Below are 144,179 nucleotides of genomic sequence, written 5' to 3' on the forward strand. Positions count from 1 at the left end.
GCTGACCGAATGCTATGCATCATGTAATTCAAGAGTTTCTGAAAACACACGGTCCATACAGGAAAAATACACTGAATATGTGCAAATATCAAGACCGTCACACACACACATGCAAACTCTAATAAATGAGTAGACCAGGAAGCAAGTGGGGGGGCAGGCAGGGAGGGACAGACTGACAGGAGAGCACTAATGGTCTGGCTCTGGCTTCAGAATGACCATGAAGAAGAACGCTGCATACTAGAGTCATTAGCAATGAGCCTCATACCCTCTCCACTTCTTTAGTCTATGTTCAGTAAGTGGCTTTAAGGCTAAGATATATCTTCCTAACAAGATTTTAATCAGAAAAGAATGGAGGCAATGATTTGATTTCTTTTGTTGTATCTATCCGTTTCCTTTGAGTTCCGCCATGAGCCCGTTCCTGAGATACAGAATCTCTGTGTGCGTTTAAATTGGAGTATCTTGACTCAAGGAATAAAAACAGTCATCATAAAGCTATGGCAAGTTCACCAACCTAAAAGGCATTTTTGAGGGGTTCTGATGTTTCCTACTAAGATATGAACCACTTACCATACTTGTGGCTTCTTCTGCCACACCCTCCTAGGCTTGGCTTTAATATCCTAGCTACTATACTTTCATCTACCAAGCTTTTCAAGTGACTGCCGGGATTGACTTGCCACCTGCACCATTCTGGACCCCATGGATTCTATCCTAATGGAGGCGCCATCATCCTACCTGTGCAGCTTGCTCTTCCTGTTTCTGCCTGAGCTCAGTCTGCAAAGTACTAACGACTTCTTCCTTTTCTTGAAGCTGCTGCTTCATCAAGACAATCTCCTCCATCGCAGTCGATTTCTTATTCAACGGAAGGGGAAAAATATTTAGTTAAGCAATGGGATTGGCAACTTTTAGTTCTTTTGACTTTCTCATTTGCCTTGAATACCTACCCTATTTTTTTCTAATTTCCACTTTAATAATGCAAAAAGAATTTTACTTGCTAATTTATAAAGTATCATTGAATTGCCAAAACTTTTCAGAAGAAGACAGAAGCAACAGCAATACGCTTTTCAATTTCTTTGAAAGCTAACATAGCGAAGAGACAGACCAAATAGACAGTGAGCAGAAAAACATGGAAAACAGTAACAATATGTAAAAACTATCCTAAAAACCTTGCACTAAACAAGTTAAGGGCAAACAATAAAAATTGGGATTTTCTTGGCATTAGAGACTATAAAATAATAATGATAAAAAAAAAAAGACAGCAATAGAGCTACATCTGATGTTCCTGTGGAATAGGGAAAAATCCAAGGTAACCAAGAAGAATTTGTAGGAATAGGTGGCAGCTAGTATTAGAAGAGATGCAACACTTCCCGGTCTTTGATCATGGCTAAATGCAGGCCATCCACAGGAAAAAAAAACCCAAATGCGATCTGTATAGAGGTTTAGCAATGGTTCAGTGGCAACTAGCACTTGCTACTCTTGTGAAAAGATCCAGGTTCCATCACAGCACCCACGCTATCTGTAACTCCAGTTGCAGGGGATCTGATGTCCTCGTCTGACCTCTGGGGTTATGTAGTGCATATACATACATGTAAGCAAAAACATTCACACAAAAGATGCATGAACAATTACATAATACCATTCAAAAGTCAGGCATGGTGGCTCATGCCTATAATTCCAGCACTCAAGAGGCTGAGACAGGAGGACTGCCACAAGTTCAAGGTAAAACTGGGCTACATTGTGAGACCTTCCTTCAAAAACAACAACAAAAATCACGAGGAATAAGGAGCAGAAAAATATGCTGAAAAACACTGTAACTTATTTCATCGTTAAACATGTTTAAGAAAAATGAAGAGGACATGAAGGAACGATAGAGTTAGAAAAGTTTGGAAAATTAATAAAATTCATGAAGTTGATGAAAAAGAAAACTCGTTTCAGAAGAAAAAGCCCAACACAAAACAGAATGCCTTGAGTTAAATAAGAAAAATAATAAATCAAAAAAATATTAATCAAAATTGGGAAAAAAAATACACAACCAAAAATAAAGGTCAAGAGAAACTTGCAAGGAAAAAAATGAAAGCATCGGAGCTGACCGAATGCTATGCATCATGTAATTCAAGAGTTTCTGAAAACACACGGTCCATACAGGAAAAATACACTGAATATGTGCAAATATCAAGACCGTCACACACACACATGCAAACTCTAATAAATGAGTAGACCAGGAAGCAAGTGGGGGGGCAGGCAGGGAGGGACAGACTGACAGGAGAGCACTAATGGTCTGGCTCTGGCTTCAGAATGACCATGAAGAAGAACGCTGCATACTAGAGTCATTAGCAATGAGCCTCATACCCTCTCCACTTCTTTAGTCTATGTTCAGTAAGTGGCTTTAAGGCTAAGATATATCTTCCTAACAAGATTTTAATCAGAAAAGAATGGAGGCAATGATTTGATTTCTTTTGTTGTATCTATCCGTTTCCTTTGAGTTCCGCCATGAGCCCGTTCCTGAGATACAGAATCTCTGTGTGCGTTTAAATTGGAGTATCTTGACTCAAGGAATAAAAACAGTCATCATAAAGCTATGGCAAGTTCACCAACCTAAAAGGCATTTTTGAGGGGTTCTGATGTTTCCTACTAAGATATGAACCACTTACCATACTTGTGGCTTCTTCTGCCACACCCTCCTAGGCTTGGCTTTAATATCCTAGCTACTATACTTTCATCTACCAAGCTTTTCAAGTGACTGCCGGGATTGACTTGCCACCTGCACCATTCTGGACCCCATGGATTCTATCCTAATGGAGGCGCCATCATCCTACCTGTGCAGCTTGCTCTTCCTGTTTCTGCCTGAGCTCAGTCTGCAAAGTACTAACGACTTCTTCCTTTTCTTGAAGCTGCTGCTTCATCAAGACAATCTCCTCCATCGCAGTCGATTTCTTATTCAACGGAAGGGGAAAAATATTTAGTTAAGCAATGGGATTGGCAACTTTTAGTTCTTTTGACTTTCTCATTTGCCTTGAATACCTACCCTATTTTTTTCTAATTTCCACTTTAATAATGCAAAAAGAATTTTACTTGCTAATTTATAAAGTATCATTGAATTGCCAAAACTTTTCAGAAGAAGACAGAAGCAACAGCAATACGCTTTTCAATTTCTTTGAAAGCTAACATAGCGAAGAGACAGACCAAATAGACAGTGAGCAGAAAAACATGGAAAACAGTAACAATATGTAAAAACTATCCTAAAAACCTTGCACTAAACAAGTTAAGGGCAAACAATAAAAATTGGGATTTTCTTGGCATTAGAGACTATAAAATAATAATGATAAAAAAAAAAAGACAGCAATAGAGCTACATCTGATGTTCCTGTGGAATAGGGAAAAATCCAAGGTAACCAAGAAGAATTTGTAGGAATAGGTGGCAGCTAGTATTAGAAGAGATGCAACACTTCCCGGTCTTTGATCATGGCTAAATGCAGGCCATCCACAGGAAAAAAAAACCCAAATGCGATCTGTATAGAGGTTTAGCAATGGTTCAGTGGCAACTAGCACTTGCTACTCTTGTGAAAAGATCCAGGTTCCATCACAGCACCCACGCTATCTGTAACTCCAGTTGCAGGGGATCTGATGTCCTCGTCTGACCTCTGGGGTTATGTAGTGCATATACATACATGTAAGCAAAAACATTCACACAAAAGATGCATGAACAATTACATAATACCATTCAAAAGTCAGGCATGGTGGCTCATGCCTATAATTCCAGCACTCAAGAGGCTGAGACAGGAGGACTGCCACAAGTTCAAGGTAAAACTGGGCTACATTGTGAGACCTTCCTTCAAAAACAACAACAAAAATCACGAGGAATAAGGAGCAGAAAAATATGCTGAAAAACACTGTAACTTATTTCATCGTTAAACATGTTTAAGAAAAATGAAGAGGACATGAAGGAACGATAGAGTTAGAAAAGTTTGGAAAATTAATAAAATTCATGAAGTTGATGAAAAAGAAAACTCGTTTCAGAAGAAAAAGCCCAACACAAAACAGAATGCCTTGAGTTAAATAAGAAAAATAATAAATCAAAAAAATATTAATCAAAATTGGGAAAAAAAATACACAACCAAAAATAAAGGTCAAGAGAAACTTGCAAGGAAAAAAATGAAAGCATCGGAGCTGACCGAATGCTATGCATCATGTAATTCAAGAGTTTCTGAAAACACACGGTCCATACAGGAAAAATACACTGAATATGTGCAAATATCAAGACCGTCACACACACACATGCAAACTCTAATAAATGAGTAGACCAGGAAGCAAGTGGGGGGGCAGGCAGGGAGGGACAGACTGACAGGAGAGCACTAATGGTCTGGCTCTGGCTTCAGAATGACCATGAAGAAGAACGCTGCATACTAGAGTCATTAGCAATGAGCCTCATACCCTCTCCACTTCTTTAGTCTATGTTCAGTAAGTGGCTTTAAGGCTAAGATATATCTTCCTAACAAGATTTTAATCAGAAAAGAATGGAGGCAATGATTTGATTTCTTTTGTTGTATCTATCCGTTTCCTTTGAGTTCCGCCATGAGCCCGTTCCTGAGATACAGAATCTCTGTGTGCGTTTAAATTGGAGTATCTTGACTCAAGGAATAAAAACAGTCATCATAAAGCTATGGCAAGTTCACCAACCTAAAAGGCATTTTTGAGGGGTTCTGATGTTTCCTACTAAGATATGAACCACTTACCATACTTGTGGCTTCTTCTGCCACACCCTCCTAGGCTTGGCTTTAATATCCTAGCTACTATACTTTCATCTACCAAGCTTTTCAAGTGACTGCCGGGATTGACTTGCCACCTGCACCATTCTGGACCCCATGGATTCTATCCTAATGGAGGCGCCATCATCCTACCTGTGCAGCTTGCTCTTCCTGTTTCTGCCTGAGCTCAGTCTGCAAAGTACTAACGACTTCTTCCTTTTCTTGAAGCTGCTGCTTCATCAAGACAATCTCCTCCATCGCAGTCGATTTCTTATTCAACGGAAGGGGAAAAATATTTAGTTAAGCAATGGGATTGGCAACTTTTAGTTCTTTTGACTTTCTCATTTGCCTTGAATACCTACCCTATTTTTTTCTAATTTCCACTTTAATAATGCAAAAAGAATTTTACTTGCTAATTTATAAAGTATCATTGAATTGCCAAAACTTTTCAGAAGAAGACAGAAGCAACAGAAATACGCTTTTCAATTTCTTTGAAAGCTAACATAGCGAAGAGACAGACCAAATAGACAGTGAGCAGAAAAACATGGAAAACAGTAACAATATGTAAAAACTATCCTAAAAACCTTGCACTAAACAAGTTAAGGGCAAACAATAAAAATTGGGATTTTCTTGGCATTAGAGACTATAAAATAATAATGATAAAAAAAAAAGACAGCAATAGAGCTACATCTGATGTTCCTGTGGAATAGGGAAAAATCCAAGGTAACCAAGAAGAATTTGTAGGAATAGGTGGCAGCTAGTATTAGAAGAGATGCAACACTTCCCGGTCTTTGATCATGGCTAAATGCAGGCCATCCACAGGAAAAAAAAACCCAAATGCGATCTGTATAGAGGTTTAGCAATGGTTCAGTGGCAACTAGCACTTGCTACTCTTGTGAAAAGATCCAGGTTCCATCACAGCACCCACGCTATCTGTAACTCCAGTTGCAGGGGATCTGATGTCCTCGTCTGACCTCTGGGGTTATGTAGTGCATATACATACATGTAAGCAAAAACATTCACACAAAAGATGCATGAACAATTACATAATACCATTCAAAAGTCAGGCATGGTGGCTCATGCCTATAATTCCAGCACTCAAGAGGCTGAGACAGGAGGACTGCCACAAGTTCAAGGTAAAACTGGGCTACATTGTGAGACCTTCCTTCAAAAACAACAACAAAAATCACGAGGAATAAGGAGCAGAAAAATATGCTGAAAAACACTGTAACTTATTTCATCGTTAAACATGTTTAAGAAAAATGAAGAGGACATGAAGGAACGATAGAGTTAGAAAAGTTTGGAAAATTAATAAAATTCATGAAGTTGATGAAAAAGAAAACTCGTTTCAGAAGAAAAAGCCCAACACAAAACAGAATGCCTTGAGTTAAATAAGAAAAATAATAAATCAAAAAAATATTAATCAAAATTGGGAAAAAAAATACACAACCAAAAATAAAGGTCAAGAGGAACTTGCAAGGAAAAAAATGAAAGCATCGGAGCTGACCGAATGCTATGCATCATGTAATTCAAGAGTTTCTGAAAACACACGGTCCATACAGGAAAAATACACTGAATATGTGCAAATATCAAGACCGTCACACACACACATGCAAACTCTAATAAATGAGTAGACCAGGAAGCAAGTGGGGGGGCAGGCAGGGAGGGACAGACTGACAGGAGAGCACTAATGGTCTGGCTCTGGCTTCAGAATGACCATGAAGAAGAACGCTGCATACTAGAGTCATTAGCAATGAGCCTCATACCCTCTCCACTTCTTTAGTCTATGTTCAGTAAGTGGCTTTAAGGCTAAGATATATCTTCCTAACAAGATTTTAATCAGAAAAGAATGGAGGCAATGATTTGATTTCTTTTGTTGTATCTATCCGTTTCCTTTGAGTTCCGCCATGAGCCCGTTCCTGAGATACAGAATCTCTGTGTGCGTTTAAATTGGAGTATCTTGACTCAAGGAATAAAAACAGTCATCATAAAGCTATGGCAAGTTCACCAACCTAAAAGGCATTTTTGAGGGGTTCTGATGTTTCCTACTAAGATATGAACCACTTACCATACTTGTGGCTTCTTCTGCCACACCCTCCTAGGCTTGGCTTTAATATCCTAGCTACTATACTTTCATCTACCAAGCTTTTCAAGTGACTGCCGGGATTGACTTGCCACCTGCACCATTCTGGACCCCATGGATTCTATCCTAATGGAGGCGCCATCATCCTACCTGTGCAGCTTGCTCTTCCTGTTTCTGCCTGAGCTCAGTCTGCAAAGTACTAACGACTTCTTCCTTTTCTTGAAGCTGCTGCTTCATCAAGACAATCTCCTCCATCGCAGTCGATTTCTTATTCAACGGAAGGGGAAAATATTTAGTTAAGCAATGGGATTGGCAACTTTTAGTTCTTTTGACTTTCTCATTTGCCTTGAATACCTACCCTATTTTTTTCTAATTTCCACTTTAATAATGCAAAAAGAATTTTACTTGCTAATTTATAAAGTATCATTGAATTGCCAAAACTTTTCAGAAGAAGACAGAAGCAATAGCAATACGCTTTTCAATTTCTTTGAAAGCTAACATAGCAAAGAGACAGACCAAATAGACAGTGAGCAGAAAAACATGGAAAACAGTAACAATATGTAAAATCTATCCTAAAAACCTTGCACTAAACAAGTTAAGGGCAAACAATAAAAATTGGGATTTTCTTGGCATTAGAGACTATAAAATAATAATGATAAAAAAAAAAGACAGCAATAGAGCTACATCTGATGTTCCTGTGGAATAGGGAAAAATCCAAGGTAACCAAGAAGAATTTGTAGGAATAGGTGGCAGCTAGTATTAGAAGAGATGCAACACTTCCCGGTCTTTGATCATGGCTAAATGCAGGCCATCCACAGGAAAAAAAAACCCAAATGCGATCTGTATAGAGGTTTAGCAATGGTTCAGTGGCAACTAGCACTTGCTACTCTTGTGAAAAGATCCAGGTTCCATCACAGCACCCACGCTATCTGTAACTCCAGTTGCAGGGGATCTGATGTCCTCGTCTGACCTCTGGGGTTATGTAGTGCATATACATACATGTAAGCAAAAACATTCACACAAAAGATGCATGAACAATTACATAATACCATTCAAAAGTCAGGCATGGTGGCTCATGCCTATAATTCCAGCACTCAAGAGGCTGAGACAGGAGGACTGCCACAAGTTCAAGGTAAAACTGGGCTACATTGTGAGACCTTCCTTCAAAAACAACAACAAAAATCACGAGGAATAAGGAGCAGAAAAATATGCTGAAAAACACTGTAACTTATTTCATCGTTAAACATGTTTAAGAAAAATGAAGAGGACATGAAGGAACGATAGAGTTAGAAAAGTTTGGAAAATTAATAAAATTCATGAAGTTGATGAAAAAGAAAACTCGTTTCAGAAGAAAAAGCCCAACACAAAACAGAATGCCTTGAGTTAAATAAGAAAAATAATAAATCAAAAAAATATTAATCAAAATTGGGAAAAAAAATACACAACCAAAAATAAAGGTCAAGAGGAACTTGCAAGGAAAAAAATGAAAGCATCGGAGCTGACCGAATGCTATGCATCATGTAATTCAAGAGTTTCTGAAAACACACGGTCCATACAGGAAAAATACACTGAATATGTGCAAATATCAAGACCGTCACACACACACATGCAAACTCTAATAAATGAGTAGACCAGGAAGCAAGTGGGGGGGCAGGCAGGGAGGGACAGACTGACAGGAGAGCACTAATGGTCTGGCTTTGGCTTCAGAATGACCATGAAGAAGAACGCTGCATACTAGAGTCATTAGCAATGAGCCTCATACCCTCTCCACTTCTTTAGTCTATGTTCAGTAAGTGGCTTTAAGGCTAAGATATATCTTCCTAACAAGATTTTAATCAGAAAAGAATGGAGGCAATGATTTGATTTCTTTTGTTGTATCTATCCGTTTCCTTTGAGTTCCGCCATGAGCCCGTTCCTGAGATACAGAATCTCTGTGTGCGTTTAAATTGGAGTATCTTGACTCAAGGAATAAAAACAGTCATCATAAAGCTATGGCAAGTTCACCAACCTAAAAGGCATTTTTGAGGGGTTCTGATGTTTCCTACTAAGATATGAACCACTTACCATACTTGTGGCTTCTTCTGCCACACCCTCCTAGGCTTGGCTTTAATATCCTAGCTACTATACTTTCATCTACCAAGCTTTTCAAGTGACTGCCGGGATTGACTTGCCACCTGCACCATTCTGGACCCCATGGATTCTATCCTAATGGAGGCGCCATCATCCTACCTGTGCAGCTTGCTCTTCCTGTTTCTGCCTGAGCTCAGTCTGCAAAGTACTAACGACTTCTTCCTTTTCTTGAAGCTGCTGCTTCATCAAGACAATCTCCTCCATCGCAGTCGATTTCTTATTCAACGGAAGGGGAAAATATTTAGTTAAGCAATGGGATTGGCAACTTTTAGTTCTTTTGACTTTCTCATTTGCCTTGAATACCTACCCTATTTTTTTCTAATTTCCACTTTAATAATGCAAAAAGAATTTTACTTGCTAATTTATAAAGTATCATTGAATTGCCAAAACTTTTCAGAAGAAGACAGAAGCAATAGCAATACGCTTTTCAATTTCTTTGAAAGCTAACATAGCGAAGAGACAGACCAAATAGACAGTGAGCAGAAAAACATGGAAAACAGTAACAATATGTAAAATCTATCCTAAAAACCTTGCACTAAACAAGTTAAGGGCAAACAATAAAAATTGGGATTTTCTTGGCATTAGAGACTATAAAATAATAATGATAAAAAAAAAGACAGCAATAGAGCTACATCTGATGTTCCTGTGGAATAGGGAAAAATCCAAGGTAACCAAGAAGAATTTGTAGGAATAGGTGGCAGCTAGTATTAGAAGAGATGCAACACTTCCCGGTCTTTGATCATGGCTAAATGCAGGCCATCCACAGGAAAAAAAAACCCAAATGCGATCTGTATAGAGGTTTAGCAATGGTTCAGTGGCAACTAGCACTTGCTACTCTTGTGAAAAGATCCAGGTTCCATCACAGCACCCACGCTATCTGTAACTCCAGTTGCAGGGGATCTGATGTCCTCGTCTGACCTCTGGGGTTATGTAGTGCATATACATACATGTAAGCAAAAACATTCACACAAAAGATGCATGAACAATTACATAATACCATTCAAAAGTCAGGCATGGTGGCTCATGCCTATAATTCCAGCACTCAAGAGGCTGAGACAGGAGGACTGCCACAAGTTCAAGGTAAAACTGGGCTACATTGTGAGACCTTCCTTCAAAAACAACAACAAAAATCACGAGGAATAAGGAGCAGAAAAATATGCTGAAAAACACTGTAACTTATTTCATCGTTAAACATGTTTAAGAAAAATGAAGAGGACATGAAGGAACGATAGAGTTAGAAAAGTTTGGAAAATTAATAAAATTCATGAAGTTGATGAAAAAGAAAACTCGTTTCAGAAGAAAAAGCCCAACACAAAACAGAATGCCTTGAGTTAAATAAGAAAAATAATAAATCAAAAAAATATTAATCAAAATTGGGAAAAAAAATACACAACCAAAAATAAAGGTCAAGAGGAACTTGCAAGGAAAAAAATGAAAGCATCGGAGCTGACCGAATGCTATGCATCATGTAATTCAAGAGTTTCTGAAAACACACGGTCCATACAGGAAAAATACACTGAATATGTGCAAATATCAAGACCGTCACACACACACATGCAAACTCTAATAAATGAGTAGACCAGGAAGCAAGTGGGGGGGCAGGCAGGGAGGGACAGACTGACAGGAGAGCACTAATGGTCTGGCTCTGGCTTCAGAATGACCATGAAGAAGAACGCTGCATACTAGAGTCATTAGCAATGAGCCTCATACCCTCTCCACTTCTTTAGTCTATGTTCAGTAAGTGGCTTTAAGGCTAAGATATATCTTCCTAACAAGATTTTAATCAGAAAAGAATGGAGGCAATGATTTGATTTCTTTTGTTGTATCTATCCGTTTCCTTTGAGTTCCGCCATGAGCCCGTTCCTGAGATACAGAATCTCTGTGTGCGTTTAAATTGGAGTATCTTGACTCAAGGAATAAAAACAGTCATCATAAAGCTATGGCAAGTTCACCAACCTAAAAGGCATTTTTGAGGGGTTCTGATGTTTCCTACTAAGATATGAACCACTTACCATACTTGTGGCTTCTTCTGCCACACCCTCCTAGGCTTGGCTTTAATATCCTAGCTACTATACTTTCATCTACCAAGCTTTTCAAGTGACTGCCGGGATTGACTTGCCACCTGCACCATTCTGGACCCCATGGATTCTATCCTAATGGAGGCGCCATCATCCTACCTGTGCAGCTTGCTCTTCCTGTTTCTGCCTGAGCTCAGTCTGCAAAGTACTAACGACTTCTTCCTTTTCTTGAAGCTGCTGCTTCATCAAGACAATCTCCTCCATCGCAGTCGATTTCTTATTCAACGGAAGGGGAAAATATTTAGTTAAGCAATGGGATTGGCAACTTTTAGTTCTTTTGACTTTCTCATTTGCCTTGAATACCTACCCTATTTTTTTCTAATTTCCACTTTAATAATGCAAAAAGAATTTTACTTGCTAATTTATAAAGTATCATTGAATTGCCAAAACTTTTCAGAAGAAGACAGAAGCAATAGCAATACGCTTTTCAATTTCTTTGAAAGCTAACATAGCGAAGAGACAGACCAAATAGACAGTGAGCAGAAAAACATGGAAAACAGTAACAATATGTAAAATCTATCCTAAAAACCTTGCACTAAACAAGTTAAGGGCAAACAATAAAAATTGGGATTTTCTTGGCATTAGAGACTATAAAATAATAATGATAAAAAAAAAAAGACAGCAATAGAGCTACATCTGATGTTCCTGTGGAATAGGGAAAAATCCAAGGTAACCAAGAAGAATTTGTAGGAATAGGTGGCAGCTAGTATTAGAAGAGATGCAACACTTCCCGGTCTTTGATCATGGCTAAATGCAGGCAATCCACAGGAAAAAAAAACCCAAATGCGATCTGTATAGAGGTTTAGCAATGGTTCAGTGGCAACTAGCACTTGCTACTCTTGTGAAAAGATCCAGGTTCCATCACAGCACCCACGCTATCTGTAACTCCAGTTGCAGGGGATCTGATGTCCTCGTCTGACCTCTGGGGTTATGTAGTGCATATACATACATGTAAGCAAAAACATTCACACAAAAGATGCATGAACAATTACATAATACCATTCAAAAGTCAGGCATGGTGGCTCATGCCTATAATTCCAGCACTCAAGAGGCTGAGACAGGAGGACTGCCACAAGTTCAAGGTAAAACTGGGCTACATTGTGAGACCTTCCTTCAAAAACAACAACAAAAATCACGAGGAATAAGGAGCAGAAAAATATGCTGAAAAACACTGTAACTTATTTCATCGTTAAACATGTTTAAGAAAAATGAAGAGGACATGAAGGAACGATAGAGTTAGAAAAGTTTGGAAAATTAATAAAATTCATGAAGTTGATGAAAAAGAAAACTCGTTTCAGAAGAAAAAGCCCAACACAAAACAGAATGCCTTGAGTTAAATAAGAAAAATAATAAATCAAAAAAATATTAATCAAAATTGGGAAAAAAAATACACAACCAAAAATAAAGGTCAAGAGAAACTTGCAAGGAAAAAAATGAAAGCATCGGAGCTGACCGAATGCTATGCATCATGTAATTCAAGAGTTTCTGAAAACACACGGTCCATACAGGAAAAATACACTGAATATGTGCAAATATCAAGACCGTCACACACACACATGCAAACTCTAATAAATGAGTAGACCAGGAAGCAAGTGGGGGGGCAGGCAGGGAGGGACAGACTGACAGGAGAGCACTAATGGTCTGGCTCTGGCTTCAGAATGACCATGAAGAAGAACGCTGCATACTAGAGTCATTAGCAATGAGCCTCATACCCTCTCCACTTCTTTAGTCTATGTTCAGTAAGTGGCTTTAAGGCTAAGATATATCTTCCTAACAAGATTTTAATCAGAAAAGAATGGAGGCAATGATTTGATTTCTTTTGTTGTATCTATCCGTTTCCTTTGAGTTCCGCCATGAGCCCGTTCCTGAGATACAGAATCTCTGTGTGCGTTTAAATTGGAGTATCTTGACTCAAGGAATAAAAACAGTCATCATAAAGCTATGGCAAGTTCACCAACCTAAAAGGCATTTTTGAGGGGTTCTGATGTTTCCTACTAAGATATGAACCACTTACCATACTTGTGGCTTCTTCTGCCACACCCTCCTAGGCTTGGCTTTAATATCCTAGCTACTATACTTTCATCTACCAAGCTTTTCAAGTGACTGCCGGGATTGACTTGCCACCTGCACCATTCTGGACCCCATGGATTCTATCCTAATGGAGGCGCCATCATCCTACCTGTGCAGCTTGCTCTTCCTGTTTCTGCCTGAGCTCAGTCTGCAAAGTACTAACGACTTCTTCCTTTTCTTGAAGCTGCTGCTTCATCAAGACAATCTCCTCCATCGCAGTCGATTTCTTATTCAACGGAAGGGGAAAATATTTAGTTAAGCAATGGGATTGGCAACTTTTAGTTCTTTTGACTTTCTCATTTGCCTTGAATACCTACCCTATTTTTTTCTAATTTCCACTTTAATAATGCAAAAAGAATTTTACTTGCTAATTTATAAAGTATCATTGAATTGCCAAAACTTTTCAGAAGAAGACAGAAGCAACAGCAATACGCTTTTCAATTTCTTTGAAAGCTAACATAGCAAAGAGACAGACCAAATAGACAGTGAGCAGAAAAACATGGAAAACAGTAACAATATGTAAAATCTATCCTAAAAACCTTGCACTAAACAAGTTAAGGGCAAACAATAAAAATTGGGATTTTCTTGGCATTAGAGACTATAAAATAATAATGATAAAAAAAAAAGACAGCAATAGAGCTACATCTGATGTTCCTGTGGAATAGGGAAAAATCCAAGGTAACCAAGAAGAATTTGTAGGAATAGGTGGCAGCTAGTATTAGAAGAGATGCAACACTTCCCGGTCTTTGATCATGGCTAAATGCAGGCCATCCACAGGAAAAAAAAACCCAAATGCGATCTGTATAGAGGTTTAGCAATGGTTCAGTGGCAACTAGCACTTGCTACTCTTGTGAAAAGATCCAGGTTCCATCACAGCACCCACGCTATCTGTAACTCCAGTTGCAGGGGATCTGATGTCCTCGTCTGACCTCTGGGGTTATGTAGTGCATATACATACATGTAAGCAAAAACATTCACACAAAAGATGCATGAACAATTACATAATACCATTCAAAAGTCAGGCATGGTGGCTCATGCCTATAATTCCAGCACTCAAGAGGCTGAGACAGGAGGACTGCCACAAGTTCAAGGTAAAACTGGGCTACATTGTGAGACCTTCCTTCAAAAACAACAACAAAAATCACGAGGAATAAGGAGCAGAAAAATATGCTGAAAAACACTGTAACTTATTTCATCGTTAAACATGTTTAAGAAAAATGAAGAGGACATGAAGGAACGATAGAGTTAGAAAAGTTTGGAAAATTAATAAAATTCATGAAGTTGATGGAAAAGAAAACTCGTTTCAGAAGAAAAATCCCAACACATAACAGAATGCCTTGAGTTAAATAAGAAAAATAATAAATCAAAAAAATATTAATCAAAATTGGGAAAAAAAATACACAACCAAAAATAAAGGTCAAGAGAAACTTGCAAGGAAAAAAATGAAAGCATCGGAGCTGACCGAATGCTATGCATCATGTAATTCAAGAGTTTCTGAATACACACGCTCCATACAGGAAAAATACACTGAATATGTGCAAATATCAAGACCGTCACACACACACATGCAAACTCTAATAAATGAGTAGACCAGGAAGCAAGTGGGGGGGCAGGCAGGGAGGGACAGACTGACAGGAGAGCACTAATGGTCTGGCTCTGGCTTCAGAATGACCATGAAGAAGAACGCTGCATACTAGAGTCATTAGCAATGAGCCTCATACCCTCTCCACTTCTTTAGTCTATGTTCAGTAAGTGGCTTTAAGGCTAAGATATATCTTCCTAACAAGATTTTAATCAGAAAAGAATGGAGGCAATGATTTGATTTCTTTTGTTGTATCTATCCGTTTCCTTTGAGTTCCGCCATGAGCCCGTTCCTGAGATACAGAATCTCTGTGTGCGTTTAAATTGGAGTATCTTGACTCAAGGAATAAAAACAGTCATCATAAAGCTATGGCAAGTTCACCAACCTAAGGCATTTTTGAGGGGTTCTGATGTTTCCTACTAAGATATGAACCACTTACCATACTTGTGGCTTCTTCTGCCACACCCTCCTAGGCTTGGCTTTAATATCCTAGCTACTATACTTTCATCTACCAAGCTTTTCAAGTGACTGCCGGGATTGACTTGCCACCTGCACCATTCTGGACCCCATGGATTCTATCCTAATGGAGGCGCCATCATCCTACCTGTGCAGCTTGCTCTTCCTGTTTCTGCCTGAGCTCAGTCTGCAAAGTACTAACGACTTCTTCCTTTTCTTGAAGCTGCTGCTTCATCAAGACAATCTCCTCCATCGCAGTCGATTTCTTATTCAACGGAAGGGGAAAATATTTAGTTAAGCAATGGGATTGGCAACTTTTAGTTCTTTTGACTTTCTCATTTGCCTTGAATACCTACCCTATTTTTTTCTAATTTCCACTTTAATAATGCAAAAAGAATTTTACTTGCTAATTTATAAAGTATCATTGAATTGAGAAAACTTTTCAGAAGAAGACAGAAGCAACAGCAATACGCTTTTCAATTTCTTTGAAAGCTAACATAGCAAAGAGACAGACCAAATAGACAGTGAGCAGAAAAACATGGAAAACAGTAACAATATGTAAAATCTATCCTAAAAACCTTGCACTAAACAAGTTAAGGGCAAACAATAAAAATTGGGATTTTCTTGGCATTAGAGACTATAAAATAATAATGATAAAAAAAAAAGACAGCAATAGAGCTACATCTGATGTTCCTGTGGAATAGGGAAAAATCCAAGGTAACCAAGAAGAATTTGTAGGAATAGGTGGCAGCTAGTATTAGAAGAGATGCAACACTTCCCGGTCTTTGATCATGGCTAAATGCAGGCCATCCACAGGAAAAAAAAACCCAAATGCGATCTGTATAGAGGTTTAGCAATGGTTCAGTGGCAACTAGCACTTGCTACTCTTGTGAAAAGATCCAGGTTCCATCACAGCACCCACGCTATCTGTAACTCCAGTTGCAGGGGATCTGATGTCCTCGTCTGACCTCTGGGGTTATGTAGTGCATATACATACATGTAAGCAAAAACATTCACACAAAAGATGCATGAACAATTACATAATACCATTCAAAAGTCAGGCATGGTGGCTCATGCCTATAATTCCAGCACTCAAGAGGCTGAGACAGGAGGACTGCCACAAGTTCAAGGTAAAACTGGGCTACATTGTGAGACCTTCCTTCAAAAACAACAACAAAAATCACGAGGAATAAGGAGCAGAAAAATATGCTGAAAAACACTGTAACTTATTTCATCGTTAAACATGTTTAAGAAAAATGAAGAGGACATGAAGGAACGATAGAGTTAGAAAAGTTTGGAAAATTAATAAAATTCATGAAGTTGATGAAAAAGAAAACTCGTTTCAGAAGAAAAAGCCCAACACAAAACAGAATGCCTTGAGTTAAATAAGAAAAATAATAAATCAAAAAAATATTAATCAAAATTGGGAAAAAAAATACACAACCAAAAATAAAGGTCAAGAGAAACTTGCAAGGAAAAAAATGAAAGCATCGGAGCTGACCGAATGCTATGCATCATGTAATTCAAGAGTTTCTGAAAACACACGGTCCATACAGGAAAAATACACTGAATATGTGCAAATATCAAGACCGTCACACACACACATGCAAACTCTAATAAATGAGTAGACCAGGAAGCAAGTGGGGGGGCAGGCAGGGAGGGACAGACTGACAGGAGAGCACTAATGGTCTGGCTTTGGCTTCAGAATGACCATGAAGAAGAACGCTGCATACTAGAGTCATTAGCAATGAGCCTCATACCCTCTCCACTTCTTTAGTCTATGTTCAGTAAGTGGCTTTAAGGCTAAGATATATCTTCCTAACAAGATTTTAATCAGAAAAGAATGGAGGCAATGATTTGATTTCTTTTGTTGTATCTATCCGTTTCCTTTGAGTTCCGCCATGAGCCCGTTCCTGAGATACAGAATCTCTGTGTGCGTTTAAATTGGAGTATCTTGACTCAAGGAATAAAAACAGTCATCATAAAGCTATGGCAAGTTCACCAACCTAAAAGGCATTTTTGAGGGGTTCTGATGTTTCCTACTAAGATATGAACCACTTACCATACTTGTGGCTTCTTCTGCCACACCCTCCTAGGCTTGGCTTTAATATCCTAGCTACTATACTTTCATCTACCAAGCTTTTCAAGTGACTGCCGGGATTGACTTGCCACCTGCACCATTCTGGACCCCATGGATTCTATCCTAATGGAGGCGCCATCATCCTACCTGTGCAGCTTGCTCTTCCTGTTTCTGCCTGAGCTCAGTCTGCAAAGTACTAACGACTTCTTCCTTTTCTTGAAGCTGCTGCTTCATCAAGACAATCTCCTCCATCGCAGTCGATTTCTTATTCAACGGAAGGGGAAAATATTTAGTTAAGCAATGGGATTGGCAACTTTTAGTTCTTTTGACTTTCTCATTTGCCTTGAATACCTACCCTATTTTTTTCTAATTTCCACTTTAATAATGCAAAAAGAATTTTACTTGCTAATTTATAAAGTATCATTGAATTGCCAAAACTTTTCAGAAGAAGACAGAAGCAACAGCAATACGCTTTTCAATTTCTTTGAAAGCTAACATAGCAAAGAGACAGACCAAATAGACAGTGAGCAGAAAAACATGGAAAACAGTAACAATATGTAAAATCTATCCTAAAAACCTTGCACTAAACAAGTTAAGGGCAAACAATAAAAATTGGGATTTTCTTGGCATTAGAGACTATAAAATACTAATGATAAAAAAAAAGACAGCAATAGAGCTACATCTGATGTTCCTGTGGAATAGGGAAAAATCCAAGGTAACCAAGAAGAATTTGTAGGAATAGGTGGCAGCTAGTATTAGAAGAGATGCAACACTTCCCGGTCTTTGATCATGGCTAAATGCAGGCCATCCACAGGAAAAAAAAACCCAAATGTGATCTGTATAGAGGTTTAGCAATGGTTCAGTGGCAACTAGCACTTGCTACTCTTGTGAAAAGATCCAGGTTCCATCACAGCACCCACGCTATCTGTAACTACAGTTGCAGGGGATCTGATGTCCTCGTCTGACCTCTGGGGTTATGTAGTGCATATACATACATGTAAGCAAAAACATTCACACAAAAGATGCATGAACAATTACATAATACCATTCAAAAGTCAGGCATGGTGGCTCATGCCTATAATTCCAGCACTCAAGAGGCTGAGACAGGAGGACTGCCACAAGTTCAAGGTAAAACTGGGCTACATTGTGAGACCTTCCTTCAAAAACAACAACAAAAATCACGAGGAATAAGGAGCAGAAAAATATGCTGAAAAACACTGTAACTTATTTCATCGTTAAACATGTTTAAGAAAAATGAAGAGGACATGAAGGAACGATAGAGTTAGAAAAGTTTGGAAAATTAATAAAATTCATGAAGTTGATGAAAAAGAAAACTCGTTTCAGAAGAAAAAGCCCAACACAAAACAGAATGCCTTGAGTTAAATAAGAAAAATAATAAATCAAAAAAATATTAATCAAAATTGGGAAAAAAAATACACAACCAAAAATAAAGGTCAAGAGGAACTTGCAAGGAAAAAAATGAAAGCATCGGAGCTGACCGAATGCTATGCATCATGTAATTCAAGAGTTTCTGAAAACACACGGTCCATACAGGAAAAATACACTGAATATGTGCAAATATCAAGACCGTCACACACACACATGCAAACTCTAATAAATGAGTAGACCAGGAAGCAAGTGGGGGGGGCAGGCAGGGAGGGACAGACTGACAGGAGAGCACTAATGGTCTGGCTCTGGCTTCAGAATGACCATGAAGAAGAACGCTGCATACTAGAGTCATTAGCAATGAGCCTCATACCCTCTCCACTTCTTTAGTCTATGTTCAGTAAGTGGCTTTAAGGCTAAGATATATCTTCCTAACAAGATTTTAATCAGAAAAGAATGGAGGCAATGATTTGATTTCTTTTGTTGTATCTATCCGTTTCCTTTGAGTTCCGCCATGAGCCCGTTCCTGAGATACAGAATCTCTGTGTGCGTTTAAATTGGAGTATCTTGACTCAAGGAATAAAAACAGTCATCATAAAGCTATGGCAAGTTCACCAACCTAAGGCATTTTTGAGGGGTTCTGATGTTTCCTACTAAGATATGAACCACTTACCATACTTGTGGCTTCTTCTGCCACACCCTCCTAGGCTTGGCTTTAATATCCTAGCTACTATACTTTCATCTACCAAGCTTTTCAAGTGACTGCCGGGATTGACTTGCCACCTGCACCATTCTGGACCCCATGGATTCTATCCTAATGGAGGCGCCATCATCCTACCTGTGCAGCTTGCTCTTCCTGTTTCTGCCTGAGCTCAGTCTGCAAAGTACTAACGACTTCTTCCTTTTCTTGAAGCTGCTGCTTCATCAAGACAATCTCCTCCATCGCAGTCGATTTCTTATTCAACGGAAGGGGAAAAATATTTAGTTAAGCAATGGGATTGGCAACTTTTAGTTCTTTTGACTTTCTCATTTGCCTTGAATACCTACCCTATTTTTTTCTAATTTCCACTTTAATAATGCAAAAAGAATTTTACTTGCTAATTTATAAAGTATCATTGAATTGCCAAAACTTTTCAGAAGAAGACAGAAGCAATAGCAATACGCTTTTCAATTTCTTTGAAAGCTAACATAGCGAAGAGACAGACCAAATAGACAGTGAGCAGAAAAACATGGAAAACAGTAACAATATGTAAAAACTATCCTAAAAACCTTGCACTAAACAAGTTAAGGGCAAACAATAAAAATTGGGATTTTCTTGGCATTAGAGACTATAAAATAATAATGATAAAAAAAAAAGACAGCAATAGAGCTACATCTGATGTTCCTGTGGAATAGGGAAAAATCCAAGGTAACCAAGAAGAATTTGTAGGAATAGGTGGCAGCTAGTATTAGAAGAGATGCAACACTTCCCGGTCTTTGATCATGGCTAAATGCAGGCCATCCACAGGAAAAAAAAACCCAAATGCGATCTGTATAGAGGTTTAGCAATGGTTCAGTGGCAACTAGCACTTGCTACTCTTGTGAAAAGATCCAGGTTCCATCACAGCACCCACGCTATCTGTAACTCCAGTTGCAGGGGATCTGATGTCCTCGTCTGACCTCTGGGGTTATGTAGTGCATATACATACATGTAAGCAAAAACATTCACACAAAAGATGCATGAACAATTACATAATACCATTCAAAAGTCAGGCATGGTGGCTCATGCCTATAATTCCAGCACTCAAGAGGCTGAGACAGGAGGACTGCCACAAGTTCAAGGTAAAACTGGGCTACATTGTGAGACCTTCCTTCAAAAACAACAACAAAAATCACGAGGAATAAGGAGCAGAAAAATATGCTGAAAAACACTGTAACTTATTTCATCGTTAAACATGTTTAAGAAAAATGAAGAGGACATGAAGGAACGATAGAGTTAGAAAAGTTTGGAAAATTAATAAAATTCATGAAGTTGATGAAAAAGAAAACTCGTTTCAGAAGAAAAAGCCCAACACAAAACAGAATGCCTTGAGTTAAATAAGAAAAATAATAAATCAAAAAAATATTAATCAAAATTGGGAAAAAAAATACACAACCAAAAATAAAGGTCAAGAGGAACTTGCAAGGAAAAAAATGAAAGCATCGGAGCTGACCGAATGCTATGCATCATGTAATTCAAGAGTTTCTGAAAACACACGGTCCATACAGGAAAAATACACTGAATATGTGCAAATATCAAGACCGTCACACACACACATGCAAACTCTAATAAATGAGTAGACCAGGAAGCAAGTGGGGGGGGCAGGCAGGGAGGGACAGACTGACAGGAGAGCACTAATGGTCTGGCTCTGGCTTCAGAATGACCATGAAGAAGAACGCTGCATACTAGAGTCATTAGCAATGAGCCTCATACCCTCTCCACTTCTTTAGTCTATGTTCAGTAAGTGGCTTTAAGGCTAAGATATATCTTCCTAACAAGATTTTAATCAGAAAAGAATGGAGGCAATGATTTGATTTCTTTTGTTGTATCTATCCGTTTCCTTTGAGTTCCGCCATGAGCCCGTTCCTGAGATACAGAATCTCTGTGTGCGTTTAAATTGGAGTATCTTGACTCAAGGAATAAAAACAGTCATCATAAAGCTATGGCAAGTTCACCAACCTAAGGCATTTTTGAGGGGTTCTGATGTTTCCTACTAAGATATGAACCACTTACCATACTTGTGGCTTCTTCTGCCACACCCTCCTAGGCTTGGCTTTAATATCCTAGCTACTATACTTTCATCTACCAAGCTTTTCAAGTGACTGCCGGGATTGACTTGCCACCTGCACCATTCTGGACCCCATGGATTCTATCCTAATGGAGGCGCCATCATCCTACCTGTGCAGCTTGCTCTTCCTGTTTCTGCCTGAGCTCAGTCTGCAAAGTACTAACGACTTCTTCCTTTTCTTGAAGCTGCTGCTTCATCAAGACAATCTCCTCCATCGCAGTCGATTTCTTATTCAACGGAAGGGGAAAAATATTTAGTTAAGCAATGGGATTGGCAACTTTTAGTTCTTTTGACTTTCTCATTTGCCTTGAATACCTACCCTATTTTTTTCTAATTTCCACTTTAATAATGCAAAAAGAATTTTACTTGCTAATTTATAAAGTATCATTGAATTGCCAAAACTTTTCAGAAGAAGACAGAAGCAATAGCAATACGCTTTTCAATTTCTTTGAAAGCTAACATAGCGAAGAGACAGACCAAATAGACAGTGAGCAGAAAAACATGGAAAACAGTAACAATATGTAAAAACTATCCTAAAAACCTTGCACTAAACAAGTTAAGGGCAAACAATAAAAATTGGGATTTTCTTGGCATTAGAGACTATAAAATAATAATGATAAAAAAAAAAGACAGCAATAGAGCTACATCTGATGTTCCTGTGGAATAGGGAAAAATCCAAGGTAACCAAGAAGAATTTGTAGGAATAGGTGGCAGCTAGTATTAGAAGAGATGCAACACTTCCCGGTCTTTGATCATGGCTAAATGCAGGCCATCCACAGGAAAAAAAAACCCAAATGCGATCTGTATAGAGGTTTAGCAATGGTTCAGTGGCAACTAGCACTTGCTACTCTTGTGAAAAGATCCAGGTTCCATCACAGCACCCACGCTATCTGTAACTCCAGTTGCAGGGGATCTGATGTCCTCGTCTGACCTCTGGGGTTATGTAGTGCATATACATACATGTAAGCAAAAACATTCACACAAAAGATGCATGAACAATTACATAATACCATTCAAAAGTCAGGCATGGTGGCTCATGCCTATAATTCCAGCACTCAAGAGGCTGAGACAGGAGGACTGCCACAAGTTCAAGGTAAAACTGGGCTACATTGTGAGACCTTCCTTCAAAAACAACAACAAAAATCACGAGGAATAAGGAGCAGAAAAATATGCTGAAAAACACTGTAACTTATTTCATCGTTAAACATGTTTAAGAAAAATGAAGAGGACATGAAGGAACGATAGAGTTAGAAAAGTTTGGAAAATTAATAAAAGTCATGAAGTTGATGAAAAAGAAAACTCGTTTCAGAAGAAAAAGCCCAACACAAAACAGAATGCCTTGAGTTAAATAAGAAAAATAATAAATCAAAAAAATATTAATCAAAATTGGGAAAAAAAAATACACAACCAAAAATAAAGGTCAAGAGAAACTTGCAAGGAAAAAAATGAAAGCATCGGAGCTGACCGAATGCTATGCATCATGTAATTCAAGAGTTTCTGAAAACACACGGTCCATACAGGAAAAATACACTGAATATGTGCAAATATCAAGACCGTCACACACACACATGCAAACTCTAATAAATGAGTAGACCAGGAAGCAAGTGGGGGGGCAGGCAGGGAGGGACAGACTGACAGGAGAGCACTAATGGTCTGGCTCTGGCTTCAGAATGACCATGAAGAAGAACGCTGCATACTAGAGTCATTAGCAATGAGCCTCATACCCTCTCCACTTCTTTAGTCTATGTTCAGTAAGTGGCTTTAAGGCTAAGATATATCTTCCTAACAAGATTTTAATCAGAAAAGAATGGAGGCAATGATTTGATTTCTTTTGTTGTATCTATCCGTTTCCTTTGAGTTCCGCCATGAGCCCGTTCCTGAGATACAGAATCTCTGTGTGCGTTTAAATTGGAGTATCTTGACTCAAGGAATAAAAACAGTCATCATAAAGCTATGGCAAGTTCACCAACCTAAAAGGCATTTTTGAGGGGTTCTGATGTTTCCTACTAAGATATGAACCACTTACCATACTTGTGGCTTCTTCTGCCACACCCTCCTAGGCTTGGCTTTAATATCCTAGCTACTATACTTTCATCTACCAAGCTTTTCAAGTGACTGCCGGGATTGACTTGCCACCTGCACCATTCTGGACCCCATGGATTCTATCCTAATGGAGGCGCCATCATCCTACCTGTGCAGCTTGCTCTTCCTGTTTCTGCCTGAGCTCAGTCTGCAAAGTACTAACGACTTCTTCCTTTTCTTGAAGCTGCTGCTTCATCAAGACAATCTCCTCCATCGCAGTCGATTTCTTATTCAACGGAAGGGGAAAATATTTAGTTAAGCAATGGGATTGGCAACTTTTAGTTCTTTTGACTTTCTCATTTGCCTTGAATACCTACCCTATTTTTTTCTAATTTCCACTTTAATAATGCAAAAAGAATTTTACTTGCTAATTTATAAAGTATCATTGAATTGAGAAAACTTTTCAGAAGAAGACAGAAGCAACAGCAATACGCTTTTCAATTTCTTTGAAAGCTAACATAGCAAAGAGACAGACCAAATAGACAGTGAGCAGAAAAACATGGAAAACAGTAACAATATGTAAAATCTATCCTAAAAACCTTGCACTAAACAAGTTAAGGGCAAACAATAAAAATTGGGATTTTCTTGGCATTAGAGACTATAAAATAATAATGTTAAAAAAAAAGACAGCAACAGAGGTACATCTGATGTTCCTGTGGAATAGGGAAAAATCCAAGGTAACCAAGAAGAATTTGTAGGAATAGGTGGCAGCTAGTATTAGAAGAGATGCAACACTTCCCGGTCTTTGATCATGGCTAAATGCAGGCCATCCACAGGAAAAAAAAACCCAAATGCGATCTGTATAGAGGTTTAGCAATGGTTCAGTGGCAACTAGCACTTGCTACTCTTGTGAAAAGATCCAGGTTCCATCACAGCACCCACGCTATCTGTAACTCCAGTTGCAGGGGATCTGATGTCCTCGTCTGACCTCTGGGGTTATGTAGTGCATATACATACATGTAAGCAAAAACATTCACACAAAAGATGCATGAACAATTACATAATACCATTCAAAAGTCAGGCATGGTGGCTCATGCCTATAATTCCAGCACTCAAGAGGCTGAGACAGGAGGACTGCCACAAGTTCAAGGTAAAACTGGGCTACATTGTGAGACCTTCCTTCAAAAACAACAACAAAAATCACGAGGAATAAGGAGCAGAAAAATATGCTGAAAAACACTGTAACTTATTTCATCGTTAAACATGTTTAAGAAAAATGAAGAGGACATGAAGGAACGATAGAGTTAGAAAAGTTTGGAAAATTAATAAAATTCATGAAGTTGATGAAAAAGAAAACTCGTTTCAGAAGAAAAAGCCCAACACAAAACAGAATGCCTTGAGTTAAATAAGAAAAATAATAAATCAAAAAAATATTAATCAAAATTGGGAAAAAAAAATACACAACCAAAAATAAAGGTCAAGAGAAACTTGCAAGGAAAAAAATGAAAGCATCGGAGCTGACCGAATGCTATGCATCATGTAATTCAAGAGTTTCTGAAAACACACGGTCCATACAGGAAAAATACACTGAATATGTGCAAATATCAAGACCGTCACACACACACATGCAAACTCTAATAAATGAGTAGACCAGGAAGCAAGTGGGGGGGGGCAGGCAGGGAGGGACAGACTGACAGGAGAGCACTAATGGTCTGGCTCTGGCTTCAGAATGACCATGAAGAAGAACGCTGCATACTAGAGTCATTAGCAATGAGCCTCATACCCTCTCCACTTCTTTAGTCTATGTTCAGTAAGTGGCTTTAAGGCTAAGATATATCTTCCTAACAAGATTTTAATCAGAAAAGAATGGAGGCAATGATTTGATTTCTTTTGTTGTATCTATCCGTTTCCTTTGAGTTCCGCCATGAGCCCGTTCCTGAGATACAGAATCTCTGTGTGCGTTTAAATTGGAGTATCTTGACTCAAGGAATAAAAACAGTCATCATAAAGCTATGGCAAGTTCACCAACCTAAGGCATTTTTGAGGGGTTCTGATGTTTCCTACTAAGATATGAACCACTTACCATACTTGTGGCTTCTTCTGCCACACCCTCCTAGGCTTGGCTTTAATATCCTAGCTACTATACTTTCATCTACCAAGCTTTTCAAGTGACTGCCGGGATTGACTTGCCACCTGCACCATTCTGGACCCCATGGATTCTATCCTAATGGAGGCGCCATCATCCTACCTGTGCAGCTTGCTCTTCCTGTTTCTGCCTGAGCTCAGTCTGCAAAGTACTAACGACTTCTTCCTTTTCTTGAAGCTGCTGCTTCATCAAGACAATCTCCTCCATCGCAGTCGATTTCTTATTCAACGGAAGGGGAAAATATTTAGTTAAGCAATGGGATTGGCAACTTTTAGTTCTTTTGACTTTCTCATTTGCCTTGAATACCTACCCTATTTTCTTCTAATTTCCACTTTAATAATGCAAAAAGAATTTTACTTGCTAATTTATAAAGTATCATTGAATTGAGAAAACTTTTCAGAAGAAGACAGAAGCAACAGCAATACGCTTTTCAATTTCTTTGAAAGCTAACATAGCAAAGAGACAGACCAAATAGACAGTGAGCAGAAAAACATGGAAAACAGTAACAATATGTAAAATCTATCCTAAAAACCTTGCACTAAACAAGTTAAGGGCAAACAATAAAAATTGGGATTTTCTTGGCATTAGAGACTATAAAATAATAATGTTAAAAAAAAAGACAGCAACAGAGCTACATCTGATGTTCCTGTGGAATAGGGAAAAATCCAAGGTAACCAAGAAGAATTTGTAGGAATAGGTGGCAGCTAGTATTAGAAGAGATGCAACACTTCCCGGTCTTTGATCATGGCTAAATGCAGGCCATCCACAGGAAAAAAAAACCCAAATGCGATCTGTATAGAGGTTTAGCAATGGTTCAGTGGCAACTAGCACTTGCTACTCTTGTGAAAAGATCCAGGTTCCATCACAGCACCCACGCTATCTGTAACTCCAGTTGCAGGGGATCTGATGTCCTCGTCTGACCTCTGGGGTTATGTAGTGCATATACATACATGTAAGCAAAATCATTCACACAAAAGATGCATGAACAATTACATAATACCATTCAAAAGTCAGGCATGGTGGCTCATGCCTATAATTCCAGCACTCAAGAGGCTGAGACAGGAGGACTGCCACAAGTTCAAGGTAAAACTAGGCTACATTGTGAGACCTTCCTTCAAAAACAACAACAAAAATCACGAGGAATAAGGAGCAGAAAAATATGCTGAAAAACACTGTAACTTATTTCATCGTTAAACATGTTTAAGAAAAATGAAGAGGACATGAAGGAACGATAGAGTTAGAAAAGTTTGGAAAATTAATAGAATTCATGAAGTTGATGAAAAAGAAAACTCGTTTCAGGAGAAAAAGCCCAACACAAAACAGAATGCCTTGAGTTAAATAAGAAAAATAATAAATCAAAAAAATATTAATCAAAATTGGGAAAAAAAATACACAACCAAAAATAAAGGTCAAGAGAAACTTGCAAGGAAAAAAATGAAAGCATCGGAGCTGACCGAATGCTATGCATCATGTAATTCAAGAGTTTCTGAAAACACACGGTCCATACAGGAAAAATACACTGAATATGTGCAAATATCAAGACCGTCACACACACACATGCAAACTCTAATAAATGAGTAGACCAGGAAGCAAGTGGGGGGGGGGGCAGGCAGGGAGGGACAGACTGACAGGAGAGCACTAATGGTCTGGCTCTGGCTTCAGAATGACCATGAAGAAGAACGCTGCATACCAGAGTCATTAGCAATGAGCCTCATACCCTCTCCACTTCTTTAGTCTATGTTCAGTAAGTGGCTTTAAGGCTAAGATATATCTTCCTAACAAGATTTTAATCAGAAAAGAATGGAGGCAATGATTTGATTTCTTTTGTTGTATCTATCCGTTTCCTTTGAGTTCCGCCATGAGCCCGTTCCTGAGATACAGAATCTCTGTGTGCGTTTAAATTGGAGTATCTTGACTCAAGGAATAAAAACAGTCATCATAAAGCTATGGCATGTTCACCAACCTAAGGCATTTTTGAGGGGTTCTGATGTTTCCTACTAAGATATGAACCACTTACCATACTTGTGGCTTCTTCTGCCACACCCTCCTAGGCTTGGCTTTAATATCCTAGCTACTATACTTTCATCTACCAAGCTTTTCAAGTGACTGCCGGGATTGACTTGCCACCTGCACCATTCTGGACCCCATGGATTCTATCCTAATGGAGGCGCCATCATCCTACCTGTGCAGCTTGCTCTTCCTGTTTCTGCCTGAGCTCAGTCTGCAAAGTACTAACGACTTCTTCCTTTTCTTGAAGCTGCTGCTTCATCAAGACAATCTCCTCCATCGCAGTCGATTTCTTATTCAACGGAAGGGGAAAAAATTTAGTTAAGCAATGGGATTGGCAACTTTTAGTTCTTTTGACTTTCTCATTTGCCTTGAATACCTACCCTATTTTTTTCTAATTTCCACTTTAATAATGCAAAAAGAATTTTACTTGCTAATTTATAAAGTATCATTGAATTGAGAAAACTTTTCAGAAGAAGACAGAAGCAACAGCAATACGCTTTTCAATTTCTTTGAAAGCTAACATAGCAAAGAGACAGACCAAATAGACAGTGAGCAGAAAAACATGGAAAACAGTAACAATATGTAAAATCTATCCTAAAAACCTTGCCTAAACAAGTTAAGGGCAAACAATAAAAATTGGGATTTTCTTGGCATTAGAGACTATAAAATAATAATGATAAAAAAAAAAGACAGCAATAGAGCTACATCTGATGTTCCCGTGGAATAGGGAAAAATCCAAGGGAACCAAGAAGAATTTGTAGGAATAGGTGGCAGCTAGTATTAGAAGAGATGCAACACTTCCCGGTCTTTGATCATGGCTAAATGCAGGCCATCCACAGGAAAAAAAAACCCAAATGCGATCTGTATAGAGGTTTAGCAATGGTTCAGTGGCAACTAGCACTTGCTACTCTTGTGAAAAGATCCAGGTTCCATCACAGCACCCACGCTATCTGTAACTCCAGTTGCAGGGGATCTGATGTCCTCGTCTGACCTCTGGGGTTATGTAGTGCATATACATACATGTAAGCAAAATCATTCACACAAAAGATGCATGAACAATTACATAATACCATTCAAAAGTCAGGCATGGTGGCTCATGCCTATAATTCCAGCACTCAAGAGGCTGAGACAGGAGGACTGCCACAAGTTCAAGGTAAAACTGGGCTACATTGTGAGACCTTCCTTCAAAAACAACAACAAAAATCACGAGGAATAAGGAGCAGAAAAATATGCTGAAAAACACTGTAACTTATTTCATCGTTAAACATGTTTAAGAAAAATGAAGAGGACATGAAGGAACGATAGAGTTAGAAAAGTTTGGAAAATTAATAGAATTCATGAAGTTGATGAAAAAGAAAACTCGTTTCAGAAGAAAAAGCCCAACACAAAACAGAATGCCTTGAGTTAAATAAGAAAAATAATAAATCAAAAAAATATTAATCAAAATTGGGAAAAAAAATACACAACCAAAAATAAAGGTCAAGAGAAACTTGCAAGGAAAAAAATGAAAGCATCGGAGCTGACCGAATGCTATGCATCATGTAATTCAAGAGTTTCTGAAAACACACGGTCCATACAGGAAAAATACACTGAATATGTGCAAATATCAAGACCGTCACACACACACATGCAAACTCTAATAAATGAGTAGACCAGGAAGCAAGTGGGGGGGGGCAGGCAGGGAGGGACAGACTGACAGGAGAGCACTAATGGTCTGGCTCTGGCTTCAGAATGACCATGAAGAAGAACGCTGCATACTAGAGTCATTAGCAATGAGCCTCATACCCTCTCCACTTCTTTAGTCTATGTTCAGTAAGTGGCTTTAAGGCTAAGATATATCTTCCTAACAAGATTTTAATCAGAAAAGAATGGAGGCAATGATTTGATTTCTTTTGTTGTATCTATCCGTTTCCTTTGAGTTCCGCCATGAGCCCGTTCCTGAGATACAGAATCTCTGTGTGCGTTTAAATTGGAGTATCTTGACTCAAGGAATAAAAACAGTCATCATAAAGCTATGGCAAGTTCACCAACCTAAGGCATTTTTGAGGGGTTCTGATGTTTCCTACTAAGATATGAACCACTTACCATACTTGTGGCTTCTTCTGCCACACCCTCCTAGGCTTGGCTTTAATATCCTAGCTACTATACTTTCATCTACCAAGCTTTTCAAGTGACTGCCGGGATTGACTTGCCACCTGCACCATTCTGGACCCCATGGATTCTATCCTAATGGAGGCGCCATCATCCTACCTGTGCAGCTTGCTCTTCCTGTTTCTGCCTGAGCTCAGTCTGCAAAGTACTAACGACTTCTTCCTTTTCTTGAAGCTGCTGCTTCATCAAGACAATCTCCTCCATCGCAGTCGATTTCTTATTCAACGGAAGGGGAAAATATTTAGTTAAGCAATGGGATTGGCAACTTTTAGTTCTTTTGACTTTCTCATTTGCCTTGAATACCTACCCTATTTTCTTCTAATTTCCACTTTAATAATGCAAAAAGAATTTTACTTGCTAATTTATAAAGTATCATTGAATTGAGAAAACTTTTCAGAAGAAGACAGAAGCAACAGCAATACGCTTTTCAATTTCTTTGAAAGCTAACATAGCAAAGAGACAGACCAAATAGACAGTGAGCAGAAAAACATGGAAAACAGTAACAATATGTAAAATCTATCCTAAAAACCTTGCACTAAACAAGTTAAGGGCAAACAATAAAAATTGGGATTTTCTTGGCATTAGAGACTATAAAATAATAATGTTAAAAAAAAAGACAGCAACAGAGCTACATCTGATGTTCCTGTGGAATAGGGAAAAATCCAAGGTAACCAAGAAGAATTTGTAGGAATAGGTGGCAGCTAGTATTAGAAGAGAGGCAACACTTCCCGGTCTTTGATCATGGCTAAATGCAGGCCATCCACAGGAAAAAAAAACCCAAATGCGATCTGTATAGAGGTTTAGCAATGGTTCAGTGGCAACTAGCACTTGCTACTCTTGTGAAAAGATCCAGGTTCCATCACAGCACCCATGCTATCTGTAACTCCAGTTGCAGGGGATCTGATGTCCTCGTCTGACCTCTGGGGTTATGTAGTGCATATACATACATGTAAGCAAAATCATTCACACAAAAGATGCATGAACAATTACATAATACCATTCAAAAGTCAGGCATGGTGGCTCATGCCTATAATTCCAGCACTCAAGAGGCTGAGACAGGAGGACTGCCACAAGTTCAAGGTAAAACTAGGCTACATTGTGAGACCTTCCTTCAAAAACAACAACAAAAATCACGAGGAATAAGGAGCAGAAAAATATGCTGAAAAACACTGTAACTTATTTCATCGTTAAACATGTTTAAGAAAAATGAAGAGGACATGAAGGAACGATAGAGTTAGAAAAGTTTGGAAAATTAATAAAATTCATGAAGTTGATGAAAAAGAAAACTCGTTTCAGAAGAAAAAGCCCAACACAAAACAGAATGCCTTGAGTTAAATAAGAAAAATAATAAATCAAAAAAATATTAATCAAAATTGGGAAAAAAAATACACAACCAAAAATAAAGGTCAAGAGAAACTTGCAAGGAAAAAAATGAAAGCATCGGAGCTGACCGAATGCTATGCATCATGTAATTCAAGAGTTTCTGAAAACACACGGTCCATACAGGAAAAATACACTGAATATGTGCAAATATCAAGACCGTCACACACACACATGCAAACTCTAATAAATGAGTAGACCAGGAAGCAAGTGGGGGGGCAGGCAGGGAGGGACAGACTGACAGGAGAGCACTAATGGTCTGGCTCTGGCTTCAGAATGACCATGAAGAAGAACGCTGCATACTAGAGTCATTAGCAATGAGCCTCATACCCTCTCCACTTCTTTAGTCTATGTTCAGTAAGTGGCTTTAAGGCTAAGATATATCTTCCTAACAAGATTTTAATCAGAAAAGAATGGAGGCAATGATTTGATTTCTTTTGTTGTATCTATCCGTTTCCTTTGAGTTCCGCCATGAGCCCGTTCCTGAGATACAGAATCTCTGTGTGCGTTTAAATTGGAGTATCTTGACTCAAGGAATAAAAACAGTCATCATAAAGCTATGGCATGTTCACCAACCTAAAAGGCATTTTTGAGGGGTTCTGATGTTTCCTACTAAGATATGAACCACTTACCATACTTGTGGCTTCTTCTGCCACACCCTCCTAGGCTTGGCTTTAATATCCTAGCTACTATACTTTCATCTACCAAGCTTTTCAAGTGACTGCCGGGATTGACTTGCCACCTGCACCATTCTGGACCCCATGGATTCTATCCTAATGGAGGCGCCATCATCCTACCTGTGCAGCTTGCTCTTCCTGTTTCTGCCTGAGCTCAGTCTGCAAAGTACTAACGACTTCTTCCTTTTCTTGAAGCTGCTGCTTCATCAAGACAATCTCCTCCATCGCAGTCGATTTCTTATTCAACAGAAGGGGAAAATATTTAGTTAAGCAATGGGATTGGCAACTTTTAGTTCTTTTGACTTTCTCATTTGCCTTGAATACCTACCCTATTTTTTTCTAATTTCCACTTTAATAATGCAAAAAGAATTTTACTTGCTAATTTATAAAGTATCATTGAATTGCCAAAACTTTTCAGAAGAAGACAGAAGCAACAGCAATACGCTTTTCAATTTCTTTGAAAGCTAACATAGCAAAGAGACAGACCAAATAGACAGTGAGCAGAAAAACATGGAAAACAGTAACAATATGTAAAATCTATCCTAAAAACCTTGCACTAAACAAGTTAAGGGCAAACAATAAAAATTGGGATTTTCTTGGCATTAGAGACTATAAAATAATAATGATAAAAAAAAAGACAGCAACAGAGCTACATCTGATGTTCCTGTGGAATAGGGAAAAATCCAAGGGAACCAAGAAGAATTTGTAGGAATAGGTGGCAGCTAGTATTAGAAGAGATGCAACACTTCCCGGTCTTTGATCATGGCTAAATGCAGGCCATCCACAGGAAAAAAAAACCCAAATGCGATCTGTATAGAGGTTTAGCAATGGTTCAGTGGCAACTAGCACTTGCTGCTCTTGTGAAAAGATCCAGGTTCCATCACAGCACCCACGCTATCTGTAACTCCAGTTGCAGGGGATCTGATGTCCTCGTCTGACCTCTGGGGTTATGTAGTGCATATACATACATGTAAGCAAAAACATTCACACAAAAGATGCATGAACAATTACATAATACCATTCAAAAGTCAGGCATGGTGGCTCATGCCTATAATTCCAGCACTCAAGAGGCTGAGACAGGAGGACTGCCACAAGTTCAAGGTAAAACTGGGCTACATTGTGAGACCTTCCTTCAAAAACAACAACAAAAATCACGAGGAATAAGGAGCAGAAAAATATGCTGAAAAACACTGTAACTTATTTCATCGTTAAACATGTTTAAGAAAAATGAAGAGGACATGAAGGAACGATAGAGTTAGAAAAGTTTGGAAAATTAATAAAATTCATGAAGTTGATGAAAAAGAAAACTCGTTTCAGAAGAAAAAGCCCAACACAAAACAGAATGCCTTGAGTTAAATAAGAAAAATAATAAATCAAAAAAATATTAATCAAAATTGGGAAAAAAAATACACAACCAAAAATAAAGGTCAAGAGAAACTTGCAAGGAAAAAAATGAAAGCATCGGAGCTGACCGAATGCTATGCATCATGTAATTCAAGAGTTTCTGAAAACACACGGTCCATACAGGAAAAATACACTGAATATGTGCAAATATCAAGACCGTCACACACACACATGCAAACTCTAATAAATGAGTAGACCAGGAAGCAAGTGGGGGGGGCAGGCAGGGAGGGACAGACTGACAGGAGAGCACTAATGGTCTGGCTCTGGCTTCAGAATGACCATGAAGAAGAACGCTGCATACTAGAGTCATTAGCAATGAGCCTCATACCCTCTCCACTTCTTTAGTCTATGTTCAGTAAGTGGCTTTAAGGCTAAGATATATCTTCCTAACAAGATTTTAATCAGAAAAGAATGGAGGCAATGATTTGATTTCTTTTGTTGTATCTATCCGTTTCCTTTGAGTTCCGCCATGAGCCCGTTCCTGAGATACAGAATCTCTGTGTGCGTTTAAATTGGAGTATCTTGACTCAAGGAATAAAAACAGTCATCATAAAGCTATGGCAAGTTCACCAACCTAAGGCATTTTTGAGGGGTTCTGATGTTTCCTACTAAGATATGAACCACTTACCATACTTGTGGCTTCTTCTGCCACACCCTCCTAGGCTTGGCTTTAATATCCTAGCTACTATACTTTCATCTACCAAGCTTTTCAAGTGACTGCCGGGATTGACTTGCCACCTGCACCATTCTGGACCCCATGGATTCTATCCTAATGGAGGCGCCATCATCCTACCTGTGCAGCTTGCTCTTCCTGTTTCTGCCTGAGCTCAGTCTGCAAAGTACTAACGACTTCTTCCTTTTCTTGAAGCTGCTGCTTCATCAAGACAATCTCCTCCATCGCAGTCGATTTCTTATTCAACGGAAGGGGAAAATATTTAGTTAAGCAATGGGATTGGCAACTTTTAGTTCTTTTGACTTTCTCATTTGCCTTGAATACCTACCTTATTTTCTTCTAATTTCCACTTTAATAATGCAAAAAGAATTTTACTTGCTAATTTATAAAGTATCATTGAATTGAGAAAACTTTTCAGAAGAAGACAGAAGCAACAGCAATACGCTTTTCAATTTCTTTGAAAGCTAACATAGCAAAGAGACAGACCAAATAGACAGTGAGCAGAAAAACATGGAAAACAGTAACAATATGTAAAATCTATCCTAAAAACCTTGCACTAAACAAGTTAAGGGCAAACAATAAAAATTGGGATTTTCTTGGCATTAGAGACTATAAAATAATAATGTTAAAAAAAAAGACAGCAACAGAGCTACATCTGATGTTCCTGTGGAATAGGGAAAAATCCAAGGTAACCAAGAAGAATTTGTAGGAATAGGTGGCAGCTAGTATTAGAAGAGATGCAACACTTCCCGGTCTTTGATCATGGCTAAATGCAGGCCATCCACAGGAAAAAAAAACCCAAATGCGATCTGTATAGAGGTTTAGCAATGGTTCAGTGGCAACTAGCACTTGCTACTCTTGTGAAAAGATCCAGGTTCCATCACAGCACCCACGCTATCTGTAACTCCAGTTGCAGGGGATCTGATGTCCTCGTCTGACCTCTGGGGTTATGTAGTGCATATACATACATGTAAGCAAAATCATTCACACAAAAGATGCATGAACAATTACATAATACCATTCAAAAGTCAGGCATGGTGGCTCATGCCTATAATTCCAGCACTCAAGAGGCTGAGACAGGAGGACTGCCACAAGTTCAAGGTAAAACTAGGCTACATTGTGAGACCTTCCTTCAAAAACAACAACAAAAATCACGAGGAATAAGGAGCAGAAAAATATGCTGAAAAACACTGTAACTTATTTCATCGTTAAACATGTTTAAGAAAAATGAAGAGGACATGAAGGAACGATAGAGTTAGAAAAGTTTGGAAAATTAATAGAATTCATGAAGTTGATGAAAAAGAAAACTCGTTTCAGAAGAAAAAGCCCAACACAAAACAGAATGCCTTGAGTTAAATAAGAAAAATAATAAATCAAAAAAATATTAATCAAAATTGGGAAAAAAAATACACAACCAAAAATAAAGGTCAAGAGAAACTTGCAAGGAAAAAAATGAAAGCATCGGAGCTGACCGAATGCTATGCATCATGTAATTCAAGAGTTTCTGAAAACACACGGTCCATACAGGAAAAATACACTGAATATGTGCAAATATCAAGACCGTCACACACACACATGCAAACTCTAATAAATGAGTAGACCAGGAAGCAAGTGGGGGGGGCAGGCAGGGAGGGACAGACTGACAGGAGAGCACTAATGGTCTGGCTCTGGCTTCAGAATGACCATGAAGAAGAACGCTGCATACTAGAGTCATTAGCAATGAGCCTCATACCCTCTCCACTTCTTTAGTCTATGTTCAGTAAGTGGCTTTAAGGCTAAGATATATCTTCCTAACAAGATTTTAATCAGAAAAGAATGGAGGCAATGATTTGATTTCTTTTGTTGTATCTATCCGTTTCCTTTGAGTTCCGCCATGAGCCCGTTCCTGAGATACAGAATCTCTGTGTGCGTTTAAATTGGAGTATCTTGACTCAAGGAATAAAAACAGTCATCATAAAGCTATGGCATGTTCACCAACCTAAGGCATTTTTGAGGGGTTCTGATGTTTCCTACTAAGATATGAACCACTTACCATACTTGTGGCTTCTTCTGCCACACCCTCCTAGGCTTGGCTTTAATATCCTAGCTACTATACTTTCATCTACCAAGCTTTTCAAGTGACTGCCGGGATTGACTTGCCACCTGCACCATTCTGGACCTCATGGATTCTATCCTAATGGAGGCGCCATCATCCTACCTGTGCAGCTTGCTCTTCCTGTTTCTGCCTGAGCTCAGTCTGCAAAGTACTAACGACTTCTTCCTTTTCTTGAAGCTGCTGCTTCATCAAGACAATCTCCTCCATCGCAGTCGATTTCTTATTCAACGGAAGGGGAAAATATTTAGTTAAGCAATGGGATTGGCAACTTTTAGTTCTTTTGACTTTCTCATTTGCCTTGAATACCTACCCTATTTTTTTCTAATTTCCACTTTAATAATGCAAAAAGAATTTTACTTGCTAATTTATAAAGTATCATTGAATTGCCAAAACTTTTCAGAAGAAGACAGAAGCAACAGCAATACGCTTTTCAATTTCTTTGAAAGCTAACATAGCAAAGAGACAGACCAAATAGACAGTGAGCAGAAAAACATGGAAAACAGTAACAATATGTAAAATCTATCCTAAAAACCTTGCACTAAACAAGTTAAGGGCAAACAATAAAAATTGGGATTTTCTTGGCATTAGAGACTATAAAATAATAATGATAAAAAAAAAGACAGCAACAGAGCTACATCTGATGTTCCTGTGGAATAGGGAAAAATCCAAGGTAACCAAGAAGAATTTGTAGGAATAGGTGGCAGCTAGTATTAGAAGAGATGCAACACTTCCCGGTCTTTGATCATGGCTAAATGCAGGCCATCCACAGGAAAAAAAAACCCAAATGCGATCTGTATAGAGGTTTAGCAATGGTTCAGTGGCAACTAGCACTTGCTACTCTTGTGAAAAGATCCAGGTTCCATCACAGCACCCACGCTATCTGTAACTCCAGTTGCAGGGGATCTGATATCCTCGTCTGAACTCTGGGGTTATGTAGTGCATATACATACATGTAAGCAAAAACATTCACACAAAAGATGCATGAACAATTACATAATACCATTCAAAAGTCAGGCATGGTGGCTCATGCCTATAATTCCAGCACTCAAGAGGCTGAGACAGGAGGACTGCCACAAGTTCAAGGTAAAACTGGGCTACATTGTGAGACCTTCCTTCAAAAACAACAACAAAAATCACGAGGAATAAGGAGCAGAAAAATATGCTGAAAAACACTGTAACTTATTTCATCGTTAAACATGTTTAAGAAAAATGAAGAGGACATGAAGGAACGATAGAGTTAGAAAAGTTTGGAAAATTAATAGAATTCATGAAGTTGATGAAAAAGAAAACTCGTTTCAGAAGAAAAAGCCCAACACAAAACAGAATGCCTTGAGTTAAATAAGAAAAATAATAAATCAAAAAAATATTAATCAAAATTGGGAAAAAAAATACACAACCAAAAATAAAGGTCAAGAGAAACTTGCAAGGAAAAAAATGAAAGCATCGGAGCTGACCGAATGCTATGCATCATGTAATTCAAGAGTTTCTGAAAACACACAGTCCATACAGGAAAAATACACTGAATATGTGCAAATATCAAGACCGTCACACACACACATGCAAACTCTAATAAATGAGTAGACCAGGAAGCAAGTGGGGGGGGCAGGCAGGGAGGGATAGACTGACAGGAGAGCACTAATGGTCTGGCTCTGGCTTCAGAATGACCATGAAGAAGAACGCTGCATACTAGAGTCATTAGCAATGAGCCTCATACCCTCTCCACTTCTTTAGTCTATGTTCAGTAAGTGGCTTTAAGGCTAAGATATATCTTCCTAACAAGATTTTAATCAGAAAAGAATGGAGGCAATGATTTGATTTCTTTTGTTGTATCTATCCGTTTCCTTTGAGTTCCGCCATGAGCCCGTTCCTGAGATACAGAATCTCTGTGTGCGTTTAAATTGGAGTATCTTGACTCAAGGAATAAAAACAGTCATCATAAAGCTATGGCAAGTTCACCAACCTAAAAGGCATTTTTGAGGGGTTCTGATGTTTCCTACTAAGATATGAACCACTTACCATACTTGTGGCTTCTTCTGCCACACCCTCCTAGGCTTGGCTTTAATATCCTAGCTACTATACTTTCATCTACCAAGCTTTTCAAGTGACTGCCGGGATTGACTTGCCACCTGCACCATTCTGGACCCCATGGATTCTATCCTAATGGAGGCGCCATCATCCTACCTGTGCAGCTTGCTCTTCCTGTTTCTGCCTGAGCTCAGTCTGCAAAGTACTAACGACTTCTTCCTTTTCTTGAAGCTGCTGCTTCATCAAGACAATCTCCTCCATCGCAGTCGATTTCTTATTCAACGGAAGGGGAAAATATTTAGTTAAGCAATGGGATTGGCAACTTTTAGTTCTTTTGACTTTCTCATTTGCCTTGAATACCTACCCTATTTTTTTCTAATTTCCACTTTAATAATGCAAAAAGAATTTTACTTGCTAATTTATAAAGTATCATTGAATTGCCAAAACTTTTCAGAAGAAGACAGAAGCAATAGCAATACGCTTTTCAATTTCTTTGAAAGCTAACATAGCAAAGAGACAGACCAAATAGACAGTGAGCAGAAAAACATGGAAAACAGTAACAATATGTAAAATCTATCCTAAAAACCTTGCACTAAACAAGTTAAGGGCAAACAATAAAAATTGGGATTTTCTTGGCATTAGAGACTATAAAATAATAATGATAAAAAAAAAGACAGCAATAGAGCTACATCTGATGTTCCTGTGGAATAGGGAAAAATCCAAGGTAACCAAGAAGAATTTGTAGGAATAGGTGGCAGCTAGTATTAGAAGAGATGCAACACTTCCCGGTCTTTGATCATGGCTAAATGCAGGCCATCCACAGGAAAAAAAAACCCAAATGCGATCTGTATAGAGGTTTAGCAATGGTTCAGTGGCAACTAGCACTTGCTACTCTTGTGAAAAGATCCAGGTTCCATCACAGCACCCACGCTATCTGTAACTCCAGTTGCAGGGGATCTGATGTCCTCGTCTGACCTCTGGGGTTATGTAGTGCATATACATACATGTAAGCAAAATCATTCACACAAAAGATGCATGAACAATTACATAATACCATTCAAAAGTCAGGCATGGTGGCTCATGCCTATAATTCCAGCACTCAAGAGGCTGAGACAGGAGGACTGCCACAAGTTCAAGGTAAAACTAGGCTACATTGTGAGACCTTCCTTCAAAAACAACAACAAAAATCACGAGGAATAAGGAGCAGAAAAATATGCTGAAAAACACTGTAACTTATTTCATCGTTAAACATGTTTAAGAAAAATGAAGAGGACATGAAGGAACGATAGAGTTAGAAAAGTTTGGAAAATTAATAGAATTCATGAAGTTGATGAAAAAGAAAACTCGTTTCAGAAGAAAAAGCCCAACACAAAACAGAATGCCTTGAGTTAAATAAGAAAAATAATAAATCAAAAAAATATTAATCAAAATTGGGAAAAAAAATACACAACCAAAAATAAAGGTCAAGAGAAACTTGCAAGGAAAAAAATGAAAGCATCGGAGCTGACCGAATGCTATGCATCATGTAATTCAAGAGTTTCTGAAAACACACGGTCCATACAGGAAAAATACACTGAATATGTGCAAATATCAAGACCGTCACACACACACATGCAAACTCTAATAAATGAGTAGACCAGGAAGCAAGTGGGGGGGGGGCAGGCAGGGAGGGACAGACTGACAGGAGAGCACTAATGGTCTGGCTCTGGCTTCAGAATGACCATGAAGAAGAACGCTGCATACTAGAGTCATTAGCAATGAGCCTCATACCCTCTCCACTTCTTTAGTCTATGTTCAGTAAGTGGCTTTAAGGCTAAGATATATCTTCCTAACAAGATTTTAATCAGAAAAGAATGGAGGCAATGATTTGATTTCTTTTGTTGTATCTATCCGTTTCCTTTGAGTTCCGCCATGAGCCCGTTCCTGAGATACAGAATCTCTGTGTGCGTTTAAATTGGAGTATCTTGACTCAAGGAATAAAAACAGTCATCATAAAGCTATGGCATGTTCACCAACCTAAGGCATTTTTGAGGGGTTCTGATGTTTCCTACTAAGATATGAACCACTTACCATACTTGTGGCTTCTTCTGCCACACCCTCCTAGGCTTGGCTTTAATATCCTAGCTACTATACTTTCATCTACCAAGCTTTTCAAGTGACTGCCGGGATTGACTTGCCACCTGCACCATTCTGGACCCCATGGATTCTATCCTAATGGAGGCGCCATCATCCTACCTGTGCAGCTTGCTCTTCCTGTTTCTGCCTGAGCTCAGTCTGCAAAGTACTAACGACTTCTTCCTTTTCTTGAAGCTGCTGCTTCATCAAGACAATCTCCTCCATCGCAGTCGATTTCTTATTCAACGGAAGGGGAAAATATTTAGTTAAGCAATGGGATTGGCAACTTTTAGTTCTTTTGACTTTCTCATTTGCCTTGAATACCTACCCTATTTTTTTCTAATTTCCACTTTAATAATGCAAAAAGAATTTTACTTGCTAATTTATAAAGTATCATTGAATTGCCAAAACTTTTCAGAAGAAGACAGAAGCAATAGCAATACGCTTTTCAATTTCTTTGAAAGCTAACATAGCAAAGAGACAGACCAAATAGACAGTGAGCAGAAAAACATGGAAAACAGTAACAATATGTAAAATCTATCCTAAAAACCTTGCACTAAACAAGTTAAGGGCAAACAATAAAAATTGGGATTTTCTTGGCATTAGAGACTATAAAATAATAATGATAAAAAAAAAGACAGCAATAGAGCTACATCTGATGTTCCTGTGGAATAGGGAAAAATCCAAGGTAACCAAGAAGAATTTGTAGGAATAGGTGGCAGCTAGTATTAGAAGAGATGCAACACTTCCCGGTCTTTGATCATGGCTAAATGCAGGCCATCCACAGGAAAAAAAAACCCAAATGCGATCTGTATAGAGGTTTAGCAATGGTTCAGTGGCAACTAGCACTTGCTACTCTTGTGAAAAGATCCAGGTTCCATCACAGCACCCACGCTATCTGTAATTCCAGTTGCAGGGGATCTGATGTCCTCGTCTGACCTCTGGGGTTATGTAGTGCATATACATACATGTAAGCAAAATCATTCACACAAAAGATGCATGAACAATTACATAATACCATTCAAAAGTCAGGCATGGTGGCTCATGCCTATAATTCCAGCACTCAAGAGGCTGAGACAGGAGGACTGCCACAAGTTCAAGGTAAAACTGGGCTACATTGTGAGACCTTCCTTCAAAAACAACAACAAAAATCACGAGGAATAAGGAGCAGAAAAATATGCTGAAAAACACTGTAACTTATTTCATCGTTAAACATGTTTAAGAAAAATGAAGAGGACATGAAGGAACGATAGAGTTAGAAAGTTTGGAAAATTAATAAAATTCATGAAGTTGATGAAAAAGAAAACTCGTTTCAGAAGAAAAAGCCCAACACAAAACAGAATGCCTTGAGTTAAATAAGAAAAATAATAAATCAAAAAAATATTAATCAAAATTGGGAAAAAAAATACACAACCAAAAATAAAGGTCAAGAGAAACTTGCAAGGAAAAAAATGAAAGCATCGGAGCTGACCGAATGCTATGCATCATGTAATTCAAGAGTTTCTGAAAACACACGGTCCATACAGGAAAAATACACTGAATATGTGCAAATATCAAGACCGTCACACACACACATGCAAACTCTAATAAATGAGTAGACCAGGAAGCAAGTGGGGGGGCAGGCAGGGAGGGACAGACTGACAGGAGAGCACTAATGGTCTGGCTCTGGCTTCAGAATGACCATGAAGAAGAACGCTGCATACTAGAGTCATTAGCAATGAGCCTCATACCCTCTCCACTTCTTTAGTCTATGTTCAGTAAGTGGCTTTAAGGCTAAGATATATCTTCCTAACAAGATTTTAATCAGAAAAGAATGGAGGCAATGATTTGATTTCTTTTGTTGTATCTATCCGTTTCCTTTGAGTTCCGCCATGAGCCCGTTCCTGAGATACAGAATCTCTGTGTGCGTTTAAATTGGAGTATCTTGACTCAAGGAATAAAAACAGTCATCATAAAGCTATGGCAAGTTCACCAACCTAAAAGGCATTTTTGAGGGGTTCTGATGTTTCCTACTAAGATATGAACCACTTACCATACTTGTGGCTTCTTCTGCCACACCCTCCTAGGCTTGGCTTTAATATCCTAGCTACTATACTTTCATCTACCAAGCTTTTCAAGTGACTGCCGGGATTGACTTGCCACCTGCACCATTCTGGACCCCATGGATTCTATCCTAATGGAGGCGCCATCATCCTACCTGTGCAGCTTGCTCTTCCTGTTTCTGCCTGAGCTCAGTCTGCAAAGTACTAACGACTTCTTCCTTTTCTTGAAGCTGCTGCTTCATCAAGACAATCTCCTCCATCGCAGTCGATTTCTTATTCAACGGAAGGGGAAAAATATTTAGTTAAGCAATGGGATTGGCAACTTTTAGTTCTATTGACTTTCTCATTTGCCTTGAATACCTACCCTATTTTTTTCTAATTTCCACTTTAATAATGCAAAAAGAATTTTACTTGCTAATTTATAAAGTATCATTGAATTGCCAAAACTTTTCAGAAGAAGACAGAAGCAATAGCAATACGCTTTTCAATTTCTTTGAAAGCTAACATAGCAAAGAGACAGACCAAATAGACAGTGAGCAGAAAAACATGGAAAACAGTAACAATATGTAAAATCTATCCTAAAAACCTTGCACTAAACAAGTTAAGGGCAAACAATAAAAATTGGGATTTTCTTGGCATTAGAGACTATAAAATAATAATGATAAAAAAAAAGACAGCAATAGAGCTACATCTGATGTTCCTGTGGAATAGGGAAAAATCCAAGGTAACCAAGAAGAATTTGTAGGAATAGGTGGCAGCTAGTATTAGAAGAGATGCAACACTTCCCGGTCTTTGATCATGGCTAAATGCAGGCCATCCACAGGAAAAAAAAACCCAAATGCGATCTGTATAGAGGTTTAGCAATGGTTCAGTGGCAACTAGCACTTGCTACTCTTGTGAAAAGATCCAGGTTCCATCACAGCACCCACGCTATCTGTAACTCCAGTTGCAGGGGATCTGATGTCCTCGTCTGACCTCTGGGGTTATGTAGTGCATATACATACATGTAAGCAAAATCATTCACACAAAAGATGCATGAACAATTACATAATACCATTCAAAAGTCAGGCATGGTGGCTCATGCCTATAATTCCAGCACTCAAGAGGCTGAGACAGGAGGACTGCCACAAGTTCAAGGTAAAACTGGGCTACATTGTGAGACCTTCCTTCAAAAACAACAACAAAAATCACGAGGAATAAGGAGCAGAAAAATATGCTGAAAAACACTGTAACTTATTTCATCGTTAAACATGTTTAAGAAAAATGAAGAGGACATGAAGGAACGATAGAGTTAGAAAAGTTTGGAAAATTAATAAAATTCATGAAGTTGATGAAAAAGAAAACTCGTTTCAGAAGAAAAAGCCCAACACAAAACAGAATGCCTTGAGTTAAATAAGAAAAATAATAAATCAAAAAAATATTAATCAAAATTGGGAAAAAAAATACACAACCAAAAATAAAGGTCAAGAGAAACTTGCAAGGAAAAAAATGAAAGCATCGGAGCTGACCGAATGCTATGCATCATGTAATTCAAGAGTTTCTGAAAACACACGGTCCATACAGGAAAAATACACTGAATATGTGCAAATATCAAGACCGTCACACACACACATGCAAACTCTAATAAATGAGTAGACCAGGAAGCAAGTGGGGGGGCAGGCAGGGAGGGACAGACTGACAGGAGAGCACTAATGGTCTGGCTCTGGCTTCAGAATGACCATGAAGAAGAACGCTGCATACTAGAGTCATTAGCAATGAGCCTCATACCCTCTCCACTTCTTTAGTCTATGTTCAGTAAGTGGCTTTAAGGCTAAGATATATCTTCCTAACAAGATTTTAATCAGAAAAGAATGGAGGCAATGATTTGATTTCTTTTGTTGTATCTATCCGTTTCCTTTGAGTTCCGCCATGAGCCCGTTCCTGAGATACAGAATCTCTGTGTGCGTTTAAATTGGAGTATCTTGACTCAAGGAATAAAAACAGTCATCATAAAGCTATGGCAAGTTCACCAACCTAAAAGGCATTTTTGAGGGGTTCTGATGTTTCCTACTAAGATATGAACCACTTACCATACTTGTGGCTTCTTCTGCCACACCCTCCTAGGCTTGGCTTTAATATCCTAGCTACTATACTTTCATCTACCAAGCTTTTCAAGTGACTGCCGGGATTGACTTGCCACCTGCACCATTCTGGACCCCATGGATTCTATCCTAATGGAGGCGCCATCATCCTACCTGTGCAGCTTGCTCTTCCTGTTTCTGCCTGAGCTCAGTCTGCAAAGTACTAACGACTTCTTCCTTTTCTTGAAGCTGCTGCTTCATCAAGACAATCTCCTCCATCGCAGTCGATTTCTTATTCAACGGAAGGGGAAAAATATTTAGTTAAGCAATGGGATTGGCAACTTTTAGTTCTTTTGACTTTCTCATTTGCCTTGAATACCTACCCTATTTTTTTCTAATTTCCAGTTTAATAATGCAAAAAGAATTTTACTTGCTAATTTATAAAGTATCATTGAATTGCCAAAACATTTCAGAAGAAGACAGAAGCAATAGCAATACGCTTTTCAATTTCTTTGAAAGCTAACATAGCAAAGAGACAGACCAAATAGACAGTGAGCAGAAAAACATGGAAAACAGTAACAATATGTAAAATCTATCCTAAAAACCTTGCACTAAACAAGTTAAGGGCAAACAATAAAAATTGGGATTTTCTTGGCATTAGAGACTATAAAATAATAATGATAAAAAAAAAGACAGCAATAGAGCTACATCTGATGTTCCTGTGGAATAGGGAAAAATCCAAGGTAACCAAGAAGAATTTGTAGGAATAGGTGGCAGCTAGTATTAGAAGAGATGCAACACTTCCCGGTCTTTGATCATGGCTAAATGCAGGCCATCCACAGGAAAAAAAAACCCAAATGCGATCTGTATAGAGGTTTAGCAATGGTTCAGTGGCAACTAGCACTTGCTACTCTTGTGAAAAGATCCAGGTTCCATCACAGCACCCACGCTATCTGTAACTCCAGTTGCAGGGGATCTGATGTCCTCGTCTGAACTCTGGGGTTATGTAGTGCATATACATACATGTAAGCAAAAACATTCACACAAAAGATGCATGAACAATTACATAATACCATTCAAAAGTCAGGCATGGTGGCTCATGCCTATAATTCCAGCACTCAAGAGGCTGAGACAGGAGGACTGCCACAAGTTCAAGGTAAAACTGGGCTACATTGTGAGACCTTCCTTCAAAAACAACAACAAAAATCACGAGGAATAAGGAGCAGAAAAATATGCTGAAAAACACTGTAACTTATTTCATCGTTAAACATGTTTAAAAAAAATGAAGAGGACATGAAGGAACGATAGAGTTAGAAAAGTTTGGAAAATTAATAAAATTCATGAAGTTGATGAAAAAGAAAACTCGTTTCAGAAGAAAAAGCCCAACACAAAACAGAATGCCTTGAGTTAAATAAGAAAAATAATAAATCAAAAAAATATTAATCAAAATTGGGAAAAAAAATACACAACCAAAAATAAAGGTCAAGAGAAACTTGCAAGGAAAAAAATGAAAGCATCGGAGCTGACCGAATGCTATGCATCATGTAATTCAAGAGTTTCTGAAAACACACGGTCCATACAGGAAAAATACACTGAATATGTGCAAATATCAAGACCGTCACACACACACATGCAAACTCTAATAAATGAGTAGACCAGGAAGCAAGTGGGGGGGCAGGCAGGGAGGGACAGACTGACAGGAGAGCACTAATGGTCTGGCTCTGGCTTCAGAATGACCATGAAGAAGAACGCTGCATACTAGAGTCATTAGCAATGAGCCTCATACCCTCTCCACTTCTTTAGTCTATGTTCAGTAAGTGGCTTTAAGGCTAAGATATATCTTCCTAACAAGATTTTAATCAGAAAAGAATGGAGGCAATGATTTGATTTCTTTTGTTGTATCTATCCGTTTCCTTTGAGTTCCGCCATGAGCCCGTTCCTGAGATACAGAATCTCTGTGTGCGTTTAAATTGGAGTATCTTGACTCAAGGAATAAAAACAGTCATCATAAAGCTATGGCAAGTTCACCAACCTAAAAGGCATTTTTGAGGGGTTCTGATGTTTCCTACTAAGATATGAACCACTTACCATACTTGTGGCTTCTTCTGCCACACCCTCCTAGGCTTGGCTTTAATATCCTAGCTACTATACTTTCATCTACCAAGCTTTTCAAGTGACTGCCGGGATTGACTTGCCACCTGCACCATTCTGGACCCCATGGATTCTATCCTAATGGAGGCGCCATCATCCTACCTGTGCAGCTTGCTCTTCCTGTTTCTGCCTGAGCTCAGTCTGCAAAGTACTAACGACTTCTTCCTTTTCTTGAAGCTGCTGCTTCATCAAGACAATCTCCTCCATCGCAGTCGATTTCTTATTCAACGGAAGGGGAAAAATATTTAGTTAAGCAATGGGATTGGCAACTTTTAGTTCTTTTGACTTTCTCATTTGCCTTGAATACCTACCCTATTTTTTTCTAATTTCCACTTTAATAATGCAAAAAGAATTTTACTTGCTAATTTATAAAGTATCACTGAATTGCCAAAACATTTCAGAAGAAGACAGAAGCAATAGCAATACGCTTTTCAATTTCTTTGAAAGCTAACATAGCAAAGAGACAGACCAAATAGACAGTGAGCAGAAAAACATGGAAAACAGTAACAATATGTAAAATCTATCCTAAAAACCTTGCACTAAACAAGTTAAGGGCAAACAATAAAAATTGGGATTTTCTTGGCATTAGAGACTATAAAATAATAATGATACAAAAAAAGACAGCAATAGAGCTACATCTGATGTTCCTGTGGAATAGGGAAAAATCCAAGGTAACCAAGAAGAATTTGTAGGAATAGGTGGCAGCTAGTATTAGAAGAGATGCAACACTTCCCGGTCTTTGATCATGGCTAAATGCAGGCCATCCACAGGAAAAAAAAAACCCAAATGCGATCTGTATAGAGGTTTAGCAATGGTTCAGTGGCAACTAGCACTTGCTACTCTTGTGAAAAGATCCAGGTTCCATCACAGCACCCACGCTATCTGTAACTCCAGTTGCAGGGGATCTGATGTCCTCGTCTGACCTCTGGGGTTATGTAGTGCATATACATACATGTAAGCAAAAACATTCACACAAAAGATGCATGAACAATTACATAATACCATTCAAAAGTCAGGCATGGTGGCTCATGCCTATAATTCCAGCACTCAAGAGGCTGAGACAGGAGGACTGCCACAAGTTCAAGGTAAAACTGGGCTACATTGTGAGACCTTCCTTCAAAAACAACAACAAAAATCACGAGGAATAAGGAGCAGAAAAATATGCTGAAAAACACTGTAACTTATTTCATCGTTAAACATGTTTAAGAAAAATGAAGAGGACATGAAGGAACGATAGAGTTAGAAAAGTTTGGAAAATTAATAAAATTCATGAAGTTGATGAAAAAGAAAACTCGTTTCAGAAGAAAAAGCCCAACACAAAACAGAATGCCTTGAGTTAAATAAGAAAAATAATAAATCAAAAAAATATTAATCAAAATTGGGAAAAAAAAACACAACCAAAAATAAAGGTCAAGAGAAACTTGCAAGGAAAAAAATGAAAGCATCGGAGCTGACCGAATGCTATGCATCATGTAATTCAAGAGTTTCTGAAAACACACGGTCCATACAGGAAAAATACACTGAATATGTGCAAATATCAAGACCGTCACACACACACATGCAAACTCTAATAAATGAGTAGACCAGGAAGCAAGTGGGGGGGCAGGCAGGGAGGGACAGACTGACAGGAGAGCACTAATGGTCTGGCTCTGGCTTCAGAATGACCATGAAGAAGAACGCTGCATACTAGAGTCATTAGCAATGAGCCTCATACCCTCTCCACTTCTTTAGTCTATGTTCAGTAAGTGGCTTTAAGCCTAAGATATATCTTCCTAACAAGATTTTAATCAGAAAAGAATGGAGGCAATGATTTGATTTCTTTTGTTGTATATATCCTTTTCCTTTGAGTTCCGCCATGAGCCCGTTCCTGAGATACAGAATCTCTGTGTGCGTTTAAATTGGAGTATCTTGACTCAAGGAATAAAAACAGTCATCATAAAGCTATGGCAAGTTCACCAACCTAAGGCATTTTTGAGGGGTTCTGATGTTTCCTACTAAGATATGAACCACTTACCATACTTGTGGCTTCTTCTGCCACACCCTCCTAGGCTTGGCTTTAATATCCTAGCTACCATACTATCATCTACCAAGGTTTTCAAGTGTCTGCCGGGATTGACTTGCCACCTGCAACATTCTGGACCCCATGGATACTGTCCTAATGGAGGCGCCATCATCCTACCTGCGCAGCTTGCTCTTCCTGTTTCCTCCTGAGCTCAGTCATCAAAATACTAATGAGTTCTTTATTTTCTTGAAGCTGCTGCTTCATCAAGACACACTCCTCCATCGCAGCAGATTTCTCATGCAACTGAAGGGGAAAAATATTTACTTAAAAATGTGGTTGGCAACTTTTAGTTCTTTTGACTTTCTCATTTGCCTTGAATACCTACCCTATTATTTCTAATTTCCACTTTAATAATGCAAAAAGAATTTTATTTGCTAATTTATAAAGTATCATTGACTCGCCAAAACTTTTCAGAAGAAGACAGAAGCAATAGCAATACGCTTTTCAATTTCTTTGAAAGCTAACATAGCAAAGAGACAGACCAAATAGACAGTGAGCAGAAAAACATGGAAAACAGTAACAATATGTAAAAACTATCCTAAAAACCTTGCACTAAACAAGTTAAGGGCAAACAATAAAAATTGGGATTTTCTTGGCATTAGAGACTATAAAATAATAATGATAAAAAAAAAGACAGCAATAGAGCTACATCTGATGTTCCTGTGAAATAGGGAAAAATCCAAGGTAACCAAGAAGTATTTGCAGGAATAGGTGGCAGCTAGTATTAGAAGAGATGCAACCCTTCCCGTTCTTTGATCATGGGTAAATGCAGGCCATCCACAGGAAAAAACCCCAAATGCAATCTGTATAGAGGCTTAGCAATGGTTCAGTGGCAACTAGCACTTGCCACTCTTGTGAAAAGATCCAGGTTCCATCACAGCACCCACACAATCTGTAACTCCAGTTCCAGGGGATCTGATGTCCTCGTCTCACCTCTTGGGGTATGTAGTGCATATACATACATGTAAGCAAAAACATTCACACAAAAGATGCATGAACAATTACATAATATCATTCAAAAGTCAGGCATGGTGGCTCATGCCTATAATTCCAGCACAAAGAGGCTGAGACAGGAGGACTGCCACAAGTTCAAGGTAAAACTGGGCTACATTGTGAGACCTTCCTTCAAAAACAACAAAAATCACGAAGAATACAAAGCAGAACAATATGCTGATAGACACTGTAACTTATTTCATAGTTAACCATGATTAACAAAAATGACGAGGACATGAAAGGAACATAAGCATTAGAATAGTTTTAAAAAGTAATAAAATTCATGAGGTTGATAGAAAAGAAAACTCGTTTCAGAAGAGGAAGCCATACACAAAACAGAATGCCTTGAGTTAAATAAGAAAAATAATAAATCAAAAAAATATTAATCAAAATTGGGAAAAAAAAACACAACCAAAAATAAAGGTCAAGAGAAACTTGCAAGGAAAAAAATGAAAGCATCGGAGCTGACCGAATGCTATGCATCATGTAATTCAAGAGTTTCTGAAAACACACGGTCCATACAGGAAAAATACACTGAATATGTGCAAATATCAAGACCGTCACACACACACATGCAAACTCTAATAAATGAGTAGACCAGGAAGCAAGTGGGGGGTCAGGCAGGGAGGGACAGACTGACAGGAGAGCACTAATGGTCTGGCTCTGGCTTCAGAATGACCATGAAGAAGAACGCTGCATACTAGAGTCATTAGCAATGAGCCTCATACCCTCTCCACTTCTTTAGTCTATGTTCAGTAAGTGGCTTTAAGCCTAAGATATATCTTCCTAACAAGATTTTAATCAGAAAAGAATGGAGGCAATGATTTGATTTCTTTTGTTGTATATATCCTTTTCCTTTGAGTTCCGCCATGAGCCCGTTCCTGAGATACAGAATCTCTGTGTGCGTTTAAATTGGAGTATCTTGACTCAAGGAATAAAAACAGTCATCATAAAGCTATGGCAAGTTCACCAACCTAAGGCATTTTTGAGGGGTTCTGATGTTTCCTACTAAGATATGAACCACTTACCATACTTGTGGCTTCTTCTGCCACACCCTCCTAGGCTTGGCTTTAATATCCTAGCTACCATACTATCATCTACCAAGGTTTTCAAGTGTCTGCCGGGATTGACTTGCCACCTGCAACATTCTGGACCCCATGGATACTGTCCTAATGGAGGCGCCATCATCCTACCTGCGCAGCTTGCTCTTCCTGTTTCCTCCTGAGCTCAGTCATCAAAATACTAATGAGTTCTTTATTTTCTTGAAGCTGCTGCTTCATCAAGACACACTCCTCCATCGCAGCAGATTTCTCATGCAACTGAAGGGGAAAAATATTTACTTAAACAATGTGGTTGGCAACTTTTAGTTCTTTTGACTTTCTCATTTGCCTTGAATACCTACCCTATTATTTCTAATTTCCACTTTAATAATGCAAAAAGAATTTTATTTGCTAATTTATAAAGTATCATTGACTCGCCAAAACTTTTCAGAAGAAGACAGAAGCAATAGCAATACGCTTTTCAATTTCTTTGAAAGCTAACATAGCAAAGAGACAGACCAAATAGACAGTGAGCAGAAAAACATGGAAAACAGTAACAATATGTAAAAACTATCCTAAAAACCTTGCACTAAACAAGTTAAGGGCAAACAATAAAAATTGGGATTTTCTTGGCATTAGAGACTATAAAATAATAATGATAAAAAAAAAGACAGCAATAGAGCTACATCTGATGTTCCTGTGAAATAGGGAAAAATCCAAGGTAACCAAGAAGTATTTGCAGGAATAGGTGGCAACTAGTATTAGAAGAGATGCAACACTTCCCGTTCTTTGATCATGGCTAAATGCAGGCCATCCACAGGAAAAAAAAACCCAAATGCGATCTGTATAGAGGTTTAGCAATGGTTCAGTGGCAACTAGCACTTGCCACTCTTGTGAAAAGATCCAGGTTCCATCACAGCACCCACGCTATCTGTAACTCCAGTTCCAGGGGATCTGATGTCCTCGTCTCACCTCTTGGGGTATGTAGTGCATATACATACATGTAAGCAAAAACATTCACACAAAAGATGCATGAACAATTACATAATATCATTCAAAAGTCAGGCATGGTGGCTCATGCCTATAATTCCAGCACAAAGAGGCTGAGACAGGAGGACTGCCACAAGTTCAAGGTAAAACTGGGCTACATTGTGAGACCTTCCTTCAAAAACAACAAAAATCACGAAGAATACAAAGCAGAACAATATGCTGATAGACACTGTAACTTATTTCATAGTTAACCATGATTAACAAAAATGACGAGGACATGAAAGGAACATAAGCATTAGAATAGTTTTAAAAAGTAATAAAATTCATGAGGTTGATAGAAAAGAAAACTCGTTTCAGAAGAGGAAGCCATACACAAAACAGAATGCCTTGAGTTAAATAAGAAAAATAATAAATCAAAAAAATATTAATCAAAATTGGGAAAAAAATTACACAACCAAAAATAAAGGTCAAGAGAAACTTGCAAGGAAAAAAATGAAAGCATCGGAGCTGACCGAATGCTATGCATCATGTAATTCAAGAGTTTCTGAAAACACACGATCCATACACGAAAAATACACTGAATATGTGCAAATATCAAGACCGTCACACACACACATACAAACTCTAATAAATGAGTAACCAGGAAGCAAGGGAGAGCGGGAGGGGCAGGCAGGGTGGGACAGACTGAGAAGAGCACTACTGATCTGGCTCTGGCTTCAGAATGACCATGAAGAACGCTGTATACTAGAGTCATTAGCAATGAGCCTCATACCCTCCAATTCTTTAGCCTATGTTCAGTAAGTAGCTTTAAGGCTAAGATATATCTTCCTAACAAGATTTTAATCAGAAAAGAATGGAGGCAATGATTTGATTTCTTTTGTTGTATCTATCCATTTCCTTTGAGTTCCGCCATGAGCCCTTTCCTGAGCTACAGAATCTCTGTGTGCTATTAAAATGGAGTATCTTGACCTAAGGAATTAAAACAGCCACCATAAAGCTATGGCAAGTTCACCAACCTTAATGGCATTTTTGAGGGGTTCTGATGTTTCATACTAAGATATGAACCACTTACCATACTTGTGGCTTCTTCTGCCACACCCTCCTAGGCTTGGTTTTAATATCCTAGCTACCATACTTTCATCTCCCAAGCTTTTCAAGGGACTGCCGGGATTGACTTGCCACCTGCACCATTCTTGACCCCATGTATACTATCCTAATGGAGGCGCCATCATCCTACCTGCGCATCTAGCTCTTCCTGTTTCCTCCTGAGCTCAGTCAGCAAAATACTAATGAGTTCTTTATTTTCTTGAAGCTGCTGCTTCATCAAGACAAACTCATCCATCGTAGCCGATTTCTCATGCAACTGAAGAAGAAAAATATTTAGTTAAGCAATGTGATTGGCAACTTTTAGTTCTTTTGACTTTCTCATTTGCCTTGAATATCTACCCTATTTTTTTCTAATTTCCACTTTAATAATGCAAAAAGAATTTTACTTGCTAATTTATAAAGTATCATTGAATTACCAGAACTTTTCAGAAGAAGACAGAAGCAATAGCAATACGCTGTTCAATTTCTTTGAAAGCTAACATAGCAAAGAGACAGACCAAATAGACAGTGAGCAGAAAAACATGGAAAACAGTAACAATATGTAAAAACTATCCTAAAAACCTTGCACTAAACAAGTTAAGGGCAAACAATAAAAATTGGGATTTTCTTGGCATTAGAGACTATAAAATAATAATGATAAAAATAAGACAGCAATAGAGCTACATCTGATGTTCCTGTGGAATAGGGAAAAATCCAAGGTAACCAAGAAGTATTTGCAGGAATAGGTGGCAACTAGTATTAGAAGAGATGCAACACTTCCCGTTCTTTGATCATGGCTAAATGCAAGCCATCCACAGGAAAAAAAAAACCCAAATGCGATTTGTATAGAGGCTTAGCAATGGTTCAGTGGCAACTAGCACTTGCTACTCTTGTGAAAAGATCCAGGTTCCATCACAGCACCCACACTATCTGTAACTCCAGTTCCAGGGGATCTGATGTCCTCGTCTCATCTCTTGGGGTATGTAGTGCATATACATACATGTAAGCAAAAACATTCACAGAAAAGATGCATGAACAATTACATAATACCATTCAAAAGTCAGGCATGGTGGCTCATGCCTATAATTCCAGCACTCAAGAGGCTGTGATGTGGGAGTGATTTCTTATTAATAAAGAAACTGCCTAGACCCATTTGATAGGCCAACCCTTAGGTAGGCGGAGTAAACAGAATGGAATGCTGGGAGAAAGAAGCTGAGTCAAGGAGTCGCCATGGTTCTCCCACTCCAGACAGACGCAGGTTAAGATCATTCCTGGTAAGCCAGCTTGTGGGCTACACAGATTAATAGAAATGGGTTAGATCAATATGTAAAAGCTAGCCAATAAGAAACTGAAACTAATGGGTCAGGCAGTGTTTAAAAGAATAGTTATAGTTTTCCATTGTTATGATAAAAGATAAAATAGATATAAATATTGTAACTGTGATTCTTGCTTAATAACTGTTTTGCTATATGTAATTTTATTATGTTAAAGTTAAAGCCTTTCTTTTTTGTTTAAACAGAAAAAGGGGAAATGATGTGGGAGTGATTTCTTATTAATAAAGAAACTGCCTAGACCCATTTGATAGGCCAACCCTTAGGTAGGCGGAGTAAACAGAATGGAATGCTGGGAGAAAGAAGCTGAGTCAAGGAGTCGCCATGGTTCTCCCACTCCAGACAGACGCAGGTTAAGATCATTCCTGGTAAGCCAGCTTGTGGGCTACACAGATTAATAGAAATGGGTTAGATCAATATGTAAAAGCTAGCCAATAAGAAACTGAAACTAATGGGTCAGGCAGTGTTTAAAAGAATACAGTTTCCGTGTAATTATTTCGGGAAAAGCTAGCCGTTCAGGCGGCCGGGTGCGGGGACTCAGCCCGCCACTCCGACTACAACAAGGCTGAGACAGGAGGACTGCCACAAGTTCAAGGTAAAACTGCGCTACATTGTGAGACCTTCCTTCAAAAACAACAACAAAAATCACGAAGAATACAAAGCAGAACAATATGCTGATAGACACTGTAACTTATTTCATAGTTAACCATGATTAACAAAAATGAAGAGGACATGAAAGGAACATAAGCATTAGAATAGTTTTAAAAAGTAATAAAATTCATGAGGTTGATAGAAAAGAAAACTCCTTTCAGAAGAGGAAGCCAAACACAAAACAGAATGCCTTGAGTTAAATAAGAAAACGGATAAATCAAAAAAATATTAATCAAAATTGGGAAAAAAAATACACAACCAAACATAAAGGTTAACAGAAACCTGCAAGGAAAAAAATGAAAGCATCGGAGCTGACCGAATGCTATGCATCATGTAATTCAAGAGTTTCTGAAAACACACGACCCATACAGGAAAAATACACTGAATATGTGCAAATATCAAGACCGTCACACACACACATGCAAACTCTAATAAATGAGTAGACCAGGAAGCAAGGGAGAGCGGGATGGGCAGGCAGGGAGTGACAGACTGACAGGAGAGCACTACTGCTCTGGCTCTGGCTTCAGAATGACCATGAAGAAGAAAGCTGCATACTAGAGTCATTAGCAATGAGCCTCATACCCTCCACTTCTTTAGTCTATGTTCAGTAAGTAGCTTTAAGGCTAAGATATATCTTCCTAACAAGATTTTAATCAGAAAAGAATGGAGGTAATGATTTGATTTCTTTTGTTGTATCTATCCGTTTCCTTTGAGTTCCGCCACGAGCCCGTTCCTGAGATACAGAATCTCTGTGTGTTATTAAAATGGAGTATCTTGACCTAAGGAATAAAAACAGCCACCATAAAGCTATGGCAAGTTCACCAACCTTAATGGCATTTTTGAGGGGTTCTGGTGTTTCCTACTGAAATATGAACCACTTACCGTACTTGTAGCTTCTTCTGCCACACCCGCCTAAGCTTGGCTTTAATATCCTAGGTACCATACTTTCATCTACCATGCTTTTCAAGTGACTGCCGGGATTGACTTGCCCCTTGCACCATTGAGGGCCTCATGGATTCTATCCTAATGGAGGCGCCATCATCCTACCTGTGCAGCTTGCTCTTCCTCTTTCTGCCTGAGCTCAGTCCGCAAAGTGCAAATGATTTCTTTATTTTCTTGAAGCTGCTGCTTCATCAATACAAACTCCTCCATCGCAGCCGATTCCTCATCCAACTGAAGGAGAAAATATTTACTTAAGCAATGGGATTGGCAACTTTTAGTTCTTCTGACTTTCTCATTTGCCTTGAATACCTACCCTATTTTTTTGTAATTTCAACTTTAATGGACAACGAATTTTATTTGCTAATTTATAAAATATCATTCAATTTCCAAAACTTTTCAGAAGAAGACAGAAGCAATAGCAATACGCTTTTCAATTTCTTTGAAAGCTAACGCAGCAAAGAGGCAGACCATTCAGATACTGAGCAGAAAAACATGGACAACAGTAACAATATGTAGGTATCTATTCTACAAACCGTGGACTAAAGAAGCTAAGGGCAAACCATGAAAATTGGGATTTTCTTGGCATTAGAGACTGTAAAGTAATGATAAAAAAGACAGCAATAGAGCTACATCTGATGTTCCTTTGGAATAGGGAAAAAATCCAAGGTAACCAAGAGGTATTTGCAGGAATAGGTGGCAGCTAGTATTAGAAGAGATGCAACCCTTCCTGTTCTTTGATCAAGGGTAAATGCAGGCCATCCACAGGAAAAAAATCCCATATGCGATCTGTATAGATAGAGGCTTAGCAATGTTTCAGTCGCTACTAGCACTTGCTGCTCACATGAAAAGATCCAGGTTCCGTACCAGCACCCACGCTATCTGTAACTCCAATTCCAGGGGATCTGATGTCTTCGTCTGACCTCTGGGGGTATGTAGTGCATATACATACATGTAAGCAAAAATCTTCACACAAAAGATGCATGAACCATTACATAATATCATTCAAAAGTCAGGCATGGTGGCTCATGCCTATAATTCCAGCACTCAAAATGCTGAGACAGGAGGACTGCCACAAGTTCAAGGTAAAACTGGGCTACATTGTGAGACCTTCCTTCAAAATCAACAACAAAAATCACAAAGAATAAGGAGCAGAACAATATGCTGAAAGACACTGTAAGAAGAGGACATGAAAGGAAAATTAGAGTTAGAAAATTTGAAAAATTAATAAAATTCATGAAGTTGATATAAAAGAAAGCTCGTTTCAGAAGAGAAAGCCAAACACAAAACAGAATGCCTTGAGTTAAATGAGAGAAAGGAGAAATCTAAAAAATATTAATCAAAATTGGTTAAAAAAAATACTCAACCAAAAATAAAGGTTAACAGAAACCTGCAAGGAGAAAATGAAAGCATCGGAGCTGACCGAATGCTATGAATCATGTAATTCACGAGTTTCTCAGAACACACGATCCATATATGAAGAATACACTGAATATGTGCAAATACCAACCGAGAATGCCATACACGTTTGCACACTCTAATAAATTAGTAGATGTGGAAGTAAGCGAGAGATTGAGGTCAGGCAGGAAGCTACCATCTGATACAAGATTGCTACTGATTGTCTTACAAGAGGCATTTGTTGTGGATATCCGTTGGCTGGTAATGATTTGTTAAGATAATAATACCGAGGTGACTCACTCCTACCTTCACGGCTTGTTCTGACTGTGCCTGGTGAAGCTGGGCTTGCAAATGTGTAATCAATTCCTCCTTCTCCTCGACTTGTTTTAGTTCTTTCAGCTCCTTTGAGTTCTTATAATGCTGAAAATTGCAACAGATTGAAGTTACTTACTTAAGAGTTACAATCAATATATATTTTATCTTTTTTACACTGTTTGCCTTTTAGAGACATTGAATTACAGCTTCATTAAAGTGATAGAAGCACTCAGGAGCGAGAAGCAGGAAGATCTCTCTTAGAAGCCATCCTGGTTTAGAGTCCCAGAACAGTCAGAAAGACCCTGTATCAAACAAACAAACAAAAACCAATAAAACCAACCAACCAACCACCACAACAAAATCAAACAGCAACGACAGAATCAAGAAAAAAAATTAACACAAAGGGATAAATTTTGGGCTGGGAAGATAGCTGAGTTTAAGAAAGCTTGTCCTACAACAATGGTGACTAGGGTTTGTATCCTAGAAGCCACAAATACCTGTTATTCCATCTTCAAAAGATCTGACACACCCTCATCTTGTCTCTGATACTCTTTTCTGTTGCTGTCCTCCATGTCCCCAGGCACACACATGCACACATGCACGCTGCACTAAGCACACCATGGCACACCGTGGTTACAGGGCTGCTGTGACTGACAGCTGGAGCGGACTGGGACGGCTGGACACCATTTATTGAACACGGAAAGGAAATGATGATATAAGATGCTGGCATGTTTAAGGCCTGAGGGCAAAGTAGTAAGCCTGAGTGAAATGCAGAGTATAAAATGGAAAAAATAAAAAAATCTAACAATATGACTCATGGAAAGTCTGAAAGCTTCAACATGAAAAGGAAAAGGTTAGTGCCTGCCACCATAGCCAGGGGAAGAGAGTTGCCATAGGAACCATAGAGGATGAAAAGAATTCAAACAAAGAAATTACTTGCCTTTAAAACCAACTTTGAGATGTTAAACAACCCTATTAGATTCCCCTCCTTTTCGTGGCCCTGCTGTAGGAGGGGCTAAACCTAGGGCCTTATCCACACTGCATAGGTGCTCTTCTCCTGAGCCACATCCCCAGTGCAGTCAAGGGACAGCAATGTCCCTGAAAGGCAAGGCTAAGCAGGGCACTGGGAGGTAACAAGTGCCCTCAAGGGCTGTGGCTCAGAACTTGAAAAACTCCTCTCAGAAGGAACACTTCTGACAATATAATACAGGGGGCAGGGGGAGTCGAGGCTGACTTACAACCACTGTGAGCCACAGGGGCACAGCAACATCAGGGTAAACTGCACACGCCCCCAATACCTGACGGTTCCTGTTCGTTCTCTACAGCGATACCCAACACTCAGAAGGCAGAGGCTGAGAGATCAGGAGTCCAAGGTCATTCTTTGGCTAGCTACAGAGCAAGTTGGAGACCAGCCTGGAATACACGAGACCCTGTCTCAAACAAATTAAATTAAATTAAAATAATTTATCAAAAATTACTTAAACAAAACAAAAGCCCTCAACTCTTTGGCTTGCCACTTGTCTTTGAAAAAGTTCATGGACATCTTTTGAATCCTCAAGGGTTGGAAAATACAATGCAAACTATAAGAAAGGCAGACAAATTTACAGAAATAAACAGAGGTTTATAAACAAATATAGTGCTCCAGTCCAATTTACTCTTTACACTTTTCCTGTGGAACAAGAGTTATGTCCCTAAGGAGGAGGAAAGGGAGGATAGGGAGGAGGAAGGGGAGGATAGGGAGGAGGAAGGGGAGAAGGAAGATGCTAACAATAACTTTTTTGTATCTCCCCCCCCCCTCTCTCTCTTTTTTTTTTCTTTTTTTTTTGGATTTTCGAGACAAGGTTTCCTCCATAGCTTTTGGCTCCTGTCCTGGAACTAGCTCTAGTAGACCAGGCCGGCCTCGAACTCACAGAGATCTACTTGCCTCTGCCTTTCGAGTGCTGAGTTTAAAGGCGTGCGCCACAACCACTGGTTAACAATAACTTCTTAAGACAGTTTGATACTAAACTGTCTAAGTAGATAGCAGAGACCCATCTTTCCCGGCTCATCTACACTTGGTTTCTTTCCCCACAGCTCTCGGACTAACAGGATCATTTACAGAGTGGCAGTGGTTTTCTTAAACATCACTTCTACTGCACGAGGGAGGCTGCTCACATCCCTCTAGCTTAAGTTATTCTCCTCAGAAGAACACACAACGGAGGTCTTGTTAATCTGGATCTGGACAAAGTTACTCACAGCTTCCAAACGATCTTTCATCTCTTGCTCGGCATTATAGCCCGACACATGTAAAACTGCATTCCCTATACCATAAAATAGCCTCAGCATCTCTGCAAGAGAAATAGAAAGAAAGCGCAACAATCAGTAAAAACAGATAGAGGCTGCTGGGGAGTAAGTAAAGCAGATGGGTGCAGCTAGACATTAGTACCCATATCATCTGTGTGAGAGAAGGGACTGTCACTGGATTCTGGGTGCAGCCAGCTGTGTGCCACACCCTGTCCTGCTCAGGTGCCTTATTGCACGCACCATCACTAGGATCAGTTTGAATAATAAAATGCAAGAACACAATCTTTAAATGCAAGGACATCATTGTCAAGGATGTCTTAAGGGCTGCCTTTTAATACCCTATGTTTTTTCATTGATAAACAAAAATCTTAAGTTTTCCTTCTCCCACATTGATCCTTTTCTGATTTTCGATAAAACCCCAAGACTCATCAAAATTTCCCTTCTCATGTGTTCCCGAAGCCCGTTCTTTCATGTAGTTTCCCTGACAAACCATGTGGTGTCAGTGGAGAGTCACTATTCAATGTGGAGTATAGACATTTACAGTAGTAAATGACTGAAATCAGTATCCGCTTGTTCTGAGCAGAATTAGAAAACAAAAGGCAACACAAGCAGAGAGCAGGAGACAAAGTCCAGAGCAGAAATCAGTGAACAGAAAATTAAACCCATAAAGAAAAGGCTGTGCTCAGAAAAGCTACACCCCCAAAGCCCCTATGCTGAGGATTCAGGGCCTGCGCATGCTGTGTAGACACTCAACCGCTAATCCACACCCCAACCATTGAAGATTAATTTTAATAAAGGAAATGAACACCATCAGTAATCTTTCATAGAGATCTGTATAAATCTTCTAAAGAAATTCATACTAGAATATAACTTATCAGATGATTATTCTGTCTTTAAATTTTACATGCCGCTCTTGGGAATAAGCAAACAACCAACTGATGGACTCAGAAGATGGCAATAGGCAGGGAAGAAGGAACATGTGTGTGCTTCTTAGATCCCCAGATAAGAGCAAAGCAAGTAGAGGAACAGCAAAGACCTGTGGGCAACCTGAGCAGAACAAACAGCGCCCCCCAACAACAGAAAAGTCCCTGCACAATCAAGTTTCCTGTCAACCCCCAGGTTAACGTAGCAACAGTCAAAATCAACGACCACCACCAAATCTGGCTTCAGCAGTGTCCGTTCAAGAGGAAACAGATGGTAGCCACGGGTGTGCAACAAACCAAGCAAAGGGCAGAGCCAATTGGCGTTTGTTAACTAATCAGTGTGTCGAGCACACTGATGAGGGAATGGCTCACAGACTGCCAGGTCTGGCAGCACACTTGGAATCCTAGAACCAAAAATGTGAAGGCAAGACCTCGAGACTCCCTGGACAGCCATCCTCACTTATCTGACCAGCACAGGTCCCAGGGAGACCCTGTCTCAAAAGGGCAAGGGTGGAGGATTCCTAAGGGGACCCAGGGGTGACCTCTAGCCTGCACGCACACACGCACGCACATACACACACACACACACACACACACACACACAAACATGAACGCACACACAAGTGTGCACTACCTTCCCATAAAATTATTCAGAAAAAAAAAAACAACTATTCTAACATTTTCAGGCCCTGATCAAGGTATCTAGATACCGATCAGTCAATAGCTGATAAAGTAAAGTCCAGACATTATGAACTTCCCAAAGAAAGAAGATAACCACCTTCTAGAGTCTTGTCAAAGCATGGAAACTCAGGCCACCCATCCTGCTACATCTGCAGGAAACGCAGAGGACAGAGGAACACACTGAACCACATAAGCCATGTGCACTCCTGCGGAGTGTCCAACTCCACAGCCGCAGGACCCATGTCTCTCTACACACCGTTGTAAGCAAAAGATGGAAGACGTAGCAAGTGAAAAGGGCAAGATTCCCAAAAGGATAATAAAACTAAAAGGAAAGAATAAAGAAGGGCTTCTAGAATGGACAACCAAGTTATATCTGTTACAGTAACTATATGTTTTATAGTGTGCCTTTCTATATCTGTGTTTTATCAATGAGAAGTGGTTTTCTAAAGAAAAATGAACAGAAACTGTTATATAATTATGTTTAGAGACACCCATAGGAAACTTAAGTTCTTATTTTTATTGACACATATCTGTACATTCCATAAGGTATATGATGTTGAGATTCAGGCATATAGTGTGTGGTTTTCCACTGAGGGTGATTAGCATATTTATAAAGGAGTCTCTAGACTTAAAGCCAGGCTTTGTCACACACCCCACCTAGTAACACGCAGGACTGGCCGGCTCGCCCACCTCTGAGCCTCTCCCAAGGAGAAAGGACCCTGCTGGCCACCAGGGTGTCTAAATGCTCCTGGGCCTCATAGGGCTGCAGCAACTGGGCTGCCACCTAGGATGGGCAGGTGACAGAGGCGGAGCTGCGAGGGGCGGGGCGGCCGGCTGAGCTCCAGTGTCCCCTGGCCAGCGGTGCACTGTGGGCCTATGCGGGGCTCCCAGCGAGGCCTGCCCACCAGACTCACCTGCAGGTGGGTGGCACCGGCAAAGCCGGGCTCCCCCCCCCCGCTCGACCTAAGCCAAGTCAACTCAGGAATACCGCTCGACCTAAGCCACGTCAACTCTGGAATCCCAAACTCAGCGCCTCCGCCTCCACGTCCCTGAAACACGACCACTCTCCCTGGGTCGGAAGACGAGACTGAGGCTTCTGCCTTTGGAACTGTGAAAGCGCCATTACCCTGGCGACCAGGCAGGCCTTGTTTGTTACCTATTGCATCACAATGACAGACACCAATTGATGCCCTACAACCTTCCACTTCCACAAAGACACAACCAAGGGGTTCTAAGGGGGAGAGGCATGGCAGATGATTATGTGTTGGGGTGTGACCCAGGAGAAGATCCAAGAAGGCGGGGCTATGGAGAGAGGATGGGTATTCTGAAAACATCAGGTGTTTGCTGCATAGTTTGGGAGTTCAGGTTTACCCTAATTTCTTACCTACTGCTGTTTGTGCTAGAGACTATGGGCCAGGCTTTTGAGGAGATTTTGGACTAGGGGCACCAGCTGCTAGTATTGGGTTCTGTGTGAGAACCCACCCGGAGTAGAGCCTGAAACTTGGTTTAGTATGGCTTTTTAACTTTGCGATGAAAAAAGGAGAACCAGAGACGAGGCTAGTAAAAGACAACAGCAATTTAGCAAGGGTCGGACTACAACCTGACCTCACAAGGCATCCTTTGTTGGGATCGCTCAGGATGTGATCTAAGAGACAGTCAAGAGTTGGAAAGTGGTGCTTCAGCTGGGATAAGCAGACAGAGATCAAAGGGCTCAGGCTCTGGGAAGAGTCAGTGAGGAGCTCCAACAAGAGACAGAGAGCACTCATCAAGTGCTCCTTCCCCCCAAAAGGCCGGCCGGCAGAGGGTGCAGAAATCTAGCCAACTCCTAATGATTTCAGACATTCTTCGTAAGAATGTTACTATGAATTTATGGAATCTCGTTGTACACCAAGCACTCAGCTAGCCCACTGTATTTGCAGTCTCATCCTAGTGACCACACAATCCCGACGCTCAAATAGTAGCTCAGTGAGGCATCTCTCAGCTGCTTATTTAAAGTTGTGTATTTACTATATCTATTTTGCCACCTAACGTAACTATCTTATTGCCTTATCACACTTTATTATAAGAAGTCTCTTTTGATCTCAGTTGTATGTCCACGTCCCAGAATAATATACAGGGGGTACTAAATGTCCCTTGAAGCAGTATTATGTGTAATATCTTTAATTTAAATGCAATATAATAAACTTAAATTATTTAGCTTATAAAATAGGTTTATAAAAAATAAAACCCCGAAGGTGCAAATTAGGAAAGACTGTTGGCAGACTCTTAATGACTTCCAAAGATTGCTAGGGGACATTTTCCTTCTATGGCACACTATTGGAATAAAACCTGACGACCTGATTAATTTAAACAAAACCTTAGCTGGTGACAATGACTTAAACAGACCCAGGGTATTGTCAACTGGAAGAGAGAATTGGCTTTGATTGAAGAGAAATTACAGAAGGCACATGTGGATCATGTAGATCTGAGTCTTGCCTGCATTTTGGTCATGTTATCCCCCTAACATTCCACTACAGGAATTTTAATGTAGAGAGAAGATATTATCTCAGAATGAATCTTTTACCACATAAACTGAGTATAAAATCAAAAATTTATGTGAAAAGGGTCTCAGTTATGTGGAAGGACACTTAAAAGAAATCCCACACTAGCTCAGAACTAACAAATAGACGGTTATTTATTTAGGGGTCACACAAAATCAGAATCCTCTGCTGGAACAGACATCTTCCTTACCTTTAGGACTCCACAGATTTCAGTGCTGTTCGCAATAGGGACCCTCCAGTTGCCTCGGTCCTAGTGTCCTCTTGCAGCAATTGAAAAGTAACTGAGATAGTGAGCAGAACAGCCTTACTGGAAGAAGTGTGTCACTGGGGCAGGCTTCGAGATTAAAATCCTCCTGACAGTCCCCACTAGTTCTCTCAGCTTCATGATTATGGTTTAAGATTTGAGCTCTCAGCTTCCTGTTCCTGCTTTTTGTCAGCTTGCTGTACCCACCATTATATATCCTAACCTTGTGGAACCCTAAATCCAAATAAACTCTTTCTTCTATCAGTCGCTTTGGTCTTGGTGTTTTATCATAGCAACAAGAAAGGAACTAAGATAGCATTTTTTTTAGTTAATTTTTTAAAACTTAATTAACATTTTTTCCATTTATTTTACATATCAATTACAGTTTTCCCTCCCTCCTCTCCTTCTGTCCTGTGCATCAAGTCCCTTCCTCCTCCCATCCCCCCTTCCCCATCCACTCCTCCTCTGCCTCCATTCAGAAAAGTGCAGGCCCCCATGGGCTTGAACAAAGCAGGGCACATCAAGTTGAGGCAGGACTGAGCTCCTCCATCTGCATCATGGCTGGTTGAAGAAATCCAGCATGGGAAACAGATTCCCAAAAGCCATCTAAGCATCAAGGACAGGTCCTGGTCTCACTGCTAGGAGCTTTACAAACAGACCAAGGAACTAGGACATTTAGGGGTCTGGAGCTTGAGTTCTTACCTTACTTTTATGCTGCGGGAAAAAGGCAGTGAGGCACAGCCATCTTCCCTGATGAAGAGAGCCTGCACAAAATCAGAGGGTCAGATTTCCCTGAAGGGAGCTGACATAGGGAACTTACTCTGAAAGTACATCATCAGAGAGAGTCTATACCTCACATATCCGTGGGGTCAGCCCAACAGAAGCCTGGATGACAGAAAAAGAAAAACATTACTGTTCACTCTGGGCAATGCCCCTGCCCTCCTCTTACCCCCAAACACCCGGGATCCTGGACCCCCCCAAACACAGAGGAGGGGTGTGTGGGCTTAGTGCTAGCTAGCCACTATAGAAGGACGTATAAAACTTGAGGCTGGCACTATCAAGAGACACAGATGAGAGGCAGATTATTACCATAAATAGATAGGAGAAGCTGGCAAACTTAGACATGTGCTTTCCTGCAATGAACTTTATCATTTTCCACCACTAATGTGGTCTCTTCTAGATCCCTACTGTGTCTAGATCCCTAGATACAGAAGCACACACAAACACCCTCTGCAAAACTGCAAAAATCCAAAGAAGTAGGTATTTCCTCTATCTCATAACCAGAGGCTTAAGGTTTTATCCCTTTTGACCTAGTAGGATTTTTTTTTTCTTAATTTCAAATGTCTGAAACCACACTAACCACAGACAAAGGGAACAGTGAGCTGTACCCAGAGAAGTGGGCTATTTTTTCAGATTGTTTCTATACAATGTTATTTGTCAACCAGTGCTCAGGTCATCTCACTAGCATACTTCTATATCTTCTAGGTTTGTTTGTTTGTTTTGTTTTGTTTTTTCGAGACAGGGTTTCTGGAGCCTGTCCTGGAACTAGCTCTTGTAAACCAGGCTAGCCTCAAATTCACAGAGATCCACTTGTCTCCACCTTCAGAGTGCTGGGATTAAAGGCTTGCACCACCACTGCCTGGCTAGAAAGGGTATTCTTTTTGTTTTTTTTAGTTGTTGCAAAAAAAAAAAAAATCCCATTTCCCTCCCCCTCCTCGCACACATTACCCCTTCCCCCACTCCCCTCCCCCTCTCCCCACTCCTCTTTCCCTCCCAACACTCCATTTCCCCCTCCCTCTTGAGAATGAAGAGCAGTCTAGATTCCCTGCCCTGCTGGAAGTTCAAGGTCCTCCCACTTCTATCCAGGACCAGGAAGGTGAGCATCCAAACAGGCTAGGCTCCCACAAAGCCACTTCACATATTAGGATCGAAACCTAGTGCCCTCGTCCTTGGCTTCTCATCAGCCTTCATTGTCCGCCACGTTCAGAAAATCCGGTTTCATCCCATGCTTATTCAGTCCCAGTCTAGCTGGCCTTGGTGAGCTCCCAATAGATCAGTTCCACTGTCACAGTGGGTGGGTGCACCCCCCGTGGTCCTGACTAAGGGTATTCTTAAGGAATGCTATCCCCTTAATTTTATTTTTATTGCTGTTGTCTGTTTTGAGACAGAGTCTCAGTGTGTATCCCTGGATGGCCTGGAATCAAAGATTTGCCTTGCCTCTACTACCTTCAAAGATTAAAGGGATTAAAGGCATGTGCCACCATACCTGGCATTATCCCCTCAATTTTCTGTGATTAAAAACAACTTGCATTATACTCTACATTTTTAAAAGCCCCCAGCAAAGCTACATCTCTTGCTTTCTTCTAATACACATAGCTTTGAAAGCTGAACACGGCATTCTTATCCCTGTATAGCACTAAAATGCAGTCCAGGTTTAACCCCAGTCAAATTGTGAAGCTTTATGTGATGAACCTGGAAGTAATACATATATCCAGTGGGATCAACAAGGACTCATTGTCAAAGGGAATCATGAAAGTCTAGTTTTTCAAAGTTTCACAAAGAGAGACTAATTATACAAACTTTACTGTTCAGGTAAACTAGTAAAATGCCATTGTTAAGTATAGGAGAGGGTCACACACATGCCTTTAATCCCTTTAATATTGATTATGGAGGTCATGCTCCATATCACAGTGGTAAGGACAATGTAAGATACAGGTTTGTTGTGACATTAGGAAGATAGTTCATTCCAGTGCTAACACTTACTGGAGTCCCCAGCATGGTATATGTCTTCCCAGAGCCCGTCTGCCCATAGGCAAAGAGGCATATGTTGTAACCTTGGGCAGCTCCAGACAGTACTTCAGTACCCAAGTCCTGGAACACCTGTAACAACAAAAGTAGAAAGCTTATTGATCCATCTTCCCACAGCACATTGAAAAAATACATTAAACCTAAAAAAAAAATAAAATTAAAATATTGGGGCTAGAGAGATAGTTCAGCAGTTAAGAACACTGGACCTCAGGTTCAATTTCCAGTACCCACATGGCAGCTCACACCTGAACTGGTCATTTGTAAGAATCACTTCAGCTTCACAAGAAAAGATTTTAAGGGAAAATTCAAATTGCTCAAATATTCTTAGGTACCTACTGAGTACTAGCCTCATTTTTTGTTTGTTTTAAAATACGTTTCCTAGTCCTTTTTCTTTTCTTTTTTTCCCCAAGACAGGGTTTCACTGTGTAGCTCTGGCTGTCTTGGAACTTGATTTGTAGACCACTGCCCAGGGCTAGTCCTTTTAAAAAGGATTTATTTTCATCATCTGCATGTAGGTGCATGTAGTATGTGGAGTATGTGCACACGTGTGTGAGTGCCTGGTGAAACCAGAAGAGAGCATCAGAGTCCATGGAACATAAGCTACAGGCAGTTATGACTACTTGGTACAGGCACTAGAAACCAAACTTAGGTCATCTAAAAGAGCAGTAAGTATCTCAAATGGCTGAGCAGTATCTCAGCCCCAGTGTTCTGTAGTCTAACACAAAAGAGCCTAAGGCAGGACAAAGATAAAAAGGCAAAAACCTGCTCCTCCTGATACACAGAGAAATGTTCACTAAGGCTAATGAGGTGGTTACAGTGAAACACTGCTCAAGAAGGTGACTCATGGTCTGAAGACCCCACAGGACCAGCTAGAAGTTAGAGAGAGCTGTCCCTGACAGTCGCTCCTCTGACTGCTCCTGATAGCTGGTAGGTTCTGCTGGACAATCGCTTCATCTGTGGTCAGATTTTGTGACTAATTCAGAAACCACCAGTAATCCTCATGTGGCAACTGCACTTTAAGTTTCTAGGTTTCCTGAAATTTCAACTGAACTCTGCCAGGCAGCATCCTAACACTCTTGACCACCGATGCTGGTCTTGGTGGGAAGCAGAACCCAGTTTTCCACCTCGGAGCCCTTTCACTTGCTGGCAGCTGGAACAATGACACACACAAGGAGGCTGCCAAGCAGGTAGACAGTCCCATTTGACTTCCCGAAGAAAGACACAAAAGCAGAACAGCAGATGACAAGTTCTCCAGGAGTGCCCAGCACAGCGGCGGAAGTGTCAACTATGGCGCTTGTGCCAGCCTACTCTGTGTGGCACTGCCTGCGATTCCTGCTGCCGCGGGGGCCCCAGTGCTTTCCTGATTATTTTATTGACTTCCCTTTCAATTCTGTGAAACATCTAGTATGGTTCCAGATTGTGGTGTGCACCTAGTCTTGTGCTTCAAAGTTGGTGATCCTAGGCAAGTTCCTTGCATTTTGTAAACTCCAGTTTCTCCAGCTGTAAGATGTCTATCACACAGACTGCTGTCACAGGCGAAACTGGGGGCAACCAGGTAAAGACAGGAGCTAAGTCAAGACTACATCGTCTCGTATTCCAGCAGCTCCACTTAGGCTTCTTGGCCGTTATTACTTCTGTTTGCTTTTTAATGTGTCCATGGTCTAGGCAAAAGGCCAAAAGAACTCAGGGTGCTGTGAAGACTTGAGCTCTGTTCAAGAGAGATCCTTCCCATGGTCTCTCTTGTAGCTCTCTCTAGTCACACAAACTATGTTAACAAAGTTAAAAATTGGGAGAGGTCTTGCTTGCCTCCTAAAGTCTGGCCAGGTGACATTCCTTGAGTCTGAAGAAGCAATATATTTTGCTGCATTAGATTAGATGAATTGACTACCATTCATTCACTATTTGAAATATCCTCCACACACTCCAGCTTCCTGGGGCAGGAGGTGAGAACAGAGGTGGAAACAGCGAAGGGCCACATCTAAATCTAAACTTTATTTCTGCCCTGTTGCAGAATTGTTCATACTACCACTCTGCTGTGGCAATAAGGTTTACCTTGTATTCGAGGCCAGAGCTAGCTAATAGCTGACCAAAATTAGCCATAGAGGTTTTGGAGGACTGAGGATATATAGAGAGACATGGGAAGTAGTAGAGAGATGCTTAGAAAGATGTGTGTTCTTTGGATTAAGGAAGGAGACAGAAAGGAGGTCACTAGTTACTTCTCTGCCCCTGATCAATCTGGTTCTAACCCCATATCTGACTCGGGAGTTTTTATTAATAATAGAATAATTTAGGTAATCGTTACTACCCACAGTTTATGCTCAGCTGAGCAGAGTAAAGAGAGAGAAAAAAACCAAAGATTGTTACTTCGTTCATGTCCTTATCCAAATGCCTATGTGTTCTCTGAAAGTATCACTGAAGAAAGCACTATAGCTGATGATAGAAGAATATCAACAGGATCAGGGCTCCAGTCAAGAATGATGGAGACTAAGACACAGTACCACAGCTGGGCGGTGTTGGCACACACCTTTAATCCCAGCACTTGGGAGAGAGAGGTAGGCAGATCCCTGTGAGTTCAAAGCCAGCCTGGTCTACAAGCGCTAGTTCCAGGACAGGCTCCAAAGCTACAGAGAAACCCTATCTAGAAAAACCAACAAAAAGATACAGTACCCACTCCTCAAGAGCTGGTAGGCTTAGCTCATCAGAAGATCCTGGAAAAGCCACAACCTTAGAAAGAGGAAAACAGGGAGATAAGACATGTTCCACTCCACCCATGTTAACACAATGAGACATAAGCCATGTCAGGGGAGCAGCGGGTGACAATTGGGGTTCGAGGTGTCAGCCCATCAGTAGGAGACTCTCTGGTGGGTGAGGCAAGGCCCTGAGACTACAGACTCCAGGATGTCTTTTGATTCTCTTGTGCCTTTACATGTTGCTGTTGCTATCTTTCTCTGGTGTGAATCGGGTGTGGGGAGATGCCCTACTGCCTGTAATGTAATGTGTTTATCTCATGGAAACATCCTGCTCACTGGACATTTTTTACCTGTAGACTATAATAAAAAATGACTTCTCTCTAACAGATACTGTTTAATTGATAATAATAATGTTACATTATACAATATATTATATAATAATATTAAAAATACAGAGTTGTGATAAATAAAAGTAACTACAAGGAAACGTCACACAACAGGGGTCTATGTAAGGGGTCACTTAAGGAGCTGCCTAGATCATAGCTCAAGTTAATGATTAAGAGAAACAGTTGAGTCCCAGGAACCAGGCTGGCTCAAAATCCTTTAATCTTAGAGCTGAAAGACTCTAATGCCAAAAGACATAGTCACGGGTCTCGGTGTGCATCATTAGCTGAAACAAAGCGTTTTTACCTGTACTCTGTAAGAAATTTAACACAGTCACTGTATGGGGTAGATATATTGGATTGAACAGCCGTATTTCAGAAGTACCTTCATCTTGAAGAATCCTTGTAGAAAACAGTGAATGTTTTGCCAAAGGGTCCTGTGGCCATCCTATGACTTTGGTCACAAGACACCTCAGGTACACTTGAGGCTCTTGTATTATTGTGTCTTGCACACAATGCATAGTGAATGACTAGAATCATGGAGGCATGTGATGGTCTTCAGTAAGATGTGCAAATTTAGATTAGGGACCTTGGTATGAGGAAATACTGTATAACAATCAATAAATACGTCTTTGTATGGCTGTTTGGGGTCCAGTCCAAGCCCAGTCCATTCCAGTTCAGTCTATCAGAAGAGGCTGGACCTTTCTGCTGCTACATGGGCCTTAAAAAATACAGAAGAATAAAGAAGGAAAGCATCAAGAGATTGAGTGAGTGTCTTTTTCCTTAACACCCTCAGACAGAAAAGTCTAATGTTGTGAATTGCCCTTTGAACCCTGTGCTGCTTGGAGGCTGGTCCCCCAGGCAGCAATACTATAGTGGCATTTCATTTGTATTTTAATAAATAAATGTTTGCCAGAAGATTAGAGAGTAAAACAGCCTCACTGTTCAGCCTTACACACACCTTTAATCTCAGTAGCCACACTAGTTGCAATAGAAACTGGGTGGTGCATGTCTTTAATCCCAGTGGTGCATGCTCTTAATCCCGGCCCTAGGGAGGATTATAAAGTGGGAGGAGACAGCTCTCAGACACAGTCTCATTCTGAGATTCCTGGAGGCAGGATCGCCATTTTTGGATGGAGGTCAAAGTAAGAGCCAGTAGCTGGCTGTTTTGCTTTTTGGGTCTTCAGGTTGAACCCCAATTTCTCTGAGTTTTTATTAATTGTGCCTCACAATATGACATCATAGTCTAAGAGTTAAGATAAATCACTGAACTACAGTCTGCCGCAGACACCAATTAAGAATAGATAGGTGACTTCCTTTATTTATTTTTTAAGAATTCAAGTAATGGAACATATATAATGCACAGCACTATAGACCTTGTTCTTTTTTCCTCTCCCTCTCTCTCCCTCCCTCTCTCTCTCCCTTCCTCCCTCCCCCGCTCCCCCCCTCTTTCTTTCTTTCTTCCTTTCTTTCTTCCTTTCTTCCTTTCTCTCTTTCCTTTTTATTTTGTTGTTCTAAATAGGGTTTCTTTGTGTAACAGTCCTGGCTGTCCTGGAACTCACTCTGTAGATCAGGCTGGTCTCAAACTCAGAGAACCTGCCTGCCTCTGCCTTCAGAGTGCTGGGACTAAAGGTGTATGTCACCAGGCCCGGCTCAGACATCCCTTTCTCAAATCCAACCAGAATCAACAACACTGCTGACAATTTCCTAACAATGGTTCATCCAAGCATAGGGGCGGCCTACATATTCCTAGAGGGATTTGTCACTGATAAGTTGCTTTGGTTTGTATGGGTTTTTATTCTGTTAGCTATTATGTTCTCTAACCAAGTGGACTCATAGCAAAAGTAATTGTAAAAAGTGCATATGGACCCAGCAGTGTTAGTGCACGTCTTTAATCCCAGCACTCAGGCAGATCTCGGCGAGGTTGAGGCCAGTCTGGACAGCAAAGGCTGTTACACAGAGAAAGCCTATCCTAAAAACAAAAACAACAACAAAAAAACCATATAGTTCCTGGATAGCTTTGTGTCATCTTAACACAAGCTGGAGTCATTTGAAAAGAGGGACTCTCAACTGAAAACAGTGCCTCCATAAGAGCTGCCTGCAGGCAAGTCTATAGTGTATTTTCTAAACTATTAATTGGCATGGGTGGTGGCATCCTTGGGCTGGTGATCTTGGGTGCTACAAGAATGCAAACTGGGCAAGCCATGAGGAGCAATCCAGTAAGCAGCCAGCAAGCAGCCAGCACTCCTCCATGACCTGCATCAGCTCCTGACTCCAGGTTTCTGCCTTGCTTGAGTTCCTGCCCTGACTTCTCTCAGTGATGAACTGTTATTTGTATTTTAATAAATAAAGCTTGCCCGAAGGTCAGTGAAAAGCAGCCACACTAGTCAGCCATACAGACCAGGCAGTGGTGGCACACACCTTTAATCCAGCAGCCACACTAGTCAGCCATACAGACCAGGCAGTGGTGGCACACACCTTTAATCCAGCAGCCACACTAGTCAGCCATACAGACCAGGCAGTGGTGGCACACATCTTTAATCCAGCAGTTACACTAGTCAGCCATACAGACCAGGCAGTGGTGGCACACACCTTTAATCTAGCAGCCACACTAGTCAGCCATACAGACCAGGCAGTGGTGGCACACACCTTTAATCCAGCAGTTACACTAGTCAGCCATACAGACCAGGCAGTGGTGGCACACACCTTTAATCCAGCAGCCACACTAGTCAGCCATACAGACCAGGCAGTGGTGGCACACACCTTTAATCCAGCAGTTACACTAGTCAGCCATAGAGGCTGCATAGTGGTGGTGCACGTCTTTAATCCCAGCACTAGAGAGGAATATAAGGCAGACGAGGACTGGTTCTCTTTCAGTCTGAAGATTTCAAAGAGGTAAGAGCTCTCTAGTGGCTTGGCTGCTTTTGCTTTTCTAGTCTTCAGGTGGAACCCCAATATCTGTCTCTTGGTATTTATTATTCATGCTGCAGAAAATGACTCAGGAAAAACCAGAATGGAGCCTTGAAAATCAAGTAGGTTGTGTAACAGAAAAGATGTCTAAACTGTATAAACAACTGTGTTACACTGTGAGGGATTAACTTAATGGAATTTGGAAAATCAAATACACGAAGAAAAAGGACTCAAATGTTAGTGCAAGGTAAACACGCTTATTTTCTTCCACTAAGCGCGCTGCATTCTTTAGATGACAAGGCAATCACGTTCAGCCAGAAAACTATCAATAATATAAGACAATTAGACAGTACAAAAATGAAGAAATCACCGATAACCCTTCAATCACAAAAAAATAAAAACTGAAATTGTGGATGACCCAAAATGCAATAAAGATAATAACCTATTGGTAAAATACAGCAAACATGGACCACAGTAAATTATGGCTTCATCTAATTACAGAGAAAGGTCTAAATGTATTTTAACCTATAGTCTTCCTACAAATTAGGGGAAATGGGGTGGGAGGTGAGTAGAACTTAATTAATAGACAAACCATTAACTCCACACAAGGAAATTTTTTTTTACACAAGGAAACTTTTTAGAAACAAAGAAAATTTTGTTATGTGTAACAACATGGATGAAAAAAGAAAAAAGGTATTTTTCTCCACTTACTATTCAAGGTTCATCTATGTTGTTGCACAGATCAAACTTTATAAAACACCATTTCTCAGCACGTATCTCAACCACCCAGACAATATTAAAAGTATGTTGGTAACATAGAGGAAGAGGGAGAAAGGAGAGATAGGTAATGCTAAGAATGTCTGAAAAGGCCACATATTATTTTGCGAGTGCATCTTAAAATACTAAAGTAACATGTGTATGTGTGTGTGCGTGCACATATATATACATATACATATACACACATACATGTGTGTGAGTTACAGCACACCAGGTGATAATGTTCCTTTTGACCACACAGTTATCTTCTGAAGAAACATGTTCATAATATTGAGTTGAGCCAGATGAGAGTTGTGAGCAAAGGCCAGGGTGACAGAGAGAGTCTGAGTCATAGTCTTAGTGCTTCCAAAACTTTCCCCAACACAGTATTTATTTAGGCATAATAACATCACAGCTGGGGAGAAAGGAAAAACAAAACCAAGCCAAATAAGCATTGCCTTCCTAGCCTTTAGACTCTTTGTCCCTTCTTTCCTTTGTTCTCAAATGGAACTGTCCCTCCACCACTGCTCTCATGAGGATAGCATGTAAAACAGTGGTCCTGGGAGTTGGATCCCTGGCTATAGAGATTCTCTGGGTTCACCATCACGAGAAAACCCTAGGCAAGCCCCTGAAGTACTAGACAGAGGACGCTCATTTAAGGCTGAGGCTCCGACATGGCATCCACAAGCAACACAGTGCACATAAATGAATGTATAACAATGGACTGAATCCGGTATGCTCACAAAATATATGCAGAATAAAATTACATTATGGTTGTTCAGTAGTTTTCCTTTAAATCCTGAATTCCTTCCCACATGTTTGATGCTCGTTAGAGTCTTGCATACAGCACTGTTTCCAGTGTACTCAAAAGAGCTCCTCAGCATTGTTTTCAATGGGTTTGGTCCAGCAGCACCAAGACATAGTCAAGTAGGACCAAGCTGTTTCATATCGTTTGAGCTGCAAATACTTGTATAGAAGGAAGCTGGAAATATGGCTGAGTGGTATTCACCAGACAAGGCCAATGTGAAAACTAGAGTTTGGGTTCTCAGAACAAAAAAAGCTGGGTGGGTGTGGTAGACCACCTGTAATGCTAGCACGTAGAAAGGGAAGAAAGGGAATCCTCAGCTAGACTAGGCAAAAAGTTGAATCCAAGTTCAGTGGGAGAGACTGCCTCAGTATGTAAGGCAGAGAGTGACTAAGGAAAACACTGGAAATCAACCCTGGGCCAGTGTGCACACACAGAAAGAGACACCACAACCACACACACATGACCGTGAACCTCCATACATGTCTGCACACCACACATACACATACACCGGGGAAGGAAAACAAGCCTAGATGATTGCGTCTATGTGGAAAAAGTTTTCTGCCAATTATGCTGCTAGGAGCATATTTTCCTGTTTTTAATCTTGTTTAGTCTAAAGGGTCTCACGAGGCCAATGTTAGCACTGGAGACACAAGCGAACTGGTTTTATACTTTAGCAAGGCCAGTTGAAGCTCATCTCATTTTTAGGTTTGGTTTAAGAGATTAATTGTTGTGATGACCTGTGGGGTATCTGCCTCAGATATCCCACTTACAGTACAACTTCCTGACTAAAGCCATAGTCCCCTCCCCCAGCCTTAAAGCCTTTGCAGAAGGAGCGGCTGCACGCTAGTCACAATTCCTCAACACGCTGGCCTCAAGTCACTTCTTCCGCTTCAGCTCTCAGACTTCAAGTCCATCCCAAACTATACAAAACTAACTCTAGTTTAACACCTATTTATGGAACAAATGGAGGCTGAGGTGGGGAGATCTCAGTAAGAGGCCAGCCTAGGCCACACAGGAGAATTCTGTCTCCAAACCAAAACAAAAGCATCATATATATTAAAAGTCTTCTGGATTCATTCTGGAGGACTTGCGTTCGTTCCCCCTCTGATTTGAAACTGGACACCCTAGGGTACAAGACAGATGAAAGAGAACCTACTTGGAAAGACAAGAGCCAGGAGTGCTGGGTTATACTAGGAAGAAAGCACAATGAGCTAGTGCAGGCCTGGAATCTCAGCACCCGGGAGGCTGAGACAGGAAGATAGCAAGCTGAAGGTTTATCAGGGTTATATAATGAGTTCCAGACCAGCCTTGGCCACACACTCAGACCCTGTCGCAAAACTCAAAGAAAGAAAAGAAAGTAGCACAATGACTACATTGTGACACAGATCCTAGTCGCCTGTGGGAGCATTCCAGCTACACTTCAACACCTAGCCCCTGGGTCACAAAGGAGTAAGTAGCATTCTCATTCACTGTTATAAAGTACAAACTATTGTCTCTATATCACAGAATACTCAAGTCCACTGAAGTACTCAGGTAATTTAGGATAAAACATCCTGATTGCATCCATAGACAAACACTTGCTCTGGTTACAGAACTAAAATCAGGTGGTGTTCTCCACTTCTCAGAAAGAGAGGAGTCACTAAGCAGGCCTGAAAATAACATGTCCTTCATTCATGACCGTTGGTTCTTTCTACACTACTGTAAGACTTAACAGTCCAGTATCTTCTAAATGTCAGATACTTCATTTCACACTTCAAATATCAGAGGGCATCATAGAGTGAGGAGATGGGGCAAGTTCATACAGCACTTAGGAGAATCTAGTATAAAAGTCAAGACTTTGAGGCAGCAGACCTGGGTTTAAATCTAGGTTCCACACTTTCCAGGACTGCCATGGAGAAGAAATGATATAACAGAACTTAAAATACCCAGTCTACCTAGAACAGGGTGGCCCTCAATCGGTTTGTAATCCTAGCATGAGGGTGGCAGGGGCAGGAACAAGTTTGAGGCCAGCCTGGTCTACACAGTGAGAGACTATCTCAAAACAACAACAGCATTTTAAGAACCCAGGCAAGATGGTACAAGCCTATAATCCTAGCACTTGAAAGGTAGGGGCAGAAGGCTTGTCCACACAGCAAGTTTAAGGCCAGTGTGAGCTACATGGGACTCTGTCTCTACAAAACAAAAGTCCTATTTTCTCCCTATAGAAGAAAGTTGGTTATGAAAACATTTCCAGAATTAACTCTGACTTTTCCAAACCCTGAAACCGAATCACTAAACTTCATGGAATGTTTCCAGATCCTTGAAGAGAAGGAAGAAGTTGTTTACTTTCTTAAAATGGATGTGGACAGAAGGAAAAATCATACCAGCCTGAAACCATGACATGTCTGTGTTTAACATCACCACAAACAAGATGACCAATTTAACATGAGAGGAATAATAGAGAGTAATTAAGGGTTTCTATTCTTGTCAAATTCCATCTCAACAGAGTCGCTGCTTCTCCCAGCTACATAGAAGCTGTATTAATCTTCCTCCTGTGTAAACTCAGTGAGTATCCCTAAGAAGCACCTGTCTTATACCTAAATGCTGAGCTTCAGAAATAAGAGCTGAACAATGAAATGAGAGACAAAGGAATAATCTACTATTTCTAAGAAATGTGTAAGGCAAATGAGCACATTTTTCTGCTTGCTTCTTCCATCCCTGAGGGACAGTTACTTAGGAGACCGTGTATAAACTAAGATAATTTTAGGGCTCAATTCCACATCTGCCTGAACTCCCCAGTGTAGCCTGAGGCATCTTGTTCATTTCCCGGTCAGCCAGGCCTGAAATGATCACACAGAAATTGTATTATTACAACACTGCTTGGCCAATAGCTCAAGCGTATTTCTAGCAAGCTCTTACATCTTAAATTAACCCATTTTTATTAATCCATGCATTACCACGAGGTCATGGCCTAGTGGCAAGGTTCTGGCGGGTTCCCACAGGCATCTTTCTCCTTGGGTGGCTACATGGCATCTTCCTGATTTGTCTGCTCTCCTCCACTATCTGCTTAGAATTCCCACCTTGCCCTATTCTGCGCTGCAATAGATCTAAAGAAGCTTCTTTATTAACCAATGATATTCACAACATACAGAGGGGAATCTCACATCACCCCAGGGTTCTGCCTTTTACAGCTTGAAAATCCATGGGTGCAGTGGCCCATGTCTTTAATCCCAGCTCTGGGGAAGCAGAGGCAAGTGTATATCAGTGAGTTCAAGAGCAGGCTAGTCTAACATATCCAGAGTTCCAGACTAGCAAGGGCTATATAGTGAGACCCTGTTCAAAAATGAAATAAAATAAAAATCCAGACTATGAGTGATGCCTGGACAAACTGTCACTATTGGAATTCAGGCTTTTATTGCATTCAGTCTTTGAGGGAGAGGAAATATAAATACCCCATACTCTCTGCTTCATAGTTGAAAAATACTATCTGTCTTCTATGTCTTTCTGCAGAAACAAGAGAGATTTCTATTGACATTTAGACAACTGAACCAAGGGTCCCCCATGAATCTCGTACATGATATACTGAGGCCAGCCTTAGCCAGATGATTCATACACCTTGGACTAGATGGAATACATTGAATACTTCTTGACATTGTTGGCACAATACTGACATCTACAAAGTTTACATACTAAACTGTGCAATTGACTTACAAAAAAAACCAGTCAAACAGTCGCACACTCACACACACACACACACACACACACACACACACACCCCACACATTTGAATTAAGTTGACAAGTTTGCATCGGACTGCACTCATAGCTATTATAGGCATCTACATGGCCTACAGACTCCTGGCTGAAGGACAGAATGAAACCCAAGAGGGAACTCCCAAGTTAAATTAGTGACTCACATGATGCTCTGAGAAATCAGATCCTCTTGAAATCCAAAGAGCTGAGGTTAAATGTGTGTATGTGTGTGTGTGTGTTACTTTCAAATCTTAGGAAAGAATGTCTCTCTCATTTTTTGGAAGAGAATCTACAGACTTAGGTTCTATCTTATTACAAACTAAGCAATCATATTGTTAATCAGATTTTAAAATGTTTTCATTAGCATATATTACCTATATATAATTTGTTTCATTATGAAATTTTCATATGGGTACATAATATATTCCAATTACATTCTCCCCTGTTTATCTTTCTTGCCTTTTTCCTCTCACCCTAACTCCCTTATACTCCCTCTTCCTAACTAGCTCCCCTTCTAATTTCATGTGTCTGTCCCTTTTTTGCTTATTTTCAATGATTTAGTGGACCGACCGTGCAGTTTATCAGTGGCGATACCACTGAAGACAATGTCTCTCCCTCCCTGACCACTGATAACTGCTTATAAATTCTCAAGTAAGCATGGGGGCCCCGTGAGTCCCTCCCACAACACAATTCTGGCAGGCTCAATGTAGTCCAGCTCTTGTGTAAGTAATCACACCTGCTATGAGATTAAGAGTACAACAGCCCTGTCACGCCTGGATGCCAGTGTCCCACACCCTTCAGCTCCTTTCTCCAGCTCCTACACTCCTTCTGCCCCATCTTCTATAATATGAACAAAAATTTTTATACTTTCTTCCCATCATTGAGAATAACAATTTACCCACCCCTCTCTTTGTTTTTTGTTTTGTTTTGAGATAGGCTCTAGCTGTCCTGGAAACGACTATGTAGACCAGGCTGACTTTAAACTCACAAGAGATCCATCCACCTCTGCCTTCCAAATGCTGGGATTAATATGGGTACATAATATTACATTCGCTACCACACCTGGTATATATCTCCCTTGAAATTCCATGAAAAGCTTGGGTAAAATGTGTGTTATTTTCCACATTGTTGGACTGAGGAAAACTGCTCAATGGACAGAGTGATGGCCATGCAAGTGTGAGGACCACAATCTGTACCCCCAGCACCTCTAACTAAAAAAAAAAGTGGGAGCCAGTGGTGGTAATGCACACCTTTAATTTCAGCACTTAGGAGACAGAGGCAGGCAGATCTCTGAGTTTGAGGCCAGCCTGGTCTACCGAACAAGTACCAATACAGCCATGGCTACAAAGAGAAACCCTGTCTCAAAAAAACCACACATACACACACTAAAAAAAAAAAAAGAAGAAAGAAAGAAAGAGAAGAGGAGGGGGAGGAGGAGGAAGAAGAAGATGATGAAAAAGAAGAAGGAAGAGAGAAGAAGGGAGAAGAAAGAAGGAGGAGGAGGAGGAGGAGGAAAAAGAAGGAAGAAGAAAAAGAGAGAAGAAAGGCTGGGAGAGTGTAGTTACCCTTTGTAATCCCAGCATCTGGGAAGCAGAAGTGGGAGAGTCCCTACAATAAACTAGGTAGGTAGATTAGCTAGACTTGGTGAATCCTGGGTTCAGAGAGACCTTACCTCAATAAAACAGTGGAGAACAGCTGAGGAAGGTCAACTTCAGGCCTACATATACTTCCAACACACATACAGACACACACGCCAGCAAATAAGCATACCTTCCTGTGCACACAAACATGCACACATATATGCATACAGACATGTACATCACACACAATGCACAAGTAAAAAAGCATAGTACTTACCACACTGTGATTATCTGTCTCCTCTAAAATAGACACATCAAATGTGATGCTGATTTAAGGGGAAATGTTTGAGAAAGGAGGACCAATCAAGCAAGAGCAAACAAAACCAAGATGAAAACAAATTCTTTCTCCTGTCATCTCTGTAGATATGCTTGCAATTCTAAAAAGGCAATTTTTACTAAAAGTTGAGATTATTTAAATGTATATAAACTGAAAAACAGTTAGACCACTGCATTATAAGTACCGTTCCTGACTTCAAATGTGTGTGAGCAGAGAACTCCTGCCCCAACAGCTGCTCATCACCAGGAGGAAGTTAGGTGAGTTTCCCAAGCAGAACATGCTGGTCCCAGGAGAAATACACAGCTTCAAAGAAGGGTTAGAAAAAGTGTGCACTAATGGATGGATCTAGATAACACCATATTGAGTGAGGTAACCCAGACCCAGAAAGACAAATATAGCATGTACTCACTCATAAGTGGCTTTTAGACATAAAGCAAAGAAAAACCAGCCTACAGGACACAGACCCAGAGAAACTAGACAACAAAGAGAACCCTAAATAGAGAACATACATGGATCTACTACATAGGAAGGTGAAAAAAACAAGATCTCCTGAGTAAGCTGGGAGTTTGGGGCTCACAGGAGAGAGTAGAAGGGGAGAGGAAAGGAAGAGAGGGGAGAAAAATGTATAGCTCAATAAAAATAAAGAAAGGAAAAAGAAAAAGCACGTATTTGCTTCTCATGTGCTGTAAGAGAATGGTTGCTCACTGTGCCAGGATCTGAGCGAAAGCACATAAAAACTCACATATCAACTTACTAGGTGGGCAATGAACATAAGTACTTTAACAAATAATTCATCATATGGTAATTCTGAGATATTCACTACCACAATGGTAATAATACACACACATAACTAATAAGAATAGGCCATAGAGATTTTAAGTAGCTTGTTCAAAGTAAGACAGTAAATTAGTATCTGTGCCTATTTCAAATGTGGGTCTAATTTCAGAGTATAAACAGATTAGCATTAGTGCAGATTCACACCAGGGAGAACAGATCAATTTTGATGAAAAGTTTTGGCTGAACATCCAAATATTTTTAATAGGGTATAAATACAATTTTTATCAACGAAGATCTTCCTTAAGAATGGAAAGTTAGGGCTGTGGAGTTGGCTCAGTAGGAAATGTCTTTTGCCACCAAGCCTAAAGACCTGAGTTTGATCCCTGGGGCCACAAGGTGAAAGGAGAGTAAAGACTCCTAAAAATTGTTCTCTGGCCTCCTTATATGTGTGTGGCATAATTTACTTATTTAGTTTTTAGAGATGGGGTTTCTCTGTAGCCTTGGAGCCTGTCCTGGAGCTGGCTTTGTAGACTAGACTGGTCTCAAACTCAAAGAGATTCTCCTGTCTCTGTCTCCCGAGTACTGGGCTTAAAGGTGTACTCCACCACTGCCTGGCAAATAAGTGTAATTTTAAAAAATTACAAATAATAGGAAGCTAGTAACACCAGGGTTATAGGATAAAGGATCATGGAATAAAGACAGATGTGTTCTTTCTCTCTTCTTTGAGACAGGGTCACTTATAGCCCTCGCTGCCCTGGAACTCTCCATGCAGACCATGCTGGCCTCAAACTCATAGATCCTTGGCTTTGCCTCCTGAATGCTGGGATGAAAGGTGTGCACTACCATCCCCAGATCCCGCTCTTACTTTTCTTGTTGCTATGATTAAATACCTTAATAAAAACAACAGAATGGGGGAAAGTTTATTTGGCTCACAGTTCAGGGTACAATCTATCATGGCAGGGAATGAAAGATGGCAGATGCTGAAAGTGGCTGGTCACACAGCATCCAGTCTGGAGGTGGGACACTATGAACACTGGTGCTCACCTTACCTTCTCTCCTATAGAGCCCAGGATTCCTGCCCACAGAATGGTACCATTCTCAGGGACAGGCTCTTCCTACCTGACCGTTATCCAAGATAATCCCTACAGGCCTGCCAACGCCAGTCTGCCAGGTGATTCTACAGCTCATCAATCTGACAACTGAAATTAGTCATCATCACACATTTACCTGTGAATTACTAACATTAACATCTGTTTTGTTTGTTTGTTTTTTGAGACAGGGTCTCAACTGAGTAAGTGGCCTGGAACTTGCTATATAAGCCATACTGGGCTCCAATTCAGAGATCTGACTACCTCTGCCTCCCAAGTGCCAGCACTTGGGATTAAAAGTGTACGCCAACACTGCTCAGGTCCTAGGTGACATTCTTGTTTATATCCACCAATAAACAGTGACATCTTGTTAACATCTGTCTATGAATGGTGACACCTTGTTCACAGGTATCTCTGAATGCTAAAATCTTACTAACCATTATCTATTAATAGTGATACTTTACAGTCTATAGATAGTGACATCTTGCTAACAGCTATCTATGAATGGTGACACTTTGTTAACATCTAAGTCATATATACACAGACACAAGTATGCCATGTTTGAGGTGAGCCTTACTAACTGTGGTGGTTTGAAAGAACATGGCCCCAAAAGGCAGTAGCACTATTAGAAGTGTGTCACTATGTGGGCCAGCTTTGAAGTCTTTTCCTCAAGCTTCACTCAGTGTGACAGTCAGTCAACTTCCTGTTGCCTCTAAGTCTAGATGTAGAACTCTCAGCTCCAGCATCACATCTATCTGCCTGCATGTCACCATGCTCTCCATCCTGGTAATGAACTGAACCTTTGAAACTGTAAGCAAGCCACCTCAATTACGTGTCTTTATTTTAGGAGTTGTCATGGTCATGGTATCTCTTTACAGCAATAAAAACCCCTAAGACACTGACCTATTCCAATAGTAGAAGACTACCTGCACTAAGCCCCACTCCTAGTCACTCTGAGGCCCAGATTTGAAACGGACACTAGTCAAGTTCCCACACCTTCACCAAGCAGTCTTTTTCTACCTCTTTGCCACATTAAAAAAGAAGAAAGAAAGAAAGAAAGAAAGAAAGAAAGAAAGAAAGAAAAGAAACTGATGCCACGTATTACCATTTCTCAGATTAAAACATTAGTTTCTAACCAGCATATCATAAAATACACTCATCACCCAGATTCCATGCTAATTTACCTAAGTATCCAGTTATAAAAACTAATGCTATCATTAAAATAACTTTAAACATTCCACAATGTATTTGAGGGTTTTCCTCTCGAAAACCACTTTTCATTTGAGAGTTTTCAAAGTTAAAAGTAGCAGTTAGAGTACTTTAAGTTTGCAACTGTCACAATGACCTTGAAAAGTAAATTTACAGCAAACATTTGTAAAAAGGAGAATAGAGGGAAAATGACATTACCACTTCCTGAGATGCATATTGAGGGTCCTCCGGGTTGACTGACCAATAGCAGTAATCAAAACCAAACGCTACAACCTTCTCCCGGGTGTCTCCAGACCTCTCTGGTCGACTGTTCACCTAAAATTAAACACAGCATCCAGTGTCTTTCCTGTCATATCATTGGAATCTGGACAGTGGCCCTTAATTATGCTCTCTGATGATTACAGAGACCTGGACTATCACTATAATGTTTACGACAGTCACAAAAGAAGAGAGGTAACATCTATCTCCATCTCACTAGGAACAAAGAAAGACCCAGGAACTAAATATGACCATGACACAAGCCTGTGTCTGCGCACAAACACATGAACTACAGGACAGTGCAGGAGAAACAGGCTCTTTTAAAGGACATCTTCATCACTCGCTCTTCCCGAGGCATTTCTATAGAGGAGACTGACAGCATGAGTAGCACAGCCTCTGGGTGCTGCAGATTTCATCACCTTGGAGCTTTCGCTGGGATCCTTCAGGAATCTACCTTCAGTGACTTGGAAATAGTATTAAATGGAATAACCAGGAATAATATAGCTGCTGAACACAGGGTAGGGCCAAAACGTGGAACTATGCTGAGCCCTGGGTACTGGGTAGAATGGCTGGCATTCTTCACAGACATGCCTAGTCTTGGTATTTAAACTGTGGCACTCAGGAGTTAATGATCTTCCTATGATAAAATGCCTTTTGCATTTTCATCCTCTCCAGAGACAAGAAACTGAAGAATGGACACCTGGTGCACACCCTGAGTTCCTAGTTCGCTGGTATAAAATGGCCAGGATGCTACAAAATCACCAGTCGGTAAGCACGCACAGCTTTGCGTGCTGGCTGCTCCACTGTCTTCTGTCAGCTCCAAGTGGGAAAGCATGGCCACAGAGGGTGCTCCTTGAGGAGGAAGCAGCACTAAGAGTGCCCATATCAAGGTTAAGGGGAAAATATACCCAAAACACATTTTAGACAAGAAGAAAGTTAGAAAAGGGGAAGGTAGCTCTGACATTAGCCATTCAAAATCTACAGAAGAACATGGATGTCATAATGAATAGCTTGTTCATAAACAACTGACCTTAGGGAAGCCAACAGCTAAGGAAGTGTGTAGAGGGCAAACTGGAATCTGTCCTTGGGTGCTTGAGAGGTGGCTCGGAGGTTAAGAGCACTGGCAGCCCATCCAGAGGACCTGGGCTTGATTCCCAGCACCCACATGGTGGGTCTTAACCATCTGTATCTCCAGGCCTGGGGGATCTGATACCCTCTTCTGGCCCCTTAGGCCACTAGGTACCTATGTGGTACATAGACATATATGCAGGCACAACACCCATACACATAAAATAATATTTTTTAAGTTTGCTTTTAAATTTTCCTCTTGGACATACTTTATTCTCTAGACCCAAGAGTGTGAGATCTTACAACAAACTAGCAAGGGCAGTAAGAGAGAAGGCAAGGGATGGAAGGCCCTTTGTTCTCCAGGAGCTCCTGCTTAAACTTTCACAGGACCCCTCCTTTAACAGGAGCTGCTGACAAGAGGAAACAAATCACAGCAGGGAAGTAAGGGGGGGGGGTGACCAGAGCTCTGAGGGCTGGGATTTAGATGACCTTCACTCTGCCTCAGCTTCCTCAGCTCTTGGAAAGGCTGGCATTGCATCACAAGCTAACTACAGCATCGATCACGTGATCACCTCCCTGGTTTCTTTCCACTGCTCAAGGACCACAAAAGAAGAACCAGCTCATCTTCTGCATCAGGAAGGATGGAGGAAGTTGACTCTGGAGGGCAGGGTGAGGAGCAGGGAAGGACGTTCCCCGTGTCTGCCCAGTTGAGCTCCAAATTTAAGCAGGGTTGTGGAAAAAGAAATCTGAACAAGACTCGGGCTAGTGACCAACTCCCTTCTGGGATCTGCAGGCTGATGTCTGACACCTGGACCATATTATGGCCAACACAAACCCTGCATTATCAGACAAATACTAAAATTCCCAATAATGACCTGGATAAAGTATTATCAGTTGAGGGGCTCAGGATAAAGTTTAATTGGTGGCCAGGTGAGTTACATAGGCATACAAATTGCCCCCAGCATGAGTTACATAGTCTGGATTTGGTTTCAAAGCAGCTCTTATCAGTTTCCAAAACAGCTGCACTATTCTATTTAACAGCATGGACTACAACGCCACATTTTCTGGACTCTAAGCATAATTCTTTTGTTGTTTATTTACTTTATGATTGGTCTAAGCTTTCCCCACAATCCTTACATCTCCTGCTCTCTAATATATTAAACATATTCACCCCAGAGTCACCTTTAATCATAGATTCGTACCTAAGAAAACAAACACAATTTCAGACTTACCTTCAAATTCCTGATTTTTGCCACTTTGTCCTCAACTTCCACAATAATTCTTCCCCCTTCTTTGGCCTCGCTAAGAAATGAGAACAGAATTCCAATGAGAAGAAATACTTTTTGTTTTCTTTTCTGAGACAGAATCTTAGGTAGCCCAGGCTGCTTAAATCTACTCTCTAGCCAAAAATGACTGAGCTTCTGATCCTCCTGTCTCTTCTTCCTAAATGCTAGAATTACAAACATCTGCTGCCCACTTAACACACACACACACACACACACACACACACACACACACACACCCACCCACCAGAAACAAAAACAGAAAAGACAAAAAGAAATTAGTTTTCTCACTCCTGTCCCTGTTCCAGGAAGTGCAATGCCTGTCTCCATAAATAGCCAAAAGCACGTGAAGACTCCCTTGAGGGCACACTTTCCTGATCAGACACTTTGACTCCGGAAGCACTAACTGTCACCACCATTTATTTCGGTGATAATGTATAAAGCACCATATTGTGTATGGACACTGTAATTTCCCTACCCACCCTACTCTCCTGATACCACTTCATAGCATGTCTTCATTCTGACAGAATTTTAAAGCCTAGAGAAATTGCATAACTCATCCAAGGCCACCCAGCCAGGACCAGTAACTGAGATTTAAGTCCAGATCTGTCTGATCCTTAACTATAGCTTTAAAATAAGGCTTGGAAAATATCTTTGGTCCAGTGCAAGACACAATTTCTCACCGTCTCTGAACCACTGTACAAAGTACTGATGAGAACACTGCAGTCCTCTCTGCTGAAATGTTGGGCGTACTTCTGAAGTTGGAGAAAGCCAAGGTACTAAGAAATCCTCCTACCCTGTCCGTACGTGGTAACACTGCTAGCAACTAGCCCACCTTTACATTCACTATAAACTTCTTCTTGCAGTGCTGGGGATTTAAACTTACTCATTTTAATAGGCTTTTTTAATGGCTTATTATGGTGATCCATGCATCTGAAGCCCACTCTTTTCATAACAAAAACCTCTGGCTAGGACAAGATGGCTCATCAACTGAAGGCACTTGGTGTATCTGGAATAAAGTCCTAGATAAAACTTAACTCTAGCTGGGCAGTGGTGACACATGCTTTAATCCCGGCACTTCAGAGGCAGAAGCAGGTGGATCTCTGTGAGTTGATGGCCAGCCTGGGCTACAGAGGTAATTCCAGGACAGCCAGGGCAATACAGAGAAACCCTGTCTTGAAAAAACAAAAAACAAGACAAAACAAACAAAAAGTAACTAGCTAAGTAGCATCTTTGTTAGTTGAACTTAAGTTTCTGTTGTTTCTTTCCCCTTAAGGCTTTACTGTACTTTCTTGTCCACTATACAGAAGACAGTACACGAGAGAGGTATTCTTTTGTGGTGGAGGCGATCAAGCCCATTGTCTTATACATCTAGGCAAGTGCTTTATCACCCAGTCACACACCCCCATGTACAGAGATATTCCCAACTCCCAGGATCATCAGTCCACAAGTAGGTGAAATTTTCCTACCTCCTCTGCTCACCTACAGACATGTTGGCATTAAATTTTAAGAGGGCAGAAAGGACATCAATCTCAAGGAAGAAGCTCGCTTCAGCTGGGTGGCACACACCTTTAATCCTAGCACTCAGGAGGCAGAGGCAGGTAGATTTCTGAGTTCAAGACCAGCCAGAGAGTGTTCCAGGACAGACAGGGCTACACAGAGAAACTCTGTCTCAGAAAACAAACAAAAATCAAAAACAACAACAACAACAAAAAGAAGCTGGCTTCAAACGGTTCAAACCAGTCCTACTAAGGAAAAGCCCTAAGCAAGGCAAAGCAGTCACTATTACTAGCTGCCAGAGCCCATCAGCAGAATCCATCTTTAGCATCAAAGACTTTGAATAGAAGTAAGTCTACAGGCTGCCTACATCAGAATTAAGAAGAATACAAGAAGGCTGAGTTAATTCAAATGTTTAGAGGAGTAGAGCAGATGATAACCAGCTTCTGGGGGGCAGGGATTTTATGTGTGCTGTAATTTGAAAACCACTGTTCTAGAGGGGAATTTAACCAAGCTACACATTTGTATTTATTTCTTTTTTTAAAACTCAAAAAAGGAACAAACGAGAAGAGGCCAGAAGAACAAAAACGATCACTAAAAATATGATTAACACCTGATTAGACATGAAATGGTAACAGGTGATATGATCAAAGTTCATTATCTACATATGTGCAAATGTCATAATAAAGCCCATTATTTTGTACAACTAAGACATGCTAATAAAATGTATTATAAAAAGATTGACATGGAGACAGGTGGTGTGGGATACACTTTTAACCGCAGCACTCAGGGGGCAGAGGTAGGCAGATCTTTGTGAGTTTGCCACCAGCCTGGTCTACAAAGGGAGTTCCAGGACAGCCAGGGCTACAAAGAAAAACCCTGTCTCAGAAAAAAAAGAGAAAAGATTGACGTGATTATCATTTTAGTCTATTTTATAGATCAAAAACAAAAACCAAAAAGTGAAACAAATTAAGGTACCAAGTGAAAGTAGAGGGCAGTGGGGCAGAGCTCAGTGGGGCAGGTGTTTTCTCCAGTGGCGAATGACTCTGGACAGGCAATGGCAGCATCTCTAACCAACAAACAGAATTTCTGATTATGGGAAACATATGGGTCAAGGGGAGGACTCCAAAATCACTTCTGTGTTATTTCATCCAGCATTTTCTCAAGTCCTATAGAACACAGGAACAATTTTGAGCATCTTGGGAAGGAGCAGTGTGGTTGGTTTAGTGAATCAAATCCTGCTTCTAGAACTTAAGCAAGACCATGTTCTCATTTGGAGAAAAATAATGTAAGCTTGGGCTAGATGGTTCCTTCTCAAGCACAGTTGTCAGTCATGATAACTTACCTGTAAGTTGGGACAGATGACACAGTCAGCAGACTCTCCGTATGCAAAACAGCGTCAATAAGCAGTGGGTACCACCACCATCTCTGCAGAATTCTGTGGGAATTGGAGAATGGTCTAGTCTAAACGTCTTAGCTGAGATCACACTAATTGTTTACAAAACTACTCCTGAATCAGTGACTGTGGATCTGCAGCCTGCTAAAAATCAGCTCACACCTGGAGACCAGGAGGCTTGATGATCTAATCTACCACTTACTCTCAAGCCTCTTCACTGGAGCTGAAAGTAAATAAGTTCCCTGATTGTTTTTCATTTTTGTTGGATGAGATGTGTTATTCTCGGCAACGACTGCAAGTAACAAAGGGTTTCAACATCCTTTTCTTAATCTAATCCATGCTATTTGAAACTCCTGGTTTCCAAGGAACTAAAAAGTTAAGAGTGGTCAATACTGCTATCCTAAGAACCCTAAAAATTAGTTTAGAAAGAATGAAATCTACCAGCAGTTACCTCCTCCTGGATAGCTGCTCCCTGGAAGCCTCCAACCCTGAGTCACCGCGTGTAGTTATGCAAACCCAGATGTTTAAAAACCAATTGTCCTGGCTGTCCTGGAACTTAGGCTGATAGACCGAGCTGGCCTTCAACACAGAGTGGTTCACCTGCCTCTGCCTCCTGAGTGCTGGAATTAAAGGCATTTGCCAACAACACTGGCATGGGTATATCTTCTTATGTCTTCCTCCTATCTCATGGTTCTCATTCTGTCAAAACTTTTCAAAGCAAATGACCTCTACAAGGACAAAACTAACACCCCATGATACTATTTCTGTCATAGGAGACAAAGCCTTTCTTGACCTCTGTGTACTGGACATTGAAGATTTTTTTCTACAATAAATCTCAAGATATGTCATCTGGTATAGAACCACACTCTGCCAATTTTCTCGCCCATCACACCCTGCGTCTGTCTATCCACGCACGTGTCCAAGGCTCCCATCTACACCCTAACAGCCTAAATTTACTTTCTCTTCCTGCTCTTACTTTAGAGAGCTCTGCACTTTCCCCTCCTGTCAGAAAACTCAAAGATCTTTCAGAACAGTTCAGACATCAACCCTTGTGCAAAGCCTTCTTTGACTTCCCGAGTGGGAGAGGATGAAATGTTCAGTTCCACAATGGTTGCCTCAAGGGCTGAGAGGTGTGGAATGAGGCGCAGGCACAAGGAACTGGCACTAAGGAGCAACTTCCCCTTCCCATGTCACAGTTCTGTTCTTAAATCACGTCAGCTGTTGAGCACAGATTGAAATCACATTCTCTCTCTGGGCCTCAATTTCCCTCCCATATCCCGACAATCCTTTTTCCTAAGTCCCCACAGAGGAATCCCATGTATATATGTATATGAACACACCTTTCAGTCCTCTCGGGTCCTCCTGGGTCACCATGAGGAGTGGAGACTGCCCACCTCTTTGCACCTCCTCACGTCATGATGCACGAGAAAGGCCCTACTAAGTGCACCAAGACCGGAGCCAGGGTCCCAAGAAACTCTTGTTGGCAAGATGCCAGGGACGTGTAGACAGGGCAGCGACCTCTGGAGGGAGGCACACAGGAACCGCTATCTACTAGCTTGACGGGAAAGCTCGACTTGAAGCCCTGTCCCTCCAGGCCTTCATGGCTTCTGGACCCTGAGCCCTCAGGGCACTGTGAGTCTGATTTTTCTCCAGGCCAGTCCACCTAGAGAAAGGCGCCTTCTCGCTCTCCTCTCAGTTCACTTGACGCCTCAGGCGCCCCCCCCCCCCCCTGCCAGACTCACCGCTTGCTGAGAGGCCGGACCCTTATGGCCACCTGCACATTCGCCACCCCTCCACCACAGTCCAAGACCCACACAGCGGGTATAAGCAGTGCATAAATTACACACCAATTAGTTCTTCTAGCTACTGATCAACGGGAGCATCTTTATACTTATCTCTTTGGTGAGGGTGTATAAAATATATACTTGAAGATTCTTTTCTAAGTGTGTGTGTGTGTGTGTGTGTGTGTGTGTGTGTGTGTGTGTGTGTGTTTGCGTGTGTGTAATAGAGAAGGGGAGAGAATGGGTGCATACTTGTAGAGGAAGTCTGTAGGGTGGGGTCCCCCCGAGGATATTTTTTACTTATAAAGATTGCGGGCGCACTCCCGGCCGCCCCTTCTGCTTTCCTGTTCTCCGCTGGAACCTCTGGTTCTGTAAGTCTATTTATCAATTAAAGCTGTATGTATTATTACAATTTCTGTCTGCATTCATTTTCGCCGATACAGAAGTCAGTTTCCGCCTTCCACCTTGTCGAGGCAGTCTCCAGTTTCTGCTTCTGTGCTGTGTATCCCAGGCTGGCTGTGTCCCTCCACAAGAGCTGAGAGTGCTTACTTGCCCTGACTTCTCACTTGTTCATCAGGCTTTAGCAGCTATCACTTTACCTGCTCTCTCCCTAACCTGTTTCCTATTATTCTGACTTTTGCTGCTTGCTCTTCAAATAGCATTAAACTTTTACCAATAATATGTACTGACACGTTCAATTTTGTTAATCTGCCTGATCATTTCTGGGTCTTTTTCATATACCATTATCCAAACTAATAATGACAATAAAACTCATTTTTTCTCTTATGACTTGTATCTTTTGTGATTGACTCAAAAATCTCAAATCATACATATAACTATTGCCCCGAATTACCTTCTAAATGTTTTATAGTTTCACCTTCAATATGTAAATCTTTTATTAAGCTGTACATGACTATTTCCAGCTACATAAATTAGAACTGCGTCCCATGAACAGCGAGCTCCTATTTGCTGATGCGCACACATACAGACAGCTGCAATTTTAAGGTGTGAAAGTGGAACAAGCGAACCTGAGAAGGAGCTTGACACCTGGAGCCCTGCTTCTGACTGCTGTACTTCCCAGGGCTCTGCTCAGCTACCCTGACAGCTCCCAGAATGCCCTGCCCTCTTTTAGGGTACCCTGTGCCCTGCAATGGCCTTCCTCCCTCCTCCTGGGCTCTGCCGCACATTACGAAGTGTCTGATAACAAGACTATACACTGCCTGGGGGCAAAGTGCCTACAATCAGACATCTAAGGACTGAACCATGGGACAAGTGTTGGCTAAAGTGTCATGAAGTCAGTGGACTGGCCTATGACTCAAAGAGTGGCTATACAGTCACACCGCCTTGGCTAGAAACTAGCTCCACCATTTAAGAACTGCACAGAGCTGCACAAACTGCGTGCCTACCCTAAACTGAATGCACCATAGTGGATAAAATGTAGGACACGGCTTCAGAGAATGTGCTGGGGACTAAATGAGATTATGAAAAGTTTACACCAACTAAGAGCTCAAAACATTATTGTTATTTTCATGGAATTCTGTTTATTACCTTTATTACTCCTTAGTACCAAGTCCTTAGTATTTCAGACACTTCCAATTTTCTGGGGTAAACACTATCCCTCCCAAAAATTGCAATGACAGAGGCCAGGTGGTGGTGGCGCGCGCCTTTAATCCCAGCACTCGGGAGGCAGAGGCAGGTGGATCTCTGTGAGTTCAAGGCCAGCCTGGTTTACAAGAGCTACTGCCAGGACAGGAACCAAATAAACTATGGAGAAACCCTGTCTCGAAAATCAAAAGAAAAAAGAAAAAAAAAAAAGAAAAAAGAGAGAAAGAAAAGAAATTGCAATGACAGTTGCTGCTAAGAGCAGAGGCATTTAGATTCCCTGCACTCTCACAAAGACTACACTGTGTCGAGAGAGCTAAGGGTCCTGCTACCTAGGACTACACGGGACCTGCAACAATAACAAGTAGCACCTCCAATTGCCTTCACTCAAAATGTTCAGATGCTCAAGTATACACCAAAGTGGTAAGCACCAGCCAGCACTTGAAATGCCACTTCTCCTTGCTTAGCCAGTTTTTGAGGGTAAATTAACAGGAGTCCAACAAGCTGACTGGTAATAGTCACATTAAACCTTTTTGCTCTTGAAGTTACCTTCATATTTTAAAAGAATCCAGGGCTGTTTATGAGATGCTGTGACACAGAAAATACACTGTCTCCCCTCCCTAGGAACTAGGTGGTCTGGCCAATCTTATGTCCTACCACTTAGAACTTTAAAGGACGCAATGATGGAGACGCAGAGGGGACTCAAGAGTGCATCACAAAGGTGGTAGTTTCTCCAGTCAGTAGCAAAATTCTAAGCAGACTACTTACAGGATGTGGCCAAGCTACGACCTCAGTCAGACCCCCAGTCTCTCTCCTGGAACACATTTCTCCAGCCTGCTATGACTCTTCCAGTACATGCCCCTCTGCTTACATCAGTCAAAGCCCATTCCTAGCTGACACCCAAGAACCATGAGCAGCAGTGCAATGCCTCGCCCTCAGAGAACACAGGATCAACACGAGACTGTACTGCCACGGCCAGTTACTACCTGGTACTCTGCTATCCCAACCATCAGTTTACTTGCTACAATGACTGGGACAAAGCAGGCAGACAAGAAATGCTTCCTGTATGAACTCCACAACTAGGGAGAATGTTAGGCCACCGTGCAGAAACACCCACTAGCACTCACTTATTGCCAAGAGGGTCCAATTGCCAGGTGGATCTGCACAGCTTAACTCATTCGGGAATTTACAAACTAGGATTCTTTTCACCACCTAATTAGCAAACCTACCTCCCCCGCCCCCCATGTGTATGTATATGTGTGTGGTGCGTTTATTTTTAAGAGAGAAATAAAAAAATTAGCATTCTATTTTACTAGCATTCTCTTCCAGTAAGAAAAGCCTAATTTGGGCCGTGCAGTGGAGGCGCACACCTTTAATCCCAGCACTCGGGAGACAGAGATAGGTGGATCTCTGTGAGTTTGAGGCCAGCCTGGTCTACAAGAGCTAGTTCTAGGACAGGCTCCAAAGCTACAGAGAAACCCTGTCTCCAAAGACAAAAACAAACAAACAAAAACCCTTTTAAGCGTTTTTCAGGTTTGTAGAAAAGTTGTAGTGGAGCACAAACAGTGGGTATGGTCCCAAAGCAATGTCTCCACTTCCTGTTTGTGCCGGCCATTATTCTAGATTCTGGAAAGCTAACACTTGGCTATTTTAATAAATGTACCTTGTAAGTGCTAAAACAGACCTGCAAATGTAGTGGAAGTTACCTGGTGGGGTTTTTTAATGTAACCAGTTCTCATCTGCTGTAGCACAGAGCCTGGCTTGTGCCAACAGGAATACTCCTATCTGGAACAAGTACCAAACATTTGACTGTGAACATTGATTTTGCTCAAGTTATTTTATGGATGTTAGTGAATTTGGAGTAACTTCTATACAAAGTTGTCCTGCTTTATGAGTTATAGCGTATGTTCAACAGACAGGAGATCTTCGAATACTTTCTAATCAGTATTTTGTTTCAAGATGGACTAAGATCCCACCAATTAGGTACATACTGTGTGTGACCAGCCCTGTCAAACATAGGCTAAAAAGTCACCATTGGACTTTTACATCCCATTACATAATAAAAAAAAATCGGAGAGAGGGGGGAGGAGGAGAGGAAGAGGGATACAGAGAAAGAGAGGGGGTGTGAGTGTGGAGCAGTGTCTTCACAGAGGCCAACTCCGCCAAGAGGTCCTGTTCCAGAACTCTTCAATATAAACGCTCCACTCAAAACCCAACGCTACCAACAGGGGTCAGCAGCCTCTGCTCCCATCGCCCAGCAGACTGAACTGAAGACAGAAGGCAAGCACAGCCGGCGGTGGTCCCGAGGGTGCCGAGTTTAAGTGGGACGAGGCGCACTGCCCACTGCCAAGCTGACCGGGGTCGACCGCCGCAGGGGCCCGAGTCCCCCGGCAGTCACGCAGAGCAGGAACCTACCTTTCCGTCGTGGGCTCCCGGTCACCGGCATGGCGTAACGGAAGAAGCGCGAGTGGCAGCGGCGGCAGAGGCTGCAGAGGCGGCAGCGGCTTCGGCAAGGCACCCGGGTGCACGGGAGCGGGCTGCGCGGAGCCTCTGCGGGGAAGCCCGTCCCTCGGAGCAGACGCTGGGCAGCCGGGGAAGCGTGTTCCTCCGGGACGGACCGGGGAACGGCCAATCCCGGAGCCGAGGGCGGCGCGGCGGACTCCGAGCACGGCTGTCAGCGCTCCAGCCGAGGGGACACCCGCGCCCAAGGAGCCCGAGAGGGCGCGAGGCCGCCGCGGCCCCGACAGCTGCAGCACCGGCCGGAGGTCGCCGGGCAGCGGGACGAGCGCCGCCGACGGGCGAGGGCCTGAGTCCCGGCGTGCGGCGGGGAGGCGTCGGCCCCGGCGGGGAGGGGCGGAGGCGGAGGAGGGGGCGGGGGCGCGGCCGGCCCGCGGACACCGGACGCCGCGCCGCCCGCTCGGGCCCGCAGGCCGCTGCTCCCGCACCCCCGCCGACGCCAAACCATCCCCGCCGCCAGACCCCCCGCCACGTCGGAGAATAACTCACCTGTTTGTCGGGGAAATCGCTCCTGCTCGGCCCTCTGACTGACTCCTCCGGCTCACCGTCTTCCCTCTGGGAGGAAGAGGCGGGACTTCCTGTTTCTCCGTTGAGCTACTTCCGGCGGTTCCCAGGGCGTCTGTTCTGGATGGCGCGCAGAGCACCATAACCGAAAAACAGAGATTTTACAACTGCATGGGCAAAGGCCCAAGTTCGCGTCCTTTTTTTCCTTGAATAGCCGTCAGCTCGGCGTGTCGAGTTGTTTTCGGCCCTGCAGTAGTTTCCGGAAGTCCCTAAGACAGAAAACAGGAAGTTCCACCTTCCCTGCTGGAAGGGAAACGGAAAGCCTAGAGAGTCAATCTGTAGGGCAGAAGCTGCGAGGGCTCCGTACTGCTGGGTCTCACCGGGAGGACCGTCTCTTCCCGAGGATGCTCAGCGGGCCGAGCCCAGACAGCACCCCGCGACCGGTCTCCATCCCTGGAACCCGAGGGCGGTGCCGGGAAGGTTACTGACATATATATTTGGATGCTTGAAATTAGTAATTTGATATGATCTGAGACAGTTTTTCTAAGAATAAGCAAGCTGATATTTATTGTATAAATCTATTTTTATACATAACTTAATTGTATATTGATTCTTCAGGAATTTTATATCATGCGCCCCAATCTTATTCACCTCTCAATCTCCCCATGCCTATCTATAATCCCTGCAGCATAACCTCCCAAAAATCCCCCCAAATTAATTAAAATAAAATAAAACAAACAAAACCCCACCTTTCTCCCTCATCTTTCCCATATCTAACACCTCTTCGTTCCTCCTAGTGCATTGGGAGTTCTGGTGTGACACACGATATACTGTTTTGTTCAATTTGCCCTACCTTCAAATATTCATTGCTAATGAGTCATAGGTCTGGTTCAAGGTCTCTGGCCTCTAGCACACCATCATTAATGGACTCCTACCAAAACTCCTCTCAGAGTTTCTGCTGTTGTCAGGAGTCATGGGGATTCTGTGGCTAGTATTCCATAGGACCAGTCCCTTCAAATGCTCCAGCAGATCCTAGGTAGTGTAGATGTTAGGGTGGGCCAACCCAAGGTCCAGAATGTGTGTCTGAGTGGCAACGGTGCTGGTCATTCCAGTCCACTGGAACCAGCAGTCACCCAGGCAAGCGGCAGAGCCAGCTCTCCTAGTCCCATGCAATCAGGTCCTCTTTATTGCGAGGAGGGGGCAGCTCTCCCATGAGGGGTAGAACCAGCTCTCCTGTTTCAGTGTCCAGTGAGGGGCATAGGCCTCTATCCCAGGTCCAGTGAAAGGTGAAACTAGCATGGCTCTTACAGCCTCCTGTAGGAACTTTGGACATGATCATCAATACAGATCCCAGCTGTAATGGGACCAGGGATCCAGACATGGCAGCAGCTTTATCCCCAACATCATCATGGCCACAGTGGCAACATGGTCATCCAGATCAGTATGTCCCCAGCAGTAGTATGACCCTTGGACATCAACATGGTCTCTGGTGACTGACCAGATGCCAGGTTTTCATACAGTTTGGGTGGAGCTGCTGCCTAGGCCATGTCTGGGGCCATGGTCCTGCAGCAGTCAGGGTCTGAATTTATGTCCATGGCTCCTCTTACCACAGACATCACTTCTTATATTTTATTTACATATCTATATGGAGTTGCCTCAAGACTGAATTCCAATCACTAGTGACCTGCTGCTTAGCCTTTTACATTTGGGTAACAACAGATCTCCAAACACCTATTCAACTAAGGAGGGACCAAGCTATCCACACCAAGGAACACTGTCAATGACCTATGTCTAGATTCTTTGGTCATATCACAAAGACAGAACATGAATAACTAAGACAACATGCCTCCTACAAAAATGCAGACATGACTATTCTAACATCTGATGAAAAAGATTTCAAGTCAAAACCAGTCAGAGAGATAAGAAGGACCAATTCATATGCATTAAAGGAAAAATCCAAGAAGCTAATACAATTCTAAACATATACACATTGAACACAAGAAAACCTGATTTCATAAAAGAAATACTATTATTCTTAAAACCACAGATTAACCACCAAATAGTGATAGTGGATGACTTAAATATCCCAATAAGTAAGTCTATAGGACAAAAACTGAACAGAGAAAACCTGAAGTTAAATGACATAAAACAAATAGACTAAAGAAACATCTACAGAACATTCTACACCAATAATAAACAACACATCTACTTCTCAGCAGTCCATGAAACTTTCCACAAACCCGATTGTATATTAGGATGCAAAACTTTACTCAAAATAGAAAAACTGAAATGACGTTTTGTCTTTTATATTACCCCAATGGGATAAGGTTGAATATCAATACCAGTAGATTCTACAAAAAGCATACCAGCTCATAGAGACCAATCAACATACTACCGAATGATAATTGACTCAAGGAAGAAATGGAAAAGGAAGTTTAAAAATTCTATAATTGAATGTAAATGAAAACACAGTATCTAAAAATTTATGGAACATAAATAAGGTAGTCAAAACTGGCAAATTTTAGAGCACTATGTCCCTACTCAAAACTTGGAGAGATGTCAAGTGAAAAACTCAATTAAGTGCTTGAAGGCCTTTGAATATCGACAACAATCAACTCACCCAAACAGTAGATGGGAAGAGATAATCAAACACTAGCTGAAATGAACAAAATAGAAAAAAAAAGATTTACAAAAAAATCAATGACAAACAGAGCCTGCATAATACTTGTATATATATATTATAGGACAGGCTGTTTGTATTGGATAGCCAATTAGTGTGCTCTTTCATGGGGAAGATTATTTCTCCCAAAGTCAGCATTCCTGAGCTATCTGTAGTTCTCTGTGTAGCAATGAGCCTCTCGGGCATTGCTCACCCATTTTACCATGGATTTTGGCCTTGTTCACATCATGTTTAGACAATCATGCTGAAATTTTATGATTACAACTTCTGACATAACTAGAGGTCACAATCTCATAGCAAACTCCCTTTCCTCTGACTCTTACAATCTTTCTGACCTCTTCTACAATTACTCCTGAACCTGAGGTGTGGGAGTTGTTTTGTTTAAATAATGGTCTCCATCCATTCCAAAGAGGAGCTTCCTTGATGAGGGGTGAGGATGACACCTCTCTTTGTTTATAACGACAAATATTTATAGTGCAGTTTGAGATAACGCTGGTTTAATAAAGTGACAGTTGTTGGTTTTCCTCCATGATCCATGAATCTCCTAGCCCAAACTAGCTGGCAAGGTTTCCATTCGTATGCATAATTACCCTCTTCTTACACAGTTGTTTTATTTGTTTATTTATTTAGTGTTTTTTTTGACACTGGTTTTTCAGTGTAGCCTTGGCTGTCCTGTAACTCACTTTAGACCAGGTTGGTCTTAAACTCACAGAGATCTACCTGCCTCTGCTTTCTGTGTGTTGAGATTAAAGGTGTGTGTTACTGCATCCCAGTTTGAACAAGTTTTAAGAAATTATGTATTTTTTTCCTTTTTTAATTTTTTTTAAATTTTATTTTATATTCCATCCACATTCTCAACCCCAACTGATATAATCACACAGAAACTGTATTATTTAAATCACTGCTTGTTCCATTAACTCTAGATTCTTATTAGCTAACTCTTACAACTTAATTTAACCCATTTCTATTAATCTGTGTATCACCACATGGCTGTGGACTACCAGCGTGGTTCTGGCATGTCTGTTCCTGGTGGGGCTACATAGTGTCTCTGAGATGCCTCATTCTTTCTCCCAGCATTCAGTTTAGTGTTCCCTGTCTATCTTTGTTCTGTCCTGTTATAGGCTCAAGCCAGCTTTCTTTATTAGTTAATGTTAATCACAGCATACAGAGGGGAATTCCACATCACAGGATGAAGGCTTAATGATCATAGTTGGAGTATTCAGCCATCTGATTATAGGGGAAGACCACTTAGGGTTCTCTCTCCACTATTGCTAGGAGTCTTAGTTGTGGTCATCCTTGCGGATTCTTGGGAATTTCCTGGCACTAGGTTTCTCCCCAACCTCATAGTGGCTCTCTCTATCTAGATCTCTCCATTTCATTCCCACAATGTCCCTCTTCCTCCTCAACCAGTCTATTTCCTCAAGTTGTCATCTCCCATTCCCTCTTCTTTACAACCCCATTTCCCCTGTTTACCCAGGGAGAGTTCATCTGCTTCTCCTTCCCTGAGCCATCCATGTGTCACTCTTAGGGTCTTCTTTGTTACCTGCCTCCTCAGGATCTGTGGATTGTAGTTTGAATATCCTTTGCTTTATATCTAATATCCATTTCTTGTTGAGTAAAAACCGTGTTTATCTTTTTAAGTCTGGGGTACCTCATTTGGGATAGTTCTTTCTAGTTCCATCAATTTTCCTGTAAATTTCAAGATGTCATTGTTCTATACAGCTGAGTAATACTTCAACATTTTCTTTATCCATTCTTTGGTTGGTAGGCATCTAGATTATTTTCAGGTTCTGAGTATTATGAATAATACTGCTATGAAATAGTTGATCAAGTGTCCTTGTGGTATGATTGAGTATCTTATAGATATATGACCAGGAGTGGTATCATTGGCTGTTGTAGGAGAGACGCTACTTGTTTTCCCGGCCACCTGGCTAGCTTACACCCAAAATAACCACACAAAATCTGTGTTCATTAAATCACTGCTTGGCCTATTAGCTCTAACATCTTATTGACTAGCTCTTATACCTTGATTTTGCCCATTTTTATTAATCTATGCGTCGCCACATGGCAGTGGCTTACCAGGAAATATTCAGCACGTCTGATTCTGGTGGCTCCATGGTGTCTCTCCCCTCTGCTTTCTTCTTCCGAGAATTCAGTTCTGTCTTCTCCACCTACCTAAGTTCTGGCCTATCAGGCCAAGGCAGTTTTTTTTTTATTCATTAACCAATACAAGCAACTCATAGAAAGAAGGACCTTCTACACCAATTGGCCTCAAAGTAGACTGATTTCCAGTTTTCTGAGAAAAAGTCACACTGGTTTCTAAAGTGACTATCAAGTTTGTACTCCCACAAGCAGTGGAGGAGTGATCCCCTGACTCCACATCTTCTCCAACATAAGCTGTTCTCAGTACTTTTGATCCTAGTCATTCTGAAGGTGTAAGATGGTATCTCAGAGCCATTTGATTTGCATTTCCCTGATGATTAAGGATGTTGAGCAATTCCTTAAATGTCTTTATGTCATTTGTGATTCTTCTGCTGAGAATTCTTTGTTTAGCTCTGTACCCCATATTTTTAAACTGGAACTTTTGGGTACAGTCGATTTAGTGTTCTGTAAGTTTCTTGTATTTTCATAACTGTTTCCTTTCTTAAGATTGTGAAGTTTTCTTTTATGATTTTGTTTAATATATTTTCTGTGCCTTTGAGCTGCTATTCTTCTCCTTTATCCAACCCTATTGTTCTTAGGTTTGGTCTTTTCATGGTGCCCCAGATTTCCTGGACATTTTGTGTTATGACCTATTTGCCTTTAATTTTTTATTTGCCCACAAAATCTATTTCTTCTGCTTTTTCTGGGTTGGGAGGTTCAGGTCTTTCTGTTGTTGTAGGACGACAGGGTTCTGGTGGTGCCACATTGCTCTTTAGATTGTTTAATATATACTTGCATTAGTGTCTACCCATCTGTTAGTCCAGTTGGTGCAGGCAGTGTCTTTGCTCTTAGTTTGACTTTTGCAGTTGGTGTCTGGGTCTCATGTCTTGGACCAATCTGTGCAGTTACTGCCTGTTTTAGGGAGTGGCTCTTGGTTCACTCTGTGTACTCACAGTCTGTTTCTCAGGGAGCTGCTGCTCACTTACCTCTGGTCAGTTCTGTGCAGTCACAGTCTGTATCTCAGGGGACTGCTGAGGTCACAGAGAATGAGTAGGCTTGTAGGGACATGTAGATTGCAGTACCTGATAGGTGGTGCTTGGGCACACTGCCTATAGGACGCTTGCTCTTGTAGCTGAGGTGTGTCGGGGGTAAAGGGCCCAGGTTTTGCCTAGGGCCTACATACTGGGCTGTCCAGCTGAAAGGCTGGTCACTCACCTTTTGGTTTGTTCTATGCAGTTGTAGTCTGTGTCTCGAGGAGCGGCTGAAGTAGCCTGAGATAGGTGGGTTTAGGGATGAAGTGGTACTTGTTGATGCTATGTATTTTGAGGTGGCTCTGGAGCCTGAAAATATTATGCAAATTTTGTAGAAAAAGATAAAATTGCAGTTTAGAGTGTCACAGTTTCTTTATCATGAACACACACATGCACACACACATACACACACACAAACAATTTTCGACAGGTTCTCTAGGTAATTTAAACAAGGAGATAACATCTACAAGACAATCAGGACAATTTTTCAGGAGAGACTCCTCCATACTCAGATGATTCTAATTTGTGGCAAGTTGACATTAAAACCAACCATAATGTACATTCTCTCTCTCTCTCTCTCTGTGTCTCTGTCTCTGTCTCTGTCTCTGTCTCTCTCTCTCTCTCTCTCTCTGTGTGTGTGTGTGTGCATACAACTTGCAGCATATTTTCCATAACCCAGAAGAAAACATAAACCTGTATTGTGAATGTATTCACATATATTGGTGGCCTAACTTGGAACTGACCATCCACTGAAAAAAATCTAATACAGAAATCTTTCACTTATATGGTTTTAACTCCATATTACAATGGGGACTGGAAACATGAGACTTAGACTTTAGGGATTGTATTTATATTCTTTTAATAATCTCTGATAAGTGGTTTACATGTGCTGTAAATAAATAATGATACATATAAAATGTGTCACATCAAGGTATATCGCCAATTAAAGTAAAACTATTTTAGTTCTTAAGTAGAGAATACAATATAGTACAAATCCTGATGGAGGATAAGATGATCGGAAGGAAACTGTGCTATTAGAAGAAATCTCATGATAACATGCAGACAGTTATCTTGCAAAGATATAATTACTCATTATATGGCCCAATGCTTTCTTAATTTGATATTATTTTCCCAACTCTGCTCATCCCTCAGATTTAAGAAAACTGAAGGTACAAGTATTTCACCCCTCCAGTTACACCCAGTTTCTGTTTCTCTCCTATTTGGGGATATATTAAGCACCCGTCCAAGCCCTTGACACAGTATGCCATTCCTAGGCGCAGCCATTTCCATTATAATTCACAGTACCTAAACTCTTACTGTGCTGTGATACTTATTGAAAAATAAATCTATTTTTGTCTACATTCATGTGTATTTACCTGTGCAACAGTTTATAAGATGTTTTTCTGCTGTCTGTTCTTTGTATAAACTGTAAGTCTTCTTATATAGTCTCAACATACTTTTTAGGGGGTTGTTACGTGTGTGGAACATAGTTTCTTTGTTATTCTTAGTTGACAGAAATTTGAGTTATTTCATTTACTTTTGAGATTTATTTACTGCACTTGATTTCTGTCCAGCTCAATCTATGCACACATCTATAATTATAGGTCACAGTTTTACAGAAAATGAAGACTTCTCGAAAATTCTTCTTTGTTTTAAACTACACTTTAATTAGTACTTTAGCTTGATTTAACTCGGTGATGATAGTTAAACATTGAGCAAATATTTATCAATTATTAAGGAATAATATCAATGGGATTTTTTTGCTTTGAACAAGATCTCACTATGTAGCTCTAAATGTTCTGAAAGTCACTATGTAAGGCTGGCTTCAAACTCACAGAGATCCAGCTGCCTCTGTCTTCTGATTGCTGAGATTAAAGGTGTGTGCCACCATGTTAACTTTCAAATTCACGTAGGTTAATGTTACCATAACAATCCTGGTTTTCTTTTATTCTTCCTTTTAATATCATACTATGAGCTATAGAAATTCTTTGGTCACATAGACCAAACCAAATACTCTAGAGAAAAGAATTTTATAACCACATGATGCTTTTAAATTGCTATGTTTTTTGAGTATATCTTAGTCTGTGGCCTCTTGAGGTACATATAATTAGCTTCTTATCTCCCTAATGGAAGATTCCATGTAGTATTTTATGTTAGGGCACACAGAGAAGCCTGACTCTGCTAAGATGATGTTGTTATCATTCAGGTAAAATGCATGGCTGAAAATAAACTTAACAATGCTTGGGTGGCTAATTCCCAGATGCTGGTTTGTGCTTGGAATTACTATGGATAAGAGTCACATCCTAAAGGGCTTGAGGAAGATGAGCAAAGTAGAGAGCAGTCAGGAAAAGAAATTGAACGCACAGGAGGATAGCTGATAAACAGCAACTGAAGTATTGGCAAAGGCTAAGTAACCGACTGCCTATGAGCTAGACCCACATTGTAAATGGCCTTGAGAAGCCAAACAACCTTGTAACATTTTCTACTAAGTTTGTGTAGCAATATAATGAATCATTCTTTATTCATCAATAATTAATTGAATGCATGATACAATACACCCTACGATCTAATGAGATATTAAAGATGCTTGTAAGTAAAAAGGAAAGATTTGTAATTTTCTCCTCACTGACTTTTAAAAATAGTTTTAGTGTGAACAAGTCACCTTCTACCAAACATTATGTGATTGTTCTGTAAAACAGAAGTAAATTTGGTCAAGATTTTCATGCTTTTCAGGTTGGAAGAGTGTTACGAAAACCTGACCAGAAGTAAATTTTAACATGTGACTAAAAGCCTCAATGTTGCAAACAGATGTTGTGATAAAATGTCATTTTAATTTTAGAACAAAATGGTACTTAAAATATAAAAAGTTGAATTTATTTTCTTGCTTTCAGCTCTGGTATAAAATATAAAGTTGGAATGTTTGTATTAATTTGATTATGATCCGTGATCTGATCAGAAAGACTTTAAAGATGTTGAAGTGACTTTTACCTAATTATATTTTTGAAAAGAATACAGAATTATTTATATCTTACAAACTATTTAATAGATATAGTTATGTTTAAATTAGAAGCATCCAAATTTGGGTAGGAATCCTTAAGTTGAGGAAATGATTTGAAATAATAAGCATAGTCAAAATAAAGACAGATTCAACTGAGATAAGTTCATAATTTAAATATTTATGCCTAGTTTATAGTAAGCTTCCTCATTTTTCTATTCCTAATTATATACCAACTTTTCAAATTTTATAGTCTTTCTATGTGCATTCTTCAACAAAGAAAACACAAGTTTTGGGGCACAGTACCTTTTCTAATAGTAGTCAGCACATAGCTGATTAATCAGAGATCCTGAATCAAAAGCTCAGATGTTGTCTGCTGTGCTGTTTCTTCTCTAAATAAAATGAAACCACCAAATAATAAGATAAATCTTTTCATAGAGTTATGATAAAAGGATTATTACAATATTTTTTGTGTTTATGTATGTCCATTTGTAATCCATGTGTCTATAAGTGTTCAGTGGACAGAGGTTGTTCATCATAATATTAATTTTTAGGAATAATACAATAAATGGGAAAATATATTGACTTAATGTTTCCTTCTGGATATATACCCTTAAGGTGAGAATTTCTATATTCTTTTCTTTTTTATTTATTTTTTCTGTTTATTTATTTATTAAAGATTTCTGTCTATTCCCCGCCACCACCTCCCATTTTCTTCCCCCTCCCCCAATCAAGTTCCCCTCTTTTGTCAGCCCATAGAGCTATCAGGGTTCCCTGCCCTGTGGGAAGTCCAAGGACCACCCACCTCCATCCAGGTCTAGTAAGGTAAGCACCCAAACTGCCTAGGCACCCACAAAGCCAGTACGTGCAGTAGGATCAAAACCCATTGCCATTGTTCTTGAGTTCTCAGTAGTCCTAAGTGTCCACTATGTTCAGCGAGTCCAGTTTTATCCCAGGCTTTTTCAGATCCAGGCCAACTGGCCTTGGTGAGTTCCCGATAGAACATCCCCATTGTCTCAGTGTGTGGGTGCACCTCTCGCGGTCCTGAGTTCCATTCTCGTACTGTCTCTCTTTCTGCTTCTGATTTGGACCTTGAGATTTCTGTCCAGTGCTCCAAAGTGGGTCTCTGTCTCTGTCTCCTTTCATCGCCTGATGAAGGTTAATATTCAGGAGGATGCCTATATATTTTTCTTTGGGTTCTCCTTATTTAGCTTCTCTAGGATCACTAATTATAGGCTCAATGTCCTTTGTTTATGGCTAGAAACCAAATATGAGTGAGTACATCCCATGTTCCTCTTTTTGGGTCTGGCTTACCTCACTCAGGATAGTGTTTTCTATTTCCATCCACTTGTATGCAAAATTCAAGAAGTCCTTGTTTTTTACTGCTGAGTAGTACTCTAATATGTATACATTCCATACTTTGTTCATCCATTCTTCCATTGAAGGGCATCTAGGTTGTTTCCAGGTTCTGTCTATTACAAACAATGCTGCTATGAACATAGTAGAGCATACACTTTTGTTGTATGATAAGGCCTCTCTTAGATATATTCCGAAGAGTGGTATTGCTGGGTCCAGGGGTAGGTTGATCCCGAATTTCCTGAGAAACCGCCACACTGCTTTTCAAAGTGGTTGCACAAGTTTGCATTCCCACCAGCAATGGATGAGTGTACCACTTTCTCCACAACCTCTCCAGCAAAGGCTATCATTGGTGTTTTTTATTTTAGCCATTCTGACAGGTGTAAGATGGTATCTTAAAGTTGTCTTGATTTGCATTTCCCTGATCACTAAGGAAGTAGAACATGACCTTAAGTGTCTTTTGGCCATTTGAACTTCTTCTGTTGAGAATTCTCTGTTCAACTCAGTGCCCCATTTTATAATTGTGTTGATTAGATTTTTACGGTCTAGTTTCTGGAGTTCTTTATATATTTTGGAGATCAGACCTTTGTCAGTTGCGGGGTTGGTGAAGATCTTCTCCCAGTCAGTGGGTTGCCTTTGTGTCTTAGTGACAGTGTCCTTTGCTTTACAGAAACTTCTCAGTCTCAGGAGGTCCCATTTATTCAATGAGGCCCTTAATGTCAGTGCTGCTGGGGTTATACGTAGGAAGTGGTCTCCTATGCCCATGTGTTGTAGAGTACTTCCCACTTTCTCTTCTATCAGGTTCAGTGTGTTCGGACTGATATTGAGGTCTTTAATCCATTTAGACTTGAGTTTTGTGCATGGTGATAGATATGGATCTAGTTTCATTCTTGTACAGGTTGACATCCAGTTTTGCCAGCACAATTTGTTGAAGATGCTCTCTTTTTTCCATTGTATACTTTTAGCTCCTTTATTGAAAATCAGGTGTTCATATGTTTGTGGGTTAATGTCAGGGTCTTCTATTTGATTCCATTGGTCTACTTCTCTGTTTTTATGCCAATACCAAGCTGTTTTTAATACTGTAGCTCTGTAATAGAGTTTGAAGTCAGGGATGGTAATGCCTCCAGAAGTTCCTTTATTGCATAAGATTGTTTTGGCTATCCTGGTTCTTTTTATTTTTCCATATAAAGTTGATTATTGTCTTCTCCAGCTCTGTGAAGAATTTTGATGGGAGTTTGATGGGGATTGCTTTTGGTAGAATTTCCATTTTTACTATGTTGATCCTCCCAATCCAAGAGCAGGGGAGATCCTTACATTTTCTGGTGTCCACTCAATTTCTTTCTTCAAAGACTTAAAGTTCTTGTCATATAGATCTTTCACTTCCTTGGTCAGAGTTACCCCAAGATATTTTATGTTATTTGTGGCTATTGTGAAAGGTGATGCTTCTCTGATTTCCCTCTCTGTTTCCTTATCCTTAGTGTATAGGAAGGCCACTGATTTTTTGGAGTTGATCTTGTATCCTGCCACATTACTAAAGGTGTTTATCAGCTGTAGGAGTTCTTTGGTAGAGTTTTTGGGGTCGCTTATGTATACTATCATATCATCTGCAAATAACGAAAGCTTAACTTCTTCCTTTCCAATACGAATCCCCTTGATCCCCTTATGTTGTCTTATTGCTATTGCTAGAACTTCAAGTCCTATATTGAAGAGGTATGGAGAGAGTGGAGAATTTCTATATTGTATGGTACTTCTCGTTTAATCATTTGCATCTTTTGTGTTCTTTTTTCTACCTTATTTGTCACCACACTTCTCTTTTTGTATTATACTATTACGTATAAAACCAATATAAGGATAAAATTTGTTAGACAAGCACACCTATACTGTGCTGCAAATCTAGTCTCTAGTTTTTGAAAACTTCCCATACTTTTTCCTTTATGGATGTGTTAATTTAAATTGTCATCAACAGTTTATAAAAATATTCTCTTTATAAACATTCATTTAAAAATTACATGTATGTGTCTTTGTTATTAATTTTATGATTCATGCTTGAGAAAATCTCATGAAACTAAGAGGTGTCATTAGATTCCCTGGAGCTAGAACTATAGACTATTGTAAGCTACTTGGTATGGATGCTAAGAAAAGAGCAGGGGTCTTTTGAAAGAGTAGCAACTGCTCTTAATGAATGAGACAGTTCACCTGGCCCTAGTATCCTCATTTAAAGCCCACCAAACCTTACTGTCTTTGAGTTTTTGATGAAAACTTTTGTTACAGGAGTTAAATCCTATTTCCAACTAATTTATAAATTTCAGATTATTGGTTGTGTATAGAACTTACTTGTCTCACACTACTCACTTTAAAGTTAGTTTCAATGTTGCAATAAAATAGATTTTCATTACTAGGAGATTCTTCTATTCTATTTATAAAATTATAATTTATAGTTTCTCACATTTCTTCCTTCAGGTAGCACTGCCAACAGAGCAATGGAAGGAAAGAATCAGTCTGTGGCGTCAGAGTTTGTGTTCCTGGGACTCACCAACTCTTGGGACATCCAATTATTCTTTTTTGAGTTCTCTTCCATGTTTTATGTAGCAAGTATGACAGGAAACTCCCTCATTGTGTTCACTGTCGCATCTGACGCTCACTTACATTCTCCTATGTACTTTCTGTTGGCTAACCTCTCCTTCATTGACTTGGGTGTTTCTTCTGTTGTGTCCCCCTAGATGATTTTTGATCTGTTGAGAAAGCATAAAGTCATCACTTTTAGAGGATGCATCACCCAAATATTCTTCATTCACTTTGTTAGTGGTATAGAAATGGTTTTACTCATAGCCATGGCTTTTGACAGATATGTGGCCATATGTAAACCTCTCCATTATCTGACCATTATGAGTTCAAAGATGTGCATCTTGTTTTCAGTGTCCTGTTGGGTGGTTGGATTTATGCATTCTCTCATTCAATTGGCTTTTGTAGTAAACTTACCATTTTGTGGACCAAATGTTTTGGACAGCTTCTATTGTGACTTTCCTGGGTTCATCAAACTTGCCTGTGTAGATACATACAGACTGAAATTACTGGTCTCTGTCAACACTGGATTCATGTCTGTAGGTTTCTTCTTCATACTGATCATTTCCTATATTGTCATCATATTTACTGTTCAGAAACATTCTTCAAGTGGCTCCTCTAAGGCCCTGTCTACACTTTCAGCTCATGTGACTGTGGTGGTCTTATTCTTTGGCCCTGTGATGTTCATCTACACATGGCCTTCTTCTTTCACACACTTGGATAAGTTTCTGTCCATATTTGATGCAGTTGTCACTCCCTTTCTGAACTCTGTGATCTATACATTCAGGAATCAAGAAATGAAAATGGCAATGATGAGAGTATTTAAACAGATAGTGGTTTATAGACAAATAATTAAACACGTGCACACTGATCATTCTTAACTGAGTACAAATGTTCATTGTTAATATCTGAGAAAAATATTTCCTTGCAAATTTGGTCTGTTTATTCATATAAATTAACCATGGGGGTTTGGAGGACTATAGACAGAGAGGAGACAGTAGTAGTAAGGTCCAGGGGGAGAGGATCTCTTTTTGGATGGAGTAATGGTAGAAGTATAAAGCGACTGGTGGCTGCTCCCTGCTTCTCTGGTCTTTCATATTCTAACCTGATAACTGACTCCTGATTTTTTTATTTAAAGATATTAATTAGATTAATGCTTTGGAGGAGGGCAGGCTGCAATTGGGATTTATTGCATGAGAAAAAATAAATAAAAGAAGAAAAATGTTTAAAATTCTCAACATCTTTAGCAACTAGGGAACTACAAATTAGAACTAATGGGATTCTATCTCGCTCCGATTCTAATATCTAACAAAATTGATTTCAAACTAAAATCAATCAGAAGAGATGGAGAAGGACACTTTATACTCATAACAGGAACAATTCATCAATATGGCGTCTCAATCCTGAAAATCTATGCCCCTAATACAAGAGCACCCATACATGTAAAAGAAACATTACTAAAATTTAATCACACATCAAATCCCACACATTAATAGTAGCAGATTTCAACACTCCTCTCCCACCAATGGACAGGTCAACCAAACAGAAACTTAACAGAGAAATAAGAGAACTAGCAGATGTAATGAATTAAATGGACATAACTGACATCTATAGAACATTCCACCCAAACAGGAAAGAATATACCTTCTTCTCAGCACCTCATGGAACCTTCTCTAAAATTGATCAAATATGGTAACAAAGCAAAATCACAGATAAAAAAATTGGAGTAACCCACTGTGTTGAAATAGGAGCGGCAGGCTGTGTCCCCGGCACCCGGCTGCCCCCACTGCTAGCTTTACCCGAAATAACTACAGGGAAACTGTATTCTTTTAAACACCGCTTGGCCCATTATATATCTGCCTGGAGTGGGAGAACCATGGCGACTCTCTGACTCAGCTTCTTTCTCCCAGCCTTCCATTCTGTTTACTCCACCCACCTAAGGGTGGGCCTATCAAATGGGCCTGGCAGTTTCTTTATTGCTTAACCAATGAAATCAACAGATTGATATATGACACTCCCACATCACTTCCCCTTTTTCTGTTTAAACAAAAAAAGGAAGGCTTTAACTTTAACATAGTAAAATTACATATAACAAAACAGTTATCAGGCAAGAATCACAGTTACAATATTTATATCTATTTTATCTTTTATCATAACAATGGAAAACTATAACTCCCTATCCATTCTTCAACTCCATCAAAGACTCCAGAAGGATATAATATTACCTAAGTAAACAAGAACTAAGAAACTTTAAATGGTAGAAATGACAAAGACATCTCGCTGCCTGGACAGTCACCCAAAGTTCTTTTGTACCGTTGGGGCATCCATCTTCAGCCTTCAGGCCCATAGTATCCAGCAGACATTTTCATCAAGCAGGAAATTCCAAATACAGTTTAATCACTTTATGCTGTATCCTGCAGAATGTCTCGCAGACTCTTTCATGAATCAGGAACCACAAAAGATCATCTCATCTTTAGGCAAGTTCATCAGTCCTCTCTGTGGGTTCTTTGTGTCCAGTTTATGCATCAGTCCAGGCAAGAGCAGTTTTTTGCCCAAATGGCTATCAAGCTCCGTAACGAGCCTCTTCAATGTCCATCTTCCTCTTGAAGTAGATTGGTGCCGCCAGGAGCAGACATGTCTCATTGTCATGAAAAGTCCTAAGTTATTAAAATATTTTAAATGCCATATTCTGTAGCCTCTGAGTGATATGAAGAATGCTTATCTGAAATATGTCTCTATATATCTAGAAAATCTAACTAACATGACTACAAACTTGACTATTATTTATGACTATCCATCAACAACCTATATTTCCTAATTATACATTACATTTTAAAAATGAACTACACAACCACAACACCTTATTCAAGATCAGAAATACATATACATATAACAAAATTGACCTTAAAATCCACACCAATGCAAATTCTTCATACCTATATCATTTCCCCCCTTTAAATGTAAAAGAACATTTATAAACAATATTTTGGGAACATGGGTGCAGTTTTTTCTCTCCAAACTGCTTCCTGCTGAATGGGGGCGTCGTTAATTAGGTCTTTCATGGTATAACCTGTGTGCTAGTTTCATCTCAGTTGGCAGTTGAGCGAAGCAATTTTCTGAAGATGTTCACAACAACCTTTCAGGAGGGCGTGGTCTATCATACCAAATTGGAATAGAAGAAATCCACCGGGTCTGGTCCTCTGTGAAAACAAAAGAAGACCCTCTCCAAAGCATCATATTCTTAGACCCAAATTTTGAAACCGTAATACCCTTATATCCATTCTGGTTCAGCTTGGCAGCCCATATAATGAAATGTCTCTCTGTACTTAGCTCCTTCACAGTCAAAAATTTTAAAGAAAACACAATGTACATAATCCAGACTCTCTGTGAATTTCCTGTTATTATGTGGCTTGTTTTTCTTTATTTCTTTTAATCTCTTAACTATCTGTAGTCTGTCTCTTTAAAGACTTTACCTTTTTTAAAACTATTAACTTTATTCTCTATATTCTTTTTCTTCTCTCTCTCAAGTCTACGTACATTCATCCAACAGTGTGGTCTTTTATGTCTGAATCTGTTTTATTGTGAATCTGTAACATTTTTTTACTATCCAGGGGCATTTTTTAGAATGTTAAGCAGTTCTTAAAACTTAAGTTGCACCATGTAGGGGTAATACAGTACTGTCTGTTTACTGCCAAGCCTAAACCTTAACTGCGCTATTATTATGGTAATTACGGCAGTTCCTGCCTGAGGTCAGCACAGTTCAGCTTGGAGCAGCCACTCCTGCCTCAGATCCATTTGGTGCCCCTGAGCTGAGCACAGTTCCAGGCACACAGCAAGTCCACATTGGCACCACAGTCAGCAGTTTAACTCTGAGACTGAGCGTGCAGCACAGAAACTCTTTTCATCCAAGTTACAGCCAAATCTGACATGCAGAACACTGTGCAGTCTGAAAACATCTCTCTATATGTTGGCAGGAATCCGCCATGTTCTCCCGCCTGCCTAAGCCTGATTCTGCCATCTGCCCAGGTGCAGGCGGGGAGCACTGAGAGTCATCAGCATGGTCTCAGAGCACTCTCATTCCGATCCCAAGAGGGAACAGAAACATCCAGTCCCATAAAATCCATTGAAATGCTTTAAAGCCAGAGTTCACGCTTGCAGCACAGCCCCAGGAAGCCGCTCTTTAAAATGATGCAGCGTTTTTTCTGCTGTTGATGCCAAATCAGGATATCTCTCTACAGCACGCCACCAACAAACAGCAAAAATCTGTGTTAAACTCTCTCTCCCTTATTTTTAAGCCTTCTCAGGTTTTACGTGGAGTTCATTAGCACGTTGGGTGCCACTCTGTTGAAATAGGAGCAGCAGGCTGTGTCCCCGGCACCTGGCTGCCCCCACTGCTAGCTTTATCCGAAATAATTACATGGAAACTGTATTCTTTTAAACACCTTGCTTGGCCCATTATATATCTGCCTGGAGTGGGAGAACCATGGCGACTCTCTGACTCAGCTTCTTTCTCCCAGCCTTCCTTTCTGCTTACTCCACCCACCTAAGGGTGGGCCTATCAAATGGGCCTGGCAGTTTCTTTATTGCTTAACCAATGAAATCAACAGATTGATATATGACACTCCCACATCACCACTGTGTCTTATTGAATCACCAAGGACTAAAGTTAAAATTCAACAACAGTACTACTTCCAGAAAGCCTACAAACTCATGGAAATTGAACAATCAACTAATGAACCACCCTTGGGTCAAGGAAGAAATAAAGAAATTGTATTCTTCCTTGAATTCAATTAAAACGACAGCACAACATATCCAAACCTATGGAACACTATGAAAGCAGTGCTAAGAGGAAAGTTCATAGCACTAAGTGCCCATATAAAAAAATTGGAGCAGGTTCACATTAGCAACCTAACAGCACACCTGAAAGCTCTAGAAAAAAAGAATCAGACTCACCTAGGAGGCATAGAAGATAGGAAATAATCAAAGTGAGGGCTGAAATCAACAAAATAGAAACATAGAAAACCATACAAAGAATCAACGGAAGAAAGAGCTGGTTCTTTGAGAAAATCAATAAAATTGACAAACGCTTATCCAAAATAATCAAAAGGCAGAGAGAGAACATCCAAATTAACAAAATCAGAAATGAAAAGGGGAACATAACAACAGACACCGAGGAAATCCAAAAAACCATTAGCTCTTACTACAAAAACCTTTACTCTACAAAATTGGAAAATGTAAAAGAAATGGACAATTTTTAAGATAGATACCATATACCAAAATTAAATCAAGAACAGGTGAGCAATTTAAATAGTCTTATAAACCACAAGGAGATAGAAGCTGTTATCAAAAACCTCCCAACCAAAAAAAGCCAGAGCCAGATGGTTTTAGTGCTGGATTCTACCAGAACTTTCAAGAAGAGCTAATACCTATACTCCTCAAAGTGTTCCACATAATAGAAACAGAGGGTCATTACCAAACTCTTTTTATGAGGCTACAGTTACTCTGATACGAAACCTGCACAAAGACTCAACCAAGAAAGAGAATTACATATCAGTCTCACTCATGAACATCGAAGCAAAAATTCTCAATAAAATACTGGCAAATCGAATCCAAGAACACATCAATAAAAATCTTCTGTCATGATCAAGTAGGCTTTATTCCAGAGATGCAGGGCTGGTTCAACATATGAAAATCTATCAATGTAATCCATCATATAAACAAACTAAAAGAAAAAAAGACATATGATCATTTCTTTAGATGCTGAAAAAGGATTTGATAAAATTCAACACCCCTACATAATAAAGGTCTTGGAGAGATTAGGGATACAAGGATCATATCTAAATATAATAAAAGCAATATACAGCAAGCTGACAGCTAACATAAAATTAAATAGAGAGAAACTCAAAGGCATTCCACTAAAATCAGGAACAAGACAAGGCTATCCACTCTCTCCATATCTCTTCAACATAATTCTTGAAGTTTCCGATAGCAATAAGATCACAGAAGGAGATCAAGGGGATTCAAATTGGAGAGGAAGAAGTCAAACTTTTGTTATTTGCAGATGATATGATAGTGTACATAAGTGACCTCAAAAACTCTACCAGCGAACTCCTACAGCTGATAAATACCTTCACTGATGTGGCAGGATACGTGATCAGCTTAAATAAATCAGTAGCCCTCCTATACACAAAGGATAAAGAATCAGAGAGGGAAATCAGAGCTTGAAGTATTGAAATACAGAGCCACAGTATTAAAAACAGCTTGGTATTGGCATAAAAACAGAGACATTGAACAATGGAATTGAATTGAAGTCCTGGATATTAATCCACACACATATGGAACACCTGATTTATGACAAAGATGCTAAAATTATACTATGAAAAAAAAGCATCTTTAACAAAAGGTTCTGGCATAACTGGATGTCAACCTGTAGAAGAATGAAAATAGATCCATATCTATCACCATGTACAAAACTCAAGTCCAAATGGATTAAGGACCTCAATTTAAATATGACCACACTGAACCTGATAGAGGAGAAAGTGGGAAGTAGCCTTCATTGCATGGGCACAGGAGATCACTTCCTAAATATAACCGCAGTAGCACAGATAATAAGATCAACAATAAATAAATGGGACCTCCTGAAACTGAGAAGCCTCTGTAAAGGAAAAGACACAGGCAATCAGACAAAAAGACAGCCTACTAAATGGGAAAAATATTCACCAACTCCACATCAGACAAAGGACTGGTCTCCAAAATATATAAAGAACTCAAGAAATTAGGCATTAAAATTCTAAATAACCCAATTAAAAATGGTGTATTGAACTAAACAGAGAATTCTCAACAGAAGAATTTCAAATAATCAGAAGATACTTAAAGACATGTTCAACTTCCTTAGCTATCAGGGAAATGCAAATCAAAACAACTCTGAGATACCATCTTATATCTGTCAGAATGGCTAAGATCAAAACCACTAATGATAGCTTATGCTGTAGAGGATGTGGAGCAAGGGGAACACTCATCCATTGCTGGTGGGAATGCAAACTTGTGCAACCATTTTGGAAAACAGTGTGCCGGTCTCTCAGAAAGCTGAAAATCAACCTACCTCAGGATCCAGCAATACCACTCTTGGGAATATACCCAAGAGATGCCCAATCACACTACAAATCATTTGTTCAACTATGTTCATAGCAGCATAATTTGTAATAGCCAGAACCTGGAAACAATCTAGATGCCCTTCAACTGAAAAATAGATAAAGAAAGTGTGGCACATCTATACATTAGGGTACTACTCAGCAGTAAAAAACAATGACATCTTGAATTTTCATGCAAATGGATGGAATTAGAAAACACTCTTCTGAGTGAGGTAACCTAGACCCCCCAAAATGAGTAAGGTATGTACTCACTCATAAGTGGCTCCTAGCCATAAACAAAGGATATTGAGCCTATAGTTCACGATTCTAGAGAAGCTAAGTAATAACGTGAACCCAAAGAAACACACACACACACACACACATCCCCCTGGAAATTGGAAAGAGACTAGATCATCTGACATAATTTGGGAGCATGGGGCAGAGGATAGAAGGAGGGGAGAATGGGAGGGTTGAGGAGAACTTGAGGGAATGGGATAGTCGAGATGGAGGAAGGACAGATATGAGAGCAAGGAAAGAGATATCTTTATTGAGGAAGCCCTTATGGCGTTAGCAATAAACCTGGATCTAGAAAAATACACATGAATCCACAAGGTTGACCCCAGCTAAGACCCTAAGCAATAGTGGAGAGGGTGACTGAACCGGCCTTGCCCTGTAGTCTGACTGATGATTATTTTAAATATCACCATAGAAACTTCGTTCAACAACAAATGGAAACAAGGAAAGACCCACATTGGAGCACTGGACTGAGCTCCTGAGATCCAGTTGAAGAGTGGAAAGGGTGAGAATATAAACAAGGAAGTCAAGACCATGAGGGGTTCATCCACTGAGACAGTTTGTCTGAGCTAAAGGGAGCTCACCAACTCCAATTGGACTAGGAGTGAACGGGCATGGGAAAAAACTAGTCCCTCTGAATGTGGTTGAAAGTTGGGGAAGACTGTGGGGTCACTGATAGTGACACTGGGATTTGTCTCTACTGAATGTACTGGCATTTTGGGATCCTATTCTCTTTGGATGTATACCTTGCTCAACCTAGATGTAGTAGGGAGGGCCTTGAAGTTTCCCCATTGTGGGGTGCATTGCCCTCTCTTTGGATTAGAGGAAGTGGGGTAGGATGGTGAGTGGAGAGACTGGGAGGAGGGGGGAGTGGGAATTTGGATTGGTATTTTTTAAAGTAATAAAATAAAATAATAAAAAAAAATTGTTCCCACCATCAGTGCAGAAGTGTTCCCTTTCCCCCACAACCTCCTTCTGCATTGCTTGTGGGAATGAAAGCTGGTACAACCCCTTTGGATGTCAGTGTGGTGATTTGTCATAAAATTAGGAAACATCCTTCCTCAAGACCCAGTAATACCACTTTTGAGTATCTATCCAAAGGATGCTCAATCATGCCACAAGGACATGTGCTCAACTATGTTCATAGCAGCTTTGTTTGCCATAGCCAGAACTTGGAAAAAAACAAAATGCCCCTGGACTGAAGAATGGATAAGGAAAATGTGGTACATTTACACAATGGAGTACTACACAGCAGAGAAAAATAATGACCTTGAATTTTGCAGGAAAATGGATGGAGCTAGAAAACACTATTTTGAGTGAGGTAACCTGTAGGGATAAGTCCCGCCCCTTAGGGGGTGTGTTCGCCTCGGGCTAATGTCTGCCTATAAATTTGGCGAGTGTGCTCCGAGCTGTCTCTTCTACTCTCCTGGTCTCCGCGGGAACGGTGGTTCTGTAAGTCTATTTCTACATTAAAACTATATATATATATTTTTACAAACTGTCTGCATTCGTTTACGCCGCTACATTTTTGGCGCCCAACGTGGGGCTATTTTGCCCCCCACTCAAGCGGGTAGCCTGCTAGCTAACACAGCAACCTCCTGGGTGCTGTTTTTCAGTTCGTGACTCCGGCCCCAGTGCCGAGTCCGAGACATACTCGGCCACACAGGCCCATTCTGCCTGCCTTGGCTAAGTTTTACAGCGGAACCCCACTGCCTGAATTAGCGGAAGCTCAAGTACCTGCGGTTTTGCAACAAAAGCTGCCTGCCACAGCGGCAGATTTGGTCTGACACAAAGTGACTTGGCAGGGCAGTGGTGGCGCACGCTTTTGATACCAGCACTTGGGAGGCAAGGGCAGGCGGATCTCTGTGAGTTTGAGGCCGGCCAGGCAGTGGTAGCACACGCCTTTAATCCCAGCACTTGGGAAGCAGAGGCAGACGGATCTCTGTGAGTTTGAGGCCTGCCAGGCCGTGGTAGTGCACGCCTTTAATCCCAGCACTTGGAAGGCAGAGACAGGCGGATCTCTGTGATTTCGAGGCCAGCCTGGTCTACAAGAGCTTGTTCTAGGACAGGCTCCAAAAACACAGAGACCAACAACTAGCAGGAACCGATCATTGCAGGTAAAAAATTTTTTCTTTTATAAATAAAATGTCTGAACACATTACTGTTCAAGAATTTAACAGTTTTTTTAATTGTACCATGTGGGAGATTTTACAAGAGGTGTCTATCACGCCACCTCTATGGATCCTTCTGGGATTCGTAGTTTTCATTGGCACCAAATGGTTTGATAATAGAAATATGATAAAGTCTTTACGAGACGAATCCAGGATTCTTAAGGCAGAGATAGAACGCTTAAAAACAATTGAGAATGATAACAATCTTCTCAAGAATCAGTTTGAAGTTCTCCAGACTGATAACAATCTTCTCAAGAATCAGTTTGAAGTTCTCCAGACTGATAACAATCTTCTCAAGAATCAGTTTGGAGTTCTCCAGACTGATAACAATCTTCTCGAGAATCGGTTTGAAGTTCTCCAGGCTGATGTTAAGGAGAAATTCATTACTATGGAAGAGGGAACAGCTGATCTGGATTGTAAGGTTCAGTCCCTCTCTGTAGGAACTGAAACATTAGTGGCTGATATTAAGGAGAAATTCATTACTATGGAAGAGGGAACAGCTGATTTGGATCGTAAGGTTCAGTCCCTCTCTGTAGGAACTGAAACATTAGTGGCTGATATTAAGGAGAAATTCATTGCTATGGAAGAGGGAACAGCGGATTTGGACAATAAGATTCAGTCCCTTTCTGTAGGAAATGAAACATTAACTGAGAGAATCAAAACTGCTGAATGTGACAATCGGATTTTGTCTAAAGCTTATGACAAATTGATGGAAAGAGTGTCAATACAAGAAGGCACAGTTTATGCCATAAAAATTATGTCCAAAGATAAGATGTTATCTCTAACGGACAAACTTCATACTTTAGAATCCTCAATGAAGGCTTTGGAACATAATTCTGGACAGGAGATTCAGACATTGCAGAAGGCAATAGTGAATAGAATTGAAAAGATTGAGGAATTTCTAAATTCTGATGAAGAAGAGCAAAGGGTAGAAGGGCAAATTTTAACTACATCTGTGGGTAAATCTCTCTGGGACAATTTCCACAAAGCTCTACCGACAGCTCTACCTGCCTTTCCAGTAATAACAACAGAGAAGGTGGTTGGTTCCAGAAACCCTAGGGTCATCAAGGAGGATACATGGGAGCCTGTCCGTATGAATGACCTCAAGGAAATTAAACAGGCTGTCATGACTTTTGGGATGCAAGCCTCTTTTGTTAAAGAGATGCTAAGATCTTGGGCCACGACAAACAGAGCAACCCCCTTGGACTGGCTCCAGCTGAGCTCTGCAGTACTTGAGAGTGGACCACAATTGAAATGGCAATGCTTATTCAGGCAAGAGGCTAAACTCTTAGAACAGCAGGAAAAAGCAAAGGGAATTGACATTTCCCTAGATAAAATTATAGGTGAAGGGCTCTTTTCCGACCCTCAGGAACAAGCTAATTTGGATGAAAACACACTCTCCATGTGTACTACAGCAGCCTTAAGGGCTTGGGACAGGGTACAAGACCCAGGACAGAGAATAGAATCATTTGTCAGAGTTAAACAGGGTCAGAGAGAACCCTTTAGTGACTTTTTACAAAGATTAACTAAGGCTGTACAAATAGGGATATCTGACCCAGAAGCAAGACGTATAATGATTGAGTCTTTGGCTTATGAAAATGCAAATGTGGAATGCAAAAGGATTTTGGGGCCTTTAAAGCTCAAATCAGCGCCTTTGGAAGAATGGGTCTTGCATACACTCAATGTTGATACATTTGATTATGGCACTGAAGCATGGGTAGAAGAAGCAATTTCCAATGGTAAAAGGAGACACCAGAATACCAAATGTTTTAATTGTGGCAAAATGGGTCATATGAAAAGGAATTGTAGACAACGGATTTTCAGAAATAATAATAATAATAATGCATCTTTCAGAAATAATAATAATAATGCATCTTCTAGAAATAACAGAAATAGGAGGACTCAGCCTTCAGGTTTATGTAGAAGATGTGGAAAAGGCAGACATTGGACGAATGAATGCAGGTCTACAAGAGATAGACAAGGCAACCTGATACAGTCAGGAAACGTGAGAGGGGGGGCCTCACAGGCCCCCATGGCAAACATGGTTCAGTCATATCCAGTTTCTGCAGAGAACGTGCCTCATCAGGACAATTAGGAAGCCCCATGCCTACTGTTACAAGCAATAATGATCAGAAAGATAAGTTACGTGTGTTTTGGCAAACTTCTATAAATGATCAAAGACCTAAACTGAGAGTGTGTGTAAATGGCATTTTTATTACTGGCCTGCTGGACACAGGTGCTGATGTAAGTATCATTACCCCAGAATCTTGGCATCCGTATTGGCCTCTTCAGAATGTAAATGTTCAGCTCCTGGGAATTGGAACCCTATCTCGAGTAAGGCAGAGCACAAGATGGGTTGAATGTATAGGGCCAGAGGGACAAATAGGAAAATTAAAGCCATATGTAGCCAATATCGCAATGAATTTATGGGGTCGTGACCTATTACAACAATGGAATACCGAAATTAACATTCCTGCTACTTCTAGAGCCTATAGTTCTGAGAATAATATTAAAAGATATTACAAACGGAGAAAGAGAATAATATTAAAAGATATTACAAACGGAGAAAGCCGGTGATTCGGGCTGCACAAGAACAAGCAATTGATGTCCCTTCAGAGATACCAACAGCCTTGCTTCTAAAATGGTTGACTGAGAAACCAATATGGACAAAGCAATGGCCTTTAGCTGAGGAAAAGTTACAGGCTTTAGAACAGCTGGTACAAGAACAATTAGATGCTGGACATATAGAAGAATCTACCAGCCCTTGGAATTCTCCTGTATTTGTGGTTAAGAAAAAATCAGGTAAATGGAGAATGGTGACAGATCTCAGGGCCATCAACAAGGTTATTCAACCTATGGGCCCTCTGCAATCTGGAATTCCTTTGCCCTCTTTATTACCAAAAGGATGGCCTCTCATAGTTATTGATTTAAAGGATTGTTTTTTCACCATACCTTTGCAAAAAGAAGATAGAGAAAAATTTGCCTTCACAGTGCCTACTTATAACAATTCTCAACCTTCGAGGAGGTACCACTGGACCGTTCTCCCCCAGGGTATGTTAAATAGCCCCTCCCTGTGCCAATATTTTGTGAACCAACCATTGCAAATAATACGCAAGAAATTTCCCAAATCTATAGTATACCATTACATGGACGACATCTTGTTATCCGATTCAAACATGGATACCTTGAACAGACTGTTTGAAGAAATAAAGATACTTTTACCTAAATGGGGATTGCAAATCGCTCCTGAAAAGATTCAGAAGGGAGATTCTGTTAATTATTTAGGTTATAAAATAGGTTTGCAAAAAATTAAGACACAAAAAGCACAAATTAGGAGAGATCGCCTACGGACTCTTAATGACTTTCAAAGACTGTTAGGAGACATTTCCAGTCTACGACCAGCTATTGGAATAACACCTGATCTAATAATTCATTTGAACAAAACCTTGGATGGTGATAAAGATTTAAACAGTCCCAGAGAATTAACAGCTGAAGCAGAAAAGGAACTGACAATGATTGAGGAAAAATTACAACAGGCACACGTGGACAGGGTGAATCCAGAGCTCGATTGTATTCTTGTCATACTACCATCAAAAATTTCTCCTACAGGAATTTTAATGCAGAGAGATGATATTATTTTGGAATGGATCTTTTTACCACATAAACCAAGTAAGAAACTGAAAACTTATGTGGAAAAAGTCTCTGAGTTAATTATAAAAGGCAAGCTGAGACTTCGTCAACTAGCAGGCATAGACCCAGCAGAAATTATAGTGCCCTTCACTGCTGATGAACTAAAGAAATTATGGGAAGATAATGAACCATGGCAAAGAGCTTGTGCTAATTTTTTGGGAGACATTAATAACAACTATCCAAAAAGCAAGCGGCTTAACTTCATAAAGAGAACTTCTTGGATTCTTCCTCGAATCGTCCGTGATGCTCCAATAACTGGAGCCCGTACATTCTATACTGATGCCAATAAATCAGGGAAGGCAGGTTACAAATCAGAAGACTTGGATAAGGTGGAACAAAGTCCGTATAATTCTGTCCAGAAGGCAGAATTACATGCCATTCTTATGGTGCTAAGGGATTTTAAAAAACCTATTAATATAGTTACAGATTCACAATATGCAGAAAGAGTTATTTTACATATTGAAACTGCTGAATTTATACCTGATGATACTGAACTAACCTCATTGTTTCTCCAGGTTCAAGATTTGATCAGGAACAGGCTTTGCCCTATGTACATAACACACATCCGATCCCATACGGGTCTGCCAGGTCCTCTAGCACAAGGTAATGCAGAAATTGATCAATTACTGATTGGTAGTGTGCTACAAGCCTCTGAATTTCATAAAAAACATCATGTTAATAGCAAAGGTTTGAAGAAAGAATTTTCAATTACATGGCAACAAGCTAAGGAGATTGTAAAGAAATGCCCTACTTGCTCTTTCTATAACCAAATGCCACTGCCTGCAGGGGCTAATCCAAAGGGCACCCAAAGGAATGAAATCTGGCAGATGGATGTGTTCCACTTTGCAGAATTTGGCAAATTAAAATATGTTCATCACACCATTGACACTTATTCAGGCTTTCAGTGGGCAACTGCTTTAAGTTCAGAAAAAGCTGATTCAGTAATCACTCATTTATTAGAAGTCATGGCTATCATGGGTATACCTACACAAATAAAAACGGACAATGGTCCTGCTTATGTTTCTAGGAAAATGAAACGGTTTTTTGATTATTACAATATCAAGCATGTTACAGGTATACCATACAATCCTACAGGTCAAGCAGTCATAGAAAGATCAAATCGAACTATAAAAGATATGTTGAACAAACAGAAAGGGGTGGAAAACACCCCCAGAAATAGGCTACATAATGCTTTGTTAACCTTGAATTTTCTCAACGCTAATGAGAAGGGAACAACGGCTGCAGAAAGACATTGGATAATGGAAAAGTCTACTGAACTAAATCAACCAGTTTATTTCAAGGATGCGCTGACCTCACAATGGAAGCCAGGATATGTGCTACGTTGGGGAAGGGGTTTTGCTCTTATCTCCACAGGTGAGGAAAAATTGTGGATACCATCAAAATTAATAAAGGTTCGGTTTGAAGAAGAGAAGCCACTTGGAAAAGATAAATAACAATTCTTGCATAAGGATGGCGAACATACTGATGGTAAGAAATACAGATAGGTTGGAGGCAGGGTTCTTTTCTTATCTCCACAGGAAGATACTCATCTTCAAAGAAATTGAGGGACCCTGAATATTTAATTACTGATGAATGGACACATTTTGTAAGTATTAATTTATATATATATATATATGTCTTATTAAACATTTCTTTATAAATATATAGAGCTGGTTTTGAAGTTGGACTCTGGCTCAGTCCCTCTCCAATTCCAAGCCTGTTAGTAAGAGAAAAACCCAGAGTTTCTGGAGTTTCTGTCTCATGTCAAGAGCCATAATATGGGACAGAAAGAAATATGAGTTTAGAAAACATCTTTGCTTTTCTCCATATCTATCATACTTTTCATTGAATATATCTATCATGCCTTTCATTGAATATATATATATATATGTATGTATGTCTATATGATTAATGTTTAAGTTTTTCATAATGAACAATGAGTTTTTCCTGAAGTGACATTTGAAGTCTCCAGGAAGAAGATTGGGCCCCACAACAACAACTCTACCTGGTTGATATGACGTCATGATACTGATAGCACTACTACAAGACCTGTTTTGGATACCAGCTGCACAAGACGATCCCAACTTGGTTAGCTGAAATGGTGCACATCTTGTACCACATTCTGGCCAGACCTCCACAAAATACTCAGAGACTATTTGCAATTTTAAAAGACATTGATCTTGAAATTTAACCATCATTTTACTTTCACAGGATCCCCCAGAAAGAATGTCACCCCCATGACAGCTGGAAGTAATTCTAGAGGACGACGTCCCCTCTCCCAGTAAAATTTACCCCTGGGTTTAGGGACATCATTTAGGTGTTGGGAAGTTGGGGGAGAAATTTTATAAGCTCAGGGATCATTTTGAAAAAAAAAAGGGAATGATGGGATAATAGATTTATAATTGTGAGTTACTGCTTTTAGACAAATATATTGGTATCGATACTTGTATATTGATACAAAGTTAAATTATATTGACTATTGTATACATGCATGTTTCTATCTCTGTTTAAAACATTTTTTATGTATTGACATATATTGTATTGATAAATATATATTGTATATATTTACCATATTGCAGTGTACATTTCTACCTCTGATTAAGAAACTTATATAATGTTTGTGTATTGATATATATTTACCATATTGCAATGTATATTTTACAGTGTTTATATTTGGATGTCATTATCCTCATTTGTGTTACACAGTTGTTTATTGTCTTAGTCTTTAAGTTAGATAGATATTGAGAATTATATAGATAAATAGTCATCTAAGTTTGTCATTTATAATCAGACTAATCAGGTTCTTTAGATATATAGAGATTATACTCAGTATAGATAGATAATCTTCAACCTCTTCAAAGAGCTGTAGAAAATGGCCTTTAATCTAACTCAGAGTTTCGTGATAGTGAGACACAATTGCTCCTGGCAACACCACTCCATTCCCGAGAGAATGTTGAGCACCAAAGACACTCCACCTGGAGCCTTTCTATTTGGCAGAACTGGCCTTTGGGCAAAGAAATGCCTATACCTCAACCTCTGACACAGATACAGAGCGTGCATCAATGGATAAAACAGGACTGTCATATCCTGCCAAGACAGGGTAAGATAGTTTTGAAAAGTTCCTTGCCTTTAATAATGGTATGTCAGTTATGTTAGGCCTTAGCCAAAATTGGTTGACTCAACATTGCAAACGAGACTTTGGGTGATTGCCCAGGTAGTCAGTTGTCTCTGTCAATTGTTGCACATTTTGGATATATCTCGTTTGTTGAGTAGTGTTTATTCCCTTCTCAGATCTTTGACTGAGTTGAAGATTATATAATTGTAGTTACTCTTTACATTATTTGGACTCCTTGAGATAGAATGTTTAGCAAAGCTTTTGTTCTCAATATTGTTTGTTATATTTATTATTTGTTGTTATTGTATGTAGTTGTATTTGGTTTAGTTCTGTCTTATTTAGACAAAAAGGGGAGATGTAGGGATAAGTCCCGCCCCTTAGGGGGTGTGTTCGCCTCGGGCTAATGTCTGCCTATAAATTTGGCGAGTGTGCTCCGAGCTGTCTCTTCTACTCTCCTGGTCTCCGCGGGAACGGTGGTTCTGTAAGTCTATTTCTACATTAAAACTATATATATATATTTTTACAAACTGTCTGCATTCGTTTACGCCGCTACAGTAACCCAGTCACAGAAAGACCATTATCATATGTACTCATTCATATGTGGTTTTAAAACATAAAACAAAGAAAGCCAGCCTACAAACCACAATCTCAGATAACTTAGAAAAATGATGACTTAGACTAAGAGAGACTTACACATATCTAATCTACATGGGAAGTAGAAAACAGAAACAGACAAGATCTCCTGGGTAAATTGGGAGCTGGACCTTGGGGGAGGATTGAAGCAGGGAGGGGAAAGGGAGGGAAGGGAGGAGAGAAAAATGTAGAGCTCAATAAATATTAATAAAAAAGAAAACAAAGAATTGTTGGTTAGAAAAGTGAAATCCTTAATCATTACTGTTGAGGTGATAGGTGGAGCCACTATGGAAATCAGTGTGGAGGCATCTAAAATATACTGACTAATATTCATAGCACTGAACGGTACTATGAACATTACTGGAGGAGAAAAGTATTAATCAATTTCACCCAGCCACAAACCCTGTAAGTTACAATAGAAACATATCTGCATGATACATGCATTCGTGCAATAGTGACACAAATGCCATGGAACTAACAAACTGTTGTTTGATTGGATTCAAGACATATACAATGATATGAACGCCATATTTGAGACTGCTAATTATGTCAAGAACATGAGACTACATAGGCAAGAGACACTATATAAAATATACTACAATTATTCTGCTAACAAAATGACTCTAAATAACATTACTATACCCATAGATTAGGCAGTTACTCAGTTCTCATCAATGAAAATTCTTGCAGTAGAGGGTAGTTAACACAGAGGCCCACAACTTGTCACCAGGAATAGGATGAGAGACTTCAGACCACTTATCTTTAAATGTGATGACTGTATTACTGATCCTCCCTCAGGGTTCAGAAATCTATATGGAAGAATAGATAGAAAGATCATAAGAGCCAAAGGTGGTGGATCTTAAACTTTAAGGAAACAACATGGATGTTGGGCAAATGAACTGTCAAAGACTATAATTGCATGCACAATATCCAGCAAGTCCAAAACAGAAAATACCCTATCATGAAGAAAGGGAAATAGGCATAAGTTTCTACTCCAAGAAGCTATTTACAATTGAATGATGTTGGCAAAGTGAAAGTCAGTTTCTTTCAGTGGAGTGACACTGGGTATATGACCCCAGAGAAAGCTATATGCTCAAGAAATACTTGATCAACACAAAACAGACTCTATGATTTTGTTTTTGTTTGTTTGGGTGTTTATTAAAGCTTTTATTTGTTTTGTGGTTTTTTTTCAGAGAGGGTAAGAATATGAATTTGGAAGAGTAGGGATGTGTTGTGGGGAGGAGTTGAATTTAGGGGAAGGAATATAATCAAATTACATTGTATTAAATTTTTTTCTTTTTATTTTTTATTGAAAAAAAATCCTGCCTCCTCCCAGCCTTCCATTTCCCTCCCCCTCCTCCCACTCCTCTTCCCCTCCCCCCATTTCTCTTTCCCCCCTCTCCAGTCCAAAGAGCAGTCAGGGTTCCCTGCCCTGTGGAAAGTCCAAGGTCCTCACCCCTCCATCCTGGTCTAGGAAGGTAAACATCCAAACTGGCTAGGCTCCCACAAATCCAGTACATGAAGTAGGATCAAAACCCAGTGCCATTGTCCTTGGCTTCTCATCAGCCCTCATTGTCCGCCATGTTCAGAGATTCCGGTTTTATCTCATGCTTTTTCAGTCCCAGTCCAGCTGGCCTTGGTGAGCTCCCAATAGATTAGCTCCACTGTCTCAGTGGGTGTGGGCACCCCTCACAGTCCTGCCTTCCTTGTATGAAAATATTCAAAAAATTAAGAGAAGAAAAATTTAAAATAGAACTATCATATTACCAGCTATACCAACCATGGTCACATAATAAAGGACCCTGTCTTACTTAATTTTCCATTTATATGAGATAAAACACCATGACCAAAGCAACTGCAAGAAGGAAGAGATTATTTAGATTTATAGTTACATAGACCTAAGCATCTATGATTTCAGAGCAGGAGCATGGTGACAGGAACCAAGAACTTATATACTTGTTATAAACACAAAACAGACTGCACTGGGAGTGCTGCGAGGCTTTGAACCCTCAGAGCCCATCACAGTCACCTACTTCTACCAGGTACTGTGTAGCTCCTAAACCTACCCAAACAGTGCCACCAGCTGGGGACCAAATATTCAAACATTTGAGCATATGGGATATATTCTTATTTGAATGACCACAGGAAATATTCTACTGCAAAGATATTTTTATATTCATGTTTTTGCTTTTCTATTTACAATAGCTAGAGAAAGGAATAAGTCACAGATAATACACACAAAGAAATTTTATTGAGCACAAAACAATGAGTTATGATGTTTAAAATTTTTATAATAAGTATTAGTTTTGTAAAGAAAGATTGTATGGAGTTTGAGTCATCTGTGAGGGGTCAGTTCTCTTCTTCCACATGTTAGCTCCAGAGATTGCACTCAGGTCCTCAAGCATGATAGTAAGTGCCTTTACTCATTGAGCCAACACATTGGTCCAGTATATTTGTAATCCTTTGATTATTTATGTTTAACATTGAGAAAATATTTACCTTGAAGAACGAAGTAATTGCAATAAATAATTAACAGTTATTGGATCTAGGTAGCTTAATGAGACCAAAACAATTCCACTTTCTCTCTATATCTGAGTTTCAGAGTTCTTTGGACACACTGACCAAAACAAATAATTCTCTGGAGAAAAGTTCTGTAACCATGAGCTCCTTCAAAGCTGTCATGCTTTTCCATTGTCCTTGGTCAGAGACTCAAAAGGTGTATATAATTAGCTTCATATATTCCTAATGGAGGATTCTATGTGGCACTTTATCTGAGAGGACACAGGGAAACCTGGCTCTACAAGATGTTGTTATCATTCAGGTAAAATGGAGAGATGGAAATAAACTTATCAGTGTATAAGTGGATTATTCACAGATTTTAGTTTGTGATTAGTGTTGCTGTGGATCTGAGTTGCATCCTAAAGTACTTGAGGAAGTCTAGGGCAAAGTAGAGTACAGGGAAGAAAAGGAATTGAACAACACAGAAGGATGATTGTAACAGTATTCACTGTGTGAAAAGGCTTTGAATTTGATTGGAAAGAGATCAAGGAGGGGTAAATGAAGTGATTTGGAGGGAGAAAAGTGGAGGGAGAAATGATGTAATGAGATTACAGCATAATCACAAAAATAAGAGAAAAATGTCTAGAAAATGTTAGAAAAAGCAAAACAATTGACTGCATTTGAGCTAGAATCACATTATATATAGGGGAATATAAATAGGACTAGAAAATGCCAAAAACATTGTAATGTTTTGTGTGAAACTTCTGCATTAATCTGTTATTCTATGCTCAGAAATGATAAAATGATATAATCTCCTACTGAATGACAAATAGCTTGTTAACACATACAAATAAAATGGAAGGATTTGTTGCCTTTTCTTTCAGTTTTTTCCAAAAAGAGGAAAATAAGCATACCATTTTTTATAATATAGTAGCAAATTTTATTAGTAAGTTTGCAAGATGAAAGTGCCTCATGTATTCCTGAATAGGAAATAGTGCTTACCATGTAGAAAATAAGACCCAGTGCTGAAATCATACTATCCCATATAATTTTATTTTTTTCATCATGATAGGTGCAATTTCAGAACACAGTGATTCCTGAGGTGCCAGGAGCTATATTTATTTCTTGCTTCATTTTAAAGAACGTAAATTATACTGATAATTTTGTTTCTAAACTATAAGTATAGTGGAGAAGGTTTAAAAATTTTGCCAAACAGATTCAGTAGAATGTGAAAAAAAATCATTAATACAAAGGCATTGCAAAAGCTATTTAGACAAGTGTAATCATTGTAGTTTTGGACTTTCTGTTTATTATCATTTATTTATCCAGCATTCTCTATTCAGTTTTAATAATATCATTTTTCTTCAGTTTTCTCTGTTGCTTCAGAACTCTGCCTACACTATCTCAATAAACTATACACCTACATATAGAGTTGTTAATCGATAAATAACATCTTTTCGCATTCTACAGTAAAATATAATGACATTTTGAAATTTTCAGGCAAATGGATGGATCTAGAAAAACCATACTGAATTAGGTAACCCAGACTCAGATAGACAAGTATAATACACTCACTCATAGTGACTTTCAAACATAAAGAAAAAAATCAGCCTACAGTTCACAATGTCATAGATGCTAGTCAACAAAGAAAATCCTACGAGAGCTTTACGAGGCTTTACTTAGGAGAAAAAATCAAGATCTCCTGAGTAAATTGGGAGCATGGGAGTCACAGAGAGGATAGAAAGGGAGAGAAGAGGAAGGAAGGGGAGTGAAGAATATGTGTATCTCAGTAAAAGGAATAAAAAAGAACATCTTTTAGCAAATATTTGCTTCTTTATTTTTACAGTTTTTCTGATTTTAAGGTTTGGGACGAGAAGACAGGTAAAAAGATGTAAGACTAAGCCTCATAGGCTGGTGTCTAATGGAGGAGGGTTTAATGAATTATATTTTTGATGAGTAGTAAATACAGACCAACTGTTCTTTGAGAGCAAGTGAACTAAGAATACATTCATTTATTTGCCAGACTATAAACACGAACATTAAAGTATTGTTAAATAAGTGTGCTACTATGTTTTCAATCTGTATTTTTGGTGCTTACTGCTAATGAACATTCACTTTTTAAATTGGTTTATCTGACGTGTTGGGTCCTATTATTGACAAGTGATAGTAACAAAATGATAACATTTATTGAAGACTCACATTTGTATACTTACTTATGGAGTATATGGTTAGGATATTCATTTTAGGCTGGAAGTTAAATATAAATCAATATTTTTATTTGTTCAGTAGATAAGTAAAACCAATTCACAGATTTTTATACAATTAGCATGGTATTAAACTACCAGTAAAGTATGGCATTAATCTTGGTTTTTGAACCAAACCCTTATCTTAACTAGTATCTATGTTAATTCTTTAAATAGAACAAAACCCTAAATTATAATGTGACAACCCATTTTACAGAGATATGAACATATAGTTACTATTACATTATGTCATCTTGCCAAGGATTCAGTTCATTTGGAATTACTTCAGGGCAGTGACTTCTGTTATTCCCAGTACTTCAAAAACTGATTGTCTCCATGAATGTAGTTTGGATGCTTATCTTGTCACAATGTCAATTGCTAGAAAACTTTCTTGTTTCAAAGAATAAAATTATGTATCAATCTAACTCTGTTTGGTGAGTTAGTCTCATGTCCAGTTAGCTCAATTAAAGTATAGTATTTTAATGTTAATTTGTAAGCAAGACATGGCAAAGGGACACATTTCATAATCTTGATGTTAACTATTTTGCAGTGAAGTTAGAAGTTAGGGAATATATGTCAGAATAAGGTCTGTAGCCTTTGCTATAGATATCAATATGGATAGTTAAAAATGATGAGTAGCTTTTTATTCTGTAATTGAACTGATAACATATTAGTCTTCAAATGAAAGTGTAAAGACCTTGGGGATGAATTTTGATTTTAGTATTTACTAATCTTCCACCTCACGTGGAATAGCTGTGAACTCACTCTAGTTTGCAAGTAGAGGGATATTGAATTTATAAATAGCTCAACATGACCGCATGACTGGCAGCAGCTTCTCTGCATGACTACAAATTCATATTATATGAGCATAATAGGAAACCTTTCTTCCTCTAGTTTTATGAAGGCACAATTAACAAATAGATTTTGTAATATTTATATTGAATAGCGAGATGTTTTATATATGTGAATATATAAAATACAAAAATATATAAAAACCTTAAAATACATGTGCATGTTGTGAGCTAACCAGCTTAGTTGCCACCCATACTGATTAGAAAATGAATGGCGAAGTTCTGCACTTACCAATTTTCATGTAAGTACTACTGTTAGTGACAGTCACCTCACTGTGCCATGAATCTCCAGAAGCTACCCATCCTGTCTAATTATGCATTTCCCTTTTTACAAATATCTCCATTTTCCCCTTTCTATCCCATCCCATTTGCTCATGATCTGTTGTTATATTTTCTGCTTCTATGAGTTTAGAGTCCCTAGAGTCCATGCCGTCTGATACATTTCAGCATTAGACTCTCCATGTTTCTTTAATTCAGTTAGCCCATTGGCCTCTAGTCTTATTGTGGTAAAAGAAAAATAGGATTTCTTTGTTTGAAGGAGAACAAAGAATAGTCCATGTGTGTTAGAGTGTCTTTTCATGTGTGTGTTATCCACTCGTCTATTATTTATCACATCTTATTTACACATATTGCTTCTAATTTGTGAATGTTACATTTTCTGGATGTATATTCTTCACATTAGAATTGTTATATCATATAATATATCTATATTTATTTTAAAAATTAAATTTACTATTATTATTATTACTATTATATTGTATTGTGATTTTATATATATGAGTATGGTCAGTGTATACTGGATGTGTGTGTGTGTACATGTACGTGCATATAAAATAATACAGACTCGTGTACATTGGAGGTCAGAAGACAATGTTCTGGGTCCTGCTTTCTCATTCTCTACCTGATTCCTTTGAAACGGTGTCTCATGCTGAGCCTGGATCTAGTCTGGCAGTCCCCAAGCTCAAGTGATCATTTATTTCCAGCTTTCACAACACTGTAGGTACAGACACACACAGTCACATTAGCTTCTTGTTTGGATGCTGGGATCTGAACACAGGTTATCACAATTACACAGTGAATGCCCTTACCAGTCAAGGTATCTCTCTAGCTTAATATTTCCAGTTTTTAGTCTTCTCCATTGCTCTTCAACTGTTTTATTCTGGGCCTACACCTCTTTATCATTTACGGTGTTGAGAAGCTAATATAGGTCCTTATTCATCTGTAATTTTATTTCATTGGGCTACAAACGCAGTCTATATTTTTAATTTTTTGAAGGACCTCCACAAATTATTTTTCTTCCTAAATAAATAGACTAATTCATATTCACATCAAATTTTTTAAAAACAACCAATATTTGTTTTCTTTAAAAAATTAAAGCTTTTGAAATATAAATACAATTACCTCATTTCCATTTCCTTTCCTCCCCCAGCACTTCCCAAGCACCTTCTTTTGTTATCTTTGAAAACTGTGAGGTGATATTTTATTATGGTTTGAAGTCATGATCTCCTGATGACTAATGATGCCCAGCACTGGTTTATATATAAATGCAGGATTTTACCTTAATACAATTATAATTTATCATTTCTCCTGTTTCTTCTCTCAGGTAGCGCTGACAAAAAGGTCAGTGGAAGGAGTGAATCAGTCCGTGGTATCAGAGTTTGTGTTTCTGGGACTCACCAATTCTTGGAGTATTCAACTATTGCTCTTTGTGTTCTCCTCCATGTTTTATGTAGCAAGCATGACAGGAAACTCCCTCATCGTGTTCGCTGTGGCTTCTGACCCTCACCTACACTCTCCCATGTACTTCCTGTTGGCTAACCTCTCCTTCATCGACTTGGGTGTTTCTTCTGTTGTGTCCCCCAAGATGATTTATGACTTATTCAGAAAACACAGAGTCATCTCCTTTAGAGGCTGTGTCACTCAAATCTTCTTCATTCATGTCATTGGTGGTGTGGAGATGGTGCTGCTCATAGCCATGGCTTTTGACAGATATGTGGCCATATGTAAGCCTCTCCATTACTTGACCATTATGAGCCCGAGGATGTGCATCTTGTTTTTAGTGGCTGCCTGGGTGGTTGGCCTTATTCACTCTCTGGTTCAACTAGCTTTTGTAGTAGACTTACCTTTCTGTGGGCCAAATGTGTTGGACAGCTTCTACTGTGACCTTCCTCGATTTATCAAACTTGCCTGCATAGACACTTACCAACTGGAATTCATGGTCACAGCCAACAGTGGATTCATCTCTGTGGGCTCCTTCATCATACTGATCATTTCCTATATTGTCATCATAATCACTGTACAAAAACACTCATCAAGTTCTTCCTCTAAGGCTCTGTCCACACTTTCAGCTCATATCTCTGTGGTTGTCTTATTCTTTGGTCCTTTGATATTCTTCTATAACTGGCCTTCTCCTTCAATACACCTGGATAAATTTCTGGCAATTTTTGATGCAGTTGTTACTCCTTTTCTGAATCCTGTGATATACACATTCAGAAATCAGGAAATGAAGGTAGCAATGAGGAGAGTACGCAGACAGCTACTTAGTTATAGGAAAACTTCTTAAATTGATGAGCTGAGGACTTTCTTCAATGAATGTAGAAGGTTAAGGTCCATCAACCTCAGAAAAATATTTGCACACACACACACACACACACACACACACACACACACACACACATATATATATATTACACATACACAAATTATGTATATAACTTTGTCTTTCTCTATATGTTTACATATTCTTCTGATTAGTCTGGATTAATAATCTCTACTGAAAACAGAGAATCACATTTATTTACAAAGCAAAGATTATAATAATCTTGAACTTACATTCCTAAGGAATAGTGTTTACTTCGACGTAACTGATACTGAAGGCCTTTAGAAAAAGGAAAATTTCTCTCTTACTTCTTTTACACTTGTTTTATTCTTGAGTATTTCATGTAAGAATATTGGCTTCAAAAATTTCCATTCTTCTTTCTCCCCCCCTTTTATTTCTGGCGCCTCTTATTTCTTAACTCATTATGACTTCGTTAATTTAAAATATATTCAAATATATATGTTAAGACAATAAGATATAAATAAGATACTGAATCCATTGTGTTGCCCATGTGCATATGTGCTTACTATACATTGTCTCCAATGCAGGGATTTCTAGACAGTTTTCTTATAAAAGCTTATTCTACTGAGCCATTTGTCTGTCTCCTGTAGTTAGTTATGTTACTCATTTGGATTTTTTCTGCTGTGGAAGAAAATTCAAATCAGGAGAACACACACAGGGGTGCAATAGATGCTTGTTTTGTGTAGAAGAGTTGAAAACAATTTTGGAATACCAGCAAGGAACTAAGTAAACATGGTTTTTCTGTCAGATTAGCATTACCCTTTTCACATACATCATATTTCTATTCCTTTATATTTATTACTTTTTTCTTAGTATATTTCTATGTTACAGTAAAACTCAAGAATAAATTGTATAATATTTGAAAGGAGCAATTGAAGCAACATATATGTTTACTTTGTGAGTTCGTAAACAGGTACTAAGATACTGCATGTGTTGCTAGAAGAACTCTGTGATATGGAAGTAAAACCATCCCTGAAGATATTCTGCACTTTTATAGATCTCAAAGTTCAGTTCCTCCAGGTCCCAGTCATTTGCAGGTCATCGCCAATGTAATGACAGTCACCCGGCACATACACACACCTGCATCATCAAATTTGGTGCACTCAGACAGACACAGCAGAGTTAATCCTTGCTCTTCACTACATGACATTTTCATTTCCATTGTTCTCATCCACTGGCTTGAGGTACAGCATGAGGTTAATTGGGATCAGACTTAACTGCAGTACTGAATGACTTCCATGTTCATAAAGTCTTGTTCACATAAGTAGCCACTGTACGTTCTTATGTTCTTTGTCCTTTACTGAGAAACCTGTGAGTGGTTGGTGTCAACCCTATGATTTGTTAATCAAAAAACATTTTCTAAATTTCCATGTTATTCAAATGATATTTCATCAAGCACAGGACACTTTCATAGCAGATGAAATGTGATAATGAGCTCACAACACATGAAACTCACTAGTCTACCCACATGCTTCATTCCTTATAAGCCAGTGATGAAAAACTTGGGCTAGGAATTGAGCTAATGGTTGTGGCTCCTATGTGGTAGGCACAGAAGTAGCTGTGCCAATCTTGCTAACAGTTCCCAGTTGTTCACTCTGTTCTGTAGTCGTACATTTTACTTGTGATTTTTCAAGCCTCTATTTTTTTCTTAGCTCCATTGCCCTTTTATGGTAAGAACTCACTATTCTAGACATCTCTGATTCTTTTATTATCTTTTATTTGTTCTTATAACCCTGCTCAAACTCTGAATATCTTTGCTTACATAAATTCTCTTCCATTATCAGAGTTTGTTATATTTTGTTTCTTGGATCTTGATTCATTCCCTGTTACATCTGTGAAACAATAAACAGAAAATTGAATTGCATTTATTTGTAAATGCATATATATATATATATATATATATATATATATATATATATATATATAATTGCAATATACAAGAAAGATCTGAAAGAACACAAACGACACAATGGTTATCCCAAAAGGAATAGGTAGGGATTTGTTTTGCCTGAGTTGTGAGATGCCCCCAGCATGCCCACCAAGAATCAATGAAATTAAGAGCCTGCATAATACTTATACAAATATTATAGGACAGACCATTTGTATTGGATAGCAAATTAATGTGTTCTTCCTTGGCGAAGATCATTTCTCCTAAAGTCAGCTTTCCTAAGCTGTGTGTAGTTCTCTGTGCAGGAATGAGCCTCTTGGGCTTTCCCTCATCCATTTTACCATGGATGTTGGCCCTGTTCACATCATGTTTAGACAATCATGCTGAGACTTTATGATTACAACTTCTGACATAACTAGAGGTCACAATCTCCTAGCAAACTCCCTGCCCGCTGACTCTTACATTCTTTGTGACCTCTTCTACAATTACTCCTGAACCTGAAGCATGGGAGTTGTTTTGTTTCAATAATGGTCTTCATCCATTCCAAAGAGGTGCTTCTTTGATGAGGAGTAAGGACATCACCTATCTGTGTGTATAAGGATAAATATTTAGAATGCAGTTAGAAATAACGCTGGCTTAATAAAGAGGCAGTTGTTGGTTTTTCCTCAAGATACATGAATTTCCTTCCCTGAGTAGCAGGCAAGGTTTCCAATTTCACACATAATTATCATTTTGTTGTACAATTCTTTTATTTGTTTGTTATTTGTTTATTTCTTTAGGTTTTTTAAGACAGGGATTCTTAGTGTAACTTTGGCTGTCCTGGAACTCACTCTGTAGACCAGGCTGGCTTGGTGCTCCCAGAGATCTGCCTGCCTCTGCTTTCTGTGTGCTGAGATTAAAGATGTGTGTTGCAACCATCTGGCTTGAGCAAGTTTTAAGAAGTTATGCATTTTTCCTTCTTTAATTTTTTAATTTCATTTTTTATTCCATCCATAGTTCTCACCCCAAATATCCCTGTCAGATCAAACCCCATCCACTCCTCCCAATGTGTAAGGGTTCCCATGGGAAGTTAACAAAGTCTGGCACATTAAGTTGGGGCAGGGCTAAGCCCCTCCCCCACACCCTGCATTAAGGCTGAGCATAGCATCCCACCATAGGGAATGTGCTCTAATAAGCTTGCTCATGCACCAGGGATAGATCCTGATCCTACTGCCAGGTGCCTCACGTATAGTCCAATTTTCACCCCTGTCTCTGACATAAGGAGGGCCTAGTTTGGTCCCATGTCAATTACACAGCTTTTGGTACAGGGTTCATGAATTTCCATGGGCATGGTCGAGATGTCTGTAGATTTCTCTATCATGATCTTGACCTCTCTTGCCTATATATTCCCTCATCCCTCTCTTCAATTGGATTCTCAGAGTTTGGCCTGGTACGTGGCTGTGGATCTCTCCATCTGGTTCCATCAGTTGCTGGATTGTTGGCTCTTGTTTTTCCTGGCTACCCAGAACTGAAATAATCACACAGAAACTGTCTCATTTAAATCACTGCTTGATCCATTAATTCTAGCTTCTTATTGGCTAAGTCTTACAACTTAATATAACCCATTGTGTATTTCCACATGGCTGTCTATTACTCAAATGATTCTGGCATGTCTGTTTTTTGTGGGGCTACATAGCATCTTTGAGATGCCTCCTTCTTTCTCTCAGCATTCAGTTTAGTTCTCCCTGATATCTTCTTAAATTTCTTTCTTAGAGACTTAAAGTTCTTATCATACAGGCCTTTCACATATTTACCTAGAGTTAAGCAAAGATATTTTATGTTATTTGTGGGTATTTTAAAGGCTGATGTTTCTCTGATTTCTTTCCTGGCCCATTTATCATTTGTATGTAGTATGGATTCTGTTTTTTTTAGAGGTAATCTTGTAACCTTCCACATTACTGAAGGTGTTTATCAACTATAGGAGTTTCCAGATAGAGTTTTTTGGGTCACTTACATAAACTTATCCTGTCTTATCATAGTGAAAGTTTGACTTCTTCCTTTTTAATTTTTATCCTCTTGAATCTCCTTTTGCTGTTTTTGCTCTAGCTAGAACTTCAAGTACTATATTGCCTAGATATGGAGAGCCTTGTCATGTTCTTGATTGTAATGGAATCACTTTGAGTTTCTTTCTATTTTATTTTTCTGTTAATTTTTTGGGTTTTAAATATTGCTTTCATAATGTTTAGATATATTTCTTGTATTCCTGATCTCTCCAAGATCTTTATTATAAGGGTGGTTGAATTTTGTCAAAGGCATTTTTGGCGTCTAATGAGATGATCTTGTGTTTTTTTTCTTTCAGTTTCTTGATATGGTGGATTATATTGATAGATTTTTCAGATATTGAGCCAATCCTGTATATTTGTGATGAAGTCTACTTGGTCATGGTTGATTTTTTTTGATGTGGTTTTGGATTCTGTTTGTATGTTTACTGAGTATTTTTGCATCAATGTTTGTAAGTGAGATTGGGCTTTACTTCTCTATTTGTGTGGTTTGGTTATCAGAGTAACAGTAGTAGAGTTTGGGGATGCTTCTTCTGTTCCTAGTCCATGGAACAATTTGAAGACTTTTGGAATTAGTCCTTACTCAAAATTTTGGTATAATTCTGTGTTGAAGTCATCTGGTCCTGGGCTTTTTGTGGATGGGAGACTTTTAATGGCTATTTCAATTTCCTTTGGGTTACAGGTTTATTTAAATTGTTTTTCTTTTCTCAATTTAATTTGGTATACGGAATTTATCATTTTTTTAACTCTTTCTTTTAAATTTTCCAATTTTGTGGAGTACAGATTTTTTGAAGTGTGATCTGATGAGTCTCTTAATTTCCTCAGTATCTGTTGGTATTCCACTATTCATTTCTGATTTTGTTAATATGTATATTCTTTTTCTGACTTTTCATTAGTTTAGATGAGAGTTTGTCTATTTTACTGACTTTAAAGTGTTTCTTTATTTTTTTGAAACAAGGATCCAACTCTTTGTTTCATTGAATCTTTATATTGTTCTCTTTGCTTCTATTTTATTGATTTTTGCCTTCAATTTGACTCATAACATCTCACAGTTCCCTTGTTTTTTTTGTTAATTTTCAGTCTGGCAGACATATGTATTAGTAAGATAGGGGTGTTGAAATCTCCCATTATTAGCTTGTATGGGTTAATGTGCAAATTAAGCTTTTGTAATACTTCTTTTACAAATGTGGGTGCCCTTGTTTCGGTGGCATAAATATTCAGGATTGAGACTCCATCTTAATGGATTTTTCCTGTAATAAATATTAAATGTCCTTCTTCATTGCTTTTGATTGATCTTAATTTGAAGTCTATCTTGTGAGACATTAGCGTAGCTATACCAGCTTGCTTCTTAGGGTCTTTTGCTTGGAAAGTCTTTTTCTAATGCTTTACTCATAGGGAATATGTGTTGTTTCAGTTGAGATGTGTTTCTTGTAAATAGCGGAGGTTGGGTTCTGTTTTCATATCCATTCTGTTAGTTTGTATCTTTTCATAAACAAGTTGAGTCCATTCATATTAAGGAATATTAATCACCAGTGATTGTTAATTTCTGTTACCTTTGGCAGCGGAATGTGTGTGTTTCTCTTCTTTAGGATTTGCTCTTGTGAGATTATCTATTGCCTGTGCTTTTATGGGTAAAGCTAACTTACTTGGGTTGGAATTTTTCCCTCTAGTACGTTATGTAGGACTGGAAATGTGGATATGTATTGTTTAAATCTTGTTTTGTCATGGACTATCTTGTTTTCTCCATCTATGGTGATTGAAAGTTTTGCTGGGTATAGTAGTCTGGTTTGGCATCCATGGTTTTTAGTGTCTGTATAATACCTGTCAGGACCTTCTAGCTTTCAGAGTCTACATTGATAAGTCAGGTGTTATTTTGATGGGTCTGCCTTTATTTATTACTTAGCCTTTCCTTTACAGTTCTTTCTTTATTTTATATATTTTATATTTTGATTTTTTTGTGATGAATGAATTTTTTGGATCCATTCTATTTAGTGTTCTATATGTTTCTTGTATTTTCATAGGTATTTCCTTCTTCTTGTTGGTACAGTTTTCTTCTATGATTTTGTTTAATATATTTTCTGTGACTTTGAGCTGCTATTCTTCTCCTTCTATACCTATTATTCTTGTGTTTGGTCTTTTAATGGTGTCCCAAATTTCCTGGATTTTTGTGTTATGACATTGTTTCCTTTAATGGTTTTTTTTTTGACTGATAATTGTATTTCTTTTGCTTTTTCTGGCTTTGGATGTCTAGGTTTTTCTGTTGTAGGACTACAAGTTTCTGGTGGTACCAGATTGCTCTTTAGGTTGTTGAATATATTCTTGCATTGGTGTTTACCCTTCTGTTAGTCCAATTTGTACAGGTAGTGTCTTTGCCTCTTAGTTCAATTTTTGCAGTTGGTGTCTGTGTCTCAGTTATCCTGTATTTTACCAATCTGTGCAGTTACTGTTTGTTTTAGGGAGTGGCTCTTGGTTCACTCTGTGTAGTTGCAGTCTGTTTTCTGCTGGTCACTCACTTCTGTTCAGTTCTGTGCAATCACAGTCTGTATCTCAGGGGGCTTCTGAGGTCACAGGAGATGAGTAGGCTTGTGATTGAAATGGAACACGTAGATTGCAGGACCTGATAGGTAGTGCTTGGGTACCCTGCCTATAAGAAGTTTTTCCTTGTAGCTGAGGTGCAGAAAGTGCCCATGTTTTGCCTAGGGCATAGATACTGGGCTGACCAGCTGAAATGCTGGTCACTCATCTCTTGGTTTGTTCTATGCAGTTGTAGTCCATGTCTCATGGAGCTGCTGAAGTTGCCTGGGATTTGTGGGTTTGGAGATGAAGTATTACTTGTCAATGCTATGCATTTTATGGTTGCTCTGGAGCAGGAAAATAATATGTAAATTTTGTAGAATAAAAGATTAAATTGCAGTATAGAGTGTCACAATTTCCTTATTCTGAACACACACACCTACACAGAAACACACACATACACACGAACAATTTTAGATGGCTTTTCTAAGTAAAAAAACAAGATGACCTCTATATCTATAAGACATCAGGACAATTTTTCAGGAGGATATTCTCCCTACTTAGGTGATTTTAATTTTAGGCAAAATGAGATTAAAACCAATCATAATGTACATATTCTCTCTCTCTCTCTCTCTCTCTCTCTCTCTCTCTCTCTCTCTCTCTCTGTGTGTGTGTCTGTGTGTGTGTGTGTGCACATACAACTTGCAGTATTTTCTCCATTATGGAGAAGAAAACATAAAATGTATTGTGAAGGTATTCACATACATTGCTGGAATAACTTGAAAGAGAATATCCACTGAAAAATATCTAATACAGAAATCTTCCAATTATGTGGGTGCAATTTGGATTCTAATTTACAATGGGGACTGGAAACATGCGATTTAGAATTTAGGGATTGTTTTGCTGTACTTTTAACAATCTCTGATAAGTGGTTTTCATTCATTGTAAATAAATAATGATACATATAAAATGTATCATGTCAAGATAGACGGTTATTTAAATGAAATTTTTCCAGTTTTTAAATAGATAATACTATGTAATACAAATCCTGATGAAGGATAAGATGATCTGACGGAAACTGTGTTATTAAAACAAATTTCATGAAAACATCTGGCAATGACATAATTACTCATTATATGGCCCAATTCTTTCCTAATTTGATATTATTTTCCCAACTCTGTTCATCTCTCAGATTTAAGCAGACAAAAGGTATAAATATTTCACCGCTCCAGTTACACCCATTTTCCATTTCTCTCCTATTTGTGGATATCTTAAGCAGCAGTCCACACCCTTGACACGAGTACGCCATTCTTTGTTGCAGCCATTTCCTTACAAGTTGTAGAAAATCAAATCACAGTATAGTTCACTGTTCCTACACCCTTACTGTGCTGTGGTACTCATTGGAAATAAATCTATTTTTGTCTACATTCATGTTTATTTACTTGTAAAACAGTTTATTAGATGATGTTCTACCGTCTGTTCTTTGTATAAACTGTGAAACTCTTCTTATATAGTAGCAACATTCTTTCAGGGGGTTGTAGGAATTGACATGTGTGGAGCATTGTTTCTTTGTTATTCTTAGTTAATAGATATTGTGACATTGTAGTTATAGGTCACAGTTTTACTGAAAATGAGGACTTCACACAAATTCTTCTTCTTAAACTACACTATAATTAAAATATTTGTTTGATTTAACTCTGTGATGTTAGGTATACTTTGAGAGAATATTTATCTATTATTAAAGAATAATAGCAGTGAGAATTTTCTGCACTGAGCAGGATCTCACTATGTACCTCTAAATATTTTGAAAGTCACTATTTAAGGCTGGCTTCAAACTCACTGAGTTCTATGTGCCTCTGCCTTCTGATTTCGGAGATTAAAGTTGTTTGCCACCATGTTAACTTTTAAACTTTCAAATTCACATAGTTTAATGATATCATAATAACCCTGGTTTCTTTTGTTCTTCTCATTAATATCATACTGTGAGCTACAGAAATTCTTTGGTCAAATAGACGAAAACTAAATACTCTAGAGAAAAGAATTCTATAACCACAGGATGCTTTTAAATTGCTATGTTTTTAGAGTATACCTTGTCTGTGGCCTCTTGAGGTACATATAATTAGCTTCTTATCTCCCTAATGGAAGATTCTATGTGGCATTTTATGTGAGGGCACACAGAGAAGCCTGACTCTCCTAAGATGATGTTGTTATCATTCAGGTAAAATGCATGGCTGGAATTAAACTTAGCAATGCTTGGGTGGCTAATTCCTAGATGCTAGTTTGTACTTGGAATTACTGTGAACAAGAGTCACATCCTAAGGGCTTGAGGAAGACCAGCAAAGTAGAGAGCAGTCAGGAAAAGGAATTGAATGCACAGGAGGATAGCTGATAAACAGTAACTGAAGTATTGGCAAAAGCTAAGTTACCGACTGCCTATGAGCTAAAACCACGTTGTAAATGGCCTTGAGAAGTCAAACAACCTTGTAACAATTTCTACTAAGTTTATGTAGAAATATAATTAATCATTCTTTGTTCACTTATAACTGATTGAATGAATGATATAATACCTACAAACTGGTAACTAATGAAATACCAATGATACTTATAATCATTTGCAGTTTTCTCCTTTCTTAGTTTTAAAAATAGGTTGAGTGTGAACAACTCACCTTCTACAAAATGTTTGATATATGTTCGGTAAAACGATGCAAATTTGTGAGAGATTTTCATGCTTTTCAGATTGGAAGAGTGTTATGAAAACCTGACCAGAAGTAAATTTTAACACGACAACAAAAGCCTCAATGTTGAAAATATATGTTGTGACAAAATGTCATTTTAATTTCAGAACAAAATGGTATTTAAAATATAAAAGGTTTAATTATTTTCTTGCTTTCATCTGTGGTATAAAATATAAAGTTTGAATGTTTGAATTAATTTGATTCTGATCAGTGTTCTTATTAGGAAGACTAAAGATGTATGAGGTGACTTTTACCTAATTATGTATTTGAATAAGATACAGAGCTATTTATATCTCCCAAACTATTAAATAAATGTAGTCATGTCTTAAATTAGGCCAACCATATTTGGTTAGGTTTCTTTGGATTTAAGAAATACTTTGAAAGTATAAGCATAGTCAAAATACAGACAGATTCAACTGAGGGGAATAAGTTCATAATTTAAATATTTTTTGCCTATTTTACAGTAAGCTTTCTCAATTTTCTATCCCTATTATACACCAACTTTTCAAATTTCATAGTCTTCCTATGAACATTCTACATGACCTAAATTTAGATTTTTTTCTTTATTCTTATTTATCCCTTTATTACTGCTTTTTGAAGACTGAGAATAATTTTGTGTTTGGAAGGAAATTACCCCAGGGAAGACAATTTTTAAATCTCAGCAGTACTTTAGGGGAGGAAGGAGAGAGAGGGGCAGAAGAAAGATAGAGACTGAGAAAGAAGGTAAGAATGTGAACGAGAGACAAAGAGAGAGAGAATTAGTTAAGGTGACATGGAAATCAAGTACATGAAGGGAAAAGAACTTTAAAGAAAGAGTAAGGAAGCCCTGAGAACCAGAGGAAGTATGCTTAAGACAGGCTTAGGGCAGAGTTAGAATGCTTAAAGAAAGGATTACAGTTTATTTTCTCTATCATTTCATAATTCTATCCAATCTTTAATATTATATAATCATGTATATTTTGTAGTTTTAAAAAACATAGAGAATTTTCAAATTTCATCAAATATGTATTTATTTTTCCCTCATTTCCTAGGTTTTCAGAGTCTAAATTTGGTATGCACTAATGAGAAGACAGATGTAAATTGAGCTGTATAGAGGTTGCTGTTTGAGAAATAAACCAATGAATTCAATTTTTATTGAGTACTAAACATATATATGATGTTCTATAAGAGCAAATGCACCAATTTCACATTTGATATGTTGTGTTGTATTCTTGTTGAAATGATGTGAATAATGTAATATATTCGTTAATGGGAGACGGGTAGTACATTTTGAAACATATTTGGTCATGGTAGTGTGATGCCCTCTGCTTATTCATATTCATTAATGTTTTTGAGTAATCTTATGAATTGGTCACTGCTATGAGCAAGAGGAAAAAATGCATTGTTATGCTTGCATTAATTAAACATCCACAAATGTAGCTCTTACCTATTGTTAACATGATTGTGTTTATGGCTGCCTCACTCTGTCCTGCCCACTCCTTACTGAATGCCTGAATGTGATCTGTGTTTCATTCCTATAACTTCACTGAAGTAACCATTTTAATTTGTTTAACAAAAAACCCCTCAAGTTTGAGTGCTCAGCATCTTTTCTAATGGTAGACAGCACATAGCTGATTAATCAAGGTTCCTGAATCTAAAGAAAAGATGATGTCTGCTATGCTGTTCCTTCTCTAAATAAAATAATACTACAAAATAATATAAATCTTTTCATAATATTATGATAAAAGGATTCTTACGTTTTTTATGTGCCTTTATAAATCATGTGTCTCTAAATGTTAAATGAACAGAGGTTGTTCATCATAATATTAATTTTTAAGAGTAATAGTCCAACAAAATAGGAAACATATTCATATAATGTATTCTTCTGTTTATATACCCTTAAGGTGAGAATTTTTATATTATATGGTATTTCTCTTTTAATCATTTGCATCTTTACTCTTGTCTTCTTTTTTTATACTTTATACCCCAGCCCACTTCTCTTTTTGTATTAAGGATAAAGCCAATATAAAGAAATAAATTGTTAGACAAGCACACCTATACTGTAATTCAGTTTTTGAAAACTTTCCATACGTTTTTCTTTAATGAATGTGTTAATTTAAATGTCATCAATAGTTTGTAAAAATATTCCCTTTTTAAAGGTTCATTTAAAAATTACTTGTATGTGTCCT

The 144,179-nt window shown here is 39.5% G+C and overlaps 3 protein-coding genes, 1 long non-coding RNA gene and 1 pseudogene across 4 annotated transcripts; 3 read left to right on the forward strand and 2 right to left on the reverse strand.

The window, feature by feature from the left end:
- Positions 1 to 23,595: 23,595 nt before the first annotated feature.
- LOC142844301 (uncharacterized) lies at positions 23,596 to 63,876 on the reverse strand. Its single transcript, XM_075962636.1, has 19 exons — positions 63,787 to 63,876; positions 59,405 to 59,496; positions 57,161 to 57,274; positions 55,565 to 55,690; positions 52,687 to 52,812; positions 50,613 to 50,738; positions 48,544 to 48,669; positions 46,467 to 46,583; positions 44,388 to 44,504; positions 42,309 to 42,425; positions 40,232 to 40,348; positions 38,153 to 38,269; positions 36,074 to 36,190; positions 33,997 to 34,113; positions 31,920 to 32,036; positions 29,842 to 29,958; positions 27,764 to 27,880; positions 25,684 to 25,800; positions 23,596 to 23,721 (listed from the first exon to the last, which is right to left on the reverse strand). Exons 2-19 carry the CDS (start codon positions 59,492 to 59,494, stop codon positions 23,596 to 23,598), a joined length of 2,121 nt encoding a protein of 706 aa, XP_075818751.1. The 5' UTR covers positions 59,495 to 59,496; positions 63,787 to 63,876.
- Positions 63,877 to 64,539: 663 nt separating this feature from the next.
- Positions 64,540 to 94,966, reverse strand: LOC142844302 (uncharacterized). The gene is made up of 5 exons (XM_075962637.1): positions 94,852 to 94,966; positions 94,218 to 94,803; positions 66,604 to 66,720; positions 64,693 to 64,725; positions 64,540 to 64,604 (listed from the first exon to the last, which is right to left on the reverse strand). Exons 1-4 carry the CDS (start codon positions 94,964 to 94,966, stop codon positions 64,710 to 64,712), a joined length of 834 nt encoding a protein of 277 aa, XP_075818752.1. The 3' UTR covers positions 64,540 to 64,604; positions 64,693 to 64,709.
- On the forward strand, positions 83,856 to 85,431 carry LOC142843760 (uncharacterized). The gene is made up of 2 exons (XR_012909689.1): positions 83,856 to 83,943; positions 84,749 to 85,431. It is a non-coding gene; the product is annotated as an uncharacterized LOC142843760 (long non-coding RNA).
- Positions 94,967 to 107,507: 12,541 nt separating the features above from the next.
- On the forward strand, positions 107,508 to 108,470 carry LOC142844983 (olfactory receptor 4F3/4F16/4F29-like; annotated as a pseudogene).
- Positions 108,471 to 129,775: 21,305 nt separating this feature from the next.
- LOC142844984 (olfactory receptor 4F3/4F16/4F29-like) lies at positions 129,776 to 132,778 on the forward strand. The gene is made up of 2 exons (XM_075963751.1): positions 129,776 to 129,793; positions 131,858 to 132,778. The coding sequence occupies exons 1-2, from the start codon at positions 129,776 to 129,778 to the stop codon at positions 132,776 to 132,778; spliced, it is 939 nt and encodes a 312-aa protein (XP_075819866.1).
- The last annotated feature ends 11,401 nt before the right edge of the window (positions 132,779 to 144,179 follow it).

This window comes from Microtus pennsylvanicus, chromosome 2 (assembly GCF_037038515.1).
Source record: "Microtus pennsylvanicus isolate mMicPen1 chromosome 2, mMicPen1.hap1, whole genome shotgun sequence".
In the NCBI taxonomy this organism is placed as follows: domain Eukaryota; kingdom Metazoa; phylum Chordata; class Mammalia; order Rodentia; family Cricetidae; genus Microtus; species Microtus pennsylvanicus.

Bases quoted from the DNA above. Each gene is read 5' to 3' on its own strand.
- LOC142844301 (XM_075962636.1), bottom strand. From the start codon at position 59,494: ATGCTGAGGCTATTTTATGGTATAGGGAATGCAGTTTTACATGTGTCG. The intron at 57,275-59,404 runs GTGAGTAACTTT...TGCAATTTTCAG, and splicing joins TGAAAGATCGTTTGGAAGCT to CATTATAAGAACTCAAAGGA. The intron at 52,813-55,564 runs GTAGGATGATGG...TTTCTTCTTCAG, and splicing joins AGGAAGAGCAAGCTGCACAG to TTGCATGAGAAATCGGCTAC.
- LOC142844302 (XM_075962637.1), bottom strand. From the start codon at position 94,966: ATGGTGCTCTGCGCGCCATCCAGAACAGACGCCCTGGGAACCGCCGGA. The intron at 94,804-94,851 runs GTCAGTCAGAGG...CAAACAGGTGAG, and splicing joins GAAGACGGTGAGCCGGAGGA to TTATTCTCCGACGTGGCGGG. The intron at 66,721-94,217 runs GTAGGTTCCTGC...TTGTTGTTACAG, and splicing joins CGGGAGCCCACGACGGAAAG to GTGTTCCAGGACTTGGGTAC.